This window comes from Pseudophryne corroboree, chromosome 1, assembly GCF_028390025.1.
Source record: "Pseudophryne corroboree isolate aPseCor3 chromosome 1, aPseCor3.hap2, whole genome shotgun sequence".
Taxonomy (NCBI): Eukaryota; Metazoa; Chordata; class Amphibia; order Anura; family Myobatrachidae; genus Pseudophryne; species Pseudophryne corroboree.
The window spans coordinates 1,080,398,327-1,080,542,505 of NC_086444.1; the positions used below are offsets into that span (position 1 = coordinate 1,080,398,327).

Sequence of the window (144,179 nt, forward strand, 5' to 3'; positions counted from 1 at the left end):
GAAGAGGAGGGAACACATACACTGACTGGTACACCCACGGTGTTACCAGAGCGTCCACAGCTATTGCCTGAGGGTCCCTTGACCTGGCGCAATACCTGTCCAATTTTTTGTTTAGGCGGGACGCCATCATGTCCACCTTTGGTTTTTCCCAATGGTTTACAATCATGTGGAAGACTTCTGGGTGAAGTCCCCACTCTCCCGGGTGGAGGTCGTGCCTGCTGAGGAAGTCTGCTTCCCAGTTGTCCACTCCCGGAATGAACACTGCTGACAGTGCTATCACATGATTTTCCGCCCAGCGAAAAATCCTTGCAGCTTCTGCCATTGCCCTCCTGCTTCTTGTGCCGCCCTGTCTGTTTACGTGGGCGACTGCCGTGATGTTGTCCGACTGGATCAGCACCGGCTGACCTTGAAGCAGAGGTCTTGCTTGGCTTAGGGCATTGTAAATGGCCCTTAGCTCCAAAATATTTATGTGAAGTGATGTCTCCAGGCTTGACCACAAGCCCTGGAAATTTCTTCCCTGTGTGACTGCTCCCCACCCTCGCAGGCTGGCATCCGTGGTCACCAGGACCCAGTCCTGAATGCCGAATCTGCGGCCCTCTAGAAAATGAGCACTCTGCAACCAACACAGGAGAGACACCTGTGTCTTTGGTCAGGTTTCTGACTAGTTCGGATAACTCCCTGGCTTTCTCCTCCGGGAGAAAACACCTTTTTCTGGACTGTGTCCAGGATCATCCCTAGGAATAGAAGACGTGTCGTCGGGATCAGCTACGATTTTGGAATATTGAGAATCCAACCGTGCTGATCTTGCCCTTATCAGGAGATCGTCCAAGTAAGGGATAACTAAAACTCCCTTCTTTCGAAGGAGTATCATCATTTCGGCCATTACCTTGGTAAAGACCCGGGGTGCCGTGGAAATCCAAACGGCAGCGTATGAAACTGATAGTGACAGTTCTGTACCACAAACCTGAGGTACCCTTGGTGAGAAGGGTAAATTGGGACATGTAGGTAAGCATCTTTGATGTCCAGAGAGACCATATAGTCCCCTTCTTCCAGGTTTGCAATCACTGCTCTGAGTGACTCCATCTTGAATTTGAACCTTTGTATGTAAGTGTTCAAGGATTTTAGATTTAAAATTGGTCTCACCGAGCCGTCCGGCTTCGGTACCACAAATAGTGTGGAATAGTACCCCTTTCCCTGTTGCAGGAGGGGTACCTTGATTATCACCTGCTGGGAATACAGCCTGTGAATGGCTTGCAATACTGTCTCCGTCTGAGGGAGACGTCGGTAAAGCAGACTCTATGAAATGGCGAGGGGGAGACGTCTCAAATTTCTTGAGACGGGCCCCCACCGTGCCTGAGACCGCTTGTAAAGCCCCAGCGTCATGCTGAGGACTTTGCGGAGGCGGGAGAGGGCTTTTGTTCCTGGGAATTGGCTGTTTGCTGCAGCCTTTTTCCTCTCCCTCTGCCACGGGGCAGAAATGAGGCGCCTTTTGCCCGCTTGCCCTTATGGGGCCGAAAGGACTGTGCCTGATAATATGGCGTCTTCTTAGGTTGAGAAGCTACCTGGGGTAAAAATGTGGATTTTCCAGCCGTTGCTGTGGCCACCAGGTCTGTTAGACCTACCCCAAATAACTCCTCCCTTTTATAAGGCGATACTTCCATATGCCTTTTGGAATCAGCAGCACCTGACCACTGTCTTGTCCATAACCCTCTTCTGGCAGAAATGGACAGCGCACTTACTCTTGATGCCAGTCGGCAAATATCCCTCTGTGCATCACGCATATATAGAAATGCATCCTTTAAAATGCTCTATAGTTAGTAATATACTCCGAGGAAGCAAGGGAAGATTTTTGATCCTGGGAACTGGCTGCCTGGAGCAGCTTTTTCCTTCTTCCCTTGTCTCTGTGCAGAAAGGAAGCGCCTTTGACCCGCTTGCTTTTCTGAAGCCGAAAGGACTGTACCTGAAAATACGGTGCTTTCTTAGGCTTTTGTGAGGAAACCTGAGGTAAAAAATTTTCTTCCCAGCTGTTGCTGTGGATACGAGGTCCAAGAGACCATCCCCAAACAATTCCTCACCCTTATAAGGCAGAATCTCCATGTGCCTTTTAAAGGCAGCATCACCTGTCCACTGCCGGGTTTCTAATACCCTCCTGGCAGAATGGACATTGCATTAATTCTGGATGCCAGCCGGTAAATATCCCTCTGTGCATCCTTCCTATATAAGACGACGTCTTTAAAATGCTCTACAAAATATTATCCCTGTCTAGGGTATTAATATCATCTGACAGGGTATCAGACCACGCTGCAGCAGCACTATTTTGCTGAGGCAATTGCAGGTCTCAGTATAGAACCTGAGTGTGTGTATATACAGACTTCAGGATAGCCTCCTGCTTTTTATCAGCAGGCTCCTTCAAGGTGGCCGTATCCTAAGACGGCAGTGCCACCTTTTTTTGACAAATGTGTGAGCGCCTTATCCACCCTAGGGGATATCTCCCAGCGTGACCTATCCTCTGGCGGGAAAGGGTACGCCATCAGTAACTGTTTAGAAATTACCAGTTTCTTATCGGGGGAACCCACGCTTCTTTACACACTTCATTCATTCATCTGATGGGGGAACAAAACACTGGCTGCTTTTTCTCCCCAAAAATAAAACCCCTTTTATGTGGTATTTGGGTTCATGTCAGAAATGCGTAACACATTTTTCATTGCCGAGATCATGTAACGGATGTTCCTAGTGGATTGTGTATATGTCTCAACCTCGTCGACACTGGAGTCAGACTCCGTGTCGACATCTGTGTCTGCCATCTGAGGTAACGGGCGTTTTTTGAGCCCCTGATGGCCTTTGAGACGCCTGGGCAGGCGCGGGCTGAGAAGCCGGCTGTCCCACAGCTGCTACGTCATCCAGCCTTTTATGTAAGGAGTTGACATTGTCGGTTAATACCTTCCACCTATCCATCCACTCTGGTGTCGGCCCCACAGGGGGCGACATCCCATTTATCGGCCTCTTCTCCGCCTCCACGTAACCTTCCTCATCCAACATGTCGACACAGCCGTACCGACACACCGCACACACACACAGGGAATGCTCTGACTGAGGACAGGACCCCACAAAGTCCTTTGGGGGGACAGAGAGAGAGTATGCCAGCACACACCAGAGCGCTATATAATGCAGGGATTAACACTATAACTGAGTGATTTTTTCCCCCAATAGCTGCTTGTATACATATATTGCGCCTAAATTTAGTGCCCCCCCTCTCTTTTTAACCCTTTGAGCCTGAAAACTACAGGGGAGAGCCTGGGGAGCTGTCTTCCAGCTGCACTGTGAAGAAAAAATGGCGCCAGTGTGCTGAGGGAGATGGCCCCGCCCCTTTTTCGGCAGACTTTCTCCCGCTTTTTCTGGAATACTGGCAGGGGTAATTTTACATCTATATAGCCTCTAGGACTATATATGATGTAGATTTGCCAGCCAAGGTGTCATATATTGCCCTAAGGGCACCCCCCCCCCCCAGCGCCCTGCACCCATCAGTGACCGGAGTGTGAGGTGTGCACGAGGAGCAATGGCGCACAGCTGCAGTGCTGTGCGCTACCTTGGTGAAGACCGAAGTCTTCTGCCGCCGATTTTCCGGACCTCTTCTTGCTTCTGGCTCTGTAAGGGGGACGGCGGCGCGGCTCCGGGAACGAACACCAAGGTCGGGTCCTGCGGTCGATCCCTCTGGAGCTAATGGTGTCCAGTAGCCTAAGAAGCCCAAGCTACCACCAGTTAGGTAGGTTCGCTTCTTCTCCCCTTAGTCCCTCGCTGCAGTGAGTCTGATGGTATGGATAACAGAACTCAAGTCTGCCCTACATGGATCACCTTATACTTCTCGCTGATTAAATCTGGGAAGCTGCTGATTATCTATGTACAGCCTCTACTGACGTCTGACAGCTCACTTCTCGCCTTTCATCGTCGCTAGTTACAGCACGACGAGCACTCTGGCTGCGCTCTTGGCAAGCGGAGGCGGAGGTCAAAAGCGGTATAGAGGCGTTATCTTACGGCGGCGAGAAGTTGTTTGGTCCTGAATTGGACAAATGGATTGCTGAGGCCACGGGAGGTAAGTCGTTTTTTCTTACCATTGCCTCCAACGGTACCTAGACGGAAATACTTGGGCCCGGCGTTCAAATCCTTTCGGCCTCAGACCTTTCGAGGCCGTGGTTGAGGACCAGCCATGCCCGGTAGACGAGGTCGAGGGCGTGGTTTCCAACAAACCGACGCCAGTCGTCAAGGCGCTAAGTTCACCGACAAGCCAGTGGCATGACGGACTCCCAGCCCATCTTGGATCTCCACTTGTGGGAGCACGCCTTCAGACGTTCCATTTGGCGTGGTTCCAGACGTCCACAGATGGGTGGATCCGCAATTTAGTCTTTAAAAGGTTTCAAGACCGTACTGCCTGTGTCGGACGACAAGAGGGCGGTTCTGCAAATTGCCATTCCGTCCCTGCTGGAGTCAGCAGTTTTGATTCCGGTCCCTGTACACCAACAAGGTCAGGGTTATTATTCCAGTCTGTTTGTAGGTGCCAAAGCCGGATGGCTCGGTCAGGCCAATATTGAGCTTGAAGGGCCTCAATCAGTACGTCACTTACTACAGATTCAAGATGGAATCTCTGCGGTCAGTAATTGCAGGTTTAGAGCCACAGGTATTCATGATTGCGCTGGATCTCAAGGATGCGTACTTACACATTCCGATTTGGCCACCTCATCAGAGGTTCTTGCGGTTTGCAATACGGCAAAACCATTACCAGTTTCAGGCTCTACCGTTTGGTGAATACCCGAGGCGCTGACGAGAGGCCAAACATCTCGGATCCCTGGTAGGGATAATAGTTCCGTACTTGGACGATCTGCTCATCAAAGCTCCATCTCAACAGATGTTCGTCCTACATGCGTTGCTGACGTACGATGTACTAGTTCAGCACGGTTGGATTGTCAACTTCAAGACATCACGTCTGATTCCGTCTCACCGACTGCAATTCCTAGGTATAACCCTCCATGCGGTAAATCAGAGAATTTACCTACCAGAACAGAAAGTACAGATCATTCGTCATCTGGTAGGATTAGTGCTCAAGCCACGCTCAGTCTCGGTACATTTGTGCATTCGCCTCTTAGGCACAATGGTGGCGGTTTTCGAAGCGCTTCAGTTCGGAAGATTTCACTCACGTCCTTTTCAACTGGATGTGCTCGCACAGTGGTCGGGCTCGCATCTGCAGATTCACCACAGGGTGCGGTTGTCGCCACGGGCCAGAGTCTCTCTACTCTGGTGGCTCAAAGTACACAATCTAACTGCAGAGAAACGGTTCGGCGCCTGGAATTGGATAATTCTAACGACGGACGCGAGTCTCAGAGGTTGGGGAACTGTGGTTCAAAATTATCAGCTCCAGGGTCTCTGGGCGGATCACGAAAGATTGCTGTCTATAATTGTCCTGGAACTCCGGCCAATTTACAATGCGCTGCGACGAGCAGTGCACATACTCCGGTCTCAGCCTGTCCAGGTGCAGTCAGACAACGCGACGGCAGTCGCGTACATCTACAAACAAGGAGGAAAGAGAAGCCGCATGGCAATGCGGGAAGTAGCTCGAATCCTCGATTGGGCCGAGCATCACCAAGTGATATTGTCGGCAGTCTTCATTCCGAGAGTGGACAACTGGGAGGAGGATTATCTCAGCCGTCGGGATTTTCATCCAGGAGAATGGGCATTGAATCCAGAGGTGTTTCACATGTTGGTCCAGAGGTGGGGTTACCCTCAAGTGGACCTGATGGCATCTCGCCACAATCACAAACACCCCAGTATGTGTCCAGAACGCGAGATGCAAAGGCAGTGACGGTGGATGCTCTCACAATCGCGTGGCCGCACAGCCTCGTGTCTCTGGTTCCATCGTTTCCGCTGCTCCCTCTGTTGCTAAAACGAATCAAAAGAGAGTCAGTCACAGTCATACTAGTGGCGCATCATTGGCCTCGGAGAGCTTGGTTCTCGGATCTCCGCGGACTACTCGCGGACGATCCTTGGCCGCTCCCACTACGTCTGGAACGGTTACAACAGGGTCCGTTCCTTTACCCCGATTTAGCGCGGCTGCGTTTGACGGGGTGGCTGTTGAGACCGCCCTCTTAAGAAGAGGGCATTCCAGATTCGGTTATACCAACCATGTTACGAGCTAGGAAGCCGGTTATGGCAGCTCATTCTTACAGTATTTGGCGTGCCTATATAGGTTGGTGTGAAGCTCGGAAGTTTCAGACATCATCTTTCAAGTTATTCCGTCTTTTGTTATTTCTACAGATGGGGTTAGATGGAGGATTGCGTTTATCTACACTAAAAGTGCAGGTATCTGCTTTGTCAAATTACTTTCAAAGACGATTGGCTCTATTGCCGTCTGTACACACTTTTCTGCAAAGGTGTCCTAAGAGTACAGCCTCCATTCGTTCCACCTACAGCGCCATGGGACTTGAATCTGGTTTTAGATTTCTTACAGTCTTCATATTTTGAACCCTTACAACAAGTGGATATTAAGTTTCTCACTTGGAAAAAAATTTTCTCACCGTATTTGGTGTTTCACGATGACACATCGGAACTTCGGACGAATCCAGCTTTCTTACCAATGGTTGTGTCATCTTTTAACATCAATCAACCAATAGTAGTTCCTGTGTTAACAGGAGATTCAGGAACTTTAGATGTGGTACGCACACTGCGCGTTTATGTATTCCGAACGTATACTGTTCGTAAGACGGATACGTTGTTTGTTCTCTATGATGCTGCCAAGATGGGTTGGCCGGCTTCTACGCTGACCTTATCCAGATGGATAAAACTGACCATACGTCAGGCTTACCTTCATGCTAGGTTACAGCCGCCTACATCAGTAACAGCTCATTCCACACATTTTGTGGGAACTTCATGGGCAGCTGGTCGTGGAGCTTCTACGACGCAGCTTTGCCGTGCGGCTACATGGTCTTCAGTGCACACGTTTGTGCGCTTTTAACAGTTTGATACGTTTGCGGCATCAGCATCTAGCTTTGGCCGCCTAGTGTTCCAGGTGCCAAACAGCTCTCCCGCCCACGGGGGAAGCTTTGGTACGTCCCAAGAGTACTCCAGTGACCCCTAGTGGATGAAAAAGAAAATAGGATTTTGGTACTTACCAGGTAAATCCTTTTCTTTGAATCCATAGGGGGCACTGGACGCCCACCCAGAGCAGTTTTACCTGGTTTGTGGTAAGTTCAGGGGATCTTATGGTAACACACTCACCGACTGGTTCAATTTATCAAGTGCTGGTTATGGTGTCAACTGTTTAGTTGTCAGTAACGTTATGTGTCAACTTTATTGTTGTCCGTTATGTTATATGTAATTCTCCATTGTCAACCTCTCTAGCTCCTGTTCGGCTCAGTAAAAAAACACTGAGGTACTCTGGGATATGGAGGGGTGGAGAGTTCTAAATTTGAATATTCAGTGCCCTGTTCCTGCGGAGGCCGTCCATATCCCAAGAGTACTCCAGTGCCCCCTATGGATTCAAAGAAAAGGATTTACCTGGTAAATACCAAAATCCTATTTTTCTTCTACAAAAATCTGGGGGAGGCGCATGGCCAGGACCCCCAGTGTGTCCTAGATTTTTATTTTACAAATATAGCAAGCGGCAAACACGCACCTGCTAAATAGCACCCTAAAATTATCCCATCAAGTATTCATTGCCTTTAAGGGGGGGGGAGGGCTTTGCCTCCTGGATTTCAGCAAAATGCAATAGGAGCCCATTTTTGGCTTACAGCAAACTCCAGCTGGAATACCTGCTTTTCTGCTAACAGTGGTTACACAGTGCGTAATATTCCACATGCTGTTGGGTAACACTGCCATTAGGGGTGTAATAATGTGGGGCATATGTTTAAGCAGTGCTACTGTGTAAATAAGGTGCACTACTGTGTGGTATAATGTGAATAGAGAGCACTATCATGTGAGTGTAAAGTGAATAAGTTTGCACCGTGTCGAATGTGACCCAGATGAGTACTCACTAAATTAAGATCGTAATTAGCTTATACATATTTAAGATTTAGGAAGTCATGCAGTAAAGCTTGTACTGCCAAGCAACTATAGCATCTTTAATAGTAAACAAGATTTGCCAAACAGCACTCATCTGATAATTGTCTTACAAGAGATCTTACAGGCCTTCAAAATTCTATTTTAGATGCCATCTTACATGCATACAGATGTGTCCTCAAATATCGTTGCAGCATACTGTGTAGCTGGTGCCATGCAACTTGCACTTGCATTATAAGTCCCGTTATAATTGTAACATGCATACTACTCTGTCCACCAGATGTCTCTTCCTAAACTGTACAGTGCATGCCTAAATTGCCAATGGACCCTTCCTAGCGCTGCCTGCTGATTGGCTGACATTTGTGACAAGAACCATCAAATATATATATATAAAAATCCCATTCTACAAAATACAATGCCATGCTGCCAACCTGTTCACACTTTATTTTGTCATTACATTGTGTACCAAGTTCTGGATTTTATTAGCATAAACAGCTTTCTCACAAAGCATTCCATGTTTCATTGCTATCAAATGGTTCCTATTTCATTAGGAGGACTTCCAGATGGTCGCCATTGCTGTGCCGCTATGCTTGTTGGATTCAATCCGACTTTTTAAAACAGGGCCGCAAATCCAAAGCACATTAAAATAAGAATTTACTCACCGGTAATTCTATTTCTCGTAGTCCGTAGTGGATGCTGGGGACTCCGTAAGGACCATGGGGAATAGACGGGCTCCGCAGGAGACTGGGCACACTAAAAGAAAGATTTGGTACTACCTGGTGTGCACTGGCTCCTCCCTCTATGCCCCTCCTCCAGACCTCAGTTAGGACACTGTGCCCGGAAGAGCTGACACAATAAGGAAGGATTTTGAATCCCGGGTAAGACTCATACCAGCCACACCAATCACACCGTATAACTCGTGATATTAAACCCAGTTAACAGTATGAAATACAACTGAGCCTCTCAACAGATGGCTCAACAATAACCCTTTAGTTAGGCAATAACTATATACAAGTATTGCAGACAATCCGCACTTGGGATGGGCGCCCAGCATCCACTACGGACTACGAGAAATAGAATTATCAGTAAGTAAATTCTTATTTTCTCTGACGTCCTAGTGGATGCTGGGAACTCCGTAAGGACCATGGGGATTATACCAAAGCTCCCAAACGGGCGGGAGAGTGCGGATGACTCTGCAGCACCGAATGAGAGAACTCCAGGTCCTCCTCAGCCAGGGTATAAAATTTGTAGCATTTAGCAAACGTGTTTGCCCCTGACCAAGTAGCTGCTCGGCAAAGTTGTAAAGCCGAGACCCCTCGGGCAGCCGCCCAAGATGAGCCCACCTTCCTTGTGGAATGGGCTTTTACAGATTTTGGCTGTGGCAGGCCTGCCACAGAATGTGCAAGCTGAATTGTACTACAAATCCAACGAGCAATAGTCTGCTTAGAAGCAGGAGCACCCAGCTTGTTGGGTGCATACAGGATAAACAGCGAGTCAGATTTCCTGACTCCAGCCGTCCTGGAAACATATATTTTCAAGCTCTGACTACATCCCACAACTTGGAGTCTATCAAGTCACTAGTAGCCGCAGGTACCACAATAGGTTGGTTCAGATGAAACACTGAAACCACCTTAGGGAGAAAATGAGGACGAGTCCTCAATTCCGCCCTGTCTGAATGGAAGATCAGATAAGGGCTTTTACAGGATAAAGCCCGCCAATTCTGACACGTGCCTGGCCGAGGCCAGGGTCAACAACATGACCACTTCCCATGTGAGATATTTTAACTCCACAGATTCAAGTGGTTCAAACCAATGTGACTTTAGGAACCCCAAAACTACATTGAGATCCCAAGGTGCCACTGGAGGCACAAAAGGAGGCTGTATATGCAGTACCCCTTTTACAGACGTCTGAACTTCAGGTAGTGAAGCTAGTTCTTTCTGGAAGAAAATTGACAGGGCCGAAATTTGAACCTTAATGGACCCCAATTTTAGGCCCATAGACACTCCTGTTTACAGGAACTGCAGGAATCGACCTAGTTGAAATTCCTCCATCGGGGCCTTACTGGCCTCGCACCACGCAACATATTTTGGCCAAATGCGGTGATAATGCTTTGCGGTTACATCTTTCCTGGCTTGACCAGGGTAGGGATGACTTCATCCGGAATGCCTTTTTCCTTCAGGATCCGGCGTTCAACCGTCCTGCCGTCAAACGCAGCCGCGGTAAGTCTTGGAATAGACAGGGTCCTTGCTGGAGCAGGTCCCTTCTTAGAGGTAGAGGCCACGGGTCCTCCGTGAGCATCTCTTGAAGTTCCGGGTATCAAGTCCTTCTTGGCCAATCCGGAGCCACGAGTATAGTTCTTACTCCCCTCCGTCTTATAATTCTCAGTACTTTTGGTATGAGGGGAAGAGGAGGGAACACATACACTGACTGGTACACCCACGGTGTTACCAGAGCGTCCACAGCTATTGCCTGAGGGTCCCTTGACCTGGCGCAATACCTGTCCAATTTTTTGTTTAGGCGGGACGCCATCATGTCCACCTTTGGTTTTTCCCAATGGTTTACAATCATGTGGAAGACTTCTGGGTGAAGTCCCCACTCTCCCGGGTGGAGGTCGTGCCTGCTGAGGAAGTCTGCTTCCCAGTTGTCCACTCCCGGAATGAACACTGCTGACAGTGCTATCACATGATTTTCCGCCCAGCGAAAAATCCTTGCAGCTTCTGCCATTGCCCTCCTGCTTCTTGTGCCGCCCTGTCTGTTTACGTGGGCGACTGCCGTGATGTTGTCCGACTGGATCAGCACCGGCTGACCTTGAAGCAGAGGTCTTGCTTGGCTTAGGGCATTGTAAATGGCCCTTAGCTCCAAAATATTTATGTGAAGTGATGTCTCCAGGCTTGACCACAAGCCCTGGAAATTTCTTCCCTGTGTGACTGCTCCCCACCCTCGCAGGCTGGCATCCGTGGTCACCAGGACCCAGTCCTGAATGCCGAATCTGCGGCCCTCTAGAAAATGAGCACTCTGCAACCAACACAGGAGAGACACCCGTGTCTTTGGTCAGGTTTCTGACTAGTTCGGATAACTCCCTGGCTTTCTCCTCCGGGAGAAAACACCTTTTTCTGGACTGTGTCCAGGATCATCCCTAGGAATAGAAGACGTGTCGTCGGGATCAGCTACGATTTTGGAATATTGAGAATCCAACCGTGCTGATCTTGCCCTTATCAGGAGATCGTCCAAGTAAGGGATAACTAAAACTCCCTTCTTTCGAAGGAGTATCATCATTTCGGCCATTACCTTGGTAAAGACCCGGGGTGCCGTGGAAATCCAAACGGCAGCGTATGAAACTGATAGTGACAGTTCTGTACCACAAACCTGAGGTACCCTTGGTGAGAAGGGTAAATTGGGACATGTAGGTAAGCATCTTTGATGTCCAGAGAGACCATATAGTCCCCTTCTTCCAGGTTTGCAATCACTGCTCTGAGTGACTCCATCTTGAATTTGAACCTTTGTATGTAAGTGTTCAAGGATTTTAGATTTAAAATTGGTCTCACCGAGCCGTCCGGCTTCGGTACCACAAATAGTGTGGAATAGTACCCCTTTCCCTGTTGCAGGAGGGGTACCTTGATTATCACCTGCTGGGAATACAGCCTGTGAATGGCTTGCAATACTGTCTCCGTCTGAGGGAGACGTCGGTAAAGCAGACTCTATGAAATGGCGAGGGGGAGACGTCTCGAATTTCTTGAGACGGGCCCCCACCGTGCCTGAGACCGCTTGTAAAGCCCCAGCGTCATGCTGAGGACTTTGCGGAGGCGGGAGAGGGCTTTTGTTCCTGGGAATTGGCTGTTTGCTGCAGCCTTTTTCCTCTCCCTCTGCCACGGGGCAGAAATGAGGCGCCTTTTGCCCGCTTGCCCTTATGGGGCCGAAAGGACTGTGCCTGATAATATGGCGTCTTCTTAGGTTGAGAAGCTACCTGGGGTAAAAATGTGGATTTTCCAGCCGTTGCTGTGGCCACCAGGTCTGTTAGACCTACCCCAAATAACTCCTCCCTTTTATAAGGCGATACTTCCATATGCCTTTTGGAATCAGCAGCACCTGACCACTGTCTTGTCCATAACCCTCTTCTGGCAGAAATGGACAGCGCACTTACTCTTGATGCCAGTCGGCAAATATCCCTCTGTGCATCACGCATATATAGAAATGCATCCTTTAAAATGCTCTATAGTTAGTAATATACTGTCCCTATCTAGGGTATCAATATTTTCAGTCAGGGAATCTGACCAAGCCACCCCAGCACTGCACATCCAGGCTGAGGAGATTGCTGGTCGCAGTATCACACCCGTGTGAGTGTATATACATTTCAGGATATTTTACTGCTTTCTGTCAGCAGGTTCCTTAAGGGCGGCCGTATCCGGGGACGGTAGTGCCACCTGTTTAGACAAGCGTGTGAGCGCTTTATTCACCCTAAGGGGTGTTTCCCAACGTGCCCTATCCTCTGGCGGGAAGGGGTATGATGCTAATAACTTTTTAGGAATTAACAGTTTTTATCGGGGGAAACCCACGCATCATCACACACTGCATTTAATTCCTCAGATGCAGGAAAAACTACAGGCAGTTTTTTCTCACCCAACATAATACCCTTTTTAGTGGTACTGGTATTATCAGAAATGTGTAAAAACATTTTCCATAGCCTCAATCATGTAACGTGTGGCCCTACTGGAAGTCACATTCGTCTCTTAATCGTCGACACTGGAGTCAGTATCCGTGTCGGCATCTGTATCTGCCATCTGCGGTAACGGGCGTTTTAGAGCCCCAGATGGCTTTTGAGACACCTGGACAGGCACAGGCTGAGTCGCCGGCTGTCTCACGTCATCAATCTTTTGTAAAAAGCTGACACTGTCACATAATTCCTTCCATAAGCTCATCCACTCAGGTGTCGACTCCCTAGGGGGCGACATCTCTGTTACAGGCAATTGCTCCGCCTCCACCTCATTTACCTCCTCGTACATGTCGACACAACATACCGACACCCAGCACACACACAGGGAATGCTCTGATAGAGGACAGGACCCCACTAGCCCTTTGGGGAGACAGAGGGAGAGTATGCCAGCACACACCAGAGCGCGAATAAAATACATACATACATACAGGGATAACCTTATATAAGTGTTTTTCCCCTTATAGCTGCTGTATTGTTATACTGCGCCTAATTAGTGCCCCCCCTCTCTTTTTTAACCCCTTTCTGTAGTGTAGTAACTGCAGGGGAGAGCCAGGGAGCTTCCCTCCAACGGAGCTGTGAGAGAAAATGGCGCCAGTGTGCTGAGGAGATAGGCTCCGCCCCTTTCTCAGCGGCCTTTTCTCCCGTTTTTCTGTAGAATCTGGCAGGGGTTAAAATTCATCCATATAGCCCTGGGGGCTATATGTGATGTATTTTCGCCAGCCAAGGTGTTTTTATTGCTGCTCAGGGCGCCCCCCCCTAGCACCCTGCACCCTCAGTGACCGAAGTGTGAAGTGTGCATGAGGAGCAATGGCGCACAGCTGCAGTGCTGTGCGCTACCTTGGTGAAGACAGGATGTCTTCTGCCGCCGATTTTTCCGGACCTCTTCTTGCTTCTGGCTCTGTAAGGGGGCTGGCGGCGCGGCTCTGGGACCGAGCTCCGAGGCTGGGCCTGTGTTCGGTCCCTCTGGAGCTAATGGTGTTCAGTAGCCTAAGAAGCCCAATCCACTCTGCACGCAGGTGAGTTCGCTTCTTCTCCCCTTAGTCCCTCGATGCAGTGAGCCTGTTGTCAGCAGGTCTCACTGAAAATAAAAAACCTAAAACTAAACTTTTCACTAAGAAGCTCAGGAGAGGCCCTAGTGTGCACCCTTCTCGGCCAGGCACAAAAATCTAACTGAGGCTTGGAGGAGGGTCATAGGGGGAGGAGCCAGTGCACACCAGGTAGTGCTAAAGCTTTACTTTTGTGCCCAGTCTCCTGCGGAGCCGCTAATCCCCATGGTCCTTACGGAGTTCCCAGCATCCACTAGGACATCAGAGAAAAAATAAGAATTTACTTACCGATAATTCTATTTCTCGTAGTCCGTAGTGGATGCTGGGGACTCAGTCAGGACCATGGGGATTAGCGGCTCCGCAGGAGACAGGGCACAAAAGTAAAAGCTTTAGGATCAGGTGGTGTGCACTGGCTCCTCCCCCTATGACCCTCCTCCAAGCCTCAGTTAGGATACTGTGCCCGGACGAGCGTACACAATAAGGAAGGATTTTGAATCCCGGGTAAGACTCATACCAGCCACACCAATCACACTGTACAACCTGTGATCTGAACCCAGTTAACAGCATGATAACAGAGGAGCCTCTGAAAAGATGGCTCACAACAATAATAACCCGATTTTTGTAACAATAACTATGTACAAGTATTGCAGACAATCCGCACTTGGGATGGGCGCCCAGCATCCACTACGGCAGGCCTGGCCAACCTGTGGCTCTCCAGATGTTGTGAAACTACACATCCCAGCATGCCCTGCCACAGTTTTAGCATTCCCTCATAGCAAAACTGTGGCAAAGCATGATGGGACTTGTAGTTTTACAACAGCTGGAGAGCCACAGGTTGGCCAGGCCTGCACTACGGACTACGAGAAATAGAATTATCGATAAGTAAATTCTTATTTTCTCTGACGTCCTAAGTGGATGCTGGGGACTCCGTCAGGACCATGGGGATTATACCAAAGCTCCCAAACGGGCGGGAGAGTGCGGATGACTCTGCAGCACCGAATGAGAGAACTCCAGGTCCTCCTCAGTCAGGGTGTGCCCCTGACCAAGTATCAGCTCGGCAAAGTTGTAAAGCCGAGACCCCTCGGGCAGCCGCCCAAGATGAGCCCACCTTCCTTGTGGAATGGGCATTTACATATTTTGGCTGTGGCAGGCCTGCCACAGAATGTGCAAGCTGAATTGTACTACACATCCAACTAGCAATCGTCTGCTTAGAAGCAAGAACACCCAGTTTGTTGGGTGCATACAGGATAACAGCAAGTCAGTTTTCCTGACTCCAGCCGTCCTGGAAACTATATTTTCAGGGCCCTGACAACATCTAGCAACTTGGAGTCCTCCAAGTCCCTAGTAGCCGCAGGTACCACAATAAGCTGGTTCGGGTGAAACACTGACACCACCTTTGGGAGAAACTGGGGATGAGTCCGCAGGTCTGCCCTGTCCGAATGGACAATCAGATATGGGCTTTTTTGAGACAAACGCCGCCAATTCTGACACTCGCCTGGCCGAGGCCAGGGCCAACAGCATGGTCACTTTCCCTGTGAGATATTTCAAATCCACAGATTTGAGCGGTTTAAACCAATGTGATTTTAGGAATCCCAGAAATACGTTGAGATCCCACAGTGCCACTGGAGGCACAAAAGGGGGTTGTATATGCAGTACTCCCTTGACAAACTTCTGGACTTCAGGAACTGAAGCCAATTCTTTCTGGAAGAAAATCGACAGGGCCGAAATTTGAACCTTAATGGACCCCAATTTGAGGCCCATAGACACTCCTGTTTGCAGGAAACGACCGAGTTGAAATTTCTTCATGGGGCCTTCCTGGCCTCACACCACGCAACATATTTTCGCCACATGTGGGGATAATGTTGTGCGGTCACCTCCTTCCTGGCTTTGACCAGGGTAGGAATGACCTCTTCCGGAATGCCTTTTTCCCTTAGGATCCGGCGTTCAACCGCCATGCCGTCAAACGCAGCCGCGGTAAGTCTTGGAACAGACATGGTACTTGCTGAAGCAAGTCCCTTCTTAGCGGCAGAGGCCATGAGTCCTCTGTGAGCATCTCTTGAAGTTCCGGGTACCAAGTCATTCTTGGCCAATCCGGAGCCACGAGTATAGTTCTTACTCCTCTACGTCTTATAATTCTCAATACCTTGGGTATGAGAAGCAGAGGAGGGAAGACATACACCGACTGGTACACCCACGGTGTTACCAGAACGTCCACAGCTATTGCCTGAGGGTCTTTTGACCTGGCGCAATACTTGTCCAGTTTTTTGTTCAGCCGGGACGCCATCATGTCCACCTTTGGTCTTTTCCAACGGTTCACAATCATGTGGAAGACTTCCCGATGAAGTCCCCACTCTCTCGGGTGGAGGTTGTGCCTGCTGAGGAAGTCTGCTTCCCAGTTGTCCACTCCCGGAATGAACACTGCTGACAGTGCTATCACATGATTTTCCGCCCAGCGAAAAATCCTTGCAGTTTCTGCCATTGCCCTCCTGCTTCTTGTGCCGCCCTGTCTGTTTACGTGGGCGACTGCCGTGATGTTGTCCCACTGGATCAATACCGGCTGACCTTGAAGCAGAGGTCTTGCTAAGCTTAGAGCATTGTAAATTGCCCTTAGCTCCAGTATATTTATGTGGAGAAAAATCTCCAGACTTGATCACACTCCCTGGAAATTTTTTTCCCTGTGTGACTGCTCCCCAGCCTCTCAGGCTGGCCTCCGTGGTCACCAGCATCCAATCCTGAATGCCGAATCTGCGGCCCTCTAGAAGATGAGCACTCTGTAACCACCACAGGAGAGACAGGGTTATCCGCTGATGCATCTGAAAATGCGATCCGGACCATTTGTCCAGCAGATCCCACTGAAAAGTTCTTGCGTGGAATCTGCCGAATGGAATCGCTTCGTAATAAGCCACCATTTTTCCCAGGACTCTTGTGCAATGATGCACTGACACTTTTCCTGGTTTTAGGAGGTTCCTGACTAGCTCTGATAACTCCCTGGCTTTCTCCTCCGGGAGAAACACCTTTTTCTGGACTGTGTCCAGAACCATCCCTAGGAACAGCAGACGTGTCGCCGGAAACGGCTGCGATTTTGGATATTTAGAATCCACCCGTGCTGTCGTAGAACTACTTGAGATAGTGCTACTCCGACTTCCAACTGTTCTCTGGACCTTGCCCTTATCAGGAGATCGTCCAAGTAAGGGATAATTAAGACGCCTTTTCTTTGAAGAAGAATCATCATTTCGGTCATTACCTTGGTAAAGACCCGGGGTGCCGTGGACAATCCAAACGGCAGCGTCTGAAACTGATAGTGACAGTTCCGTACCACGAACCTGAGGTACCCTTGGTGAGAAGGGCAATTTGGGACATGGAGGTAAGCATCCTTGATGTCCAGGGACACCATATAGTCCCCTTCTTCCTGGTTCGCTATCACTGCTCTGAGTGACTCCATCTTGATTTGAACCTTTGTATGTAAGTGTTCAAAGATTTCCCATTTAGAATAGGTCTCACTGAGCAGTCTGGCTTCAGTACCACAATATAGTGTGGAATAATACCCCTTTCCTTGTTGTAGGAGGGGTACTTTGATTATCACCTGCTGGGAATACAGCTTGTGAATTGTTTCCAATACTGCCTCCCTGTCGGAGGAAGACGTTGGTAAAGCAGACATCAGGAGCCTGCGAGGGGGAGACGTCTCGAATTTCCAGTCTGTACCCCTGGGATACTACTTGTAGGATCCAGGGGTCCACTTGCGAGTGAACCCACTACGCGCTGAAACTCTTGAGACGACCCCCCACCGCACTTTAGTCCGCTTGTACGGCCCCAGCGTCATGCTGAGGACTTGGCAGAAGCTGTGGAGGGCTTCTGTTCCTGGGAATGGGCTGCCTGCTGCAGTCTTCTTCCCTTTCCTCTATCCCTGGGCAGATATGACTGGCTTTTTGCCCGCTTGCCCTTATGGGGACGAAAGGACTGAGGCTGAAAAGACTGTCTTTTTCTGCTGAGATGTGATTTGGGGTAAAAAAAGGTGGATTTTCCAGCTGTTGCCGAGGCCACCAGGTCCGATGGACCGACCCCAAATAACTCCTCCCCTTTATACGGCAATACTTCCATGTGCCGTTTGGAATCTGCATCACCTGACCACTGTCGTGTCCATAAACATCGTCTGGCAGATATGGACATCGCACTTACTCTTGATGCCAGAGTGCAAATATCCCTCTGTGCATCTCGCATATATAGAAATGCATCCTTTAAATGCTCTATAGTCAATAAAATACTGTCCCTGTCAAGGGTATCAATATTTTCAGTCAGGGAATCCGACCAAGCCACCCCAGCGCTGCACATCCAGGCTGAGGCGATCGCTGGTCGCAGTATAACACCAGTATGTGTGTATATACCTTTTTAGGATATTTTCCAGCCTCTCAGCTGGCTCCTTGAGGGCGGCCCTATCTGGAGACGGTACCACCACTTGTTTTGATAAGCGTGTGAGCGCCTTATCCACCCTAAAGGGTGTTTCCCAACGCGCCCTAACTTCTGGCGGGAAAGGGTATACCGCCAATAATTTTCTATTGGGGGAAACCCACGCATCATCACACACTTCATTTAATTTATCCGATTCAGGAAAAACTACAGGTAGTTTTTTCACACCCCACATACTACAAGTACCACAAGAAGGGTATTATCAGAAATATGTAACACCTCCTTCATTGCCCTTAACATGTAACGTGTGGCCCTAAAGGAAAATACGTTTGTTTCTTCACCGTCGACACTGGAGTCAGTGTCTGTGTCGACCGACTGAGGTAAATGAGCGTTTTACAGCCCCTGACGGTGTTTGAGACGCCTGGACAGGTACTAATTTGTTTGCCGGCCGTCTCATGTAGTCAACCGACCTTGCAGCGTGTTGACATTATCACGTAATTCCTTAAATAAGCCATCCATTCCGGTGTCGACTCCCTAGAGAGTGACACCACCATTTCAGGCAATTGCTCCGCCTCCTCACCATCGTCCTCATACATGTCGACACACACGTACCGACACAGCACACACACAGGGAATGCTCTGATAGAGGACAGGACCCCACTAGCCCTTTGGGGAGACAGAGGGAGAGTTTGCCAGCACACACCAAAAACGCTATAATTATCCAGGGACAACCTTTATATAAGTGTTTTTCCCTTATAGCATTTTAATATTATATATATATATATATATATATATATATATATATATATATATATATATATATATATATATATATATATACACACACATATACACACACATATACATACACATATACATACATATACATACATATACATACATATCGCCAAATAAGTGCCCCCTCTCTCTGTTTTAACCCTGTTTCTGTAGTGCAGTGCAGGGGAGAGCCTGGGAGCCTTCCCACCAGCATTTCTGTGAGGGAAAATGGCGCTGTGTGCTGAGGAGAATAGGCCCCGCCCCCTTTTTCGGCGGGCTTCTTCTCCCGTTTTTCTGAGACCTGGCAGGGGTTAAATACATCCATATAGCCCCCAGGGGCTATATGTGATGTATTTTTAGCCAGAATAAGGTACTATCATTGCTGCCCAGGGCACCCCCCCCCAGCGCCCTACACCCTCAGTGACCGCTGCTATGAAGTGTGCTGACAACAATGGCGCACAGCTGCAGTGCTGTGCGCTACCTTATGAAGACTGAAGAGTCTTCTGCCGCCGTTTCTGGACCTTCACTTTTCGGCATCTGCAAGGGGGGTCGGCGGCGCGGCTCCGGGACGAACCCCAGGGTGAGACCTGTGTTCCGACTCCCTCTGGAGCTAATGGTGTCCAGTAGCCTAAGAAGCCAATCCATCCTGCACGCAGGTGAGTTCACTTCTCTCCCCTAAGTCCCTCGTAGCAGTGAGCCTGTTGCCAGCAGGACTCACTGAAAATAAAAAACCTAACAAACTTTTACTCTAAGCAGCTCTTTAGGAGAGCCACCTAGATTGCACCCTTCTCGGCCGGGCACAAAAATCTAACTGAGGCTTGGAGGAGGGTCATAGGGGGAGGAGCCAGTGCACACCACCTGATCCTAAAGCTTTTACTTTTGTGCCCTGTCTCCTGCGGAGCCGCTAATCCCCATGGTCCTGACAGAGTCCCCAGCATCCACTTAGGACATCAGAGAAACTATTGGTAGTTTTTTCTCCCCAAACATAATACCCTTTTTTGAGGTACCTGGGTTTATATCAGAAAGGTGTAAAACCTCTTTCATTGCCTCAATCATGCCACGAATAGCCCTAGTGGACATTAAATTTGACTCATCGTCGTCGACACTGGTATCAGTATCCGTGTCGACATCTGTGTCTGCCATCTGAGGTAGTGGGCGTTTTAGAGCCCCTGATGGCCTTTGAATTGCCTGGGCAGGCACGAGCTGAGAAGCCGGCTGTCCCGCATTTGGCATGTCGTCAAATTTTTTATGTAAGGAGTCGACACTTGCACGTAATTCCTTCCATAAGTCCATCCACTCAGGTGTCTGCCCCGCAGGGGGTGACATCACATTTATAGGCATCTGCTCCACCTCCACATAAGTCTCCTCATCAAACATGTCGACACAGCCGTACCGACACCACACACACAGGGAATGCTCTTAAAGGAGACAGGACCCCACAAAAGCCCATTGGGGAGACAGAGTATGCCAGCACACACCAGAGCGCTATATAATGCAGGGACTAACTGAATTATGTCCCCTATAGCTGCTATAATATTTACTGCACCTCAAATCTGTGCGCCCCCCCCCCCCGCGCCCCCCCCCTCTTTTTTTACCCTTTTCTGTAGTGTAGACTGCAGGGGAGAGTCAGGGAGCTTCCTTCCAGCTGAACGGTGAGGGAGAAATGGCGCCAGTGTGCTGAGGGAGATGGCTCTGCCCCTTTTTCGGCAGACTTTTCTCCCACTTTTTTCTGTATTCTGGCAGGGGTAATTACCACATATATAGCCTCTGGGGCTATATATTGTGGTTATTTTGCCAGCCAAGGTGATATTATTGCTGCTCAGGGCACCCTGCACCCTCAGTGACCGGAGTGTGAAGTGTGTATGAGGAGCAATGGCGCACAGCTACAGTGCTGTGCGCTACCTTGGTGAAGACTAAAGTCTTCTGCCACCGATTTTCCGGACCATCTTCTTGCTTCTGGCTCTGTAAGGGGGACGGCGGCGCGGCTCCGGGAACGAACACCAAGGACGGGTCCTGCGGTCGATCCCTCTGGAGCTAATGGTGTCCAGTAGCCTAAGAAGCCCAAGCTAGCTGCAAGTAGGTAGGTTCGCTTCTTCTCCCCTTAGTCCCTCGTTGCAGTGAGCCTGTTGCCAGCAGGTCTCACTGTAAAATAAAAAACTTAATATATACTTTCTTTCTAGAAGCTCAGGAGAGCCCCTATAGTGTGCATCCAGCTCGGCCGGGCACAGAAATCTAACTGAGGTCTGGAGGAGAGGCATAGAGGGAGGAGCCAGTGCACACCAGGTAGTACCAAATCTTTTTTAGGTTGCCCAGTCTCCTGCGGAGCCCGTCTATTCCCCATGGTCCTTACAGAGTCCCCAGCATCCACTAGGACATCAGAGAAATATACACCTGGCTTTTGCATTTGAACATTATGAAATTTGAAGCAGATTTACAGCATGTACTAGAGTATCGCTATACCCATCATCCAGTAGTGATATAGAATGAAGAGTTACTACACTTATGCTTAATGAAGTCTTACACCTGCTCAATTTACACTTTAGATCTATAATTGTAGCAGCAGTGCTGCACTGTACCAGTAAGAAATTGCAAGACGGTATCCAGTACTGCCAGCCCATCTGCCATGTTTGCAGCCATCATGGTGTGATGAGAGTGCAGCAAGCACCTCTTGTCCCCTCAGTGCTCAGTCCAGTGGCAGGTATCTCAAATGAGGCACTGGTCCAGCCAGCTCATGGACCAGCAGCCAAGCTGACTGGTGCCTCATTTGTGATACCCACCACCAGACTCTAGACTGAGGAGCAAGAGAGGTGCTTGCTGCGCTCTCAACCCTTCATACAGCAGCAAGGATGCAGTGTATATGCACTGTGGGGGTTTATCTGGCACTATAGGGGTCATTTGTCCTCCCCCTATGCCCACACCCATTTTCTACTTGCACCATTTGTAGCGATGGGTTCACTACGATCTGCCGGCGACCAGCATACCGGCGCCGGGAGGCCAGCCGCTGGCTTACCGACAGTGTGGCAAGCGCAAATGAGCCCCTTGTGGGCTTTCTGCGCTCGCCACGCTACGGGCACGGTGGCGTGCCACACTATTTTATTCTCCCTCCAGGGGGGTCGTGAACCCCCACGAGGGAGATTAAGTTTCGGTATGCTGGCTGTCGGGCTCCCGGCGCCCGACCGCCAGCATACTGAAGACCACCCGTAGTGATGATTGTATTCCCAGAACAGCTTAAATTACAGGAACTAAAGTCCCACTTTGGCAGATGCTTTCTAAAGCACCACTTGTGAAAGGTAGTGGTGATCTGCCTCACAAGCTCTATACTTACCAGTAATCCGAGTACTCCATATAGCCTGCTCAAGGAGTTTGCATAGGTTCACCATACCATCCTTTTAAACTAGGACACTACTAAATTCCACAGGTTCTGTGGTTGATTTAAGTCAAGCCAACATGTCACCTGGTTTTAGTCAGCCATAGAACCTGTGTAGTTAATGTGTCCCATTTAGAAGGATAGTATGGTAAGCCTAAGTTTGCACTAATACTGGGAAGAATAGGTCTTTCATGAAGCTAAAGATGGTGTTGCCAACAGAAGCATATGAAGATTTCACTGCAAAGACTAGTAATGACTGCACTTCTAGCATTACACAAGACCAAATTGGTTTCACCAAGAGATAAATTAGCACTTTACTTCAGATTGTATTAGCTATTCTGCCAGCCTTCATCTACTTCAGATATGCCAAGGAGTTATTGTAGCACAGCAGCAGTCTAGTCATGTTGCCACCCAATACAGGTAAGGGAGCTGGCTAGATGTTTGGACTGCAAGTCCCATAAGGCAGACAATGCACAAAAATGTACACAAATGTTTTCCAAAATGAACTTTATTCAGAACAAGTGCTGCACTGGAGTGCAAAACATTTACAATGGTAGGAGAAACCTTAAAGCACCGAACCACAGAAAGAACTTTCTATGCAGGAGAACATAACTTGAAAAAGCAGTTAAGACATCTTGCTGGAGTAGTAAGCCGTGAGCTGTGTAACTGGTAACGCTTCACCGTTGTTAAGTGGAATACAAGAGCTTTGCCTTTAAGCATTATGCTTTAACCAGAGCTACTGCTGAAAAGCGTACTTCACCTTTCTCACGCACAGTATAATCATGGCAGATCTTTGCTGCATCCTAGGAGAAAAGAAGAATTTACTTACCGATAATTCTATTTCTCGTAGTCCGTAGTGGATGCTGGGAACTCCGTAAGGACCATGGGGAATAGTGGCTCCGCAGGAGACTGGGCACAAAAAGTAAAAGCTTTAGACTAGCTGGTGTGCACTGGCTCCTCCCCCTATGACCCTCCTCCAAGCCTCAGTTAAGATACTGTGCCCGGACGAGCGTACATAATAAGGAAGGATCTTGAATCCCGGGTAAGACTCATACCAGCCACACCAATCACACCGTACAACTCGTGATCTGAACCCAGTTAACAGTATGATAACCGTAGGAGCCTCTGAAAAGATGGCTTCCAACAATAAACAACCCAATTTGTTTGTAACAATAACTATGTACAAGTATTGCAGACAATCCACACTTGGGATGGGCGCCCAGCATCCACTACGGACTACGAGAAATAGAATTATCGGTAAGTAAATTTCTCTGACGTCCTAGTGGATGCTGGGAACTCCGTAAGGACCATGGGGATTATACCAAAGCTCCCAAATGGGCAGGAGAGTGCGGATGACTCTGCAGCACCGAATGAGAGAACTCCATGTCCTCCTCAGCCAGGGTATCAAATTTGTAGAATTTGGCAAACGTGTTTGCCCCTGACCAAGTAGCTGCTCGGCAAAGTTGTAAAGCCGAGACCCCTCGGGCAGCCGCCCAAGATGAGCCCACCTTCCTTGTGGAATGGGCTTTAACAGATTTTGGCTGATACGCGCCTGGCTGAAGCCAGGGCCAACAGCATTACCACTTTCCATGTGAGATATTTCAAATCCACTGTGGCAAGTGGTTCAAACCAATGTGATTTTAGGAACCCTAAAACTACATTGAGATCCCAAGGTGCCACTGGAGGCACAAAAGGAGGCTGTATATGCAGTACCCCTTTGACAAACGTCTGAACTTCAGGCACTGAAGCCAGTTCTTTCTGGAAGAAGATCGACAGGGCCGAAATTTGAACCTTAATGGATCCTAATTTTAGGCCCATAGACAATCCTGCTTGCAGGAAATGTAGGAAACGACCCAGTTGAAATTCCTCCGTAGGGGCCTTCTTGGCCTCACACCACGCAACATTTTCGCCAAATGCGATAATGTTTTGCAGTTACATCCTTCCTGGCCTTGATCAGGGTAGGGATGACTTCATCTGGAATGCCTTTTTCCTTCAGGATCCGGCGTTCAACCGCCATGCCGTCAAATGCAGCCGCGGTAAGTCTTGGAACAGACAAGGTCCCTGCTGGAGCAGGTCCTTCCTTAGAGGTAGAGGCCACGGGTCCTCCGTGAGCATCTCTTGCAGCTCCGGGTACCAAGTTCTTGGCCAATCCGGAGCCACGAGTATCGTTCTTACTCCTCTCCTTCTTATGATTTTCAGTACTTTTGGTATGAGAGGAAGAGGAGGGAACACATATACCGACTGGAACACCCACGGAGTTACCAGAGCGTCCACCGCTATTGCCTGAGGGTCCCTTGACCTGGCGCAATATCTGTCCAGTTTCTTGTTGAGACGGGACGCCATCATGTCCACCTTAGGTTTTTCCCAACGGTTTACAATCACTTGGAAGACTTCTGGATGAAGTCCCCACTCCCCCGGGTGGAGGTCGTGTCTGCTGAGGAAGTCTGCTTCCCAGTTGTCCACTCCCGGAATGAACACTGCCGACAGTGCTATCACATGATTTTCCGCCCAGCGGAGAATCCTTGCAGCTTCTGCCATTGCCCTCCTGCTTCTTGTGCCGCCCTGTCTGTTTACGTGGGCGACAGCCGTGATGTTGTCCGACTGGATCAACACTGGTTGACCCTGAAGCAGAGGCCTTGCTTGACTTAGGGCATTGTAAATGGCCCTTAGCTCTAGGATATTTATGTGAAGAGACGTTTCCATGCTTGACCACAAGCCCTGGAAATGTCTTCCCTGTGTGACTGCTCCCCAGCCTCTCAGGCTGGCATCCGTGGTTACCAGCATCCAATCCTGAATGCCGAATCTGCGGCCCTCTAGAAGATGAGCCTTCTGTAACCACCACAGGAGAGATACCCTTGTCCTTGGAGATAGGGTTATCCGCTGATGCATCTGAAGATGCGATCCGGACCATTTGTCCAGTAGATCCCACTGAAAAGTTCTTGTATTGAATCTTCCGAATGGAATCGCTTCGTAAGATGCCACCATTTTTCCCAGGACTCTCGTGCACTGATGCACTGACACTTGTCCTGGTTTTAGGAGGTTCCTGACTAGCTCGGATAACTCCCTGGCCTTCTCCTCCGGGAGAAACACCTTTTTCTGGACTGTGTCCAGAATCATCCCCAGGAACAGTAGACGTGTTGTTGGAATCAGCTGTGATTTTGGGATATTTAGAATCCATCCGTCCTGACGTAGCACTACCTGAGATAGTGCTACTCCGACCTCTAACTGTTCCCTGGACCTTGCCCTTATCAGGAGATCGTCCAAGTAAGGGATAATTAATACGCCTTTTCTTCGAAGAAGAATCATCATTTCGGCCATTAACTTGGTAAAGACCCGTGGTGCCGTGGACAATCCAAACGGCAGCGTCTGAAACTGATAATGACCGTTTTGTATCACAAACCTGAGGTACCCTTGGTCCAGGTTTGCAATCACTGCTCTGAGTGACTCCATCTTGAATTTGAACCTTTGTATGTAAGTGTTCAAGGATTTTAGATTTAAAATTGGTCTCACCGAGCCGTCCGGCTTCAGTACCACAAACAGCGTGGAATAATACCCCTTTCCCTGTTGTAGGAGGGGTACCTTGATTATCACCTGCTGGGAATACAGCTTGTGAATAGCTTCCAATACTGCCTCCCTGTCGGAGGGAGACGTTGGTAGAGCAGACTTCAGGAACCGGCGAGGGGGAGACGTCTCGAATTCCAATTTGTACCCCTGTGATACTACCTGCAGGATCCAGGGGTCCACTTGCGAGTGAGCCCACTGCGCGCTGAAATTCTTGAGACGGCCCCCCACCGTGCCCGAGTCTGCTTGCAGAGCCCCAGCGTCATGCTGAGGACTTGGCAGAAGCGGGGGAGGGCTTCTGCTCTTGGGAAGAGGCTGCATGGTGCAGTCTTTTTCCCCTTCCTCTGCCCCGGGGCAGGAACGAGCGGCCTTTTTCCCTCTTGCCCTTATAGGGACGAAAGGACTGGGTTTGAATAGACGGTGTCTTTTTCTGCTGAGAGGTGACCTGCGGTAAAAAGGTGGATTTTCCAGCCGTTGCCACCAGGTCCGATAGACTGACCCCAAATAACTCCTCCCCTTTATACGGCAATACTTCCATATGTCGTTTGGAATCCGCATCACCTGACCACTGTCACGTCCATAACGTTCTTCTGGCAGAAATGGACATCGCACTTACTCTAGATGCCAGGGTGCAAATATCCCTCTGTGCATCTCGCATATATAGTAATGCATCCTTTAAATGCTCTATAGTTAATATACTGTCCCTATCCAGGGTATCAATATTTTCAGTCAGGGAATCCGACCAAGCCACTCCAGCGCTGCACATCCAGGCTGAGGCGATCGCTGGTCGCAGTATAACACCGGTATGTGTGTATATACCTTTTAAGATATTTTCCAGCCTTCTATCAGCTGGTTCCTTGAGTGGCCGTATCAGGAGACGGTAACGCCACTTGTTTTGATAAGCGTGTGAGCGCCTTATCTACCCTAGGGGGTGTTTCCCAACGTGCCCTAACCTCTGGCGGGAAAGGGTATAGTGCCAATAATTTATTAGAAATCAGCAGTTTATCGGGGGAAACCCACGCTTTATCACACACCTCATTTAATTCATCTGACTCAGGAAAAACCACTGGTAGTTTTTTCACACCCCACATAATACCCTTTTTTTGTGGTACTTGTAGTGTCAGAAATGTTCAATGCCTCCTTCATTGCCGTGATCATGTAACGTGTGGCCCTACTGGACATTACGTTTGTCTCGTCACAGTCGACACTGGATTCAGTATCCGTGTCAGGGTCTGTGTCGACCATCTGAGGTAACGGGCGTTTTAGCGCCCCCGACGGTGTCTGAGACGCCTGAACAGGCACTAATTGATTTGTCGGCTGTCTCATGTCGTCAGTTTTTTGCAAAGTGCTGACATTGTCACGTAATTCTTTAATTACTACCATCCAGTCAGGTGTCGACTCCCTAGGGGGTGACATCACTAACACAGGCAACTGCTCTGCTTCCACATCATTTTCCTCCTCATACATGTCGACACAATCGTACCGACACCCAGCACACACACAGGGAATGCTCTGATAGAGGACAGGACCCCACTAGCCCTTTGGGGAGACAGAGGGAGAGTTTGCCAGCACACACCAGAGCGCGATAGATAGATAGATAGATAGATAGATATATATGTGTATGACAGACAGTCCCGGCACTCTTTACGCGAGGTGAAGATACTGCGGTGCCTTCCCAGAGGGGTTACCTCATGGATACATGTGGGGAATAAAGGCGGCACTCACGCAGGTTTTTGCTGAAGTAAAAAAGTTGTCAGTTTTATTATACCAAAATAAAACTGACAACTTTTTCTTTTTTACTTCAGCAAAAACCTGCGTGAGTGCCGCCTTTATTCCCCACACACACATATATATTATATATATATATATATATATATATATATATATATATATATATATATATACACACACACACACACATACATACACACACAGGGATAACCTTATATAAGTTACTCCCTGTTATAGCTGCTGTATTTATATATTAGCTGCCAATAGTGCCCCCCTCTCTGTTTTACCCTGTTTCTGTAGTGTAGGGGAGAGTCAGGGAGCCGTCCTTCCAGCGGAGCTGTGAAAGAAAATGGCGCTTGTGTGCTGAGGAGAAAGGCTCCGCCCCCTTCACGGCGGCCTTTTCTCCCGCTTTTTTCAGGAAACTGGCAGGGGATAAATGCATCCATATAGCCCAGGAGCTATATGTGATGCATTTTTTTAGCCATAAGGTTTTTATATCGTTTTTATTGCGTCTCAGGGCGCTCCCCCCCAGCGCCCTGCACCCTCAGTGACCGGAGTGTGAAGTGTGCTGAGAGCAATGGCGCACAGCTGCAGTGCTGTGCGCTACCTTATTTGAAGACAGGAACGTCTTCTGCCGCCGCTTTCTCCGGACCTCTTCGCTCTTCTGGCTCTGTAAGCGGGCCGGCGGCGCGGCTCCGGGACCCATCCAGGCTGAACCTGTGATCGTCCCTCTGGAGCTAATGTCCAGTAGCTAAGAAGCCCAATCCACTCTGCAGTCAGGTGAGTTCGCTTCTTCTCCCCTTAGTCCCACGATGCAGTGAGCCTGTTGCCAGCAGGACTCACTGAAAATAAAAAACCTATTTAAACTTTTACTTCTAAGCAGCTCAGGAGAGCCACCTATTTAAACTTTTACTTCTAAGCAGCTCAGGAGAGCCACCTAGCTTGCACCCTTCTCGTTCGGGCACAAAAATCTAACTGAGGCTTGGAGGAGGGTCATCGGGGAGGAGCCAGTGCACACCAGCTAGTCTAAAGCTTTTACTTTTTGTGCCCAGTCTCCTGCGGAGCCGCTACTCCCCATGGTCCTCGGAGTTCCCAGCATCCACTAGGACGTCAGAGAAAATATAGTTTAATTAAAGATAACTGCAGCATTCTGTTAGCACCCCACCCACTGTCTCAGGCTTTCAAACAAGGAACTTGCATTCGCTGACTGCACAAGAGCCATAGGCAAGATCCTTTCAATTATATAGAAAGCCAGTTTGGGGGTAAACTTTTGGGGCACAGTACTGCAGCAGGATGTCTCACAGCCATGCCGCTCAGGGCAGCATCCACCTGGCTCCAGCAAGTGTGGTCACGCTTGTTGGAGCCGGGTGGACACTGCTACGAGACCTCCTTCTGCAGTGCTGCTCTCCCCCCTCATCTCAATTTGACTTTTTTTAAAGTCGAATTGAAATGATTGGATCAGACAACCCCTATTCATTCTGACAAATGCATGTCGGAATGGATCTGACCCTAATTGAATATACCACATAAGCTACTAAACTTGGGTGCCAGACTGAAAAACTATACAGCATTAAACTACTGAAGATACTGTATAGTCAGTCTGATCTAAAATCCTCAAGTGATGGTATGGGAGCTTTGTTAGCACTCACCAACACCCTACCCACCACTCATTGCCAACTCACTGGTTAGAGTCCAATAGGGTATTTCTAGTTACTAAATGCAAACGTTATAAGACCTGAAGTGTGGTACAACAGCATACCAGATCTACATATTACTTCCCAAGCCTAACCGTTGTACTATATTGAGTAGTTTGTTCATGCCAAGATTACAACCCTGTTCAGTTACAGTACCTTCAGGAAGGATTTCTCAGAGGTAGAACCATGATCAATTGGTTGTGGAGTTAACCCATCTGCAAGAGACATAGGTCACAAGGTTTATTGATAGCCAAACTGTTGGTTCTGTAACACGTTTTGTTCAACTACAGAATAGCAAAGAGCACAAGCTTCATCTTATGTTAAAGATGCCTTAACTGTTAAGTGCCTTCTATATGTGCGACCACTCAAAATGTGCACTAGGACATTGATGTGCTGTGTGAGCATGCTGTATTTATACTTGGCCAGGGGATAGGAAAATATGGCTCGTTAGTGACTACATAAGCACAGCTGTAACAGTGAGCAATCTATAGTGCAGCTACGTGTAGGATAGTGCTATTATGAATGGGTTCACTACGATATGCCGGCGGTCGGGCTCCCGGCGACCAGCATACCGGCGCAGACTGCCCGACAGTGTGGCGAGCACAAATGAGCCCCTTGCGGGCTCGCTGCGCTCATCACGGGATCGGTGGCGCGCCACACTATTTTATTCTCCCTCCAGGGGGGTCGTGGACCCCGAGGGAGAATAAGTGTCGGTATGCCGGCTGTCGGGCTCCCGGCGCTGGTATGCTGGTCGCCGGGAGCCCGACCGCCGGCATACTGAAGACCACCCATTATGAATAACTCTGGATAAATCTACACACCAATTAGCCACTCTATGTATGGCCAGACCCCACAACTGAATGGGCATTTCAAGTTTGACCTTGCTGGCTATTCATGTGGCACTGCATGCCAGGTGGTCATGCGTAAACCAGCAGATGCGTCTACATGATATCAGCATTGCTGGTGCTGCATGTCAGACCAGATTATGTCTGAATGGCAATGCCAAGACAGTCTGTACAAACCCGCTGATGTGCTAGAGATACATGGTTTGTCAGCTGTATGACCAGTATATTGCATAGTGTACCCAGCATGTGTTGGCACTTCAGTCAAGTGTGAGGTACTGGCAGCAGAATTCCTAGAATGTGACAGATTGTACCTTAGGACAGGTACCTAGAGAACAAGACTTGTTATGGCATATGCCCCACTATGTCTTGTAGGCTATATATATGCCATCACTGCTGACATTAGAAGTGCTAGGTTGTGTCATGTCCCTTAGATGTTATCCATATTTATGATATACAGGTAACGGAACAGTCATTACTCACCAAGCTCATACAGATGTCCATTCACAGCCGTGAACACTACGAAGTGGAAGTGTACGTCATCGTCTACCTGCACAGACAAACCTTATACAGTTAGACATGTAGCACATAATACCGCACAAGGCAAGTACTCCAGTCAGAAGTAGTTACATGTAGCTAAAGTCAGGTTTGCACCACTACAGTTTACTGGTCAAGTCAAGCAACAGAGGAGATTGTGAACCCCCAGTGTAGCCAACTTGTAAGCTCCACTGTCAGTGTAGTCCTTTACAATTCTGTTGTGGTAACTTGTATAGACTTACCCTGCACTGACCCTCAGCTGCAACAGAGTTGTGTGCAGAACGTAGGGCCTGGAAGACACAGAACATTATAGCACACATTCCATAAAAAAGCCACTAGATTAATGCAGAGCTAGAAAAGCATGGTGGTGTTCTACACAAGTGGCTCCGACTAATGACAACTTGAAGACAAAATGTTTAAGAGCCAGTAAAGTGCAATTTTAGACTTCACTGTTCCTTTCCAGTCCATGTGTGATATCACATGATAAGTCTCAAGACCAACCTGTCCTAAAGTTGGGTACACACTAGGCTGATCATTTTAATAGTGTGACCCCCCTACATATACAAAGCTAAAGTATATGTTTAATGGATCAGGCTGTTTAAAGAGATTTATGGCAAGACTTACCATTGTTAAATCTTTCTGCGAGGTACACTGGTTTCCACAGGGAACATCAGGGTGTAGAGTTGAATCAAGGCACCAACAGGCTAAAGCTTTGACTGTTCCCAAGATGCACTGCCTCCAGGCACTGGAGCTCAGTTTTGTTAACCAGTCCAATGCAGTAGCAGGTAAAAGACTGTAGCGGTCAGTCACATAGAACCATTCTCACATCAGGAGAAGGGACTAGTGGCTAATGCCATACAAACCCAAAGAAGCTAAGTGCATCAGGGTGGGTGCCCTGTGGAAACCAGTGTACCTCGCAGAGAGATTTAACAATGGTAAGTCTTACCATAAATCTCCTTTTCTGCAGCAGGATACATTGGTATTCCACAGGAAACATTGGGGGGGGGGGGGGGGGGGGGGAGAAGAGATGTCCTAAAGCAGTTTCTTATGGGAGGGGACGCACTGTAGCAGGCACGAGAACCTGGCGTCCAAAGGAGGAGGAAGTGTCAAAGGCATAGAACCCGATTAGTGTGTTCAGGAGGACCACGTAGCCACCCAAGAAGGTCCAGACTGGAGTAGAATGGGCCTTGATAGCAGGAGCTGGAAGGCCAGCCTATACATAAGCATGTGCAATCAGCATTCTAATCCATCTGGCCAAGGTCTGCTTATTCACATGCCAGCCACATTTGTTTTTCACAAATTACAAGAATCTGATCGAGGCAGTCCTTTCCACATATGGAGAGCTTGTACCACATCCAAAGACCGCTCTTTGGAGGACAAACCAGGAGAGAAAGGCCAGAACCACAATCTTTTGGTTAAGGTGGAAAGATGACACCACCTTAGGTAGATAACCAGAGTGAGTTCTAAGAACTGCCCGGTCAGTGAAAAGTCAGAAAGGGTGGACGTCAGGACAAAGCACTTAAGTCCGACACCCTCCTAGCAGAGGCAATAGTAAACAGAAAAATGACCTTAAGTGTAAAGCATTTAGGGTCCACAGACTCAAGGTTCAAATGGAGACTCTTGAAGGGTGTTGTCTGTACTTGTCCTGCCTCTGATACGGAACAGGACTGTTCAAGAGTCAAAGCATTGAACACTGCCTGCAAATCCAGAATGTTTATTGGGAGGAGAAATTCCTCCCTGGTCCACCGACCCTGGAGAGTGTTCCAGCACTGCACCCCAGAATGGACGGGCCTTGCTCAACTGCTGGTCCTTAAGCCACCAGGTCAGCGACAGACAAACCTCTGGAGTCAAGGAGATCATTTGACACTATCCAGTGAGGCAGGTCATCCCATTTGTAAAGGAATAGGTGGGAATGAAATTGAGCGTACTCTGCCACGTTGAAAGTAAGACACCATGATGTCTAGTACTTGCATCACTGAGTGTATCGACACTCTTGGACAAGGGGTAGGGGGAAGCATCCGATTCTGTCCTGAAGTTTCAGGACCTTCTCTGGAGACAAACGTTGGTTGTGCGTGTCCAGTAATGCCCCCAGGTGCACCATGCTCTGAGCAGGGACTAGTGAGGATTTTCTAGTTGATGAGCCACCCGTGGGCTTGTAGGAATTGGACTGTCCGTTCCAGATGACTAAGGAGAACTTCTGGGGAGTTTGCCAGGATCAACAAGTCATCCAGATATGGCAGGATCCAGGTACCCTGATGGTGGAGAAGGGCTGTCATGACCTTGGTGAAGATCTGAGTTGCCGTGGTCAGTCTGAAAAGCAAAGGCTTCGAACTGATAAGTTTTCCCGTAGCAAACTGTAGATATTGCTGATGAGACATGGCAATAGGCATGTGTAGGTAAGCATCCTGTATATCCAGGGATACCATATAGTCCTTGGGTTCCAAGGCCAGTACAATAGAGCGCAGAGTTTCCATACAGAGTTTGGACATCTCACAAATTTGTTCAAAGATTTGAGGTGGAGTATAGGCCAGGAGCCATTTGGCTTCAGAACTAGAAACCGCATCGAACAGTATTCCCTGCCTCCGAGACAGAGGCACCATCACTCCTGTATCAAGGAGGGATTGGACAACCAAGTGTAGAGTTTGTGCTTTTAATGTATCCGAAGGGATAACTGTTGAGCAAAGCTGGTGATGGGGGGGGGGGGGGGGGGGAGGAGGAATGTGTCTTGAAAGATTGTACCCGTGAAGTACCACTTCCTGCACCCAGGCATCTGCAGTAGTCTTTAACCATACCTGGGCAAACTGTAGAAGTCAGCCTCCCATCCTGGGGTCCCCCAGGGGGAGGGCTGCCCCATCATGCAGCAGGCTGATGGGTGGCCCAAGAATGTCTAGGTTTGGGCTTAGAACACTTGGAAGTGCAAGTCCATCTCGGGTACACCTGAGCCTTTGCTTTACCTGGAGGTAAACAGGAACGAGTAGTACTCTTAGCCTTCAGAGCCGAAGGATTAGTACTTGGGAGAAAACGTAGTCTTGGTAGATGCCAAGTCGGTCACAATCTTGTTCGGATCTCCAAATAGTATATCTCCCTTAAAAAGGGAGTACCTCCAAGGTCTGCTTAGACTCCAGGTCCACCGACCAGGACTGTAACCCCAGAATCTGGCGAGCCAGGATAGATGTAGTAGAAGCCTTGGCTGCCATAATGCCTGTATCAGAGGCCACCTCCTGAATATTGTGGGAGGCTGTGGTAATATAGGATAGATATTTTCTTTATCATCCACTAGGGGTCACTGGAGTACTCTTGGGATATGGACGGGCGTAGCCGAACAAGGGCACTGAATATTTAAATTTAGGACCCTCCCCCCCCTCCATATCCCCGAGTACCTCAGTGTACGACCTCAGTGTTTTTTCGGTGCTCACAGCACGAACAAGGCTTGTGGTATATCCACACTTGGATTTTTATTTTTAAAAGCCCGTCACAGCCAGGAGGAGAGCTGAAAACTGGACGGTGCTTACAGTAAGAAGCCCCGTCACAGCCAGGATGGAAGCCCCGTCACAATCTGGACGGAGCTTACAGAAGAAGGTATGGTGAGGGGGTCAGGGCGGTCAGCTCACGCTGCCGCCCTGCTGTGTGAGTGTTAACTGTACAGGGCGCCGCTGACGGGTCCCGCTGAAGCAATGAAGTTCCACCTGATAGTGGTTAGAATGAGAAAGGTTCTCCTTACATTATACGCGCAGAGCGGCCGCACGTCACTCAGACGCCGGCCGCTCTCACTGCTCTGAGGGCCCGCCACCACTACGCAGCGCCGACTCCTTGGCTGAACTAAGCAGAGCGGCCGCACGTCACTCAGACGCCGGCCGCTCTCACTGCTCTGATGCGGCACCGCTATGCCGCACTCTCCGGGCGCTCTCACTGCTCTGATGCGGCACCGCTATGCCGCACTCTCCGGGCGCTCATCTAAACAGAGCGGCCGCACGTCACTCAGACGCCGGCCGCTCTCACTGCTCGGATGGCCCGGCACGCCGCCGACACTCTCCTGTGTACTAAAGAGCGGCCGCACGTCACTCAAGGACGCCGGCCACTCTCCCAGTGAAACACCGCAGACACAGGGAGACTGTGTACTGCTGAAAGAAGGAGCTTCCGGTCGGCTCCCCGGCGCTAGATACAGGCTCTCCTGCTCTCCCTGCACCCGATCCCCGTACGCTGCAGGTAACATGGGGATGCAGGGGGGGGGGGGGGGAGGGGGAATAATACCCATAGCAGCAGCAAAGGCTGCATGGGTTCAAGCAGCGCAGCACTTTAAACAATGTACACTGTGTACTGTGATATACAGCACGTTTTATATATATATAATATATAATAAAGCTTTTGCTGGCATAACTGTCTATAATATCAGTATGAACTGATTATATGTGTAAACACTTTGTATATATATATAATATATATATGAGGCTTTGGCTGGCAATAGGTTATCAGTGGCATAACCTATTGCACGTTTAACCAAGTTTTCTGTTATTTTTGGTTAAGGTTGCAAAATAAATACACTGCAGGCAGTGCTCATATTATTTGACTAAATGCATATATTTTACTGTATCCTACAACTGGGTTATAACTGTATATAAGCATAGTAACTGTATAATAGGCTATTAAGCCTATATATATTAAAACTGCAGCAGGTAAACTGTACTGTGATTTTCTGTGAAAGCATGGCATGACGGCCATTTTAATCATTGCTGGTTTTCCAGTTATAATTCTAGACTATACACCTCTAATCCACAAGGAGGCGCAGGGGTGTTAGTGGGAATTTTTACTTCAGGATAATTCTAGAACATTCCTGCCCTACATCGTTAAGCCACCAGAAGGCGCAGGGGTGTTAGTAGGAATTTGGTTCGGGTTTCATGCCCATGTGAACTGCTTTTCACATAAAGAACAATTTAGTTTCCTAATAAATATGCTGTTCAGCAATATATATATATAGAGATATATGCCATATAATAATGTTATTAAGGCGTGCAAGTGTCTGTCTGTTGCCTATTATGATGTCTGTCTACATAGCAAATAAGGCTCTAGTGCAGACTAAAAATGTTAACATTGGCAATTCAAATTAAAACAGCGGTAATCGGAGTCTCAGAATAACTCCGCCAGCGCTAACAAAAGACAGTCTTTCCAAAGTGACAATTTTCCTTTGGGTACCAGAGTGTTTATTTCACTAGTCTTATAATTTAATGCACGATTCTATGTCAAATCTCACACCGATAACTACAAGTGAGAAGTGTACATTAGTCCAGCATTCAGATAGTGCGGGGTTTTGGAAAACATTATAAAAACCACAGATACATTTGGGTCACTAGAATCTATGTATGGAACCATGCCGATCACTGTTAAAAGAAGCTGCAAAGTATATCTGTAAAGCTTCTGCTAACGCCGGTTATTTTCATTGTCGCTAGTTAAGTGCGACAAGACCAGAGCTTGTTTGCTCCTAAATTTGATATATGTGTAACGCCATTTTATCCCTTTAGGATATTCTGCCATTAGCGCATACAATACTTGTAACGGCGTTTTATTCCTTTATAAGAAACAGTCACGCCTTGTAACGACAGGACGTTACAGTCAGCAAGCCAGTGGTTTAATGACCTCTTTTACAATTGTGGAAGCGCGTCTTTACATGTTACATTTGCGAGGTTTCAGGACTTCAACTCATACATGTCTCAGCTATTTACAGCTTAAAGTACAAAACTGCCTCTGTCGAACGGTTTGGCAGGTTGTCATTTAGTCTTTGCTGGTTTATAAACCAGGCAGTAGTACGCCAACAGAGTCAGAGTTATTTATTCACCTCTGTTTTAGCAAGACCAAACAGCTCTGTCGCAATATCAAAAGTCATTTACTACAGTAGAAAATGGATTTTCTGCGGTTAGTATTTGCTTATTGGAGCCACAAAATTTGCATAATTGCATTTGATCTTGACAATGCGTATTTACCCAGTCCGGTATGTTCATCACAGGTTCTAGCGTTTGCAAATCGCCACAACCATTAACCATTTCATATCTACCGTTGCTTATCGCTTTGGGTATTTACCAAAGTGATGTTGGGATGATAGCTCATCTCACATAAGAACTCTGTCTCAACAAAGTTCCTCTAACTTGCGCTACTAAGGTATACTGCGGTAGCAGATCAAGTTCGAAAACAATCGCATCTAATTCCGTCTAAACGATGTCAATGCCTAGGTAAGATGATAAATACGGTAAATCAAAGACTTTTACCTACTACACCAGCAATAACAAATGTACGTCTAGTAATTAGTGCAAAACACGCACACTAGCGGTACATTGGTGTATTCACCTATTAAGAATAAAGATGTGTTTTCAATTTAGTTCACCACCCTTCACTCGCGTTTCCCACAGAGGGAAAAGGGTGCATATACTCTGGACGACAGTCGCAGAGGGTCAGGATTTGTAGTTAAAATCAGCGACAAAGGTTCTAAAACACGACAGATTGCTGTCGATAAAGGTCCTAGAACTCTGTGCATTTTACAATGCAATACATGATTCGCTTTCAGTCTGACCAGGTATATACTCTATTTTCTCTTCAGAACGAATAAATCTTTCGCCTTTTACTAAAGATTTCTGTGGAGAGGAACAACCATGAGTTTCAGGTAAATGTTTGATGCCTGTCTCACGCTGGCCTTAAGCAGTCAAACAAGGCAACGGCAGTTGCATACACAACAACCAGTGAGAACCAAGAAGCCGCATGGTAATGCGGCATGTGACTCAAATCCTCAATGGCTCAGAACACCATTATGTGAAAATGTCAAGAGATCATTACGTGAGTGGACATCTGTTAGACAGAGGATCTCACCCGTCAGAATTTGGATCCTGAAAACTGGACATTAAATCCAGAGGTGTTTCATAGGTGAGTCCACAGAAGGGGGTTACCCTCAAGTATACATGATGGCATCTCGCCACAATTACAAAAGCTCAGTATGTGTACAAAACAGATCACAAGGGCAGTGGCGGTGGAGTCTCTCACATTCATGTGGTCATTCATCATCGTGTATCTGGCTCCACCAGTTTCCGCTGCTCTCTCTGTTGTCAAAACGGCTCATAAGACAGTTGTCACAGTCATACTGGTGGTAGCTCATGGGTTTCGGAGAAGTTTGCTTCTCGAATTTTCAAGGAATACTTGCACACGATCTTGGCCCGCTCATAATACGTCCAACCTGTTACATCAGGGAACGTTAGTTTACCCATAGTTACCTATGTACCTATTATCTAGGTACCGCAGCTGCGGTTGACGGGGTGAGGGTGCAGACCGCCCTCTTAAGAAATTGAGCATTACAGTATCGGTTATACTAACCATGTTACGAAATAGTAAGCCGTTTAAGGCAGCTCATTTTTACAAAATTTCGTGTGCTTACATAGGTTGTAAACCTCAGAAGTTTCCAACATCATCCTTCAAGTAACCCGTATTCTGTTAAACGGGGTGGGATGGAAAACTGCGTTGATCTGCACGAAGAGTGCAGGTATCTGTGTGGTAAACTTATTTTCAAAGACGTTTGCCTCTATTGGCGTCTGTACACATCTTTCTACAAGGTGTCATCAAAGTTCACACTCTATTTATCCCACCTACAGCGCCAGGCGACTTGAAGTTGGGTTCAGATTTCTTACAGTTTTCATATTTTGAACCCTTTCAACAAATGGGAATTAAGTTTCTCACTTTGGAAAACAATTTTCTTATAGCCTTGGCTTCGGCAAGGGTTTTGTTTTCATATTTGGGTGCCTTGTATTCCAAGCCACCGTATTTGAGTTTTCTCATGACAAAGCAGATCTTCGGACGAATCACGCTTTCGTATTCTTCACATCAATATACCAATAGGGGTTCCTGTGTGGACAGCACATTCTAGAATTCTGAATGTGGTACACGCATTACGCGTTTATATATGTCCCGAACGTCAACAGTATGTGATATAAATACGTTGTTTGTTCTCTATGATACTGCCAACTGGGGTTAGCCAGTTTCTTAGCAGACATTATCCAGTTGGGTAATAATAATGACTACAAGTCAGGTTTACTTTAAGGCTAAGTTACAATCGCCTACGTCAGTAATAGCTCATGCCACAGGTTCTGTGGGAATGTCAGACCCAGTGGGTCGTGGAGTGTCTAAAACGCGGCTATATAGCCTTCATGTGCACCATGTTTGTGCACGTTTACACGTTATAAATGGTGGCGCCATCAGCATTTAGCTTTGGGCTGCCTACTGTTACAAGTATCAAACAGCTCTCCCGCCCACGAGGGAAGCTTTGGTACGTCCCAAGAGTACTCCAGTGACCCCTAGTGGATGATAAAGAAAATAGGATTTTGGTACTTACCAGGTAAATCCTTTTCTTTGAATCCATAGGGGGCACTGGACGCCCACCCAGAGCAGTTTTACCTGGGTTGTGTTAAGCTCAAGGGAGCTTAGGGTAACAAGTTTTACTTCATTGATATTAAGCTCAAAGGAGCTTATGGTAACACATTTTCACCGATTGGTTCAAATTATAAAGTTCTATCGGTTATGGTGTCAACTGTTTAGTTGACAGTAAGGTTATGGGTCAACATTGTGTTGTCCGTTATGTTATAGGTATTCTCCATTGTCAACCTCTCTATATCGTTCCTGTTCGCTCAGTAAAAAACACTGAGGTCGTACACTGAGGTACTCGGGGATATGGAGGGGGGGGGAGGGTCCTAAATTTAAATATTCAGTGCCCTTGTTCGGCTACGCCCGTCCATATCCCAAGAGTACTCCAGTGCCCCCTATGGATTCAAAGAAAAGGATTTACCTGGTAAGTACCAAAATCCTATTTTCTGGCAGTGTCATAAAAACAGGTAGCTCTTCCTCAATTGCTTGAACCCATGTGTCAATACCTTTTGCAGCCCAAGAGGCTGCCATAGTGGGTCTATGTACACCACCTGTAAGACTAAGTAGACTTCAAGCAACCCTCCACGCGCTTATCCATCGGTTCCTTCAAAGAGGAGACAGGCAGAGTAAACTATACCACAAGATGGGCTACATGCAAGTCCACTGGTGGAGGGGTTTCCCACTTGTTACTCAACTCTGCAGATAGGATAATGACCTAGCATCTTTAGACAGGGCAAATAATTTTCTGGAAAAGACCAGGATTCCTGACATGTCAATTAAATGGTCAGAATGTGGCAAGACTAATTTAGTAACCTTCTGATGTTTGAACTTATCAGGTTTCTTAGACGTACATCAGGAGGGTCATTCTGATAACCGATCTGAAGAATCAGCTTGATGGCCTACACTAGGTCAAGATAAACCTGTGTTGTAGAATCTTCATCAGAAGCAGCAGTATCAGCATCTGATGGATCAGTATGTTCCCCATCCAAATCGTAACAATCTGAAATATTTGCTTGCGAGTAAGAAATTGCCCACTTAGATGACCCTTTGGTCCCTGTAGGGGAGAGTTAGGTTTTTGTTTAACCAAGGACTGATTTAATTGCTGTAACTGGGTTGACAGTATCCACCCATGGTGGATTACCTACAGTATGTGGCTGTAATGGCATAGGAGGTCCCACAGGGGGTGCAAGTCTTGTTACAAGCGTAGTCCACATATTTGAAGATGCAGCCCAAGGTGGATCTGCCACAGGTGCAGCAGAACACCCAGTACCTGAACCCTCAGCAGAAATAATTTCTCCAGGTAAATAAGTGGTGCCAGCACTGCATGATACAGGAGCGTCTGCAGATTTCCCACCCTGTGTAGCGGACATTGGGACTGTAGCCTTAGGGTGCATCAGTACACTGTTGCCAGACAAAAACAATACCCCCTAAGATATATGTGACTGCACTTAGAGCACAAACAGGATTTAAGTGGTATGAGGTGACTGAAACAGTGAATACAAACCAGTATATCCTGTTGAACACTATATGGTATACGAGACCCTGACACTTAGACCCCCCAGGGTATAGAATATAGTGATAGCAATATGTGTGATACAGAATAGAATCCACACAGCAGCTATAGGCACACAGTCACAGGTACAATGCAGAAAAATAAGATTTTACTTACAGATAAATCTATTTCTCGTAGTCCGTAGTGGATGCTGGGGACTCCGTCAGGACCATGGGGATTAGCGGCTCCGCAGGAGACTGGGCACAAAGTAAAAGCTTTAGGACTAGCTGGTGTGCACTGGCTCCTCCCCCTATGACCCTCCTCCAAGCCTCGGTTAGGATACTGTGCCCGGACGAGCGTACACAATAAGGAAGGATTTTGAATCCCGGGTAAGACTCATTACCAGCCACACCAATCACACCGTACAACTTGTGATCTGAACCCAGTTAACAGCATGATAACAGAAGGAGCCTCTGAAAAGATGGCTCACAACAACAACCCGATTTTTGTAACAATAACTATGTACAAGTAATGCAGACAATCCGCACTTGGGATGGGCGCCCAGCATCCACTACGGACTATGAGAAATAGAATTATCGGTAAGTAAATTCTTATTTTCTCCAACGTCCTAGTGGATGCTGGGGACTCCAAAAGGACCATGGGGATTATACCAAAGCTCCCAAACGGGCGGGAGTGCGCGGATGACTCTGCAGCACCGAATGAGAGAACTCCAGGTCCTCCTCAGCCAGGGTATCAAATTTGTAGAATTTAGCAAACGTGTTTGCCCCTGACCAAGTAGCTGCTCGGCAAAGTTGTAAAGCCGAGACCCCTCGGGCAGCCGCCCAAGATGAGCCCACTTTCCGTGTGGAATGGGCTTTTACAGATTTTGGCTGTGGCAGGCCTGCCACAGAATGTGCAAGCTGAATTGTACTACAAATCCAACGAGCAATCGTCTGCTTAGAAGCAGGAACACCCAGCTTGTTGGGTGCATACAGGATAAACAGCGAGTCAGATTTTCTGACTCCAGCCATCCTGGAAACATATTTTCAGGGCCCCGACTACGTCCAGCAACTTGGAATCCTCCAAGTCCCTAGTAGCCGCAGGCACCACAATAAGTTGGTTTAAGTGAAATGCTGAAACCACCTTAGGGAGAAATTGAGGACGAGTCCTCAATTCTGCCCTGTCCGTATGAAAAATTAGGTAAGGGCTTTTATAGGATAAAGCCGCCAATTCTGATACACGCCTGGCTGAAGCCAGGGCTAACAGCATTACCACTTTCCAAGTGAGATATTTCAAGTCCACAGTGGTGAGTGGTTCAAACCAATGTGATTTTAGGAATCCCAACACTACATTGAGATCCCAAGGTGCCACAAAAGGAGGCTGTATATGCAGTACTCCCTTGACAAACGTCTGAACTTCAGGTACAGAAGCTAGTTCTTTTTGGAAGAATATCGACAGGGCCGAAATTTGAACCTTAATGGACCCTAATTTGAGGCCCATAGACAGTCCTGTTTGCAGGAAATGCAGGAATCGACCCAGTTGAAATTCCTCCGTAGGGGCCTTCCTGGCCTCGCACCACGCAACATATTTACGCCAAATACGGTGATAATGTTGTACGGTTACATCCTTCCTGGCTTTGATCAGGGTAGGGATGACTTCATCCGGAATGCCTTTTTTCTTCAGGATCCGGCGTTCAACCGCCATGCCGTCAAATGCAGCCGCGGTAAGTCTTGGAACAGACAGGGTCCTTGTTGGAGCAGGTCCCTTCTTAGAGGTAGAGGCTACGGACCCTCCGTGAGCATCTCTTGAAGTTCCGGTTACCAAGTCCTTCTTGGCCAATCCGGAGCCACGAATATAGTGCTTACTCCTCTCCATCTTATCAATCTCAGTACCTTGGGTATGAGAGGCAGAGGAGGGAACACATACACTGACTGGTACACCCACAGTGTTACCAGAGCGTCTACAGCTATTGCCTGAGGGTCCCTTGACCTGGCGCAATACCTGTCGAGTTTTTTCCCAACGGTTTATAATCATGTGGAAGACTTCTGGGTGAAGTCCCCACTCTCCCGGGTGGAGGTCGTGCTGAGGAAGTCTGCTTTCCAGTTGTCCACTCCCGGAATGAATACTGCTGACAGTGCTATCCCATGATTTTCCGCCCAGCGAAGAATCCTTGCAGCTTCTGTCATTGCCCTTCTGCTTCTTGTGCCACCCTGTCTGTTTAGAGTGGGTGACTGCCGTGATGTTGTCCGACTGGATCAACACCGGCTGTCCTTGAAGCAGAGGTCTTGCTAAGCTTAGAGCATTGTAAATGTCCTTTAGCTTCAGGATATTTATGTGAAGTGATGTCTCCAGGCTTGACCATAAGTCCCGGATATTCCTTCCCTGTGTGACTGCTCCCCAGCCTCGCAGGCTGGCATCCGTGGTTACCAGGACCCAGTCCTGAATGCCGAATCTGCGGCCCTCTAGAAGATGAGCACTCTGCAACCACCACAGGAGGGACACCCCTGTCCTTGGTGACAGGGTTATCCGCTGATGCATCTGAAGATGCGACCCGGACCATTTGTCCAGCAGGTCCCACTGGAAAGTTCTTGCGTGGAATCTGCCGAATGGGATTGCTTCGTAGGAAGCCACCATTTTACCCAGAACCCTTGTGCATTGATGCACTGAGACTTGGCTCGGTTTGAGGAGGTTCCTGACTAGCTCTGATAACTCCCTGGCTTTCTCCTCCGGGAGAAACACCTTTTTCTGGACTGTGTCCAGGATCATCCCTAGGAACAGAAGACACGTCGTCGGAACCAGCTGCGATTTTGGAATATTGAGAATCCAATCGTGCTGCCGCAACACTACCTGAGATAGTGCTACACCGACCTCCAACTGTTCCCTGGATCTTACCCTTATCAGGGAATCGTCCAAGTAAGGGATAACTAAAATTCCCTTCCTTCGAAGGAATATCATCATTTCGGCCATTACCTTGGTAAAGACCCGGGGTGCCGTGGACCATCCCTACGGCAGCGTCTGAACTGATAGTGACAGTTCTGTACCATAAACCTGAGGTACCCTTGGTGAGAAGGGTAAATTTTGACATGAAGGTAAGCATCCTTGATGTCCCGAGACATCATGTAGTCCCCTTCTTCCAGGTTCGCAATCACTGCTCTGAGTGACTCAATCTTGAATTTGAACCTCTGTATGTAAGTGTTCAAAGATTTTAGATTTTAGCATCGGTCTCACCGAGCCGTCTGGCTTCGGTACCACAATAGTGTGGAATAATACCCCGTTCCCTGTTGCAGGAGGGGTACCTTGATCACCTGCTGGGAATACAGCTTGTGAATGGCTTCCAAAACTGCCTCCCTGTCAGAGGGAGACGTCGGTAAAGTCGACTTTTGGAAACGGCGAGGGGGAGACGTCTCGAATTCCAATATGTACCCCTGAGATATTACCTGAAGGATCCAGGGGTCTACTTGCGAGTGAGCCCACTGAAATTCATTGAGAACGGGCCCCCACCGTGCCTGAGCTTGTAAAGCCCTAGCGTCATACTGAGGGCTTGGCAGAGGCGGGAAAGCCGTTTCTGTTCCTGGGAACTGGCTGATCTCTGCAGCCTTTTTCCTCTCCCTCTGTCACGAGCAGAAAAGAGGAACCTTTTGTCCGCTTGCCAACAAAAGACTGCGCCTGATAATACGGCGTCTTATTTTGAGAGGCGACCTGGGGTACAAACGTGGATTTCCCAGCTGTTGCCGTGGCCACCAGGTCTAAAAGACAGACCCCAAATGTCCCCTTTCAAAGGCAATACTTCCAATTGGAATCCGCATCACCTGACCATTTTACTGGTAGAATTGGACAACGCACTTATACTTGATGCCAGTCGGCAATTATTCCGCTGTGCATCATGCATATATAGAAATGCATCTTTTAAATGCTCTATAGGCAATAATATACTATCCTTATCTAGGATATCAATATTTCCAGTCAGGGAATCCGACCAAGCCAACCCAGCACTGCACCTCCAGGCTGAGGCGATAGCTGGTCGCAGTATAACACCAGTATGTGTGTAAATACCTTTTTTTTTTTTTTTTGGATACCCTCCTGCTTTCTATCAGCAGGATCCCTGAGGGCGGCCATCTCATGAGAGGGTAGAGCCCTTGTTCTTACAAGCGTGTGAGCGCCTTATCCCCCCTAGGGGGTGTTTCCCAATGCATCCTAACCTCTGGCGGGAAAGGGTATGCAGCCAATACTTTAAGAAATTATTAATTATCGGGGGGAAACCCACGCATCACACACCTCATTTTATTTCTCAGATTCAGGAAAACTACAGGTAGTTTTTCCCTCACCGAACATAATACCCCTTTTTTGGTGGTACTCTTATTATCAGAAATGTATAAAACATTTTCCATTTCTCAATCATGTAACGTGTGGCCCTACTGGAAATCACGGTTGTCTCTTCACCGTCGACACAGGAGTCAGTATCCGTGTCGGCGTCTGTATCTGCCATCTGCCTGACGGCCTATGAGACGTCTGGACAGGCACAAGCTGAGTAGCCGGCTGTCTCATGTCAACCACTGTCTTTTATACAGAGCTGACACTGTCACGTAATTTTCAACAGTACATCCACTCAGGTGTCGACCCCCTAGGGGGTGACATCACTGTTACAGACACTCTGCTCCGTCTCCACATCATTTTTCTCCTCATACATGTCGACACAAACGTACCAACACACACACAGGGAATGCTCCGATAGAGGACAGGACCCACTTAACCCCTTGGGGAGACAGAGGGAGTTTGCCAGCACACACCAGAGCGCTATATATGCATAGGGACAACCTTACAATAAGTGTCTATCCCTTATAGCTGCTTATATCTGTTATTTTGCCAAATAAGTGCCCCCCCTCTCTTTTTTACCCTGTTTCTGTAGTTGCAGGATGCAGGGGAGATTCTGGGAGCCTTCCTACCAGCGGAGCTGTGTGGGAAAAATGGCGCTGTGTGCTGAGGAGATAGGCCCCGCCCCCTTCACGGCGGGCTCTTCTCCCGCTTTTTTCTGGAAAACTGGCAGGGGTTAAATACATCCATATAGCCCAGGAGCTATATGAGATGTATTTTTCTGCCAAATAAGGTAAATTCATTGCTTCCCAGGACGCCCCCCCCCAGCGTCCTGCACCCTCAGTGACCGGAGTGTGAAGTGTGCTGAGAGCAATGGCGCACAGCTGCAGTGCTGTGCGCTACCTTATGAAGACAGGAAAGTCTTCTGCCGCCGATTTATGGACCTCTTCTTGCTTCAGCATCTGTAAGGGGGCAGGCGGCGCGGCTCCGGGACCCATCCATGGCTGGGCCTGTGATCGTCCCTCTGGAGCGAATGTCCAGTAACCTAAGAAACCCAATCCACTCTGCACGCAGGTGAGTTCGTTTCTCTCCCCTTAGTCCCTCGATGCAGTGAGCCTGTTGCCAGCAGGTCTCACTGAAAATAAAAAAACCTATTTAAACTTTTACTCTAAGCAGCTCAGGAGAGCCACCTAGATTGCACCCTTCTCGTTCGGGCACAAAATCTTAACTGAGGCTTGGAGGAGGGTCATAGGGGGAGGAGCCAGTGCACACCAGCTAGTCCTAAAGCTTTTACTTTGTGCCCAGTCTCCTGCGGAGCCGCTATTCCCCATGGTCCTTTCGGAGTCCCCAGCATCCACTAGGACGTTAGAGAAATTACATATAACAAAACTGCACTGGACTAGTAATACATATAGAAGAGTTTTATACAGATAATGCAAAGTAGACACTGGATGTATATCACAGAATACTTGTACTAAATACTCATACAGCAGTACACTTGTTCTTAACCAACGCTGTCTAAATGACATGTAGACTACTTAAGTGTCCTGTAAATGTACAGCACTGATAAGACAGGGGGCTTTACAGAGGAGACTGCCCAGCAGTCCCAGGATCAGCGCAGCTCTGAAAATGGCAACCAAATGCCGACTGAGTGATGCAGCTCCAGGGCAGGAACACCTGCTGTAGATGGCGCTGGGGTAGGGGCTTCAGGTCAGCGCCTTATCCCCTCTGCTGGACTCCACCACTGGGTACTATGGAGCCTATAATAAATAAGATTTTACTTACCGATAAATCTATTTCTCGTAGTCCGTAGTGGATGCTGGGACTCCGTCAGGACCATGGGGATTATACCAAAGCTCCCAAACGGGCGGGAGAGTGCGGATGACTCTGCAGCACCGAATGAGAGAACTCCAGGTCCTCTTTAGCCAGGGTATCAAATTTGTAGAATTTTACAAACGTGTTCTCCCCCGACCACGTAGCTGCTCGGCAGAGTTGTAATGCCGAGACCCCTCGGGCAGCCGCCCAGGATGAGCCCACCTTCCTTGTGGAATGGGCCTTGACAGATTTAGGCTGTGGCAGGCCTGCCACAGAATGTGCAAGTTGAAATGTGCTACAAATCCAACGAGCAATCGTCTGCTTAGAAGCAAGAGCACCCAGTTTGTTGGGTGCATACAGGATAACAGCAAGTCAGTTTTCCCGACTCCAGCCGTCCTGGAAACCTATATTTTCAGGGCCCTGACAACATCTAGCAACTTGGAGTCCTCCAAGTCCCTAGTAGCCGCAGGTACCACAATAAGCTGGTTCAGGTGAAACGCTGACACCACCTTAGGAAGAAACTGGGGACGAGTCCGCAGCTCTGCCCTGTCCGAATGGACAATCAGATATGGCTTTTGTGAGACAAAGCCGCCAATTCTGACACTCGCCTGGCCGAGGCCAGGGCCAACAGCATGGTCACTTTTCATGTGAGATATTTCAAATCCACAGATTTGAGCGGTTTAAAATGTGATTTGAGGAATCCCAGAACTACGTTGAGATCCCAACAGTGCCACTGGAGGCACAAAAAGGGGGTTGTATATGCAATACTCCCTTGACAAACTTCTGGACTTCAGGAACTGAAGCCAATTCTTTCTGGAAGAAAATTGACAGGGCCGAAATTTGAACCTTAATGGACCCCAATTTGAGGCCCATAGACACTCCTGTTTGCAGGAAATGCAGGAATCGACCGAGTTGAAATTTCTTCGTGGGGCCTTCCTGGCCTCACACCACGCAACATATTTTCGCCACATGTGGTGATAATGTTTTGCGGTCACCTCCTTCCTGGCTTTGACCAGGGTAGGAATGACCTCTTCCGGAATGCCTTTTTCCCTTAGGATCTGGCGTTCCACCGCCATGCCGTCAAACGCAGCCGCGGTAAGTCTTGGAACAGACCTGGTACTTGCTGAAGCAAGTCCCTTCTTAGCGGCAGAGGCCATGAGTCCTCTGTGAGCATTTCTTGAAGTTCCGGGTGCCACGTCCTTCTTGGCCAATCCGGAGCCACGAGTATAGTTCTTACTCCTCTACGTCTTATAATTCTCAGTACCTTGGTTATGAGAAGCAGAGGAGGGAACACATACACCGACTGGTACACCCACAGTGTTACCAGAACGTCCACAGATATTGCTTGAGGGTCTCTTGACCTGGCGCAATACCTGTCCAGTTTTTTGTTCAGGCGGGACGCCATCATGTCCACCTTTGGTCTTTCCCAACGGTTCACAATCATGTGGAATACTTCCCGATGAAGTCCCCACTCTCCCGGGTGGAGGTCGTGCCTGCTGAGGAAGTCTGCTTCCCAGTTGTCCACTCCCGGAATGAACACTGCTGACAGTGCCATCACATGATTTTTCGCCCAGCGAAGAATCCTTGCAGTTTCTGCCATTGCCCTCCTGCTTCTTGTGCCGCCCTGTCTGTTTACGTGGGCGACTGCCGTGATGTTGTCCCACTGGATCAATACCGGCTGACCTTGAAGCAGAGGTCTTGCTAAGCTTAGAACATTGTAAATTGCCCTTAGCTCCAGTATATTTATGTGGAGAGAAGTCTCCAGACTTGATCACACTCCCTGGAAATTTTTTTCCCTGTGTGACTGCTCCCCAGCCTCTCAGGCTGGCATCCGTGGTCAGCAGGACCCAGTCCTGAATGCCGAATCTGCGGCGCTTTAGTAGATGAGCACTCTGCAGCCACCGCAGAAGAAACACCCTTGTCCTTGGAGACAGGGTTATCCGCTGATGCATCTGAAGATGCGATCCGGACCATTTTTACAGCAGATCCCACTGAAAAGTTCTTGCGTGAAATCTACCGAATGGAATCGCTTCGTAAGAAGCCACCATTTTTCCCAGGACCCTTGTGCAATGATGCACTGACACTTTTCCTGGTTTTAGGAGGTTCCTGACTAGCTCGGATAACTCCCTGGCTTTCTTCTCCGGGAGAAACACCTTTTTCTAGACTGTGTCCAGAATCATCCCTAGGAACAGCAGACGTATCGTCGGAAACAGCTGCGGTTTTGGAATATTTAGAATCCACCCGTGCTGTCGTAGAACTACTTGAGATAGTGCTACTCCGACCTCCAACTGTTCTCTGGACCTTGCCCCTATCAGGAGATCGTCCATTTTCTTTGAAGAAGAATCATTTCGGCCATTACCTTGGTAAGGACCCGGGGTGCCGTGGACAATCCAACCGGCAGCGTCTGAAACTGATCGTGACAGTTCTGTACCACGAACCTGAGGTACCCTTGGTGAGAAGGGCAAATTGGGACATGGAGGTAAGCATCCCTGATGTCCCGGGACACCATATAGTCCCCTTCTTCCTGGTTCGCTATCACTGCTCTGAGTGACTCCATCTTGATTTGAACCTTTGTATGTAAGTGTTCAACTATTTCAGATTTAGAATAGGTCTCACCGAGCCGTCTGGCTTCAGTACCACAATATAGTGTGGAATAATACCCCTTTCCTTGTTGTAGGAGGGGTACTTTGATTATCACCTGCTGGGAATACAGCTTGTAAATTGTTTCCACTACTGCCTCCCTGTTGGAGGGAGACGTTGGTAAAGCAGACTTCAGGAACCTGCGAGGGGGAGACGTCTCGAATTTCCAATCTGTACCCCTGGGATACTACTTGTAGGATCCAGGGGTCCACTTGCGAGTGAGCCCACTGCGTGCTGAAACTCTTGAGACGACCCCCCCCACCGCACCTGAGTCCGCTTGTACGGCCCCAGCGTCATGCTGAGGACTTGGCAGAAGCGGTGGAGGGCTTCTGTTTCTGGGAATGGGCTGCCTGCTGCAGTCTTCTTCCCTTTCCTCTATCCCATGGCAGATATGACTGGCCTTTTGCCCGCTTGCCCTTATGGGGACGAAAGGACTGAGGCTGAAAAGACGTTGTCTTTTTCTCCTTTATACGGCAATACTTCCATGTGCCGTTTGGAATCTGCATCACCTGACCACTGTCGTGTCCATAAACATCGTCTGGCAGATATGGACATCGCACTTACTCTTGATGCCAGAGTGCAAATATCCCTCTGTGCATCTCGCATATATAGAAATGCATCCTTTAAATGCTCTATAGTCAATAAAATACTGTCCCTGTCAAGGGTATCAATATTTTCAGTCAGGGAATCCGACCAAGCCACCCCAGCGCTGCACATCCAGGCTGAGGCGATCGCTGGTCGCAGTATAACACCAGTATGTGTGTATATACTTTTTAGGATATTTTTCAGCCTCCTATCAGCTGGCTCCTTGAGGGCGGCCCTATCTGGAGACGGTACCGCCACTTGTTTTGATAAGCGTGTGAGCGCCTTATCCACCCTAAGGGGTGTTTCCCAACGCGCCCTAACTTCTGGCGGGAAAGGGTATACCGCCAATAATTTTCTATCGGGGGAAACCCACGCATCATCACACACTTCATTTAATTTATCCGATTCAGGAAAAACTACAGGTAGCTTTTTCACACTCCACATAATACCCTTTTTTGTGGTACTTGTAGTATCAGAAATATGTAACACCTCCTTCATTGCCCTTAACAAGTAACGTGTGGCCCTAAAGGAAAATACATTTGTTTCTTCACCGTCGACACTGGAGTCAGTGTCTGTGTCGACCGACTGAGGTAAAAGGACGTTTTAACGCCCCTGACGGTGTTTGAGACGCCTGGACAGGTACTAATTGGTTTGCCGGCCGTCTCATGTCGTCAACCGACCTTGCAGCGTGTTGACATTATCACGTAATTCCTTAAATAAGCCATCCATTCCGGTGTCGACTCCCTAGAGAGTGACACCACCATTACAGGCAATTGCTCCGCCTCCTCACCAACATCGTCCTCATACATGTCGACACACGTACCGACACAGCACACACACAGGGAATGCTCTGATAGAGGACAGGACCCCACTAGCCCTTTGGGGAGACAGAGGGAGAGTTTGCCAGCACACACCAAAAACGCTATAATTATACAGGGACAACAACCTTTATATAAGTGTTTTTCCCTTATAGCATTTTAATATATATATATATATATATATATATATATATATATATATATATATATATATATAGCCAAATAAGTGCCCCCCCCTCTCTGTTTTAACCCTGTTTCTGTAGTGCAGTGCAGGGGAGAGCCTGGGAGCCTTCCCACCAGCATTTCTGTGAGGGAAAATGGCGCTGTGTGCTGAGGAGAATAGGCCCCGCCCCCTTTTCGGCGGGCTTCTTCTCCCGTTTTTCTGAGACCTGGCAGGGGTTAAATACATCCATATAGCCCCCAGGGGCTATATGTGATGTATTTTTAGCCAGAATAAGGTACTATCATTGCTGCCCAGGGCGCCCCCCCCAGCGCCCTGCACCCTCAGTGACCGCTGCTATGAAGTGTGCTGACAACAATGGCGCACAGCTGCAGTGCTGTGCGCTACCTTATGAAGACTGAAAAGTCTTCTGCCGCCGGTTTCTGGACCTCTTCACTTTTCGGCATCTGCAAGGGGGTCGGCGGCGCGGCTCCGGGACGAACCCCAGGGTGAGACCTGTGTTCCGACTCCCTCTGGAGCTAATGGTGTCCAGTAGCCTAAGAAGCCAATCCATCCTGCACGCAGGTGAGTTCACTTCTCTCCCCTAAGTCCCTCGATGCAGTGAGCCTGTTGCCAGCAGGACTCACTGAAAATAAAAAAACCTAACAAAACTTTTACTCTAAGCAGCTCTTTAGGAGAGCCACCTAGATTGCACCCTTCTCGGCCGGGCACAAAAATCTAACTGAGGCTTGGAGGAGGGTCATAGGGGGAGGAGCCAGTGCACACCACCTGATCCTAAAGCTTTTACTTTTGTGCCCTGTCTCCTGCGGAGCCGCTATTCCCCATGGTCCTGATGGAGTCCCCAGCATCCACTAGGACGTCAGAGAAAATGGCTTTTAGTAAATCTGACCTGTGCTTCCTGCCCTGGTGGATAATAGGATTTTGGTACTTACCAGGTAAATCCTTTTCTTTGAATCCATAGGGGGCACTGGAGTACTCTTGGGATATGGACGGGCGTAGCCGAACAAAGGCACTGAATATTCAAATTTAGGACTCTCCCCCCCTCCATATCCCCAAGTACCTCAGTGTACTTTGCCAGTGTTTTTTACTGAGCGAACAGGATATAAAGGTTGACAATGGAGAATACCTATAACATAACGGACAACAACAATGTTGACCCATAACCATATTGTCAACTAAACAGTTGACACCATAACCGATAGCCCTTTATAATTTGAACCCATCGGTGAAAATGTGTTACCATAAGCTCCTCTGAGCTTAATATCAATTACGTAAAATTTGTTACCCTAAGCTCCCTTGAGCTTAAAACAACCCAGGTAAAACTGCTCTGGGTGGGCGTCCAGTGCCCCCTATGGATTCAAAGAAAAGGATTTACCTGGTAAGTACCAAAATCCTATTTTCTTTATCATCCACTAGGGGTCACTGGAGTACTCTTGGGACGTACCAAAGCTTCCCTCGTGGCGGGAGAGCTGTTTGATACTTGTAACAGTAGGCAGCCAAAGCTAGATGCTGATGGCTTCACCATTCATATGTAAAAGTGCACAAACGTGGTGCACTGAAGGCTATGTAGCCGCGTAGTAGACGCTCCACGACCCGCTGGGTCTGACATTCCCACAGAACCTGTGGGATGAACTATTACTGACGTAGGCGATTGTAACTTAGCCGTAACGTAAGCCTGACTTGTAGTCATTATTATTATCCAACTGGATAATGTCTGCTGAGAAACTGGCTAACCCCAGTTTGCAGTATCATATAGAACAAACAACGTATTCATATCACGTACTGTAGTCGTTTGGTACATATATAAACGCGTAACGCTTGTACCACATTCAGAATTTTAGAATGTGCTGTCCCCACAGGAACCACTATTGGTATATTGATGTGAAGAATACGAAAGCGGTTTTCGTCCGAAGATCTGCTTTGTCATGAGAAAACTCAAATACGGTGGCTTGGAATACAAGGCACCCAAATATGAAAACAAAATCCTTGCCGAAGCACCCTTGCCGAAGCCAAGGCTAGAAGAAAAATGTTTTCCAAAGTGAGAAACTTAATCCCCATTTGTTGAAAGGGTTCCAAAATATGAAACTAAGAAAATCTGAACCCAACCTGAAATCGCCTGGCGCTGTAGGTGGGATAAATAGAGTCTGAACTTTGGTGACCCCTTGTAGAAAGATGTTTACAGACGCAACTAGAGGCAAACGCTTTGAAAATAAGTTTACCACACAGATACCTGCACTCTTAGTGCAGATGAACGCAGTTTTCCATCCCATCCCGTTTAACAGAATACGGGTAACTTGAAGGATGATGTTGGAAACTTCCGAAGTTTACAACTTATGTAAGCACACGAAAAATTTTAAAATTTTTAATAATGAGCTGCCTTAAGCGGCTTACTATTTCGTAACATGGTTGGTATAACCGATACTGTAATGCTCTATTTTTTTTTTTTTTTTTTTTTTTAAAAAGGGCGGTCTGAACCCTCACCCCGTCAACCGCAGCTGCGGTACATAGATAATAGGTACCTAGGTAACTATGGGTAAAAGAACGTTCCCTGATGTAACAGGTTGGACGTATTATGAGCGGGCCAAGATCGTGTGCAAGTATTCCTTGAAAATTCGAGAAGCAAACTTCTCTGAAACCCATGAGATACCACCAGTATGACTGTGACGAACTGTCTTCTGATCCGTTTTGGCAACGAAGAAAGAAGCGGAAAATGATGGAGCCAAATACACGATGCTGAATAACCCCATGAATGTGATGTACACATACTGAGCTTTTGTAATTGTGGCGAGATGCCCTCATGTATACTTGAGGGTAACCCCCTTCTGTGGACTTACATCTGAAACACCTGTGGATTTAATGTCCAGTTTTTAAGATCCAAACCCTGACGGGTGAGATCGTCTGTCTAACAGATGTCCACTCACGGATTGATCTTTTGACATTTTCACATAATGGCGTTCTGAGCCATTGAAGATTTGAGTTACCTACCGCCTTGCCATGCGGCTTATTGGTTCTCACTGGTTGTTGAGTATGCAACTGCCGTTGCTTTGTTTGACTGCTTAAGGGCAGCGTGAGCCAGGCATGAAAAAAAACAACAAAATTAAATTACATGAAACTTACGGTTGTTCCTCTCCACGGAAATCTTTAGTAAAAAGTGAAAGATTTATTCGTTCTGAAGAGAAAACCAGAGTCTATCCTTGGTCAGACTGAAAGCGAATTATTGCATTGTAAAATGTTCTAGGACATTTATCTCTTGCATTGTAAAATGCACAGAGTTCTAGTACATTTATCGACAGCAATCTGTCGTGTTTTAGAACCTTTGCGTTGATTTTAACTACAAATCCTGACTCTCTGTGACTGTCGTCTAGAGTATACGCACCCTTGTCCCTCTGTGGGACACGCGAGTGAAGGGTGGCGAACTAAATTGAAAAATAGGATTTTGGTACTTACCAGGTAAATCCTTTTCTTTGAATCCATAGGGGGCACTGGAGTACTCTTGGGATATGGACGGGCGTAGCCGAACAAAGGCACTGAATATTCAAATTTAGGACTCTCCCCCCCCTCCATATCCCCGAGTACCTCAGTGTACGACCTCAGTGTTTTTTACTGAGCGAACAGGAACGATATAGAGAGGTTGACAATGGAGAATACCTATAACATAACGGACAACAACAATGTTGACCCATAACCTTACTGTCAACTAAACCGTTGACACCATAACCGATAGAACTTTATAATTTGAACCAATCGGTGAAAATGTGTTACCATAAGCTCCTCTGAGCTTAATATCAATCAAGTAAAACTTGTTACCCTAAGCTCCCTTGAGCTTAAAATAACCCAGGTAAAACTGCTCTGGGTGGGCGTCCAGTGCCCCCTATGGATTCAAAGAAAAGGATTTACCTGGTAAGTACCAAAATCCTATTTTCTTTATCATCCACTAGGGGTCACTGGAGTACTCTTGGGACGTACCAAAGCTTCCCTCGTGGGCGGGAGAGCTGTTTGATACTTGTAACAGTAGGCAGGCCAAAGCTAGATGCTGATGGCGCCACCATTTATAACGTGTAAACGTGCACAAACATGGTGCACATGAAGGCTATATAGCCGCGTTTTAGACACTCCACGACCCACTGGGTCTGACATTCCCACAGAACCTGTGGGATGAGCTATTACTGACGTAGGCGATTGTAACTTAGCCTTAAGGTAAACCTGACTTGTAGTCATTATTATTACCCAACTGGATAATGTCTGCTGAGAAACTGGTTAACCCCAGTTGGCAGTATCCTAGAGAACAAACAACGTATTCATATCACGTACTGTTGACGTTCGGCATATAAACGCGTAATGCGTGTACCACATTCAGAATTCTAAAATGTGCTGTCCACACAGGAACCCCTATTGGTATATTGATGTGAAGAATACGAAAGCGTGATTCGTCCGAAGATCTGCTTTGTCATGAGAAAACTCAAATACGGTGGCTTGGAATACAAGGCACCCAAATATGAAAACAAAACCCTTGCCGAAGCCAAGACTATAAGAAAATTGTTTTCCAAAGTGAGAAACTTAATTCCCATTTGTTGAAAGGGTTCAAAATATGAAAACTAAGAAAACTGAACCCAACCTCAAGTCGCCTGGCGCTGTAGGTGGGATAAATAGAGTCTGAACCTTGATGACACCTTGTAGAAAGATGTGTACAGACGCAAATAGAGGCAAACGTCTTTGAAAATAAGTTTACCACACAGATACCTGCACTCTTAGTGCAGATCAACGCAGTTTTCCATGCCACCCCGTTTAACAGAATACGGGTAACTTGAAGGATGATGTTGGAAACTTCCAAGGTTTACAACCTATGTAAGCACACGAAATTTTGTAATAATGAGCTGCCTTAAGCGGCTTACTAGCTCGTAACATGGTTGGTATAACCGATACTGTAATGCTCTATTTCGTAATAATGAGCTGCCTTAAGCGACTTACTAGCTCGTAACATGGTTAGTATAACCGATACTGTAATGCTCTATTTCTTAAGAGGGCGGTCTGAACCCTCACCCTGTCAGCCGCAGCTGCGGTACATAGATAATAGGTACCTAGGTAACTATGGGTAAACGAACGTTCCCTGATGTAACAGGTTGGACGTATTATGAGCGGGCTAAGATCGTGTGCCAGTATTCCTTTAAAATTCGAGAAGCAAACTTCTCCGAAACCCATGAGATACCACCAGTATGTTGTGACGAACTGTCTTATGATCCGTTTTGGCAACGGAGAGAGAGCAGTGGAAAATGGTAGAGCCAGATACCCGATGCTGAATGACCACACGAATGTGAGAGACTCCACCGCCACTGCCCTTGTGATCTGTTTTGTACACATACTGATCTTTTCTAATTGTGGCGAGATGCCATCCTGTATACTTGAGGGTAACCCCCTTCTGTGGACTCACATATGACACACCTGTGGATTTAATGTCCAGTTTTCAAGATCCAAATCCTGACGGGTGAGATCCTCTGTCTAACAGATGTCCACTCACGGAATGATCTCTTGACATTTTCACATAATGGTGTTCTGAGCCATTGAGGATTTGAGTCACATGCCGCATTGCCATGCGGCTTCTTGGTTCTCATGCCGCATTGCCATGCGGCTTCTTGGTTCTCACTTGTATGCAACTGCCGTTGCCTTGTTTGACTGCTTAAGGCCAGCGTGAGGCAGGCATCAAAAATTTACATGAAACTCACGGTTGTTCCCCTCCACGGAAATCTTTAGTAAAAGGCGAAAGATTTATTCGTTCTGAAGAGAAACCAGAGTATATCCCTGGTCAGACTGAAAGCGAATCATGTATTGCATTGTAAAATGCACAGAGTTCTAGGACATTTATCGACCGCAAACTGTCGTGTTTTAGAACCTTTGTCGCTAATTTTAACTACAAATCCTGACCCTCTGCGACTGTAGTCCAGAGTATATGCACCCTTGTTCCTCTGTGGGAAACGCGAGTGAAGGGTGGCGAACTAAATTGAAAACACATCTTTATTCTTAATAGGTGAATACACCAATGTACCGCTAGTGTGCGTGTTTTGCACTAATTACTAGATGTACATTTGTTCTTGCTGGTGTAGTAGGTAAAAGTCTTTGATTTACCGTATTTATAATCTTACCTAGGAATTGACATCGTTTAGACGGAATTAGATGCGATTGTTTTCGAACTTGATCTGCTACCGCAGTATACCTTAGTAGCGCAAGTTAGAGGAACTTTGTTGAGACAGAGTTCTTATGTGAGATGAGCTATCATCCGAACATCACTTTGGTAAATACCCAAAGCGATAAGCAACGGTAGACATGAAATGGTTAATGGTTGTGGCGATTTGCAAACGCTAGAACCTGTGATGAACAAACCGGACTGGGTAAATACGCATTGTGAAGATCCAATGCAATTATGCAAATTTTGTGGCTCCAATAAGCAAATACTAACCGCAGAAAATCCATTTTCTAACTGTAGTAAATGACTTGCTGACTGATATTGCGACAGAGCTGTTTGGTTTTGCTCAAACAGAAGGGAATAAGTAACTTTGACTCTGTTGGCGTACTACTGCCTGGTTTATAAACCAGCAAAGACTAAATGACAACCTGCCAACCGTTCGACAGAGGCCGTTTTGTACTTTAAGCTGTAAATAGCTGAGACATGTATGAGTTGAAGTCCTGAAACCTCGCAACTGTAACATGTAAAGACACGCTTCCCCAACTGTAAAAGAGGTCATCAAACCACTGGCTTGCTGACTGTAACGTCATGTCGTCAACGTCAGCGTGACTGTTTCTTATAAAGGGATAAAACGCCGTTACAAGTATGCGCTAATGGCTGAATAGCCTAAAGGGATAAAATGCCGTTACAAGTAGATCAAATGTATGAGCAAACAAGCTCTGGCATTGTCGCGCTTAACTAGCGACCATGAAAATAACCGGCGTTAGCAGAAGCTTTACAGATATGCTCTGCAGCTTATTTTAACAGTGATCGGCATGGTTTCATACATAGATTCTAGTGACCCACATGTATCTGTGGTTTTTATAATGTTTGACAGAAACACATATACCAATGGCGGATCGCGTCCTTTTGGAAACGATTATGTATGGTTGTCCAAAACCCCGCACTATCTGCGTGCTGGACTAATGTACCCTTCTCACTTGTAGTTATCGGTGTGAGATTTGACATAGAATCGTGCATTAAATTATAAGACCAGTGAAATAAACACTCTGGTACCCAAAGGAAAATTGGCCCTTTGGAAAGACTGTCTTTTGTTAGCGCTGGCGGAGTCATTCCGAGACTCCGATTACCGCTGTTTTAATTTGAATTGCCAATGTTAACAATTTTAGTCTGCACTAGAGCCTTATTCGCTATGTAGACAGACATCATAATAGGCAACAAACAGACACTTGCACGACTTAATAAATTTATTATATGGCATATATATCTATATATATATATATATATATATGTTATTGCTGAACAGCATATTCTAAAGTGTTCTTTATGTGAAAAGCAGTTCACATGGGCATGAAACCCGAACCAAATTCCTACTAACACCCCTGCGCCTTCTGGTGGCTTAAAGATGTAGGGCAGGAATGTTCTAGAATCATCCTGAACTAAAAATTCCCACTAACACCCCTGCGCCTCCTTGTGGAGTAAAGGTGTATGGCCGGAATGTTCAGGAATTATAAGCTGGAAAAACAGCAATGATTAAAAATGGCTTATGCTTTCACTGAAAATCACAGTACAGGCAGTGTTAATATAGGCTTAATAGCCTTTTATACAGGTAATATATGCTTAATAGCGTATATGTTATTACAGGTCTATTATACAGTAAACCCATACACTTAGTTAACTTCCAGTTACTCTAAAACCAGCCTGCAGTGTATATATTATATTGCAGTCTTAACAAACTGAACAGCCTTTTTGTTAACCCATGCAGCCTCTGCTGCTATGGGCATTTACTCCCCCCTCACCCCCCCTGCAGCTGCGCTGCTTGTGAGGTAACTTCTATCCTATGTTACCTGCAGCGGATTGGAGCGGGTGCAGGGAGAGCGTATCAGCCCCTTGTGTCCCGCGATCTCCCCCTGTTCAGCCGTAGTGCTGTCCCCTCTTACACCGCAATAGCTAGCAGAGGGGTGCCGGGGAGCCGGATAGCAGCGGGGGACGGATGTAGGAGGCCAGCGGCAGCAGCCTGTCTCCGCAGCTGGCTGTATAGCGGACAGCGGGAGCCGGCCGGAAGTCGTGCGGCGCCGGATATGAGCGGCGTCGCTGGCTCTCTGCAGAGTAGCTGGCTCGGGCGGCGCTTTGTACAGCAGTGGCCGGGTACCAGCGTTGGGAGAGCGGCCGGCGTCTGATTGACGTGCGGCCGCTCGGAGCTGTGTAATCTCAGTTACCACCCCCTAGCTATACTGCAGTGTCCAGCTTAGCGATGGGAGAGCGGCCGCCGTCTGTGATTGACGTGCGGCCGCTCGGAGCTGTGTCCTCGCTGGGAGAGCGGCCGGCGTCTGTGATTGACGTGCGGCCGCTCGGAGCTGTTGACGTGCGGCCGCTCTGCTTCTTGGAACGGGTGCAGGGAGATAATTCAGCGGGGCATGAGCGGCGGCTGTAATCAGCTGTGGGCAACAGAAAAAATAAACACTTTCCCCACACTGCAGGGCGGCAGCGTGAGCTGACCGCCCTGACCCCACCATACCTTGTGCTGCAAGCTCCGTCCAGCTTGAGACGGGCTTCTGATGCTGGCTGTGACGGACTTCTAAGCTCTGTCCAGCTTTCAGATCATCATCTTGGCTGTGCTATCCTGGCTGTGACGGAGCTTCTTCTGTAAGCTCCGTGCAGCCTGCAGGAGACAGCTGCCTGTGGCTGTGAGGGTGCTCTTTGTGAGGACCGACACGCCATGCGCTGCCTTGCAGCGCCTGTGGCTGTGAGGGTGCTCTTTGTGAGGACCGACACGCCATACGCTGCCTTGCAGCGGCACCATCCCGGACCCCTGTTTTTCAAGAAACTGGGGAAGGGAAGTGTAAAATAAAAAGAAAAATAAAATCTCAAATGTGGGCTCTTCCCACAAGCCTTGATGTTCGTGCTGTGAGCACCGAAAAAACACTGAGGTCGTACACTGAGGTACTCGGGGATATGGAGGGGGGGGGGGAGAGTCCTAAATTTGAATATTCAGTGCCTTTGTTCGGCTACGCCCGTCCATATCCCAAGAGTACTCCAGTGACCCCTAGTGGATGATAAAGAAACACATCTTATTCTTAATAAGTAAATACACCAATGTACTGCTAGTGTGCGTGTACTTTTGTTCTTGCTGGTGTAGTAGGTAAAAGTCGTTGATTTACCGTATTTATAATCTTACCTAGGAATTGACATCGTTTAGACAGACTTAGATGTGATTGTTTTCAAACTTAATCTGCTACTGTAGTATACCTTAGTAGCGCAAGTTAGAGGAACTTTGTTAATACATAGTTCTTATGTGAGATGAGCTATCATTTCAACATCACTGTAGCAAATACCGGAAGCGATAAGCAACGGTAGAAATGAAATGTTAATGGTTGTGGCGATTTGCAAACGCTAGAACCTGTGATGAAGAAACCGGACTGGGTAAATACGCATTGTGAAGATCAAATGCAATTATACAATTTTGTGGCTTCAATAAGCAAAAACTAACTGCAGAAAATCCATTTTCTAACTGTAGTAAATGACTTGCTGATTGATATTGCAACGGAGCGGTTTGATTTTGCTCAAACAGAGGGGAATAAGTAACTGTGACTCTGTTGGCGTACTATTGCCTGGTTTATAAACCAGCAAAGACTAAATGACAACCTGCCAAACCGTTCAACAGAGGCAGTTTTGTCTTTAAGCTGTAAACAGCTGAGACATATATAAGTTGAAGTCATGAAACCTCGCAAATGTAACATGTAAAGACGCGCTTCCACAATTGTAAAAGAGGTCATCAAACCACTGGCTTGCTGACTAACGTCCTGTCGTTACAAGGCGTGACTGTTTTTGTATAAAGGGATAAAACGCCGTAACAAGTATACTGTATGCGGTAATGGCTGAATATCATAAAGGAATAAAAATGCCGTTACAAGTATATCAAATTTAGGAGCAAACAAGCTCTGGCCTTGTCGCGCTTAACTAGCGACAATGAAAATAACCGGCGTTATCAGAAGCTTTTCAGCTATACTCTGCCGCTTCTTTTAACAGTGATCGGCATGGTTTCATACATAGATTCTAGTGACCCAAATATATCCTGGGTTTTTATAATGTTTGACAGAAACTCATCAACCCATGACGGATCGCGTCCTTTTGGCAACGAATATGTATGGTTATCCAAAACCCCGCACTATCTGAGTGCTGGACTACTGTACCGTTCTCACTCGTATTTATCGGTGTGAGATTGACATAGAATCGTGCATTAAATTATAAGACCAGTGAAATAAACACTCTGGTAGCCAAAGGAAAATTAGCCCTTTGGAAAGACTGTCTTTTGTTAGAGCTGGCGGAGTAATTCCGAGACTCCGATTACTGCTCTTTTAATTTGAATTGCCAATTTTATAAAAGTATTTTTAGTCTGCACTATAGCCTTACTTGCTATGTAGACAGACACCATAATAGGCAACAGACAGACACTTGCACGACTTAATGAAATTATTATATGGTATATATATATATATATATATATATATATATATATATATATATATATATATATATGTTATTGCTGAACTGCATATTTATATGAATGTACGGAAATCCTTAGGAACCTAAAGTATTCTTTATGTGAAAAACAGTTCATATTGGCATATGAAACCCGAAGCAAATTCCTACTAACACCCCTGCGCCTTCTGGTGGCTTAGAGATGTAGGGCAGGAATGTTCTAGAATTATCTTGAACTAAAAATTCCCACCAACACCCCTGCGCCTCCTTGTGGAGTAAAGGTGTATGGCCGGAATGTTCAGGAATTATAAGCTGGAAAAACAGCAATAATTAAAATGGCCGTTTTGCTTTCACTGAAATTCACAGTACAGGCAATTTATAGCCTTAATAGCCTTTTATACCGTTAATATATATAGCGTATATGTTATTACAGATCTATTATACAGTAAACACATACACTTAGTTAACCATACACTTAGTTAACCTCCAGTTACTATAAATCCAGCCTGCAGTGAATGTATTATATTGCAGTCTTAACAGAAACCCTTAGGTTATGATAGGCTATTAACTGCTTAACAAACTTTTGTTAACTCCTTGCAGCCTTTCATATCTGCTGCTATGGCCATATACTCCCCCCTCACCCCCCCTTGCAGCTGCGCTGCTTGTAAGGTAACTTCCACCCCATGTTACCTGCAGCGGTGCCGGGAGAGCAGGAGAGCGCAGAGTATAGCTGCGGCGACTTCAGACCTCAGTGACCGGATATGATACGGCGTCGCTGGCTGTCTGCCGAGTAGCTGGCTCGGGCGGCGCTGTGTACAGCGGTGGCCGGGTACCAGCGTTGGGAGAGCGGCCGGCGTCTGATTGACGTGCGGCCGCTCTGAGCTGTGCTCCGGAGTAGCTGGCTCGGCCGGCGCTGTGTACAGGAGAGCGGCCGGCGTCTGTGATTGACGTGCGGCCGCTCTGAGCTGTGCTTCCGGTCTTAGCGATGGGAGAGCGGCCGCCGTCTGTGATTGACGTGCGGCCGCTGTGAGCAGTGCTCCGGAGTTCTGCCGAGTAGCTGGCTCGGCCGGCGCTGTGTACAGGAGAGCGGCCGGCGTCTGTGATTGACGTGCGGCCGCTCTGAGCTGTGCTTCCGGTCTTAGCGATGGGAGAGCGGCCGCCGTCTGTGATTGACGTGCGGCCGCTCTGAGCAGTGCTCCGGAGTTCTGCCGAGTAGCTGGCTCGGGCGGCGCTGTGTACAGCGGTGGCCGGGTTGGGAGAGCGGCCGGCGTCTGATTGACGTGCGGCCGCTCTGAGCTGTATTAGTGCTGGGAGAGCGGCCGGCGTCTGTGATTGACGTGCGGCCGCTCTGCTGCTAGGTAGTGCGGCGGCTGGAGCGGGTGCAGGGAGATATTCAGCGGTATGAGCGGCGGCTGTAATCGCTGTGGCCAACATAAAATAAACACTTTCCCCACACTGCAGGGCGGCAGCGTGAGCTGACCGCCCTGACCCACCATACCTTGTGCTGCAAGCTCCGTCCAGCTTGTGACGACTTCTCATGCTGGCTGTGACGGGGCTTCTGTATGTAAGCTCTGTCCAGTTTGTCAGTCATCTTGGCTGTGACGGAGCTTCTTTCTGTAAGCTCCGTCCAGTTGTTTTCCGTGCAGCTTGCATTAACCAGCTGCCTGTGGCTGTGAGGGTGCTCTTTGTGAGGACCGACACGCCATGCGCTGCCTTATAGCGCCTGTGGCTGTGAGGGTGCTCTTTGTGAGGACCGACACGCCATACGCTGCCTTGCAGCGGCACCATCCCGGACCCAAGTTTTTCCAGAAACTGGGACGGGAAGTGTAAAAATAAAAAATAAAAATAAAAATCTTCTGAAAAGTGGCCATTGCCACAAGCCGATGATCATGCTGTGAGCACCGAAAAAACACTGGCAAAGTACACTGAGGTACTTGGGGATATGGAGGGGGGGGGAGAGTCCTAAATTTGAATATTCAGTGCCTTTGTTCGGCTACGCCCGTCCATATCCCAAGAGTACTCCAGTGACCCCTAGTGGATGATAAAGAAATAGTGGAGTCCCTGCACAGCCAGTGTCCACACCAGCAGCGTGGTACATCTCCTGGGACCGCAACCAGATTGTGATTTTTGGTGGGACTCACCTGGGGGACCCTCTTACCTCCTCCCTGAAGTGCAGCCACACGATCCAGGAGAGCAGCAGTGGTGATGTGTGCCTGATGACCGGAGCACCTCCGCTGTAAGTACCAGGAAGCACTGGTGAGGGAGCCGCAGCACAGAATGTCAGCATGACATACACAGCATCTAGTGCTTGTGCTGCAGCCTTTGAACTCTCCTTTCAAAGCATTTATTAGGGATGCCTAGTGCAGCACCCCATTAGTGACCTGCACTGCAGGCACCAACTTACAAACTGAGCTCCAGTGCCTGGAGGCAGGGATATAGAGGCAGTGCATCTTGGGAAGTCAAAGCTTTAGCCTGTTGGTGCCTTGGCTCAACATTAACTCTACACCCCCAATGTTATTCCCTGTGGAATACCAGTGTACACCACTGCAGAACTATTTTCTCTATCTCCAACAGTTCCAGAAGAATTTTGCCATTAGCAAACACTCCTGTATACCATTAATTATGTATGTGTACCCAGTTTTAGTTAGAAAAACTGATGCATTCCTAGTACTTTGCAAGCAGCATAGCAAGGTATATTTTGATACCTCATTTTTCTCCAGGAGTTTCGCCCTGTCATTAGGAGAAGCATCTGCAGATTTATTTAGGAAGTCTTTCAATGCAGAACCATCACCTGCAACAAAACACATGGTCATGTAATAGAAATGTACATGGTTGTGTTCTAGAATCTGTCTCCCGATAAGAATCAGGCCAACTCCATGCATGTCCACGTTAATATACCCCTCTTCACACATTCTCTATCCACACCCACAGCACAAACTCATACTTTCTACATTAAAACTCTTCTACAGGAGGAGAAACCAGAAGAGTCACAGCTGGTCTGTGGGTTGGGGCAAGGCCATGTGTTGCTAAGCTCTGCCCCACCAGAAAAATCACAAAATCAGGATTTTGGTACTTACCGATAAATCCCTTTCTCCGATTCCACAGGGGCCACTGGAGTGTAGTTACAATGGGGAGATAGTAGGTGGTATTGGTAGCTGGCACTTTAAAAATTCTCACACTGTGGCTAGCTCCTCCCCTACTATCTCCCCTCCAAGCCAGTCTACGTTAAACTGTGCCCGAGGAGAGCTGTAATAAACAAACCGTAAGGTAGAGGAGGTTAACGACGCCCTGTAAACCAGGCGAACACAAACTAAACCTGGAACAGAACCTGACAAAAAACCAGGCTAGCCTGAACCCAACAAGCAGTCATATGGTGATCTGCAATCGTTAATCAAACAAAAATCAGGAGAAACAGCGCTGGGCGGGCGTCCAGTGGCCCCTGTGGAATCGGAGAAAGGGATTTATCGGTAAGTACCAAAATCCTGATTTCTCCTTCATCCACTAGGGGCCACTGGAGTGTAGTTACAATGGGGACGTCCCAGAGCTCCCAAAAAACGGGTGGGAAAGCGCTGAGAGTCCTGTAAAAACTGCTCGGCCAAACAGTGATGCAGAGGCCGTAAAAGTGTCAAACTTGTAGAATTTGACAAAACGAATGTCGGTTTGACCAAGTAGCCGCCCGACAAAATATTCATGGAGACCCCGCGGGCGGCTGCCCACGAAGGTCTTACAATGCGCGTAAAGCGCGCTGAATTGGAAAACGGAGGTTCCCTAGTAACCGCCAAGAAGACTGTCTGATGATCAGATGTATCCAACTGTCCAGCATATGCTGGGGCCCCGGCTATTTAGTACGGGAGCATCGTCCAGAGCAAAGAAGAAAAAACACTTCATCGAATAGCCTGAGACCTCTGTAGAGAGAGTTGACGAGCCCTGACAACATTCAGAGAGGATTGAAAACCACTAGTGTCAGATTTATATGAAAAATGGACCTCCCCTCTGGAAGAAACGACCGCTGAGGCCGAAGCCGAGCCCGGGGAGTTGCCAATAGAGTACTCCCTGAACAAGAGGCCGAACTTACGGCCGCTAGGCTAATCTCATTTGGAAGAAAAGCGAAAAAGGCAGAGACCTAAAATTCCGGTCAGTGTGGTTTGAAGCGCAGCGGAGCAAAAAACCTCCCAGAGAAACCAAAGATGAATGGTAACTGGAAGAAGGGGGAAAAACCCCCTTTTATCTTCATTATGTTCCATAAAGTTTTCCCAAAGTGGCAAAAGCGAGAAGAGGTAATAGACTTCTGAAATCGGAGCCCAGTAGGCCTAACCGAACTAGGGAACTCCTCCCTTCTGAGGTCTCGTGAACAGTCACACGGGTAACCGAAACCAGTGTAAAATTGAACAAGGAGAAAAAAAAAAGGAGCCTGTTGAAGTAGACAGTCCCGTCGAGGTAGGAGCCAAGGCTCCTCTACTGACAACAGGCGTATCTGTATCTTCAAGTCATGCGTGGCCCAACCAGCGCCACCGAGAGGACTAGCACGCATAATCCCCTCCTGTGTTACTGAACATGAAGTAGAAATAGAAAAGGAGGCAGGATAGAATAACCAGAAAACTCCCCGGAGCCCTGAGGGCCTCCACGGCTACTGCCGTCCGAGAGTAATAAAGGGTTAAAGAGTCAGTCAGAACGCCCTGAGGTCGATCCGAAATCTCCGCCCACAGCGGACCAGCTGACAAAACTCCGGGGCATGTTCCCTCACCCAGGAGTCTGACCTGGTGGCTTGATCTGGAAACAAGATTGTTGTCCCCCGTTCCGAGAGGAATGGAGGCGACCACTCATTACGTCGCAACTTGACTGAAGAAATAGAGTCTCTGGTGCCGAGGAATGAAAAAACCTCTGACGGACCGTGTTGAGAAACGTCTATGCGGAGCATAAATTGGATCTGTGTCGAATCAGAAGCTCGTGGATCCTCCGGATATTCAGAAGCCACCTAATGTACAGAGTGGGATAGTAGCAGTAAATTGTCCCATTAGGGAACCAACGTCACCCACTGCCCTTGAAAAAGAGTTATTCTGTTATCTTCCTAAACTCTGTGGGAGCGGAAGAGAGAAGAGTAAAGGACTTACAGTGAAAATGAGAATCCTGTTAAGGGGGAATCTGAGAAAAGCCTGTCCAACGGAAATCAGTAAACAGGCATCTCTGAAGACAAGGGACACGTAAAACTCCCTTTCTTGTTTAAACTAGCAATCACAGACTAAAAGGATTGTAAGGCCAGAATAGGCCTGTCCGAGCCACTTGGCTTCGGAACGTGAAAAGAAAACAAAGGCCTGAGAACTGTCCTAATTCAAATGATATGTGTAAAACAGGGATCAACACCCTTTGCGGTTAGAAACCTATGGAGCGCAGCCTGCAGTATGACTCTCTTGTCATCGTAAATCAGCCGACCCATGCCGAGGGACTCCTGAGACGGTTGTAACCGCCCAAGCCTTCTCCCATCGACCTGCGCCTACCCTGGGACCCTGCAGGTGTAATGGGTGTATAGGATGACATAAAATCAGACTGGACTGAGGATGTTGAACCTCTGCTTCAGCCTTTTTACCCTGAGAACCCCTGGCGACGAAGATATCACCCGTGTGGAGTCAAAAACCTGAAAGGGCACGAAACAATCTAAAGGGAAGACCAGTAAAGGTCTGTCTTGGAGCTGGGGCAGTAGTAGGAGAAATCAAAGTGGACCTACCTCCATTGGTTCAAGAAATCCTGCAGAAAGTTCCTTCCCCAGAACCATCTGCCCCGTAGGATTTCATGTTTACTTGTCACTGTCGCAGCCCCAGAGGTCGTCGGGTTAAGACAGCCCAAGCGAAGATGCAGGGTCCGAGTCTGTAGACATGGAGACCTCCAAGGAACATAAAGCAGAATCGTGATTCTGACCTGTATCAAAGTATCAATTGATCCTGATGCGAAGCATCCTGTAACCTAGAGGACAATTGTTCCCCAACCTACCTGCTCCGGATACGGTAGAACCATGCTGCCGCATATGTCGATGGATCCCTGAGCAAGGTTGCCTCAGGAAAACGGCGGCTTGATGGACCGGCGATACACCGAGGTGTATACCCTAGAGAGGTTCTGATACCATCTCCTGCCATCTGCGGGGAAAAGATAGGAAAACAAACCCTGTTTGATACCTGATATTGTGTATTCGGGTGTCTGTCGGCCGCCTACCGGAGCCTGCCCAGCTCATCCGAAACTGAACCAGTCGCTGTCATTTTCGTCAATGGCGTGGAACCCTGATGGACTTGACGTGTCCTCCTCCTTTACCTGCAGTATCAGATGAACTGCTGTATTATGTACCTGTATATTCTGAGACACTGGTTCAGATCCACAGAAAACAGACATCAGTAATGCATGGAATGTTAGCAAAGTTTCTTTTTGGAAAGGTGTGTTTGGTCCCGCTGTGATTTGATCCTGTGACCTTGGAAACCAAAGTCCAAGGGCTTACCTGATGAGCTATTGTCTGGTTAATAGTGACATTACCTGCATCATTGATCAAACAGGGGTGTGCAGGTGCGTGGAGGGCGAAGCAGATGGCTCCGCCGCATACTTCACACCTAAGAGGGAATTCTTCGACTATCCCAGGAGAGACAAACGAAAGGAGAAAAGGTGGGTTAAATAAACAGAGCCCTACGTAAGGTCTGCACTATAATGTGTAGTGACCGATACGATTAAAATAAACTTTCTGGAGCAGCGGAGACCTGAACCAGCAACGCTGCGCTGTGGGACAGGAGTCTTAGCCCTAGGCTATAGGAGTTCTCCTTAAAGTTTTGTTTGGATTCAAACCCCTGTTCAGATACCCGCTACTAGCGTACTGAGCCGCAGCGCTATTTGTCTGATGCCTTACACGCATTCCACAATTACAAATAGCATTAGTAACTAGTGACAACAAGGAATAATAAAGGGAAGGCAACACCCCGCCCTGTATTTAGTGTACCGCTAATTAAGGTGCACCAGATGTTTCTCTGAGGTTCCGCTGGCTTTTCAAAATGGTGACCAGCCTGTGAGAAAGATGGGGGAAAATGTTATGTGCAAGATGTTGTTATTCGAAAACATTGCGGAAGTAGCCTACAGCACCTGGTATTCCCAGGCGGTCTCCCATCCAAGTACTAACCGGGCCTGACCCTGCTTAGTTTCCGAGATCAGACGAGATCGGGCGTGTTCAGGGTGGTGTGGCCGTAGGCTTTTATCCCCTATATCTGGTATTTTATGGATTTATCTATATACATACCTACACGCACTTAAATATATATATCTATATATATACATGCACAAACATAACTATATATGTATATATACACACACACCGTAGGTAAATAAATACTGCACAGTAGATCCTTTTAATTATTATTGAGCTGAGTCCCAGCTACTGTAATAGAGCAGGTTCCCTGATTTGCAAGTAGGAAAATGCTGGGTAGAGGACTCTACTGCAGGAGGAATGTATCTATATTTCAGCAGCCTGAAGTATCGAAAAGTTACAAATCCCAGAGCTGTTGCCTAGCGACGGGGAGACCTGGGAGCCCGCTGAGTAAAGCGGGTTAACTGTTAATATACCTGGGACTTTATTTGTATTTGTCTCTGAGTATGCAAGATTAGCCCACTGGGCTATAGGAGACACTGCAAATATGAAGCCAGGTCTGTGCAGGGAGGAAATGGCCGCCAGAGTGAAACTCCTCTGGGCTATGCGATAAAATCTATATAGTGGATAACTGGATTAGTGCTGAACCACTCTGACTATATCACATTCTCCTCAGCACCATGTGCATTAAACTCACATAAATGCCTATTACACTATAACAGTGGCCGGGGAGCGGAGAATGCTGAGCCCGCTGTACAGAGCAGGAGTTAGCTCCGCCCCCCGGCTATGGCGCCTTATTGCAAAACTAAGCGGGAAGCGAGCTGTACCCTCCGCTGGGCCTGCGAGTCACCGCCGGGGAGCGCTGAGCGCTGAGCCCGCTATACAGCGCTAGTAGAGCCCTGTATCTGCTAGCCGCCGCCGGGGAGTGTTGCGCTGAACAGAGCGCGAGTCGCCGCCTGGGAGCAGGGAGCGCTGAGCTCGCTCTACAGAGCGGGACTTAGCTCCGCCCCCTCCGTACAAGGCGCCAAATTTAAACATTGCTTTGCGCTCGAGCGGGATCCCTGTGCCGGCTCTGTGAGTCGCGCTGAGTGGGTGCGGGGGGTGCGGGGAGCTGGGGGAGCAGAGGGTTATCAGAATGACACACACCCGTTTTTCAGTCAGGGTTGTATAAACACATACTCAGCCTCCCCCAATCATCCTGTCTGTTTCTCCATGAGGAGGACAGGTAAGGATACAATAAAGTACATTACAGCCCCAGAGAGCCCTTCTGGAGTGGGTTGTACAACAATAAACAGATTGCTCTAAAAACATACATAGCCACCACAAATAAAGTATACTTCACTCACCACTGTGTTCTTGGTGGATCGGCCCCGACACACGCCGCACGCAGCGGCGTCCAGCCGGAATCTTCTGTGGTGGGGTGGTCCCGACACAAGCCGCACGCAGCGGTGTCCGACCATTTTTGATACTCACCGCTGCCATGCTGCCGGAATCTTCTGCTGGATGGAGTGGCCGCGACACGCGCCGCACGCAGCGGTGTCCGCCAACTCAGGAGAGCTCAGTGTCTCCCTCAGCCGGGGCCCATCCCTAGCCGCACGCAGCTGCGATGGGACCCCGCCGGCAGCTCCCACGGTGCAGACTGGCAGTGGCAGAGCTGCCAGTCTGTGAGTGTGTGTAAGAAAAATAAAATAATAAAGAAAAAAGAAGAAAATTCTTCAGCTAAACCCAAGTGAACCAGCTACCTCGGGCACTTAACTAAGACTGGCTTGGAGGGGAGATAGTAGGGGAGGAGCTAGCCACAGTGTGAGAATTTTTAAAGTGCCAGCTACCAATACCACCTACTATCTCCCCATTGTAACTACACTCCAGTGGCCCCTAGTGGATGAAGGAGAAACAATGCAGTTTTGACTTGCACCATATTGGCCCCTCCCCATGGACCCACAATGCTCATACAGCCTAAAAAAAACTTCAGCAATCTGGCTGGACTGTTATGCAATATATAGCACTCCTTGTATAAAGTGCCTCCCCCATAGTCTGTAAGCAGTGCCCTCTCTATTATCCAGGCTTATTCTATTAGGATTTGGTTACCAGTTTTAAAGTGCAATGAAAATGTTGGCATTATATAAGTGAATGTTAGTATAGTGGGCAATTCTTGTGCACAAGAGTTACTATGGTAAGCAGCAGTTTTCAGGGGCTCTTGCACATTGTATTCTGTTGGAGAAGCAGTAGTCCTGTGCTCAATTTTGGGTTCTCATTCTTCAGATACTGTAGGAAAAGTTAGTTCTCTGGAGACTAGATAGCACCCTGATTAGTTGCCATGAGCAACTTCTATACTGCTTTACACAGTAACCCTAAAGTTTTCACAACAAGAGTACAATAGTTTGGACAGCTCACCTTCATGAATCTTAAGGTGCATACATGGTGAGACTAAAATGCCAATGCAATTTCCCTTGAACTCCCCAGTGCCACTGATATGGACTATATACACATGGTGTCATTATGACTATATACCATTTTGCCTATACTAGAAAGTTGCCTTGTCTGCACAGTATTTTTTACTTGCAATACTGACCTTGCATTGGTATCACAAGCTGTATACACATGGGAGATGTGAACTTTAAGATTTTGACTATATAATCAAAATTGTAAGCACACATTGCACTGTGTGTATGCACCTTTAGGCCATTTTGGCTTTAACAGGGGGGTGGGAGGGAGTAATTACAAAGGACAGATACTTTGCATTATCTACCCATACTATAAAGCTATAATGATTTCAGTATTACACACTTGGCCACATTCATTAGCATAAATAAGCTTAAGTGGGAGTAGTTCAAGGTACATGATTAGCCAGTATATGGTTACTCCCTTACTAAGGAGCGCAGAGGCAATACTTTACACACTATAAATAATTTACCCACTTACACCTTCTCCACTGGCAAGAAAATCCCAGGCTATTGAACATGGAGATTTCCATCACTGGAAACTGCTCAACCCAGGTCCAGTGACCTGGGATTCAGACTCTGCTAGCAAGCAGAATATAAGGTTTGGTGTTAACAGGTAGGCAGGGTTGACTTGACCTGGGACCCAGTTACAGCCAGTGCTAGATCTAATCTTGAAGTGCTGGCAGTGCATGTGAGCAGCGACACTGGCAGCTGAATCCAGCTTATTGCTGGGTCGGCAGTCTGAAAGGCAGCTCAGCCAGGTTTGAGCAATCTACTAAATCCTAGGTGCTAGTTGGTATTTTGATCTAAAAGGGGTATAAAAAGGTACCTCTACTACAGTGGAGTGGGTGATGTATGTATGTGGTTCTCTGCATAAATTAGAGCTAGGTACTATTAGTTTCAAGCCAGTGAAAGTATTCAAATTTATGGTGGGGACCACACTGCTTGTTGGCATGCAAGTCTACACCTTGCTACATGAATGCTCACTGCAGAAGTGTAAAGAGCAGCAACACAGGTCAAAGTCAACATGTTCACTCCCCTGCCTTTCAAGAGGCCTGCACACTATTATAGTAAAGATGCACTTTGACACCTTTTATGCATAGCAGACAGTCTCCAATACATTGCATTGATACTCACCAAAACTCAGTTTGTCTTGGTTATTGGCTGCAGCATGGAGGAGCCCAATTGTTCCACAGGAGTTAGTAATAGTCTGTTTTATGAAATAGACTTTGGGATCTGGCTCTTTGCCCTTCAGGTCCTCATTTTGTTTCTTCCTGAATTCTTCATGCTGTGAAGAAAACCACTCTACATTAGTTATGTTTGAGGAGACCTCTAGATTTAGCCACTAATTAGCTAGATTCAAGTCACATGACAACTCAGGGGAACTTTCAGAAGTCTCCAAGGAACCACATTGTGTTTGTTTTATTAGCAATTGCCATTAATTGTACCAAACTATGTTCCTGAAGATGGCTGTAGAACCAGTTATAAGAACTGCTCAGGTACGAGCAATACATTATAAGCCAGAGCAGCATCATTATGCAAAGCAGGGTCTGGGAAAGACAAGGGTATATTAGAAGATGTTTTAGGGGGTGGGGATATGCACAGCACAAAGCAAAGTTCTTACTTACAAGTCACCATAATGCTTCATTTAGCATTGTGACAGCTATTCAGTCACATTCAACACCTGTTCTTGAAGGTCTCAGATAGGAACTTAATGCCACAAATCTTTGCAGGTAATGGAGCCGCTTCGTCTTAATACAGTGTGGTTTGTACAGTGTGGTTTGTAGGGCTGGGCAATACCAAAATACTATTGAAAAAATGTCCCTCCTAAAACCACCTCATAGAAGATAGTTAAGGATGCTAGAGGCGGTGGCCAATTTGAGGTCATTCAGTATTTTGAACTGGGCGGGGATGCATGAACAGCACTTCCCTACTGCACACACGGCATGACCAGGGGGATCCCCTGATAATGATCATAACCCTTTGACAATGAGCAGGTACTGTGGCAGCCTGCATTACCATGTGGTAACGGGTGCATTAAGTTGGTGAAAAGGAACATATTCCTGCAATGCCACACTGAGGGCAGGCAAATATATATTTTTTTTAAAGTGTATTGGGGGGCACACTTAGTGTTCGCACTGGGAGTGAAGTTGTCAAGAAACTGCCCTGGGTTGGTACATTGTGGTGCTTCGGAATCAGATAGCAAGTAAAGATTTCCCATGAGTGACTGCACACAAAGGTGGGCAGGGATCTTTAACCCTTCCCAGGCATTGTTGCATGTTGTGACCAAAGCCAGGAGTCCATTACTCTTCTTGCACAGTTTAGCAGATCTCTACATTATAATTTAAGACCACTGGAATGGAGGGGGTAAAAATAAGAATTTACTTACCGATAATTCTATTTCTCGGAGTCCGTAGTGGATGCTGGGGTTCCTGAAAGGACCATGGGGAATAGCGGCTCCGCAGGAGACAGGGCACAAAAGTAAAGCTTTTACAGGTCAGGTGGTGTGTACTGGCTCCTCCCCCTATGACCCTCCTCCAGACTCCAGTTAGGTACTGTGCCCGGACGAGCGTACACAATAAGGGAGGATTTTGAATCCCGGGTAAGACTCATACCAGCCACACCAATCACACCGTACAACTTGTGATCTAAACCAAGTTAACAGTATGATAACAGAGGAGCCTCTTAAAGATGGCTTCCTAAACAATAACCCGAATTAGTTAACAATAACTATGTACAAGTATTGCAGATAATCCGCACTTGGGATGGGCGCCCAGCATCCACTACGGACTCCGAGAAATAGAATTATCGGTAAGTAAATTCTTATTTTCTCTATCGTCCTAAGTGGATGCTGGGGTTCCTGAAAGGACCATGGGGATTATACCAAAGCTCCCAAACGGGCGGGAGAGTGCGGATGACTCTGCAGCACCGAATGAGAGAACTCCAGGTCCTCCTTTGCCAGGGTATCAAATTTGTAAAAATTTACAAACGTGTTCTCCCCTGACCACGTAGCTGCTCGGCAGAGTTGTAATGCCGAGACCCCTCGGGCAGCCGCCCAAGATGAGCCCACCTTCCTTGTGGAGTGGGCCTTTACAGATTTAGGCTGTGGCAGGCCTGCCACAGAATGTGCAAGTTGGATTGTGCTACAGATCCAACGAGCAATCGTCTGCTTAGACGCAGGAGCACCCATCTTGTTGGGTGCATACAGTATAAACAGCGAGTCAGATTTTCTGACTCCAGCCGTCCTTTAAATGTATATTTTTAAGGCTCTGACAACGTCCAACAACTTGGAGTCCTTCAAGTCGTCTGTAGCTGCAGGCACTACAATAGGCTGGTTCAGGTGAAACGCTGATACCACCTTAGGGAGAAAATGCGGACGCGTCCGCAGCTCTGCCCTATGTCGAATGGAAAATTAAATAAGGGCTTTTATAAAACAAAGCCGCCAGTTCAGATACTCTCCCGGCCGAAGCCAGGGCCAGTAACATAGTCACTTTCCATGTGAGATATTTCAAATCCACATTCTTTAGTGGTTCAAACCAATTGGATTTGAGGAAATCTAAAACTACATTTAGATCCCACGGTGCCACCTTAGGCACCACAGGAGGCTGTATATGCAGTACTCCTTAGATAAAAATCTGGACCTCAGGGACTGAGGCCAATTCTTTTTGGAAGAATATTGATAGGGCCGAAATTTGAACCTTAATAGATCCCAATTTGAGACCCATAGACAATCCTGATTGCAGGAAATGTAGGAAAACGACCCAGTTGAAATTCCTCCATCGGAGCACTCCGCTGCTCGCACCACGCAACATATTTTCGCCAAATACGGCGATAATGCTTCGCGGTGACTTCCTTCCTTGCCTTTATCAAGGTAGGAATGACTTCTTCTGGAATGCCTTTTCCTTTTATGATCTGGCATTCAAACGCCATGCCGTCAAACGCAGCCGCGGTAAGTCTTGAAAAAGACAAGGACCCTGCTGAAGCAGGTCCCTTCTCAGAAGTAGAGGCCACGGATCGTCCGTGACCATCTCTTGAAGTTCCGTGTACCAAGTCCTTCTTGGCCAATCCGGAGCCACTAGTCTTACTCCTCTTTGCCGTATAATCCTCAATACCTTTGGTATGAGAGGCAGAGGAGGAAACACATATACCGACTGGTACACCCAAGGTGTTACCAGCGCGTCCACAGCTATTGCCTGCGGATCTCTTGACCTGGCGCAATACCTGTCCAGTGTTTTGTTGAGGCGAGACGCCATCATGTCCACCATTGGTTTTACCCAACGGTTTAATAGCATGTGGAAAACTTCTGGATGAAGTCCCCACTCTCCCGGGTGAAGGTCGTGTCTGCTGAGGAAGTCTGCTTCCCAGTTGTCCACGCCCGGAATGAATACTGCTGACAGTGCTATCACGTGATTCTCCGCCCAGCGAAGGATCCTGGCAGCTTCTGCCATTGCCCTCCTGCTTCTTGTGCCGCCCTGTCTGTTTACATGGGCGACTGCCGTGATGTTGTCCGACTGGATCAACACCGGTCTTCCTTGAAGCAGAGGTTCCGCCTGGCTTAGAGCATTGTAGATTGCTCTTAGTTCCAGAATGCTTATGTGAAGAGACTTTTTCAGGCTCGACCACACTCCCTGGAAATTTCTTCCCTGTGTGACTGCTCCCCAGCCTCTCAGGCTGGCATCCGTGGTCACCAGGATCCAATCCTGCATGCCGAATCTGCGGCCCTCCAATAGATGAGCCTCCTGCAACCACCACAGAAGGGATACCCTTGTCCTCGGCGACAGGGTTATCCGCAGGTGCATCTGAAGATGCGACCCTGACCATTTGTCCAACAGATCCCTTTGCATGGAATCTGCCGAAAGGGATTGCTTCGTAAGAAGCTACCATTTTTTTCCCAGGACTCTTGTGCATTGATGTACAGACACCTTTCCTGGTTTTAGGAGGTTCCTGACCAGGTCAGATAACTCCTTGGCTTTTTCTTCGGGAAGAAAAACCTTTTTCTGAACTGTGTCCAGAATCATCCCCAGGAACAGCAGACGAGTTGTCGGCATTAATTGGGATTTTGGAATATTCAGAATCCATCCGTGCTGCTTTAGCACCTCTTGAGATAGTGCTAAACCCATCTCTAGCTGTTCTCTGGACCTTGCCCTTATTAGGAGATCGTCCAAGTATGGGATAATTAATACGCCTTTTCTTCGAAGAAGAAATATTATCTCGGCCATTACCTTTGTAAAGACCCGAGGTGCCGTGGACAAACCAAACGGCAGCGTCTGAAACTGATAGTGACAGTTTTGTACAACGAACCTGAGGTACCCCTGGTGTGAGGGGTAATTGGAACGTGGAGATACGCATCCTTGATGTCCAAGGATACCATAAAGTCCCCTTCTTCCAGGTTCGCTATCACTGCTCTGAGTGACTCCATCTTGAACTTGAACTTCTTTATGTACAGGTTCAAGGACTTCAGATTTAGAATAGGCCTTACCGAGCCATCCGGCTTCGGTACCACAAAAAGAGTGGAATACCCCTTCCCTTGTTGTAGAAGAGGTACCTTGACTATCACCTGCTGAGAATACAGCTTGTGAATGGCTTCCAAAACCGTCTCCCTTTCTGAGGGGGACGTTGGTAAAGCAGACTTCAGGAAACGGCGAGGTGGCTCTGTCTCTAATTTCAACCTGTACCCCTGAGATATTATCTGCAGGATCCAGGGATTTACCTGCGAGTGAGCCCACTGCGCGCTGTAATTCTTGAGACGACCGCCTACCGCCCCCGAGTCCGCTTGCGAAGCCCCAGCGTCATGCTGAGGCTTTTGTAGAAGCCGGGGAGGGCTTCGGTTCCTGGGAAGGAGCTGCCTGTTGCTGTCTCTTCCCTCGTCCTCTGCCTCGTGGCAGATATGAATAGCCCTTTGCTCTCTTATTTTTAAAGGAACGAAAGGGCTGCGGTTGAAAGGTCGGTGCCTTTTTCTGTTGGGGAGTGACTTGAGGTAGAAAGGTGGATTTCCCGGCCGTAGCCGTGGCCACCAAATCCGATAGACCGACCCCAAATAACTCCTCTACGCATCGCCTGTCCACTGTCGTGTCCATAAAGCTCTTCTGGCCGAAATGGACATAGCACTTACCCGTGATGCCAGTGTGCAGATATCTCTCTGTGCATCACGCATATAAAGAAATGCATCCTTTATTTGTTCTAACGACAGTAAAATATTGTCCCTGTCCAGGGTATCAATATTTTCGATCAGGGACTCTGACCAAACTACCCCAGCACTGCACATCCAGGCAGTCGCAATAGCTGGTCGTAGTATAACACCTGCATGTGTGTATATACCTTTTTGGATATTTTCCATCCTCCTATCTGATGGATCTTTAAGTGCGGCCGTCTCAGGAGAGGGTAACGCCACTTGTTTTGATAAGCGTGTTAGCGCTTTGTCCACCCTAGGAGGTGTTTCCCAGCGCTCCCTAACCTCTGGCGGGAAAGGGTATAAAGCCAATAACTTCTTTGAAATTAGCAGTTTTTTATCGGGGCACCCCACGCTTCATCACACACGTCATTTAATTCTTCTGATTCGGTAAAAACTACTGGTAGTTTTTTCACACCCCACATAATACCCTGTTTAGTGGTACCTGTAGTATCAGCTAAATGTAACATCTCCTTTATTGCCAAAATCATATAACGTGTGGCCCTACTGGAAAATACGGTTGATTCGTCACCTTCACCACCGGAATCAGTGCCTGTGTCTGGGTCTGTGTCGACCGACTGAGGCAAGGGGCGTTTTACAGCCCCTGACGGTGTTTGAGGCGCCTGGACAGGCACTAATTGAGTGTCCGGCCGCCTCATGTCGGCAAACGACTGCTTAAGCGAGTTGACGCTATCCCGTAATTCCACAAATAAAGGCATCCATTCTGGTGTCGACCCCCTAGGAGGTGACATCCTCATATTTGGCAATTGCTCCGCCTCCACACCAATAACGTCCTCATACATGTCGACACACACGTACCGACACACAGCAGACACACAGGGAATGCTCTATACGAAGACAGGACCCACTAGCCCTTTGGGGAGACAGAGGGAGAGTCTGCCAGCACACACCAAAAAGCGCTATATATGACAGGGATAGCCTTATGATTAAGTGCTCCCTTATAGCTGCTTTTATATTAATATATTGCCATTTATTTTGCCCCCCCTCTCTGTTATACCCTGTTTCTGTAGTGCAGTGCAGGGGAGAGACCTGGGAGCCTTCCTGACCAGCGGAGCTGTGACAGAAAATGGCGCCGTGTGCTGAGGAGATAGGCCCCGCCCCTTTTTCGGCAGGCTCGTCTCCCGCTATTTAGTACATTTAGGCAGGGGTAAATATCTCCATATAGCCTCTGGGGCTATATGTGAGGTATTTTTAGCCTTTTTAAAGGTTTTCATTTGCCTCCCAGGGCGCCCCCCCCCCAGCGCCCTGCACCCTCAGTGACTGCCGTGTGAAGTGTGCTGAGAGGAAAATGGCGCACAGCTGCAGTGCTGTGCGCTACCTTAAGAAGACTGCAGGAGTCTTCAGCCGCCGATTCTGGACCTCTTCTTGCTTCAGCATCTGTGAGGGGGCCGGCGGCGTGGCTCCGGTGACCATCCAGGCTGTACCTGTGATCGTCCCTCTGGAGCTTCATGTCCAGTAGCCAAGAAGCCAATCCATCCTGCACGCAGGTGAGTTCACTTCTTCTCCCCTCTGTCCCTCGTTGCAGTGATCCTGTTGCCAGCAGGAATCACTGTAAAATAAAAAACCTAAGCTAAACTCTCTAAGCAGCTCTTTATGAGAGCCACCTAGAATTGCACCCTTCTCGGCCGGGCACAAAAATCTAACTGGAGTCTGGAGGAGGGTCATAGGGGGAGGAGCCAGTACACCACCTGACCTGTAAAAGCTTTACTTTTGTGCCCTGTCTCCTGCGGAGCCGCTATTCCCCATGGTCCTTTCAGGAACCCCAGCATCCACTTAGGACGATAGAGAAAATAAGAATTTACTTACCGATAATTCTATTTCTCGTAGTCCGTAGTGGATGCTGGGAACTCCGTAAGGACCATGGGGAATAGCGGCTCCGCAGGAGACTGGGCACAAAAAGAAAGCTTTAGGACTACCTGGTGTGCACTGGCTCCTCCCCCTATGACCCTCCTCCAAGCCTCAGTTAGGATACTGTGCCCGGACGAGCGTACACAATAAGGAAGGATTTTGAATCCCGGGTAAGACTCATACCAGCCACACCAATCACACAGTACAACTTGTGATATGAAACCCAGTTAACAGCATGATAACAGAGGAGCCTCTGAATAGATGGCTCACAACAAGAACCCGATTAGTTAACAATAACTATGTACAAGTATTGCAGACAATCCGCACTTGGGATGGGCGCCCAGCATCCACTACGGACTACGAGAAATAGAATTATCGGTAAGTAAATTCTTATTTTCTCTGACGTCCTAGTGGATGCTGGGAACTCTGTAAGGACCATGGGGATTATACCAAAGCTCCCAAACGGGCGGGAGAGTGCGATGACTCTGCAGCACCGAATGAGAGAACTCCAGGTCCTCCTCAGCCAGGGTATCAAATTCATAGAATTTTGCAAACGTGTTTGCCCCTGACCAAGTAGCTGCTCGGCAAAGTTGTAAAGCCGAGACCCCTCGGGCAGCCGCCCAAGATGAGCCCACCTTCCTTGTGGAATGGGCTTTTATTGATTAAGGCTGCGGTCATCCTACCGCAGAATGCGCCAGCTGAATAGTGCTACAAATCCAGCGCGCAATAGACTGCTTAGAAGCAGGAGCACCCAGCTTGTTGGGTGCCATCATGATAAACAGCGAGTCAGTCAGTTTTCCCGACTCCAGCCGTCCTGGAAAAATAAAATTTTCAGGGCCTTGACTACGTCCAGCAACTTTGAATCCTCCAAGTCCCTAGTAGCCGCAGGCACCACAATAGGTTGGTTCAAGTGAAAACCTGAGACCACCTTTGGGAGAAACGGAGGACAAGTCCTCAACTCTGCCCTATCCATATAGAAAATCAGATAAGGCTTTTACATGACAAAGCCGCCAATTCTGACACACGCCTGGCCAAGGCAAAGGCCAACAGCATGACCACTTTCCACACGAGATACTTTAGCTCCATGGTTTTAAGTGGCTCAACCAATGCGACTTTAGGAAATCCAACACCACGTTGAGATCCAAAAAGTGCCACAGGAGGCACAAAAGGAGGCTGAATATGTAGTACTCCTTTAACCAAAGTCTGAACTTCAGGCAGTGAAGCCAGTTCTTTCTGGAAGAAAATAGACAGCCGAAATCTGGACCTTGATGGACCCCAATTTGAGGCCCAAACGTCACCCCTGCTTGCAGGAATCAATATAGTTGAAATTCCTCCGTCGGGGCCTTCATGGCCTCCCACCAAGCAATAAATTTTCGCCAAACGCGGCGATAATGTCTTGCGGTGACATCCTTCCTGGCTATGATCAGGGTAGGGATGACTTCCTTCGGAATACCCTTTTCCTTTAGGATCCGGTGTTCTACCGCCATGCCGTCAAATGCAGCCGCGGTAAGTCTTGGAACAGACAGGGTCCCTGCTGCAGCAGGTCTTGTCTAAGCAGCAGAGGCCAAGGGTCCTCTGCCAGCATCTCTTGAAGTTCCGGGTACCAAGCTCTTCATGGCCAATCTGGAACCCCGAGTATGGTTTTCACTCCTCGCCTTCTTATTATTCTCAGTACCTTGGGTATGAGAGGTAGAGGAGGAGACACATAAACCGACTGGTACACCCACGGTGTCACTAGAGCGTCCCCAGCGATCGCCTGAGGGTCCCTTGACCTGGCGCAATATCTTTTCAACTTCTTGTTGAGGCGGGACGCCATCATGTCCACCCGTGGTCATTCCCAACGGTTTACCCGCATTTGGAAAACTTCTGAATGAAGTCCCCATTCTCCTGGGTGTAGGTCGCCCATCGGAGAATCCTTGTGGCTTCTGCCATCGCCATCCTGCTTCTTGTGCCGCCCTGTCTGTTTACATGGGCGACCGCTGTGATGTCGTCCGATTGGATCAGTACCGGCTGGTTCTGAAGCAGGGGCCTTGCTTGGCTTAGGACATTGTAAATGGCCCTTCGCTGCAGAATATTTATGTGAAGCGAAATCTCCTTGGAAATTTCTTCCCTGTGTGACTGCACCCTAGCCCCGAAGGCTGGCATCTGTGGTCACCAGGACCCAGTCCTGTATTCCAAATCTGCGGCCCTCTAGTAGATGAGCCCTCTGCAGCCACCACAGCAGCGACACCCTGTTTCTTGCTGACAGGGTTATCCGCTGTTGTATCTGTAGATGGGACCCGGACCATTAGTCCCACTGGAACGTCCTTGCGTGGAGTCTTCCGAATGGAATTATGCTTCGTACGAAGCTAACATTTTTCCCAGGACTCGTGTGCATTGATGTACCGACACCTGTCCTGGTTATAGGATGTCTGACGAGAGGACAACTCCTCGGCTTTTTCCACTGGAAGAAACACTCTTTTCTGGTCTGCGTTCAGAAACATTTTCAGGAACAGAAGACGTGTTGTCGGGACCAGCTGTGACTTTGGAATATTGAGAATCCAGTCGTGCTGTTGTAACACTTCCCGAGAGAGTGCTACCCCCACTACCAACTGTTCTTTGGACCTCGCCTTTATCAGGAGATCGTCCAAGTACGGGATAATAAAAACTTCCTTCTTGCGAAGGAGTATCATCACTTCTGCCATTACCTAGGTAAAGACCTTCGGTGCCGTGAACAACTCCACCGGCCGCGTCTGGAACTGAGTGACAGTCCTGTACCACATATCTGAGGTACTCCTGGTGAGGAGGGTAAATGGGGACATGCAGGTACGCATCCTTGATGTCCAGGGAGACCCTGTAATCCCCCTCGTCCAGGCTCGTAATATCCGCCCTGAGCGATTCCATCTTGAACTTGAATCTTCTGATATAAAAGTTCAAGTATTTTAATTTCAAGATGGGTCTCACCGAAACGTTTTGGTACCACAACCACTGTGGAATAGTAACCCCTTCCTTGCTGAAGGAGGGGCACCTTGACAATCACTTGTTGTGATTATAGTGTTGAATATCCACCAACACCGTCTCCCTGGCAGAGGGAGGTGCCGGTAAGGCAGATTTTAGGAAACGGCGGGGGTAAGAACGTCTCGAACTCCAGCCTGTACCCCTGAAATACTACTTGAAGGACCCAGGGATCCATGTGAGAGAGCCCACTGTCCGCTGAAATTTCTGAGATGGGCCCCCACCGTACCCGGGTCCGCCTGAGCAGCCCCCGCACCATGTTGTGGACCTACCGGATGCAGGGAGGATTTGGGCTCTTGGGAACTAGCTGTGTGTTGCAGCTTTTTCCTCTACCTTTGCCTCTCGGCAGAAAGGATGAGCCTCTAGCCCTCTTGCTTTTCTGGGGCCGAAAGGACTGTACTTGATGATACGGTGCTTTCTTTTGTTGTGGGGTAGCCTGTGGCAAAAAAAAAAAAAAAAAAATCGATTTCCCAACAGTAGCTGTGGAAACGAGGTCTGAAAAACCATCCCCAAACAGTTTTACCCCCTTATAGGGCAACTTCCATGTGCCGATTCGAGTCGGCATCGCCTGACCATTGCCAAGTCCATAACCCCCATCTGGCGGCAATGGACCTAGCACTTATTTTTTATGCCAGCCGGCAAATATCCCTCTGTACATCACGCATGTATAAGACCACGTCTTTTATATGCTCGTTATTCAGCAAAATATTGTCCCTATCCATAGTTATTTTCCGACAGGCAATCTGACCACGCAGCGGGAGCACTGCACATACATGCCGAAGCAACGGCTGGTCGCAATATAATGCCCTAGTGTGTGACTATATCTTATAGGGTAACCTCCTGCTTTCTATCAGCAGGTCCCTTTAGGGCTGCCGTATCCGGAGACTGTAGTGCCACCTTTTCTGATAAGCGTGTAAGCGCTGTATCTACCCTATGGGGTGTTTCCCCGCGTGACCTATCCTCTGGCGGGAAAGGGTACGCTGCCAATAACCGTTTTAGAAATCATCAATCTTACCAGGGGAAGACCACTCTTCCTCACACACCTCATTTAATTTCTCAGATGCAGGAAAAACTACTAATAGTTTTCTCTCACCAAACACAATACCCTTTTATGTGGTACCTGGGGTATAATCATAAATGATTAATACATTTTTCATTGCCTCAATCCTGTAACGGGTGGACCTATTTGGAGGGTACACCAGTCTCATCGACGTCGACACTGGAGTCAGTATCCGTGTCGACATCTGTGTCTGTTATCTGAGGTAGCGGGCGATTTTAGAGCCCCCCATGACATTTGAGACGCTGGAACAGGCACAAGCTGAGTAGCCGGCTGTTCTGTGTCGTCGACCTTTTATGTAAGGAGTTGACACTTTCACGTAATCTTTCCATAAGTTCAACCACACCGGTGTCGACCCCGCAGGGGGTGACAACATATTTACAGGCATTCGCTCCGCCTCATTATCCTCCACATACCTGTCGACACAGCCGTACCGACACACAGCACACACACAGGGAATGCTCTGATGGAGGACAGGACCCCACAAAGCCCTTTGGGGAGACAGAGGGAGAGTATGCCAGCACACACCAGGCGCTATATATCACAGGGATAGCACCTATAAAAAAAGTGTTTACCCTTATAGCTGCGCATATTTATTTATACATTTACATATTATATATATATATATATATATATATATATATATATATATATATATATATATTCTCATGGGAGCCAATATGCCTTTTTTTATGACAATAATTAAGTTTTTATTGTACAGAAACAAACGATATTTATCCTAAGCGTTCGTTATTGACACATCCTTCTAAAAATTCATATAAAACAATATTACAATCTTATACATAAATTACAGTTGGATGTGAGGATTTTACAGCCAGGTGATCACAGTCAGAACTCGAAATGGATGCATCTCCAACCAGATGTTTGTGATAAGGACTTTGTTAACCAGACGTTGCAAAGGGTTTTGCAACGTCTGGTTAACAAAGTCCTTATCACAAACATCTGGTTGGAGATACATCCATTTCGAGTTCTGACTGATCACCTGGCTGTAAAATCCTCACATCCAACTGTAATTTATGTATAAGATTGTAATATTGTTTTATATGAATTTTTAGAAGGATGTGTCAATAACGAACGCTTAGGATAAATATCGTTTGTTTCTGTACAATAAAAACTTTTAATTATTGTCATAAAAGGCATATTGGCTCCCACGAGAATCCATTTCTATTTGTAATCTACTTTTAATACCTTATCTGACAGAGGGTATTTCTTGTTGGTTTGAGACTAGAGGTATAGCGCAAGATATTAGGGTTGATTTTTTGACATACATACTGCGCCTAAATTGTGCCCCCCCCCCTCTCTTTTTAACCCTTTCTGTAGTGTATTAACTGCAGGGGAGAGCCAGGGAGCTTCCCTCCAACGGAGCTGAGGGAAAAATGGCGCCAGTGTGCTGAGGAGAGCTCCGCCCCTTTTTCGCAGACTTTTCTCCCGCATTTTTATGGATTCTGGCAGGGGTTAATGTACATCCATATAGCCCTGGGGGTTATACGTGATGTATTTTTGCCAGCCAAGGTGTTAATATTGTTGCTCAGGGCGCGCGCCCCCCCCCCCCCCCCAGCGCCCTGCACCCATCAGTGACCGCAGTGTGAGGTGTGCATGAGGAGCAATGGCGCACAGCTGCAGTGCTGTGCGCTACCTTGATGAAGACTGATGTCTTCTGCCGCCGATTTTCCGGACCTCTTCTTGCTTCTGGCTCTGTAAGGGGGCCGGCGGCGCGGCTCTGGGACCGGACTCCGAGGCTGGGCCTGTGTTCGATCCCTCTGGAGCTAATGGTGTCCAGTAGCCTAAGAAGCCCAAGCTGGCTGCAAGCAGGCAGGTTCACTTCTTCTCCCCTTAGTCCCTCGATGCAGTGAGCCTGTTGCCAGCAGGTCTCACTGAAAATAAAAAACCTAAAACTAACTTTTATCTAAGAAGCTCAGGAGAGCCCCCTAGATTGCACCCTGCTCAGTCGGGCACAAAAATCTAACTGAGGCTTGGAGGAGGGTCATAGGGGGAGGAGCCAGTGCACACCAGGTAGTCCTAAAGCTTTCTTTGTGCCCAGTCTCCTGCGGAGCTGCTATTCCCCATGGTCCTTACGGAGTTCCCAGCATCCACTAGGACGTCAGAGAAATACCCCCTAGATTTTTCTTTAAGTACATTTTAATAGTAACACTAAACTTAGTAATAAGAAAAAAAAATAAGAATTTACTCACCAGTAATTCTATTTCTCGTAGTCCGTAGTGGATGCTGGGAACTCCGTAAGGACCATGGGGAATAGCGGGCTCCGAAGGAGGCTGGGCACTCTAGAAAGATTTATGACTACCTGGTGTGCACTGGCTCCTCCCACTATGACCCTCCTCCAAGCCTCAGTTAGGACACTGTGCCCGGACGAGCAGACATAATAAGGAAGGATTTAGAATCCCGGGTAAGACTCTTACCAGCCACACCAATCACACCGTACAACTCGTGATACTATATCCAGTTTGACAGTGAAAACAACTGAGCCTCCCAACAGATGGCTCAACAATAAACCTTTAGTTAACAATAACTAATAACAAGTATTGCAGACAATCCGCACTTGGGATGGGCGCCCAGCATCCACTACGGACTACAAGAAATAGAATTACCGGTGAGTAAATTCTTATTTTCTCTGACGTCCTAGTGGATGCTGGGGACTCCGTAAGGACCATGGGGATTATACCAAAGCTCCCAAACGGGCAGGAGAGTGCGGATGACTCTGCAGCACCGAATGAGAGAACTCCAGGTCCTCCTCAGCCAGGGTATCAAATTTGCAGAATTTTGCAAACGTGTTTGCCCCTGACCAAGTAGCTGCTCGGCAAAGTTGTAAAGCCGAGACCCCTCGGGCAGCCGCCCAAGATGAGCCCACCTTCCTTGTGGAATGGGCATTTACAGATTTTGGCTGTGGTATGCCTGCCACAGAATGTGCAAGCTGAATTGTACTACAAATCCAGCGAGCAATAGACTGCTTAGAAGCAGGAGCACCCAGCTTGTTGGGTGCATACAGGATAAACAGCGAGTCAGATTTTCTGACTCCAGCCGTCCTGGAAACATATTTTCAGGGCCCTGACAACGTCTAGCAACTTGGAGTCCTCCAATTCACTAGTAGCCGCCGGCACCACAATAGGCTGGTTCAGGTGAAACGCTGACACCACCTTAGGGAGAAATTGGGGACGAGTCCTCAACTCTGCCCTATCCATATGGAAAATCAGATAAGGGCTTTTATATGATAAAGCCGCCAATTCTGACACTCGCCTGGCTGAAGCCAAGGCTAACATGACCACTTTCCACGTGAGATATTTCAGATCCACGGTTTTTAGTGGCTCAAACCAATGTGATTTTAAGAAACTCATCACGTTGAGATCCCAAGGTGCCACTGGAGGCACAAACGGGGGCTGAATATGCAGCACTCCTTTTACAAAAGTCTGAACTTCAGGTACTGAAGCTAGTTCTTTTTGAAAGAAAATCGATAGAGCCGAGATCTGTACTTTAATGGAGCCTAGTTTTAGGCCCATATCCACTCCTGCTTGCAGGAAATGCAGAAATCGACCTAGTTGAAATTCCTCTGTTGGGGCCTTATTGGCCTCGCACCATGCAACATATTTTCGCCATATGCGGTGATAATGCGTTGCCGTAACATCTTTCCTGGCCTTAATAAGCGTAGGAATGACTTCTTCCGGAATACCCTTTTCCTTTAGGATCCGGTGTTCAACCGCCATGCTGTCAAACGCAGCCGCGGTAAGTCTTGGAACAGACAGGGCCCCTGCTGTATCAGGTCCTGTCTGAGCGGTGGAGGCCACGGGTCCTCTGAGAGGATCTCTTGAAGTTCCGGGTACCACGCTCGTCTTGGCCAATCCGGAACCACGAGAATTGTGTTTACTCCTCGCTTTATTATTCTCAATACCTTTGGAATGAGAGGCAGAGGAGGGAACACATAAACCGACTGGTACACCCACGGTGTCACTAGAGCGTCCACAGCTATCGCCTGAGGGTCCCTTGACCTGGCGCAATATCTTTTTAACTTTTTGTTGAGACGGGACGCCATCATGTCCACCTGTGGTTTTTCCCCAACGGTTTACCAGCATCTGGAAGACTTCTGGGTGAAGTCCCCACTCCCCCGGGTGGAGGTCGTGTCTGCTGAGGAAGTCTGCTTCCCAGTTGTCCACTCCCGGAATGAACACTGCTGACAGTGCTAGTACATGATTCTCCGCCCATCGGAGAATTTTTGTGGCTTCTGCCATCGCCATCCTGCTTCTTGTGCCGCCCTGTCGATTTACATGGGCGACTGCCGTGATGTTGTCTGACTGGATCAGCACCGGCTGGTGTAGGAGCAGGGATTTTGCTCGACTTAGGGCATTGTAGATGGCCCTTAGTTCCAGAATATTTATGTGAAGGGAAGTCTCCTGACTCGACCATAGTCCTTGGAAGTTTCTTCCCAGTATGACTGCCCCCCAGCCTCGAAGGCTGGCATCCGTGGTCACCAGGACCCAGTCCTGTATTCCGAACCTGCGGCCCTCTAGAAGATGGGCACTCTGCAGCCACCACAGTAGAGACACCCTGGTTCTTGGAGACAGGGTTATTAAGCGATGCATCTGAAGATGCGATCCGGACCACTGGTCCAACAGGTCCCACTGAAAGATTCTGGCATGGAACCTGCCGAAGGGAATTGCTTCGTAAGAAGCTACCATCTTTCCCAGGACCCGTGTGCAGCGATGCACTGATACCTGTTTTGGTTTCAGGAGGTCTCTGACTAGAGATGACAACTCCCTGGCTTTCTCCTCCGGGAGAAACTTTCTTCTGGACTGTATCCAGAATCATACCTAGGAACAGTAGCCGTGTCGTCTGAACCAGCTGTGACTTTGGGATATTCAGAATCCAGCCGTGCTGGTGCAGCACCTCCTGAGATAGTGCTACTCCCACCAACAACTGTTCCTTGGACCTCGCTTTTATTAGGAGATCGTCCAAGTACGGGATAATTAAAACTCCCTTTCTTCGAAGGAGTATCATCATTTCCGCCATAACCTTGGTAAATACCCTCGGTGCCGTGGACAGTCCAAACGGCAGCGTCTGGAATTGGTAATGGCAATCCTGTACCACAAATCTGAGGTACTCCTGGTGAGGATGGTAAATGGGGACATGCAAGTAAGCATCCTTGATGTCCAGGGATATTATGTAATCCCCCTCGTCCAGGCTTGCAATAACCGCCCTGAGCGATTTAATCTTGAACTTGAATTTTTTTTATGTACGTGTTCAAGGATTTCAAATTTAGAATGGGTCTCACCGAACCGTCCGGTTTCGGTACCACAAATAGTGTGGAATAATAACCCCGGCCCTGTTGAAGTAGGGGTACCTTGATCATCACCTGCTGGGAATACAGCTTGTGAATTGCCGCTAGCACCGCCTCCCTGTCTGAGGGAGCAATCGGCAAGGCAGATTTTAGGAACCGGTGGGGTGGGGACGCCTCGAATTCCAGCTTGTACCCCTGAGATACTATTTGCAGGATCCAGGGATCCACCTGTGAGCGAACCCACTGATCGCTGAAATTTTTGAGGCGACCCCCCACCGTACCTGGCTCCGCCTGTGGAGCCCCACCGTCATGCGGCGGACTTGGAAGAAGAAGCGGGGGGAGGACTTTTGCTCCTGGGAACCTGCTGTTTGTTGCAGCCTTTCCCCCCTACCTCTGCCTCTGGACAGAAAGGACCCGCTTTTTCCACGCCTGTTTTTCTGGGTCCGAAAGGACTGAACCTGATAAAACGGCGCCTTCTTAGGCTGTGAGGGGACATGGGGTAAAAATGCTGACTTCCCAGACGTTGCTGTGGAAACTAGGTCCGAGAGACCATCCCCAAATAATTCCTCACCCTTATATGGTAACACTTCCATGTGCTTTTTTGAATCTGCATCTCCTGTCCACTGGCGAGTCCATAAGCCTCTCCTAGCAGAAATGGACAATGCACTTACTTTAGATGCCAGTCGGCAGATTTCCCTTTGTGCATCTCTCATATATAAGACTGAGTCTTGTATATGGTCTATGGTTAACAGGATCGTGTCTCTGTCTAATGTGTCAATATTTTCTGACAGTTTATCTGACCACGCAGCAGCAGCACTGCACATCCAAGCTGACCTAAGTATAATGCCTGTGTGTATATACAGACTTCAGGATCGCCTCCTGCTTTCTATCAGCAGGTTCCTTGAGGGCGGCCGTATCCGGAGACGGTAGTGCCACCTTTTTAGACAAACGTGTGAGCGCTTTATCCACCCTAGGAGGTGTTTCCCAACGTGACCTATCCCCTGGCGGGAAAGGGAACGCCATTAGTACCTTCTTAGGAATTACCAATTTTTTATCAGGGAAAGCCCACGCTTCTTCACACACTTCATTTAATTCATCTGATGGGGGAAAAACTATGGGTAGTTTTCTCCCCAAACATAATACCCTTTTTAGTGGTACCTGTATTTATAGCAGAAATGTGTAACACCTCTTTCATTGCCTCAATCATGCAGTGAATGGCCTTAGTGGGCATCAGGTTAGACTCATCGTCGTCGACACTGGTGTCAGTATCAGTGTCGACATCTGGGTCTGCTTGAGGTAGCGGGCGTTTTAGAGCCCCTGACGACCCATGCGACACCTGGGCAGGCACGAGCTGAGAAGTCGGCTGTCCCACATTTGGCATGTCGTCGATTTTCTTATATAAGGAGTCTATACGTGCACTCATTACTTTCCATAAGCCCATCCACTCAGGTGTCTGCCCCGCAGGGGGTGACATCCCTTCTAAAGGCATCTGCTCCGCCTCCACATCATTATCCTCATCAAACATGTCGACACAGCCATACCGACACACCACACACACAAGGAATGCTCCGAATGAGGACAGGACCCACAAAAGCCCTTTGGGGGGACAGAGTGAGAGTATGCCAGCACACACCAGAGCGCTATATAATGCAGGGACTAACTGAGTTATGTCCCCTATAGCTGCTATATATATATATATATATATATATATATATATATATATATATATATGCCTAAATTTAGTGCCCCCCCTCTGTTTTTACCCTGTTCTGTAGTGTAGACTGCAGGGGAGAGCCAGGGAGCTTCCTTCCAGCGGATCTGTGAAGGAGAAATGGCGCCAGTGTGTCTGAGGGAGATAGCTCCGCCCCTTTTCCACGGCCTATTCTCCTGCTTTTTCCTGGATTCTGGCAGGGGTATTTACCACATATATAGCCTCTGGGGCTATATATTGTGGTATTTTTGCCAGCCAAGGTGTTTTTATTGCAGCTCAGGGCGCCCCCCCCCCCCCCAAGCGCCCTGCACCCTCAGTGACCGGAGTGTGGTGTGCATGAGGAGCAATGGCGCACAGCTGCAGTGCTGTGCGCTACCTTGGTGGTGAAGACTGATGTCTTCTGCCGCCGTTTTTTCGGACCTCTTCTTGCTTCTGGCTCTGTAAGGGGGACGGCGGCGCGGCTCCGGGACCGAACACCAAGGACTGGGCCTGCGGTCGATCCCTCTGGAGCTAATGGTGTCCAGTAGCCTAAGAAGCCCAATCCGGCTGCAAGCAGGCGAGTTTGCTTCTTCTCCCCTTAGTCCCTCGCTGCAGTGAGCCTGTTGCCAGCAGGTCTCACTGAAAATAAAAAACCTAAACTATACTCTCTTTCTAAGGGCTCAGGAGAGCCCCTAGTGTGCATCCAACCTCGGCCGGGCACGAAATCTAACTGAGGCTTGGAGGAGGGTCATAGTGGGAGGAGCCAGTGCACACCAGGTAGTCATAAATCTTTCTAGAGTGCCCAGCCTCCTTCAGAGCCTGCTATTCCCCATGGTCCTTACGGAGTTCCCAGCATCCACTAGGACGTTAAAGAAAAAACAATTTGAGTGTTTGTGCAGCAACTAGTCAGTCATTTAAGAGTCTAGAAATATTTAGACTATATCAGATATAAATGAGCTGATCCATGCCACCAGTAGCTCACATACTAGATGAGCCCCAGTGATAGGATGCTGATTCACCATGATGGAACATTTTTTTCCCTGACCTCAGAGCACTGCAGTGTGCGACGGCCTAGCTCTACGAGGGCTGCACTTTGTCTAAACCAGTGGTTCTCAAACTCGGTCCTCAGGACCCCACACAATGCATGTTTTGCAGGTAACCCAGCAGGTGCACAGGGGTATTAATTACTCACTGACATTTTAAAAGGTCCACAGGTGGAGCTAATTATGTCACTTGCAATTCTGTGAGGAGACCTGCAAAACATGCACTGTGTGGGGTCTTGAGGACAGTTTGAGAACCTGTGGTCTAAACATTACAGCGCAATCAGTGATCGCAAAAACGCGCTATAGCACGTATTTTACCCGAACACAGCTCCTTAGGACTCACTTTTGAGAAATCAGTGGGTCACGCAGGACGCGCTATAATCTGCCTGTGCGTGACGCGCTATAATCTGCATGTGCATTCTGCAGTGTCTGCCCCCCCTTGATGTGAGACCAGACGCCGTAGCAGACGCCCACCCTCCTGCCCGCCCACTCGCTCTCTCTCCCACTCGCCTGCTTTGATCTCCGGTCCTGCTGTTCGTAGCACGCGATGGAGCGCTGCACCACCATGTCTCCTTTACACTGACTGAGACCCACTAAGCTGGGAAAACCAGAAAGCAGACGAACGAAAAATCCAGGCAGCCATAGACCACCTGCCGTAGCAGGGATAACCTCAGCAGTGAGAACATAGAGCAGCGCCGAAGCCTAACCATCGGCTTCAGTTAGCGCTGCTTGTGGAACGCTCCCCTAAAATGTGACAGAAAGGGCTCACGGCCCTGCAAAAGGCTACTGTATTTGAGATTCAGAGCCACAAATCTACAGCCAAACCACAGGAGGCTAAAGCAGGTACAAAAAGGCGCTTGCCTTGAAGGCATATGGTTAACGCGCCTGTGGACATTTAAAGGCACTCTTATCTTTATAATATATTTTTTTTAATGTTATTTATCTGTATGATATATATAAATTTTTGTATTGTGTAGAATTTTGTAAATATATATGTATTGTTTTTAGCAACAATCCGAGTTCTCACATATATACACAAGCACCGGGGTTAAAAGAAGAATTTACTTACCGATAATTCCATTTCTCATAGTCCGTAGTGGATGCTGGGGACTCCGTCAGGACCATGGGGAATAGCGGCTCCGCAGGAGACAGGGCACAAAAGTAAAAGCTTTAGGATCAGGTGGTGTGCACTGGCTCCTCCCCCTATGACCCTCCTCCAAGCCTCAGTTAGGATACTGTGCCCGGACGAGCGTACACAATAAGGAAGGATTTTGAATCCCGGGTAAGACTCATACCAGCCACACCAATCACACTGTACAACCTGTGATCTGAACCCAGTTAACAGCATGATAACAGCGGAGCCTCTGAAAAGATGGCTCACAACAATAATAACCCGATTTTTGTAACAATAACTATGTACAAGTATTGCAGACAATCCGCACTTGGGATGGGCGCCCAGCATCCACTACGGACTACGAGAAATAGAATTATCGGTAAGTAAATTCTTATTTTCTCTGACGTCCTAAGTGGATGCTGGGGACTCCGTCAGGACCATGGGGATTATACCAAAGCTCCGAATGAGAGAACTCCAGGTCCTCCTCAGTCAGGGTGTGCCCCTGACCAAGTATCAGCTCGGCAAAGTTGTAAAGCCGAGACCCCTCGGGCAGCCGCCCAAGATGAGCCCACCTTCCTTGTGGAATGGGCATTTACATATTTTGGCTGTGGCAGGCCTGCCACAGAATGTGCAAGCTGAATTGTACTACACATCCAACTAGCAATCGTCTGCTTAGAAGCAAGAGCACCCAGTTTGTTGGGTGCATACAGGATAACAGCAAGTCAGTTTTCCTGACTCCAGCCGTCCTGGAAACTATATTTTCAGGGCCCTGACAACATCTAGCAACTTGGAGTCCTCCAAGTCCCTAGTAGCCGCAGGTACCACAATAAGCTGGTTCAGGTGAAACACTGACACCACCTTAGGGAGAAACTGGGGACGAGTCCGCAGCTCTGCCCTGTCCGAATGGACAATCAGATATGGGCTTTTGTGAGACAAACGCCGCCAATTCTGACACTCGCCTGGCCGAGGCCAGGGCCAACAGCATGGTCACTTTCCCTGTGAGATATTTCAAATCCACAGATTTGAGCGGTTTAAACCAATGTGATTTGAGGAATCCCAGAACTACGTTGAGAGTACACTGGAGGCACAAAAGGGGGTTGTATATGCAGTTCTCCCTTGACAAACTTCTGGACTTCAGGAACTGAAGCCAATTCTTTCTGGAAGAAAATCGACAGGGCCGAAATTTGAACCTTAATGGACCCCAATTTGAGGCCCATAGACACTCCTGTTTGCAGGAAATGACCGAGTTGAAATTTCTTCGTGGGGCCTTCCTGGCCTCACACCACTCAACATATTTTCGCCACATGTGGTGATAATGTTGTGCGGTCACCTCCTTCCTGGCTTTGACCAGGGTAGGAATGACCTCTTCCGGAATGCCTTTTTCCCTTAGGATCCGGTGTTCAACCGCCATGCCGTCAAACGCAGCCGCGGTAAGTCTTGGAACAGACATGGTACTTGCTGAAGCAAGTCCCTTCTTAGCAGCAGAGGCCATGAGTCCTCTGTGAGCATCTCTTGAAGTTCCGGGTACCAAGTCCTTCTTGGCCAATCCGGAGCCACAAGTATAGTTCTTACTCCTCTACGTCTTATAATTCTCAATACCTTGGGTATGAGAAGCAGAGGAGGGAAGACATACACCGACTGGTACACCCAGTGTTACCAGAACGTCCACAGCTATTGCCCGAGGGTCTCTTGACCTGGCGCAATACTTGTCCAGTTTTTTGTTCAGGCGGGACGCCATCATGTCCACCTTTGGTCTTTCCCAACGGTTCACAATCATGTGGAAGACTTCCCAATGAAGTCCCCACTCTCCCGGGTGGAGGTTGTGCCTGCTGAGGAAGTCTGCTTCCCAGTTGTCCACTCCCGGAATGAACACTGCTGACAGTGCTATCACATGATTTTCCGCCCAGCGAAAAATCCTTGCAGTTTCTGCCATTGCCCTCCTGCTTCTTGTGCCGCCCTGTCTGTTTACGTGGGCGACTGCCGTGATGTTGTCCCACTGGATCAATACCGGCTGACCTTGAAGCAGAGGTCTTGCTAAGCTTAGAGCATTGTAAATTGCCCTTAGCTCCAGTATATTTATGTGGAGAAAAGTCTCCAGACTTGATCACACTCCCTGGAAATTTTTTCCCTGTGTGACTGCTCCCCAGCCTCTCAGGCTGGCCTCCGTGGTCACCAGCATCCAATCCTGAATGCCGAATCTGCGGCCCTCTAGAAGATGAGCACTCTGTAACCACCACAGGAGAGACACCCTTGTCCTTGGAGATAGGGTTATCCGCTGATGCATCTGAAGATGCGATCCGGACCATTTGTCCAGCAGATCCCACTGAAAAGTTCTTGCGTGGAATCTGCCGAATGGAATCGCTTCGTAATAAGCCACCATTTTTCCCAGGACTCTTGTGCAATGATGCACTGACACTTTTCCTGGTTTTAGGAGGTTCCTGACTAGCTCGGATAACTCCCTGGCTTTCTCCTCCGGGAGAAACACCTTTTTCTGGACTGTGTCCAGAATCATCCCTAGGAACAGCAGACGTGTCGTCTGAAACGGCTGCGATTTTGGATATTTAGAATCCACCCGTGCTGTCGTAGAACTACTTGAGATAGTGCTACTCCGACTTCCAACTGTTCTCTGGACCTTGCCCTTATCAGGAGATCGTCCAAGTAAGGGATAATTAAGACGCCTTTTCTTTGAAGAAGAATCATCATTTCGGCCATTACTTTGGTAAAGACCCGGGGTGCCGTGGACAATCCAAACGGCAGCGTCTGAAACTGATAGTGACAGTTCCGTACCACGAACCTGAGGTACCCTTGGTGAGAAGGGCAATTTGGGACATGGAGGTAAGCATCCTTGATGTCCAGGGACACCATATAGTCCCCTTCTTCCTGGTTCGCTATCACTGCTCTGAGTGACTCCATCTTGATTTGAACCTTTGTATGTAAGTGTTCAAAGATTTCCCATTTAGAATAGGTCTCACCGAGCCGTCTGGCTTCAGTACCACAATATAGTGTGGAATAATACCCCTTTCCTTGTTGTAGGAGGGGTACTTTGATTATCACCTGCTGGGAATACAGCTTGTGAATTGTTTCCAATACTGCCTCCCTGTCGGAGGAAGACGTTGGTAAAAGCAGACATCAGGAGCCTGTGAGGGGGAGACGTCTCAAATTTCCAATCTGTACCCCTGGGATACTACTTGTAGGATCCAGGGGTCCACTTGCGAGTGAGCCCACTACGCGCTGAAACTCTTGAGACGACACCCCACCGCACTTGAGTCCGCTTGTACGGCCCCAGCGTCATGCTGAGGACTTGGCAGAAGCGGTGGAGGGCTTCTGTTCCTGGGAATGGGCTGCCTGCTGCAGTCTTCTTCCCTTTCCTCTATCCCTGGGCAGATATGACTGGCCTTTTGCCTGCTTGCCCTTATGGGGACGAAAGGACTGAGGCTGAAAAGACGGTGTCTTTTTCTGCCGAGATGTGACTTGGGGTAAAAAAGGTGGATTTTCCAGCTGTTGCCGTGGCCACCAGGTCCGATGGACCGACCCCAAATAACTCCTCCCCTTTATACGGCAATACTTCCATGTGCCGTTTGGAATCTGCATCACCTGACCACTGTCGTGTCCATAACCATCTTCTGGCAGATATGGACATCGCACTTACTCTTGATGCCAGAGTGCAAATATCCCTCTGTGCATCTCGCATATATAGAAATGCATCCTTTAAATGCTCTATAGTCAATAAAATACTGTCCCTGTCAAGGGTATCAATATTTTCAGTCAGGGAATCCGACCAAGCCACCCCAGCGCTGCACATCCAGGCTGAGGCGATCGCTGGTCGCAGTATAACACCAGTATGTGTGTATATACCTTTTTAGGATATTTTCCAGCCTCTCAGCTGGCTCCTTGAGGGCGGCCCTATCTGGAGACGGTACCGCCACTTGTTTTGATAAGCGTGTGAGCGCCTTATCCACCCTAAAGGGTGTTTCCCAACGCGCCCTAACTTCTGGCGGGAAAGGGTATACCGCCAATAATTTTCTATTGGGGGAAACCCACGCATCATCACACACTTCATTTAATTTATCTGATTTAGGAAAAACTACAGGTAGTTTTTTCACACCCCACATAATACCCTTCTTTGTGGTACTTGTAGTATCAGAAATATGTAACACCTCCTTCATTGCCCTTAACATGTAACGCGTGGCCCTAAAGGAAAATACGTTTGTTTCTTCACCGTCGACACTGGAGTCAGTGTCCGTGTCGACCGACTGAGGTAAATGAGCGTTTTACAGCCCCTGACGGTGTTTGAGACGCCTGGACAGGTACTAATTTGTTTGCCGGCCGTCTCATGTCGTCAACCGACCTTGCAGCGTGTTGACATTATCACGTAATTCCTTAAATAAGCCATCCATTCCGGTGTCGACTCCCTAGAGAGTGACATCACCATTACAGGCAATTGCTCCGCCTCCTCACCAACATCGTCCTCATACATGTCGACACACAGCACACACACAGGGAATGCTCTGATAGAGGACAGGACCCCACTAGCCCTTTGGGGAGACAGAGGGAGAGTTTGCCAGCACACACCAAAAACGCTATAATTATACAGGGACAACCTTTATATAAGTGTTTTTCCCTTATAGCATTTTAATATATATATACATATCGCCAAATAAGTGCCCCCCCTCTCTGTTTTAACCCTGTTTCTGTAGTGCAGTGCAGGGGAGAGCCTGGGAGCCTTCCCACCAGCATTTCTGTGAGGGAAAATGGCGCTGTGTGCTGAGGAGAATAGGCCCCGCCCCCTTTTCGGCGGGCTTCTTCTCCCGTTTTTCTGAGACCTGGCAGGGGTTAAATACATCCATATAGCCCCCAGGGGCTATATGTGATGTATTTTTAGCCAGAATAAGGTACTATCATTGCTGCCCAGGGCACCCCCCCCAGCACCCTGCACCCTCAGTGACCGCTGCTATGAAGTGTGCTGACAACAATGGCGCACAGCTGCAGTGCTGTGCGCTACCTTATGAAGACTGAAGAGTCTTCTGCCGCCGGTTTCTGGACCTCTTCACTTTTCGGCATCTGCAAGGGGGTCGGCGGCGCGGCTCCGGGACGAACCCCAGGGTGAGACCTGTGTTCCGACTCCCTCTGGAGCTAATGGTGTCCAGTAGCCTAAGAAGCCAATCCATCCAGCATGCAGGTGAGTTCACTTCTCTCCCCTAAGTCCCTCGTAGCAGTGAGCCTGTTGCCAGCAGGACTCACTGAAAATAAAAAACCTAACAAAACTTTTCTAAGCAGCTCTTTAGGAGAGCCACCTAGATTGCACCCTTCTCGGCCGGGCACAAAAATCTAACTGAGGCTTGGAGGAGGGTCATAGGGGGAGGAGCCAGTGCACACCACCTGATCCTAAAGCTTTTACTTTTGTGCCCTGTCTCCTGCGGAGCCGCTATTCCCCATGGTCCTGACGGAGTCCCCAGCATCCACTTAGGACGTCAGAGAAATATTATTATTGTTTTAAGGTTGGCACAACAGGAGTACATTGTTTTTAGCTCTAACGGCAGCTCACAGATATGGGTAAATGTAAAAACAGTCAATATGGGGTAGTGGAGCGGTATGAGCACACTTTAGGTGCGTTATACTGCTCCTCCCCATGTATTAAGGCTGCGGTCCGGGCTCAGTGACACCCGTTATATTGGCGCTGCTATCAACCAGATAGCACACTGATATGTGAGGGCAATGTAAGAACGGTCAGCCGACACCTGCAGCTATCGATTTCGGCAGCTGCAGGTGGCGATGCCCATACACTACAGCAGGGACAGAGCTGTCCCTGGTTGTGGCGGGTGCCGGCTCTGGGACTGCACAGGGAATCTTTCATGAGTAGCAAGATCCCACACATGTGCACTGGTGCCAGCTGGGCAGGGAGACACAGCCCATCAGCACTAAGCTCAGGGGGGCATCGCCAGAAGTGGAATTTTTCATTCCCCCACTTCGGCAGACAAGATGTTACTACATTTTGTCGATGTCCCTTCCTGCTCGGTAATAAGTGCATTGTGCTGGCAAAATACATTTATCCCATAATTTTACACTACAGTATCTAAACCTAGGGGATGGTGAGAATTAGCTATACATATTTACATTCTGCTGAATTGCCATGGCACCTGTAGTGTCACCCCAGCCAATTGCCATGGCACCTGTAGTGTCTTCCTCCCTCCATGGCCTCCAGAAGAAACTCTGCAGTCTCCTCCTCCACTGGTGCGAGATGGTGCCTGTAGCCTCTGCTTAGCGATGCAAGATCTCTGCTGCCGAATGCCCCTACACGGTGCCAGCTCCCTGTTGCTGCCCACTCAGGATCTGCCGGGATCCTTGATGCACCGGTGCCCGTCTCTGCTGTGCCTGCACCACAGGGTGCCGTCACCTCAGCTGCTGCTCTGCTTGCTGCGGTGAGGTGCTCCTCACTGATTGCTGGTTTTAGGTGTGCCATTAGTTACACACTTATCCCTGAGGCTGCCATACCGCCAGTGCTGGTGTTACTGCAGTTTGCACTGACCCCCTGTGCTTCTGACTACTTCTCCAGCATTCAGAACTGCTGCACTCCCTACAGCAGCCAGCCCCCTTTCACCCCCTACCCTAAAGATAGACCCACAAGATCCCTTAGCCAGATGAGTGCCTATATTACCTTTGTACCCTAGCACATTTGCTGGGCACTATCATATACCTCCACACAAATTCTCTGCCTCCTGAATGTTTGGATATCAGCTGTCTACCCCTACCTTCCCCTAACCCACTCCTTGCCCCAGTTGCTATCTACCCTCCCTGCCCCAGTACTGCCAGTAGTACTGCCTGTTCTAAAACCCCACTCTGCACCAACTGCTATATGACCCTACCACCAGCACTACCTGCCCCATAACCTCTCCTTGCCACCCCCTTTATTTTCCCAGCTGCTATCTACCCTTATCCCCTCCCAACCCCCAGCATTGCCTGCCCCTAACCCTCTCCTTGCCCCCCCAGTACTGCCCCAGCTGCTAACTACCCTTATCCCCTCCCTACACCCAGCTCTGCATACCCATAACCCTCTCTTGCCCCCAGTACTGCCCCAAATGCTATATACACTTATCCTCTCCCTACCCCCAGCATTGCCTGTCATTAGCCACCTCTTTGCCCCATTATTGTCCCAGCTGCTTTCTACTCTTATCCCCTTCCTATTCCCAGCACTGCCTGCACCTAACCTCTACTTGCCTCAAAGTACTGCCCCAGCTGATATCTAGACTTATCCCCCTTCCTACCCTAATGACCACATGCCCTTACCACCACTATCCCCCCCCCCCCCTCTTCCCCAACTGCTCTCTGCCTAAACTGCCAGCTCAGCCCCAACTACGAGTGCGACTTCTCATGTGTAAGGCATATGGGGTGGCCTGATGCTATATGGGGAACTCAAAAGCATAATTTATGTGATGAGACCCAGAAAGTAGAGAAGGACCCCACTTTTTGAAAGTGAGGGGTCCCTGGGACCCACAATTTTTTTTGCTGACCGCGATCACTGGCAATGAGTAGACCCCTCACTAAGCCTACAGTGATGAGAACTGACAAAAGGCATTCTTCCCAAGCATCGCCAGAGGGGACCCATACCCTTATAGATACAGGGAGAAAAAAAAAAAATTTCACACGTAACATTTGACCATCAAAGTGAGGAAGGAACAGGACAACTGAATGTTCAAATACATCACACCCAAAAAACCCTACACCTTAAACTATAACTGCTGCAATGTCCACATTCTGGCAGCAATATAAAAGCTTCTGTGAAGTTTTGGAACTAGTATTCCACCACCCAGGAAGTGTGGAATACATAGCAAGCCTCTAAGTAGGCACTACTGTAGCCAGCAACTCTACTCCATGAAGGCTGCAGCCATACCTGTGAGGTGAGAGGGAAGAGCAGAAGCACCGCACAGATTGGGTGAGAGAGCGACTTAAGGTACTCATCCTCAAAACACAAGACATCCACAAATTTCCAGGTAGGATTAGCACCACCTTTATCCAGCAGCTGCAATGAGAGAACACGGTTACACAGCAAGACACGACGGTCTGAAGTCTTAGGGGGTCTATTTACTAAGCCTTGGGTGGTGATAAGAGTACCAGCCATTCAGCTCCTAACTCATTTTTCAAACTGGAACTTTATCTCCATCCAAGGTTTAGTAAATAGACACCTCAGATTAGTACAGCATTTTTAATCCAATACTAAATTCCAGTTTAACATCCATTTGTGGAATAAACTGCAAACATTAACCTGGCAAATAAATTGTGAAAATAAGAATTTACTTACCGATAATTCTATTTCTCGGAGTCCGTAGTGGATGCTGGGGTTCCTGAAAGGACCATGGGGAATAGCGGCTCCGCAGGAGACAGGGCACAAAAAAGTAAAGCTTTACTAGGTCAGGTGGTGTGCACTGGCTCCTCCCCCCATGACCCTCCTCCAGACTCCAGCCAGGTACTGTGCCCGGACGAGCATACACAATAAGGGAGGCATTTTGAATCCCGGGTAAGACTCATACCAGCCACACCAATCACACCGTACAACTTGTGATCTAAACCCAGTTAACAGTATGACAACAGAAAGGGCCTCTTAAAGATGGCTCCTTAACAATAACCCGAATTAGTTAACAATAACTATGTACAAGTATTGCAGATAATCCGCACTTGGGATGGGCGCCCAGCATCCACTACGGACTCCGAGAAATAGAATTATCGGTAAGTAAATTCTTATTTTCTCTATCGTCCTAAGTGGATGCTGGGGTTCCTGAAAGGACCATGGGGATTATACCAAAGCTCCCAAACGGGCGGGAGAGTGCGGATGACTCTGCAGCACCGAATGAGAGAACTCCAGGTCCTCCTTTGCCAGGGTATCAAATTTGTAAAATTTTACAAACGTGTTCTCCCCCGACCACGTAGCTGCTCGGCAGAGTTGTAATGCCGAGACCCCTCGGGCAGCCGCCCAAGATGAGCCCACCTTCCTTGTGGAGTGGGCTTTTACAGTTTTAGGCTGTGGCAGGCCTGCCACAGAATGTGCAAGTTGAATTGTGTTACAAATCCAACGAGCAATCGACTGCTTAGAAGCAGGTGCGCCCAACTTGTTGGGTGCATACAATATAAACAGCGAGTCAGATTTTCTGACTCCAGCCGTCCTTGCAATGTATATTTTTTAAGGCTCTGACAACGTCCAACAACTTGGAGTCCTCCAAGTCGCTAGTGGCCGCAGGCACCACAATAGGTTGGTTCAGATGAAATGCTGATACCACTTTAGGGAGAAAATGCGGACGAGTCCGCAGTTCTGCCCTATCCGAATGGAAGATTAGATAAGGACTTTTATAAGATAAAGCCGCCAATTCAGATACTCTCCTGGCAGAGGCCAGGGCTAGTAACATAGTCACTTTCAATGTGAGATATTTCAAATCCACCTTTTTCAATGGTTCAAACCAATGGGATTTGAGGAAATCTAAAACTACATTTAGATCCCACGGTGCCACCGGAGGCACCACAGGAGGCTGTATATGCAGTACTCCCTTGACAAAAGTCTGGACCTCAGGGACAGAGGCCAATTCTTTTTGGAAGAATATTGACAGGGCCGAAATTTGAACCTTAATGGATCCCAATTTGAGACCCATAGATAATCCTGATTGCAGGAAATGTAGGAAACGACCCAGTTGGAATTCCTCCGTCGGAACCCTCCGATCCTCGCACCACGCTACATATTTTCGCCAAATGCGGTGATAATGTTTCACGGTGACTTCCTTCCGTGCCTTAATCAAGGTAGGAATGACTTCTTCTGGAATGCCTTTCCCTTTTAGGATCTGGCGTTCAACCGCCATGCCGTCAAACGCAGCCGCGGTAAGTCTTGAAAAAGACAGGGACCCTGCTGTAGCAGGTCCCTTCTCAGAGGTAGAGGCCACGGTTCGTCCGTGAGCATCTCTTGAAGTTCCGGATACCAAGTCCTTCTCGGCCAATCCGGAACCACTAGTATTGTTCTTACTCTTCTTTGCCGTATGATCTTCAATACCTTTGGTATGAGCGGCAGAGGAGGAAACACATACACTGACTGGTACACCCAAGGAGTTACCAGTGCGTCCACAGCTATTGCCTGTGGATCTCTTGACCTGGCGCAATATTTGTCCAGTTTCTTGTTGAGGCGAGACGCCATCATGTCTACAATTGGTCTTTCCCAACGGTCTATTAACATGTTGAAGACTTCTGGATGTAGACCCCACTCTCCCGGATGAAGATCGTGTCTGCTGAGGAAGTCTGCTTCCCAGTTGTCCACGCCCGGGATGAACACTGCTGACAGTGCTATCACGTGATTCTCCGCCCAGCGAAGAATCTTGGCAGCTTCTGCCATTGCACTCCTGCTTCTTGTGCCGCCCTGCCTGTTTACATGGGCGACCGCCGTGATGTTGTCCGACTGAATCAACACCGGCTTTCCTTGCAGGAGAAGTTCCGCCTGGCTTAGAGCATTGTAGATTGCTCTTAGTTCCAGAATGTTTATGTGAAGAGACTTTTCCAGACTCGTCCATACTCCCTGGAAGTTTCTTCCTTGTGTGACTGCTCCCCAGCCTCTCAGGCTGGCGTCCGTGGTCACCAGGATCCAATCCTGAATGCCGAATCTGCGGCCTTCTAATAGGTGAGCCTTCTGCAACCACCACAGAAGTGACACCCTTGTCTTTGGTGACAGGGTTATTCGCAGGTGCATCTGCAGATGCGACCCTGACCATTTGTCCAACAGATCCCTTTGGAATATTCTTGCATGGAATCTGCCGAATGGAATTGCTTCGTAAGAAGCCACCATTTTTCCCAGGACTCTTGTGCATTGATGTACTGACACTTTTCCTGGTTTTAGGAGGTTCCTGACCAGATCGGATAACTCCTTGGCTTTTTCCTCTGGAAGGAAAACCTTTTTCTGAACCGTGTCCAGAATCATTCCTAGGAACAGCAGACGAGTTGTCGGGATTAAATGGGATTTTGGAATATTCAGAATCCACCCGTGTTGTCTTAGCACCTCTTGAGATAGTGCTAAAGCTGTCTCCAGCTGTTCTCTGGACCTTGCCCTTATTAGGAGATCGTCCAAGTATGGGATAACTAATACGCCTTTTCTTCGAAGAAGAATCATCATCTCGGCCATTACCTTGGTAAAGACCCGAGGCGCCGTGGACAATCCGAACGGCAGCGTCTGAAACTGATAGTGACAGTTTTGAACAATGAACCTGAGGTACCCCTGGTGTGCGGGGTAAATCGGAACGTGTAGATACGCATCCTTGATGTCCAAGGATACCATAAAGTCCCCTTCTTCCAGGTTCGCTATCACTGCTCTGAGTGACTCCATCTTGAACTTGAACTTTTTTATGTAGAGGTTCAAGGACTTCAGATTTAGAATAGGCCTTACCGAGCCATCCGGCTTCGGTACCACAAATAGAGTGGAATAATACCCCTTTCCTTGTTGTAATAGGGGTACTTTGACTATCACCTGCTGAGCGTACAGCTTGTGAATGGCTTCCAACACCCTCTCCCTTTCGGAAGAGACGGTTGGTAAGGCAGACTTCAGGAAACGATGAGGAGGATCCGTCTCTAATTCCAACCTGTACCCCTGAGATATTATCTGCAGGATCCAGGGGTCTACCTGCGAGTGAGCCCACTGCGCGCTGTAATTTTTGAGACGGCCCCCCACTGTCCCCGAGTCCGCTTGAGAGGCCCCAGCGTCATGCTGAGGTTTTTGCAGGAGCCGGGGAGGGCTTCTGTTCCTGGGAAGGAGCTGCCTGTTGGTGTCTCTTCCCTCTTCCTCTGCCTCGTGGCAGGTACGACAAGCCCTTTGCTCTCTTATTTTTGTAGGAGCGAAAAGGCTGCGGTTGAAAGGTCGGTGCCTTTCTCTGTTGGGGAGTGACTTGAGGTAAAAAAGTGGATTTCCCGGCAGTAGCCGTGGCCACCAAGTCTGATAGACCAACTCCAAATAACTCCTCCCCTTTATACGGCAAAACCTCCATGTGACGTTTTGAATCCGCATCGGCTGTCCACTGTCGTGTCCATAAGGCTCTTCTGGCTGAAATGGACATAGCACTCACCCGAGATGCCAGTGTGCAAATATCCCTCTGTGCATCACGCATATAGATAAATGCATCCTTTATTTGTTCTAACGACAGTAAAACATTGTCCCTATCTAGGGTATCAATATTTTCAATCAGGGATTCTGACCAAACTACTCCAGCACTGCACATCCAGGCAGTTGCTATAGCTGGTCGTAGTATAACACCTGCATGTGTGTATATATTCTTTTGAATAACTTCCATCTTTCTATCTGATGGATCCTTAAGTGCGGCCGTCTCAGGAGAGGGTAACGCCACTTGTTTGGATAAGCGTGTGAGCGCCTTGTCCACCTTAGGGGGTGTTTCCCAGCGCGCCCTAACCTCTGGCGGGAAAGGGTATAATGCCAATAACTTTTTTGAAATTATCAACTTTTTATCAGGAGCAACCCACGCTTCATCACACACGTCATTTAATTCTTCTGATTCAGGAAAAACTGTTTGTAGTTTTTTCACACCATACATAATACCCTGTTTTACGGTATCTGTAGTATCAGCTAAATGTAACGTCTCCTTCATTGCCAAAATCATATAACGTGTGGCCCTACTGGAAAATACGTTTGAATTTCTACCGTCGTCACTGGAATCAGTGCCCGTGTCTGGGTCTGTGTCGACCGACTGAGGCAAAGGGCGTTTTACAGCCCCTGACGGTGTTTGAGGCGCCTGGACAGGCATTAATTGATTGTCCGGCCGCCTCATGTCCTCAACTGACTGTTTAAGGGAAGATAAACCATCACGTAATTCCACAAATAAAGGCATCCATTCTGGTGTCGACCCCTTGGGGGGTGACATCTGCATATTTGGCAATTGCTCCGCCTCCACACCAATATCGTCCTCATACATGTCGACACCACGTACCGACACACACCGCAAACTCACAGGGAATGCTCTAATGAAGACAGGACCCACTAGCCCTTTTGGGGAGACAGAGGGAGAGTCTGCCAGCACACACCACAAAGCGCTATATATACAAGGGATATCCTTATATTAAGTGCTCCCTTATAGCTGCTTTAATATATATATATATATAGCCATTAATGTGCCCCCCCTCTCTGTTTTACCCTGTTTCTGTAGTGCAGTGCAGGGGAGAGACCTGGGAGCCGTTCTGACCAGCGGAGCTGTGACAGAAAATGGCGCCGTGTGCTGAGGAGATAGGCCCCGCCCCTTTTTCGGCGGGTTCTTCTCCCGCTATTTTTCCAGTCAGGCAGGGGTTAAATATCTCCATATAGCCCCTATGGGCTATATGTGAGGTATTTTTAGCCTTGTATAAGGTTTATATTTGCCTCTCAGAGCGCCCCCCCCCAGCGCTCTGCACCCTCAGTGACTGCCCAGTGAAGTGTGCTGAGAGGAAAATGGCGCACAGCTGCAGTGCTGTGCGCTACCTTATGAAGACTGAGGAGTCTTCAGCCGCCGGTTTCCGGACCTCTTCACGCTTCAGCATCTGCAAGGGGGTCGGCGGCGCGGCTCCGGGACCGGACTCCACGGCTGGGCCTGTGTTCGATCCCTCTGGAGCTAATGGTGTCCAGTAGCCAAGCAGCAAATCCACTCTGCATGCAGGTGAGTTTACTACTTTCCCCCTAAGTCCCTCGTTGCAGTGATCCTGTTGCCAGCAGGACTCACTGTAAAGAAAAAAACCTAAACTAAACTTTCTCTAAGCAGCTCTTTAGGAGAGCCACCTAGATTGCACCCTTCTCGTTCGGGCACAAAATCTAACTGGAGTCTGGAGGAGGGTCATGGGGGGAGGAGCCAGTGCACACCACCTGACCTAGTAAAGCTTTACTTTTTTGTGCCCTGTCTCCTGCGGAGCCGCTATTCCCCATGGTCCTTTCAGGAACCCCAGCATCCACTTAGGACGATAGAGAAAATACATTTACCATCTGGTACAATCATGAGACAGGTTATGTCAGTCTATAAGCTGTGTAGAGAAAGCCTAGCACATAGCATAATGGCACTGGGCACACCATGTAGCATGACTGGACAGGGCACTCCCTAGCACATGGTGTGTAACCCTAGTACTGCATCCACCACCACCATTAAGGCGCAGATATTACAGAACACTAGCCAAGAATGAGGTTTCTTACCACTGTCCAGCTATGAGAGCATACACAGTAAGCTGGATGCTAGATATGCACATCTGCTGCCATAAGCCAAGCACACTCCCTGCATGGCAGCACTCTGCAGGGAGACAAACGCATAAAGTAACCCAGCCACCCATCATGTAGTGTATGAGGAGGAATGTAGGCATGTAGCTGAGCCACAGAGCTTACAGCAGGTGGTTAGTGGTAGACCTGCTAGACAGACAGTACTACGGGTGTAGTGTAACAGGAGGTATGTGCTGTATGTAGGGGCACATGAGACTGAGGTTGAGCGCAGCAGCCAGGGCCGGCCACACAGTGCCATGTAAACAGCTCAGTATACACAGCCCGCACATGGACCACGCCCTGAACCAGCTCCGGGACATCCATCATTAATAGGAAGCAGCATCTCCGCTCCCAGCCACAGAGACGCTCAGAGCCGCCCGGTCACCTCCCGCCGCCGCCAGCACACTCACTTTGTTCAGCATCTACGGAGACAGAAACAGGGATAAGTACAGACAGCACCAGCACGGAGGGAATCTGTGAGCGCAGGGCCGGCACCCGCCGCCTTACCTCCGGGTTGATCTCCATGGGTACCAGCTCCATCTCCGCGGCGCCTGTCTCTCTCACACACGCTGTAATACTGATGAGAAAATGTGACTGGGAGTGAGCGTAGGGAGACGCCTCAGCTGCTTTTATATCGGAGGACCGGTACCAACGCCACCGCGCGGGGAGGGGGAGGGACAGGCCGCTGGTACCACTGACTGCTTATTGGATCCAAAATCCCCCCTCAGAACTAGGGGGAATAGGACGCTCCTGGAGATGGGCAGACGCCGCGAGCAGGTGTGGCAGCAGAGAGGGGGGGGGGGGGGAGAGATATCAGCACATGTCATGTCAGCAACACGTTGTGTCCCAGTCTCCTGATCTGCCAGCCAACCGCAGCTGCCTCATCATGTCACCATTAGTATGTGTGCCTGGTATACCTGTGCTGCCAGCGCTGAAAATGACTATACAGTATATTGATTACCTGGCTGGCCATGGCTATCATCTCATCTATGTAACAGCAGCATGACCCCTTCTAGCAGCAGCAAAGTGCTCTGCTCCTGGCCTTCCCCTTGAAATGATGATTGCAGCCACCTCTGATGAAACATCTTTCTTACCAAATACCAATTATCTACAGTAGATCTTCAGTACATAGGTGACTGAAATCATCACCTCAGGGGGAAGTGCAGGAGCAGAGCATTGGGCACCTGACAGGAGACGTAGGGTCATGTTGGGGGTCTAGCACGACTCCCCATTGGGCCATTTTTCTCTAACGTCCTAAGTGGATGCTGGGACTCCGTAAGGACCATGGGAAATAGCGGCTCCGCAGGAGACTGGGCACAAAAGTAAAAGCTTGAACTAGCTGGTGTGCACTGGCTCCTCCCCCTATGACCCTCCTCCAAGCCTCAGTTAGATTTTTGTGCCCGAACGAGAAGGGTGCATGCTAGGTGGCTCTCCTGAGCTGCTTAGAGTAAAAGTTTATTTTAGGTTTTTTATTTTCAGTGAGTCCTGCTGGCAACAGGCTCACTGCATCGTGGGACTAAGGGGAGAAGAAACGAACTCACCTGCGTGCAGAGTGGATTGGGTTTCTTAGGCTACTGGACATTAGCTCCAGAGGGACGATCACAGGTTCAGCCTGGATGGGTCCCGGAGCCGCGCCGCCGGCCCCCTTACAGAGCCAGAAGAACGAAGAGGTCCGGTGAAATCGGCGGCAGAAGACGTTCCTGTCTTCAACTAAGGTAGCGCACAGCACTGCAGCTGTGCGCCATTGCTCTCAGCACACTTCACACTCCGGTCACTGAGGGTGCAGGGCGCTGGGGGGGAGCGCCCTGAGACGCAATAAAAACAGAAATACCTTAGGATGGCAAAAGAAATACATCACATATAGCTCCTGGGCTATATGGATGTATTTAACCCCTGCCAGTTTTCCAGAAAAAAGCGGGAGATAAGGCCGTCGTGAAGGGGCGGAGCCTATCTCCTCAGCACACAAGCGCCATTTTCCCTCACAGTTCCGCTGGAAGGACGGCTCCCTGACTCTCCCCTGCAGTCCCTACAGAATCAGGGTAAAAACGAGAGAGGGGGGGCACGATTGGCAGCTAAATTATAAACAGCAGCTATAAAAGGGAGTAACACTTATATAAGGTTATCCCTATAGATATATATAGCGCTCTGGTGTGTGCTGGCAAACTCTCCCTCTGTCTCCCCAAAGGGCTAGGGGGGTCCTGTCCTCTATCAGAGCATTCCCTGTGTGTGTGCTGGGTGTCGGTACGATTGTGTCGACATGTATGAGGAGGAAAATGATGTGGAAGCAGAGCAATTGCCTGTATTAGTGATGTCACCCCCTAGGGAGTCGACACCTGACTGGATGGTTGTATTTAAAGAACTACGTGACAATGTCAGCACTTTACAAAAAACTGTTGACGACATGAGACAGCCGACAAATCAATTAGTGCCTGTCCAGGCGTCTCAGACACCGTCAGGGGCGATAAAACGCCCGTTACCTCAGTGGGTCGACACAGACCCAGACACGGATACTGAGTCCAGTGTCGACGGTGAGGAGACAAACGTAATGTCCAGTAGGGCCACACGTTACATGATCACGGCAATGAAGGAGGCATTGAACATTTCTGACACTACAAGTACCACAAAGAAGGGTATTATGTGGGGAGTGAAAAAACTACCAGTAGCTTTTCCTGAGTCAGATGAATTAAATGAGGTGTGTGATAAAGCGTGGGTTTCCCCCGATAAAAAAGTGCTAATTTCTAATAAATTATTGGCACTATACCCTTTCCCGCCAGAGGTTAGGGCGCGTTGGGAAACACCCCCTAGAGTAGATAAAGCGCTCACACGTTTATCTAAACAAGTAGCGTTACCGTCTCCTGATACGGCCGCCCTCAAAGAACCAGCGGATAGAAGGCTGGAAAATATCCTGAAGGGTATATACACACATACTGGTGTTATACTGCGACCAGCAATCGCATCAGCCTGGATGTGCAGTGCTGGAGTTGCGTGGTCGGATTCCCTGACTGAAAATATTGATACCCTGGATAGGGACAGTATATTACTAACTATAGAGCATTTGAAGGATGCATTACTATATATGCGTGATGCACAGAGGGATATTTGCACCCTGGCATCAAGAGTGAGTGCTATGTCCATTTCTGCCAGAAGAGCGTTATGGACGCGACAGTGGTCAGGGGATGCGGATTCCAAACGACATATGGAAGTATTGCCGTTTAAAGGGGAGGAGTTATTTGGGGCCGGTCTATCGGACCTGGTGGCCACGGCAACGGCCGGAAAGTCCACCTTTTTACCCCAGATCACCTCTCAGCAGAAAAAGACACCGTCTTTTCAAACTCAGTCCTTTCGTTCCCATAAGTACAGGCGGGCAAAAGGCCACTCATTTCTGCCCCGGGGCAGAGGAAGAGGAAAAAGACTGCACCAGGCAGCCTTTTCCCAGGAGCAGAAGCCCTCCTCTGCTTCTGCCAAGTCTTCAGCATGACGCTGGGGCTTTACAAGCGGACTCGGACACGGTGGGGGCCCGTCTCAAAAATTTCAACGCGCAGTGGGCTCACTCGCAAGTGGACCCCTGGATTCTGCAGGTAGTATCACAGGGGTACAAACTGGAATTCGAGACGTCTCCCCCTCGCCGGTTCCTGAAGTCTGCTCTACCAAAGTCTCCCTCCGACAGGGAGGCAGTTTTGGAAGCCATTCACAAGCTGTATTCCCAGCAGGTGATAATCAAGGTACCTCTCCTACAACAGGGAAAGGGGTATTATTCCACGCTGTTTGTGGTACCGAAGCCGGACGGCTCGGTGAGACCAATTTTAAATCTAAAATCCTTGAACACTTACATAAAGAGGTTCAAATTCAAGATGGAGTCACTCAGAGCAGTGATAGCAAACCTGGAAGAAGGGGACTATATGGTGTCTCTGGACATCAAAGATGCTTATCTCCACGTCCCAATCTACCCTTCTCACCAAGGGTACCTCAGGTTTGTAGTACAAAACTGTCATTATCAGTTTCAGACGCTGCCGTTTGGATTGTCCACGGCACCTCGGGTCTTTACCAAGGTAATGGCCGAAATGATGATTCTTCTTCGAAGAAAAGGCGTTTTAATTATCCCTTACTTGGACGATCTCCTGATAAGGGCAAGGTCCAGGGAACAGTTAGAAGTCGGAGTAGCACTATCACAGTTAGTGTTACGTCAGCACGGGTGGATTCTAAATATTCCAAAATCGCAGCTGATTCCAACGACACGTCTCCTGTTCCTAGGAATGATTCTGGACACAGTCCAGAAAAAGGTGTTTCTCCCAGAGGAGAAGGCCAGGGAGTTATCCGAGCTAGTCAGGAATCTCCTAAAACCAGGCCAGGTGTCAGTGCATCAGTGCACGAGGGTCCTGGGAAAAATGGTGGCTTCTTACGAAGCGATTCCATTTGGAAGATTCCATGCAAGAACGTTTCAGTGGGATCTGCTGGACAAATGGTCCGGATCGCATCTTCAGATGCATCAGCGGATAACCCTGTCGCCAAGGACAAGGGTGTCTCTTCTGTGGTGGCTGCAGAGTGCTCATCTACTAGAGGGCCGCAGATTCGGCATTCAGGATTGGATCCTGGTGACCACAGATGCCAGCCTGAGAGGCTGGGGAGCAGTCACACAGGGACAAAATTTCCAGGGCTTGTGGTCAAGCATGGAAACATCTCTTTCATATAAACATTCTGGAACTAAGGGCCATTTACAATGCCCTAAGTCAAGCAAAACCCCTGCTTCAGGGTCAGGCGGTATTGATCCAATCGGACAACATCACGTCAGTCGCCCACGTAAACAGACAGGGCGGCACGAGAAGCAGAAGGGCGATGGCAGAAGCTGCAAGGATTCTTCGCTGGGCGGAGAATCATGTGATAGCACTGTCAGCAGTGTTCATTCCGGGAGTGGACAACTGGGAAGCGGACTTCCTCAGCAGACACGACCTTCACCCGGGGGAGTGGGGACTTCATCCAGAAGTCTTCCAAGAGATGGTAAACCGTTGGGAAAAACCAAAGGTGGACATAATGGCGTCCCGTCTCAACAAAAAACTAGACAGATATTGCGCCAGGTCAAGGGACCCTCAGGCAATAGCGGTGGACGCTCTGGTAACACCATGGGTGTACCAGTCAGTGTATGTGTTCCCTCCTCTGCCTCTCATACCAAAAGTACTGAGAATCATAAAAAGGAGAGGAGTAAGAACTATACTCGTGGTTCCGGATTGGCCAAGAAGGACTTGGTACCCGGAACTTCAAGAGATGCTCACGGAGGACCCGTGGCCTCTACCTCTAAGAAAGGACCTGCTCCAGCAGGGACCTTGTCTGTTCCAAGACTTACCGCGGCTGCGTTTGACGGCATGGCGGTTGAACGCCGGATCCTGAAGGAAAAAGGCATTCCAGAAGAAGTCATCCCTACCCTGATAAAGGCCAGGAAGGATGTAACCACGAAACATTATCACCGCATTTGGCGAAAATATGTTGCGTGGTGTGAGGCCAAAGAGGCCCCTACAGAGGAATTTCAACTGGGTCGCTTCCTACATTTCCTGCAAACAGGACTGTCTATGGGCCTAAAATTAGGGTCCATTAAGGTTCAAATTTCGGCCCTGTCGATTTTCTTCCAAAAAGAACTGGCTTCAGTGCCTGAAGTCCAGACGTTTGTCAAAGGGGTACTGCATATACAGCCTCCTTTTGTGCCCCCGGTGGCACCTTGGGATCTCAATGTGGTTTTGGGGTTCCTAAAATCACATTGGTTTGAACCACTCACCACTGTAGGAATTAAAATATCTCACATGGAAGGTGGTAATGCTGTTAGCCCTGGCTTCAGCCAGGCGTGTCTCAGAATTGGCGGCTTTATCTTATAAAAGCCCTTACCTGATTTTTCACACGGATAGGGCAGAATTGAGGACTCGTCCTCAATTTCTCCCAAAGGTGGTTTCAGCGTTTCACGTGAACCAGCCTATTGTGGTGCCTGCGGCTACTAGGGACTTGGAGGACTCCAAGTTACTGGACGTAGTCAGGGCCCTGAAAATATATATTTCCAGGACGGCTGGAGTCAGGAAATCTGACTCGCTGTTTATCCTGTATGCACCCAACAAGCTGGGTGCTCCTGCTTCTAAGCAGACGATTGCTCGTTGGATTTGTAGTACAATTCAGCTTGCACATTCTGTGGCAGGCCTGCCACAGCCAAAATCTGTAAAAGCCCATTCCACAAGGAAGGTGGGCTCATCTTGGGCGGCTGCCCGAGGGGTCTCGGCTTTACAACTTTGCCGAGCAGCTACTTGGTCAGGGGCAAACACGTTTGCTATATTCTACAAATTTGATACCCTGGCTGAGGAGGACCTGGAGTTCTCTCATTCGGTGCTGCAGAGTCATCCGCACTCTCCCGCCCGTTTGGGAGCTTTGGTATAATCCCCATGGTCCTTACGGAGTCCCAGCATCCACTTAGGACGTTAGAGAAAATAAGAATTTACTTACCGATAATTCTATTTCTCATAGTCCGTAGTGGATGCTGGGCGCCCATCCCAAGTGCGGATTGTCTGCAATACTTGTATATAGTTATTGTTACAAAATTCGGGTTATTATTGTTGTGAGCCATCTTTTCAGAGGCTCCTTCGTTTGTCATACTGTTAACTGGGTTCAGATCACAGGTTGTACGGTGTGATTGGTGTGGCTGGTATGAGTCTTACCCGGGATTCAATATCCTTCCTTATTATGTACGCTCGTCCGGGCACAGTATCCTAACTGAGGCTTGGAGGAGGGTCATAAGGGGAGGAGCCAGTGCACACCAGCTAGTTCAAGCTTTTACTTTTGTGCCCAGTCTCCTGCGGAGCCGCTATTCCCCATGGTCCTTACGGAGTCCCAGCATCCACTACGGACTATGAGAAATAGAATTATCGGTAAGTAAATTCTTATTTTTTCCCTACCGTGGGGATGGCTATTGGGAGTGTGGTATCAAATGCACTGGCGTTTTTATAATGGGTGCAGTGCACAAGGATTCCAGGGGGGCCCACACCGCACCCTGCACACATTATTTTTAATACTTACCCTACGGAGTCCCGCGGTGCAGCAACGCTGCCAAATTCACTGGGAAAATGGCTTGGTGCCATTTTCCTGGTGTTTTGCACATGCGCAGTAGGAAAATCACTGGGAAAATGACTGCCACGCCATTTTCCCAGGGATCTGCGCATGCCCTGTAGACTCTGGGACAGAGCTAGGGTCCCCTAGTGACCCTAAGGCCCAGAGCTCTATAGCACTGCCGGCTAGTGAGGAGGGGGCCCAGATGGAGCCTGCACATGGGCCTCCTACTCTGTAGATACGTCCATGTTCCAATGTTTACGTTTTTGGTGCCCCCGTCACCTGTTTAGTGATGAAGTGTAACCATCATTTCTGCAGCAGGGTACACTGTGTTCCACAGGGAATACATCAGGGTGTAGAGATGGAGCTTGATCCAGAGGCACCAACAGGCTAAAGCTTTAGACTGTCCCAGGATGCATTGCGGGGACTCCATATAACCCCGCCTCCTGGCACTGTGTGCTCAGTTTTAGAGTTGGTGCCTGCATAAGCAGGTCACTTAACAGGGGGGCTGCGCAGGCAGCCCTGAAAAAGCTATTTAGAAGACTTCAAGGGCTGCAGCACTTCATATGTCAGTGTGACATACTGTGCCACGGCTCCATCACCTCCCCAGTGGCGTCGCATACTCCCGCTGGCTCTGTTCCCGGGTACTTGCGGCAGAGACGCTCTGGTTCCTAGGCACACCACCGCAGACGCTCTCCTGGATCGCGTGGCTGCTACTAAGGGAGAAGCTAAGAGGGTCCCCCAGACGGAAGCCGCCATTAAATCGCGTTCCGGTCGTGGTCTCTGGAGACAGGCCACGACGCTGGCGTGGACACTGTGTCCGGACAGGAACCCCACTATATCCACCAGGGCAGTTGAGCACTGGTCGGATAATACATTATCCATGTTTAATAAGACTCCATAGTACCATGTGGTGAGGACCAGCATAGGGGATAAGGCGCTTGACCTGTAGCCCCTGCTCCCGGCGCCATCTACTGCTGGTGTTCCCGCCCTGGAGCTGGCTCGCACTCTCCCTCACTCCCTGACTGAGACGCTGGGTGCCATCTTCTCACAGTAGCTGCGACTTGTCTCCGGGACTGCAGGGCAAGGTCTCCTCTGTAAATCCGCCTGATTTATCAGTGCTGTGATTCTACAGACACTTAAGTATTCTACATGTCATTTTAAGACAGCGTAAGTTCAGAACAAGTGTACCTCTACCAGAATATATTGTATGAGTATTCTGATATACACATCCGGTCTCAGACCACGCATTCTTTTATTTTTATATATATATATATATATATATATATATATATATATATATATATATATAGAAAAGCGAGGTAAACAGGCGGCACTCATCAGGCTGAATAAACGTAGTGACTTTATTGGCTAAAGGCCGACATGTTTCGGAGATAGCTTCTCCGTCCTCAGGGCCAGACAAACAAATTACAAATGTACAAGTGGCTTATAAGACATGAAAAACCCCCCAAATGAACAAACCTAACCGTACTCACCTGCTCCACGGCGCACCCGCCCGTCGACCGCCACGAGGCACTTCCGCGTCTCACTGCCGCGACGTCACTGATGCGCCGCGTCGCAGGGGAGCTCCATGGTAACCGGAGCGTAATCTAATCACGTCCCCGGCAACCTGTGAAATAACAGAACATATAGGTGCAAATCTGATAAGTGCATAACAAGCAATATACTATACTTAAATTAAAAACACATGAAACGGGAGCTGGGAAGAACAAAGAATGAATCATAAATCTTAAATAGTAAATAATAAATGCACAACCCACTGGTAGTTAAGCAATCAATATATTATTATATTATTATGACAACCACTGTCTGTTAAAGGCATCCCCTCAGTCCTGCAGTCCCACTATAATCTTAATCACATAAGGATATTAGAACGCTGAGGTAATGTGACCTACTGAAGTAATATTACTTAGGGCTTGAAGGGCCCTGAGGCGTTCACAAACTAACAGTGAAGGGAATTTTCTGTGAGAACTGTCTTATTTACAGAAGTGTATGAGTATTTAAGTATTATAGAAAACACTGGAGTCCCAGGTTCTCATTTAAACCCTTGGGGAAGATGGTACCCAGGGAGTATATCCATCTGGCCTCCTTTTGTAGTAAGAGCCTATCCCTATTGCCACCCCTTAAGGACTTGGGGACATGGTCAATGAGGATGGCCCTAATGCTTGACACTCCATGTTTGGCTTCCATACAGTGACGGGCAAATGGCTGATCACTAGAGCCCTTTTCATGGGCTTTTTTGATTGCACTCCGATGTAAAGCCATGCGTTCCCTAAACTGTCTAATGGTTTTACCAATATACGCAAGGCCACATGGGCAAGTGAGGAGGTACACCACATGTGTGGAAGTACATGTGAGTCTGTGCTTAATTTTAATTTTCCGACCTGTATGGGGATGATTAAAAGTAGCCCCTACACAAAGAGTGTTACAGGTCGCACATCCCAAGCACCTAAAGCAACCTTGTTTCAAGCGGAGAAAGTGGGATTCATTATCCTTGGTGAGACCAGAAACATCAAGTTTCATAATGTGGTCACCCAGATTTCTGCCTCGTGTATAGCTGGGCATGAGGCGTGTGTTTGCCAGAGAGGACAAGGACTGGTCCGTCTGTATAATCGGCCAAAGCTGTTTGGCCCGGCGGGTCACCCTGGTGCTGGCCGTGGTATATTTATTCACCATGGCCAATCTGGGGTTGTCCTGTTGGGGTGAGGCACTTGACTGTCTTAGTAATTTCATACGTGGTATGCTAAGAACCTTGGACCGTGAGGCCTGTAATTCTCTCAACGGGTACCCCCTTTGAGCGAATTTAGCTAGCATACTGTCGAGGGCTACTACCGTCTGCTCCGGATCTGAGGTAATCCGTCTAACACGCAGGAATTGCGAGTAGGGAAGGCCCTTCCTAAGTGACAGTGGATGAAAACTTTCATGGCGTAGGAGGGTATTCCTATCTGTAGCTTTTACATAGATGGAGGTAGATAGCTTGGTGCCCTTACGTGTTATTGTTACATCAAGATAATTTATAGATGCTTCATCGATTGTTGTAGTGAACTTGACCACATGTGTAGTTTGATTATGGTCAAGCCATAACTGTACCAACTCCTCTTTCTGCCCCTGCCAAAAGATCAGTAAATCATCTATATAGCGTCTATAATAGATAATTTTAGATTGTACCTGGGCATTTAAATAAAACATCTGTTTCTCCACTTGGAACATGAAGGCATTCGCGTACGATGGGGCCACTGCCGACCCCATCGCACAACCCGCCTCTTGGAGGTAAAACCTACCATTGAACACAAAATAGTTTCTACTAAGTACCAAATATAATAATTTCAAAAATACTGTGATGTCGGGGCCTAGGTACTTGTCATTATCCTGTATGAGCAGACGAACTGCCTCCACACCTGCATCATGCGGGATGCAGGTGTAGAGGCTTGTCACATCGGCACTACATAGCAACAAGTTTTCTGGAACATCACCCAACTCCTGTAATTGTATCAACAAAGAGCTGGTGTCCTTAAGATAGGATTGAAGAGCCTGAACACACGGATTTAAAAAGGCGTCCAAATACACAGCCACCGGATGATACAGGGACCCCCTGGCAGATACTATGGGCCTGCCAGGTGGGTCCACCAGTAATTTGTGTACCTTAGGTACTGTGTAAAAAAGAGGAGCTTTGGGGAATTCCACTTTAAGTGCTGTGCTTATGTCGTCTGAAATAAAGCCCTGTTCTCTGATGGATACCAAATACTGATCTAATTCAATTTTGAACTGACGTGTAGGGTCCACTGTAAGTCTACTGTATGTGGTCATATCCTCTAACTGACGATTACATTCCCTGACATAAGCTTCCAGGTCCTGGACCACTATAGAACCCCCCTTATCAGCCTTCCGCACCACTATGTCTTTTCTAGCTGCTAAAGATCTTAGTATATTGACCTCTGCTTTGGACATGTTACTAAATGGTTTTTGATCGGGGACCACCTTCCCCTCTCTTTCTAACATGCGCAAAAAGGTCCGAATTGAAGGGTTCAAGCTAGGAGGGTCAAAGGTCGAACCAGGAATTATCCGTCGTAATTGAGGTGGAATGGAACTGTTGATATCGCTCGAAGACTTATTATTGAAAAACTCTCTTCTCCGTAGAGTCCTGCCAAAGCGATGGACCTCCACCTTCCATTCTAGTGGGTCTGGTCCACTTGAAGGGACAAAAGACAGTCCTTTAGCTAATAGCTTATACTCCTGGTCTGATAACGGTGTTGATGAGAGATTAAATACTAGTTCCTTGAGGCTCGTGGCGGTTTTGGACCGTGCGATCCTTTGGTTTTGTTTTGCAAGCCGCGTCCTCTTCCTCGTCCGGTCGGGGGTGTCTGGTTTGATCGAGTCTGGATCAGAGTAGGGATATGTCCTAAAGGGATGCGCCCTTCCTGTTGTTCCACCGATGAAGAAGCCGCATCCGAATCACTGGCCGACGTGCTGATGCCCAGAGTGTGGTCCTTGTGGCGTCTCGGCTGGTATCTGCGCCTTTGGTGTTTGTGTTGTTCCTGGCCGGGGGTGGAGCTACCCAACCATGGATACACCTGTCTTTGTGCATAGTCTCTCTGTACCTTTGTCAATTTATCCTTCTTAAACCTAATAAGGTTTTGACGATACTGTTCAACCTGCACCCCAAGTTTATTGATCCAGTCATTCTGGGTATCCTGGGCCATAGTCATCTTATGTTGTATTTCAAACTGTGTTAGCTGTTCTTTAGTAACATTAAGTTCCCTGGTGGACTCTTCCACCACCAGAAGGATCAGATCCATCGAGCACTTGTTAAGGATCGCAACCCACCGCCGGCAGAATTGTGCGTTATACCGCCCTATGGTCGGTGAGTTGCGTATCCTAAAGCCCCGTGGGATGAGATTACTGCGGTAATAGTCTGAGAGCGTAATGCCATGGTATGTATAATCACATTCTCTTTGCTTGAGACGGAGCCATGTTCTATCTTTAGGATACGCAACTCACCGACCATAGGGCGGTATAACGCACAATTCTGCCGGCGGTGGGTTGCGATCCTTAACAAGTGCTCGATGGATCTGATCCTTCTGGTGGTGGAAGAGTCCACCAGGGAACTTAATGTTACTAAAGAACAGCTAACACAGTTTGAAATACAACATAAGACGACTATGGCCCAGGATACCCAGAATGACTGGATCAATAAACTTGGGGTGCAGGTTGAACAGTATCGTCAAAACCTTATTAGGTTTAAGAAGGATAAATTGACAAAGGTACAGAGAGACTATGCACAAAGACAGGTGTATCCATGGTTGGGTAGCTCCACCCCCGGCCAGGAACAACACAAACACCAAAGGCGCAGATACCAGCCGAGACGCCACAAGGACCACACTCTGGGCATCAGCACGTCGGCCAGTGATTCGGATGCGGCTTCTTCATCGGTGGAACAACAGGAAGGGCGCATCCCTTTAGGACATATCCCTACTCTGATCCAGACTCGATCAAACCAGACACCCCCGACCGGACGAGGAAGAGGACGCGGCGTGCAAAACAAAACCAAAGGATCGCACGGTCCAAAACCGCCACGAGCCTCAAGGAACTAGTATTTAATCTCTCTTCAACACCGTTATCAGACCAGGAGTATAAGCTATTAGCTAAAGGACTGTCTTTTGTCCCTTCAAGTGGACCAGACCCACTAGAATGGAAGGTGGAGGTCCATCGCTTTGGCAGGACTCTACGGAGAAGAGAGTTTTTCAATAATAAGTCTTCGAGCGATATCAACAGTTCCATTCCACCTCAATTACGACGGATAATTCCTGGTTCGACCTTTGACCCTCCTAGCTTGAACCCTTCAATTCGGACCTTTTTGCGCATGTTAGAAAGAGAGGGGAAGGTGGTCCCCGATCAAAAACCATTTAGTAACATGTCCAAAGCAGAGGTCAATATACTAAGATCTTTAGCAGCTAGAAAAGACATAGTGGTGCGGAAGGCTGATAAGGGGGGTTCTATAGTGGTCCAGGACCTGGAAGCTTATGTCAGGGAATGTAATCGTCAGTTAGAGGATATGACCACATACAGTAGACTTACAGTGGACCCTACACGTCAGTTCAAAATTGAATTAGATCAGTATTTGGTATCCATCAGAGAACAGGGCTTTATTTCAGACGACATAAGCACAGCACTTAAAGTGGAATTCCCCAAAGCTCCTCTTTTTTACACAGTACCTAAGGTACACAAATCACTGGTGGACCCACCTGGCAGGCCCATAGTATCTGCCAGGGGGTCCCTGTATCATCCGGTGGCTGTGTATTTGGACGCCTTTTTAAATCCGTGTGTTCAGGCTCTTCAATCCTATCTTAAGGACACCAGCTCTTTGTTGATACAATTACAGGAGTTGGGTGATGTTCCAGAAAACTTGTTGCTATGTAGTGCCGATGTGACAAGCCTCTACACCTGCATCCCGCATGATGCAGGTGTGGAGGCAGTTCGTCTGCTCATACAGGATAATGACAAGTACCTAGGCCCCGACATCACAGTATTTTTGAAATTATTATATTTGGTACTTAGTAGAAACTATTTTGTGTTCAATGGTAGGTTTTACCTCCAAGAGGCGGGTTGTGCGATGGGGTCGACAGTGGCCCCATCGTACGCGAATGCCTTCATGTTCCAAGTGGAGAAACAGATGTTTTATTTAAATGCCCAGGTACAATCTAAAATTATCTATTATAGACGCTATATAGATGATTTACTGATCTTTTGGCAGGGGCAGAAAGAGGAGTTAGTACAGTTATGGCTTGACCATAATCAAACTACACATGTGGTCAAGTTCATTACAACAATCGATGAAGCATCTATAAATTATCTTGATGTAACAATAACACGTAAGGGCACCAAGCTATCTACCTCCATCTATGTAAAAGCTACAGATAGGAATACCCTCCTATGCCATGAAAGTTTTCATCCACTGTCACTTAGGAAGGGCCTTCCCTACTCGCAATTCCTGCGTGTTAGACGGATTACCTCAGATCCGGAGCAGACGGTAGTAGCCCTCGACAGTATGCTAGCTAAATTCGCTCAAAGGGGGTACCCGTTGAGAGAATTACAGGCCTCACGGTCCAAGGTTCTTAGCATACCACGTATGAAATTACTAAGACAGTCAAGTGCCTCACCCCAACAGGACAACCCCAGATTGGCCATGGTGAATAAATATACCACGGCCAGCACCAGGGTGACCCGCCGGGCCAAACAGCTTTGGCCGATTATACAGACGAACCAGTCCTTGTCCTCTCTGGCAAACACACGCCTCATGCCCAGCTATACACGAGGCAGAAATCTGGGTGACCACATTATGAAACTTGATGTTTCTGGTCTCACCAAGGATAATGAATCCCACTTTCTCCGTTTGAGACAAGGTTGCTTTAGGTGCTTGGGATGTGCGACCTGTAACACTCTTTGTGTAGGGGCTACTTTTAATCATCCCCATACAGGTCGGAAAATTAAAATTAAGCACAGACTCACATGTACTTCCACACATGTGGTGTACCTCCTCACTTGCCCATGTGGCCTTGCGTATATTGGTAAAACCATTAGACAGTTTAGGGAACGCATGGCTTTACATCGGAGTGCAATCAAAAAAGCCCATGAAAAGGGCTCTAGTGATCAGCCATTTGCCCGTCACTGTATGGAAGCCAAACATGGAGTGTCAAGCATTAGGGCCATCCTCATTGACCATGTCCCCAAGTCCTTAAGGGGTGGCAATAGGGATAGGCTCTTACTACAAAAGGAGGCCAGATGGATATACTCCCTGGGTACCATCTTCCCCAAGGGTTTAAATGAGAACCTGGGACTCCAGTGTTTTCTATAATACTTAAATACTCATACACTTCTGTAAATAAGACAGTTCTCACAGAAAATTCCCTTCACTGTTAGTTTGTGAACGCCTCAGGGCCCTTCAAGCCCTAAGTAATATTACTTCAGTAGGTCACATTACCTCAGCGTTCTAATATCCTTAATGTGATTAAGATTATAGTGGGACTGCAGGACTGAGGGGATGCCTTTAACAGACAGTGGTTGTCATAATAATATAATAATATATTGATTGCTTAACTACCAGTGGGTTGTGCATTTATTATTATTTACTATTTAAGATTTATGATTCATTCTTTGTTCTTCCCAGCTCCCGTTTCATGTGTTTTTAATTTAAGTATAGTATATTGCTTGTTATGCACTTATCAGATTTGCACCTATATGTTCTGTTATTTCACAGGTTGCCGGGGACGTGATTAGATTACGCTCCGGATACCATGGAGCTCCCCTGCGACGCGGCGCATCAGTGACGTCGCGGCAGTGAGACGCGGAAGTGCCTCGTGGCGGTCGACGGGCGGGTGCGCCGTGGAGCAGGTGAGTACGGTTAGGTTTGTTAATTTGGGGGGGTTTTCATGTCTTATAAGCCACTTGTACATTTGTAATTTGTTTGTCTGGCCCTGAGGACGGAGAAGCTATCTCCGAAACATGTCGGCCTTTAGCCAATAAAGTCACTACGTTTATTCAGCCTGATGAGTGCCGCCTGTTTACCTCGCTTTTCTATCTGATGGGAATCATTTCTTTATGAGGAAGGCACCGCAGCAAGTCGTCCTTTTACATGAGAGTGCCGGATACCATACTGGACGCTATATATATATATATATATATATATATATAGTCCAATGCAGTTTTATTATCTGACTAAGATAATTAACAAAGAGCACCACAATTTTCAAGACACAATACAGCTAGGATGTAAGTAGTGAGGGAGTGATCATCGAAGTACTAGGGGCTGGTGGCCATAGATAGAGATGAGTCTTTACCGGCAGGAGAGAAAGCGGGTAAATATGGTCGCTGTGTAGGGGAGAGCTGCTATTAAAATGTGTCGAGAAGAGGGCTTAGATAACAAGAGGAGAGAGGGCCCTGCTCTAAAGAGCTAACAATCTAGTGGGAAGGGTCGACAGACAGATGACATGAGGTGCAAGCAAGCTGGAGGTAGCCTGATGGCAGTTTGTAAGCAAAGTTGAGATGTTCAGGTGCGTCAGGGTCTCATATATAGTAATGCACATTATTTACCGTTAGGTGTATTCTACTATGTATTCAGTCACATCATAACGGATTTATTCGCTGGTGTTGTGTACTGTGTACGCAGTCACATAGTACCGGATTTAGACGCTGGTGTTGTGTACTGTGTACGCTGTCACATAGTACATGATTTAAACGCTGGTGTTGTGTACTGTGTACGCTGTCACATACTACAGGATTTATTTACAGGTATTGTACTCTGTCTGGCTGTATCGTACTCATACGCTCTGCGGTTACATTTACTGAAATGTCTAACACAAAGGGCGGGAAATCCGTGGACGCCACTGTATAATGCAGCGCATGCGCCAGGGATTTGCCTGAGGGGAAGCTTTGAATGATGGTCTGTGGAATATGTGCCATACATCTACTAGTCAGTCCGCTGCTCCTGTAGCCAATCAGGAGCCACCTTAGGCGGTGTTCTCAAATATGCTTAATATGCTTGTGACACGCCTTACGCCCCCTATGGGACCTCCTGTGCCATTGTATCCACATATTGTCCCTATGGTTAATCCGGCCTCTGGTGGATACTCTGTCTACCCAGATACAACAATTGAATCAATATTTGGTTAGTCAAAAACCTACCCCACGTCACTCTGCGGTCAAGGGCTTATCTAAGCGGGCCGCCTCCTCACAATCCACTAATATCTCACACTTCTAATGAGGATGTGGAGTATACTGATCCGTCAGACACTGATACAGTCGCTTCTGACGAGGAAACTACAACGCAAGTTGATGTCCCTGATCTAGTGAAGGCTATTAAGATGATTCTACAAATCGATGATGATGTAGATCCCACTACTGCATCTAAGAAACCTGATAAATTTAAATGTCAGAAGGTAACTAAAGTAGTCTTACCACATTCTAACCATTTGGGTGACATACGTCAGGAACCCTGGTCATCTCCAGGAAAGAAATTTTCCCTGTCTAAAAAGATGCTAGCTCGTTATCCTCTCTTTGCTGAGTTGTGTAACAAGTGGGAAAATCCACCGCCGGTGGATTCCCATGTCACCCGTCTTGTGGTGTCATCTACTCTGCCTGTCACCACTGTCACCTCTCTGAAGGAATCGACAGCTAAGCGTGTCGAAGGATGCCTGAAGTCTATTTACTCCCTTACAGCCTCCTGAGCCGTAAAAGGAATTAAAGCATGTGTTCAGGAAATAGAGGAAGAACTGCCACAGGATATATCTGACACTGCCAGACAATATCTGTCTCATATTGCCACCGCCTCCCACTACATTCAGGAGGCGTCCACTGAGACAGGTGTAATGGCGGCCAAGGCGTCGACTACATCCATCTTGGCTCGCCGAATTCTGTGGTTGAGGTCATGGAAGGTGGACCTGGACTCCAAAAAGACCTTGGAGGTACTCCCTTTTAAGGGAGACATCCTGTTTGGGGAAGTTCTGAATAAGATTGTAACTGACTTAGCGGCTGCTAAGACTGCGTTTCTTCCAAATACGAATCCTTCTGCACAAAGAGAAAGTAAAAGGCCAGGCATACCCAAGACAAACTCGTGCTCCCAAAACCACTAAGCCGAAAGCAAAACAATCCTGGGCTGCCCATCAGCCTGCTTCCAAACAAGACAAGCCTATTGCATGACGGGGCGGGCCTCCCCCTGGGGGATCCCAGGGTGGGAGGCAGACTTCTGCAATTCACCGAGGTCTGGTTGAAGACCACTTCAGATGCATGGGTGCGAGAAGTCCTCTCTCACGGGTATGCAGTTTCTTTCAAGAGATGTCCCCCTCGCCAGTTCTGACCGACGGTTGTCCCTTTGGACCCGTTGAAGGCGCAAGCTCTACACCTGGTTGTGCTTTCCCTCCTGGATACAGGAGTGGTAGTGCCGGTACCCCTGTCCCAGAGAGGCAGAGGATACTACTCGACCCTTTTTCTTGTCCCAAAACCGAATGGGTCTTTCTGGCCTATACTCAACCTCAAATCACTGGACAAATTTGTGAGTGTCCAAGTTTTGTATGGAAATGCTGCGCTCGATTGCGCTGGCCATGGAACCCGGAGATTATATGGTATCCCTGGATATACAAGATGCCTATCTGCATATACCTATTTCCATATCGCATCAGCATTATCTGCAGTTTACTATTGGCAACCTTCATTATGAGTTCCAGGCTCTGCCGTTTGGACTGGCCATGGCCCCTCGGATATTCACCAAGGTGAAGTCAGGGAATCAGGATCCTGCCGTATCTGGACGACTTGCTGATCCTGGCGAACTCCCAAGATGTCCTCCTCAGTCATCTACAACTGATGGTAAATTTCTTACAAGCCCACGGGTGGCTCGTCAACTGGAAGAAGTCCTCGCTGGTCGCTGCTCGGAGCATGGTGCACCTGGGGGAACTGCTGGATACACACAGTCAAAGACTGTTTCTGTCTCCAGAGAAAGTCCTGAAACTTCAGGACAGGATAAGATGCTTCCTTTCTCACCCAAGAGTGTTGATACACTCGGCGATGCAAGCAATAGGCCTCATGGTGTTGGTGTTCGACATGATAGAGTACGCTCAATTTCATTTCCGCCCTCTCCAGTGGTTAATCCTTTCCAAGTGAGATGGCCTGCCTCATCGGTCTCAAATGATCTCCTTGACTCCAGAGGTTCATCTGTCGCTGACCTGATGGCTACAGAACCAGCAATTGAGCAGGGGCCGTCCCTTCTGGATTCCCAACTGGGTCCTCCTGACTACGGACGGCAGTCTGAGGGGTTGGGGCGCATTGCTGGAGCAACACTCTACTGGGTCGGTGGACCAGGGAGGAATCTCTCATCCCGATAAACATTCTGGAATTGTGGGCAGTGTTCAATGCTTTGACTCTTGCCCTGCCACTGATACGGCACATGCCTGTACAAGTACAATCAGACAATGCCACCACGGTGGCTTACATAAATCATCAAGGCGGCACTCGAAGCCGCATGGCAATGATGGAAGTGTCAAAAATCCTTTGTTGGGAAGAACGCCATCTGCCAGCAATTTCGGCAGTGTTCATTCCGGGGGTCCTCAATTGGGAAGCGGACTTCCTCAGTCGTCAGGACGTGCACGCCGTAGAGTGGAGTATCATCCAGAAGTCTTTCAACTCCTAGTGGACCTGATGGCGTTTCAACACAATCACAAAGTTCCGGTGTTCGGATCAAGAACAAAGGATCCTCAAGCAGCGTTCGTGGATGCCCTGACATTCCATGGAACTTTCAGCTGCTCTACGTGTTCCCTCCAGTGTCACTTCTGCCGGGGTACTACGGAAGTTCAAGCAAGAAGGAGGAATACTACTTCTAGTCGCTCCATCGTAGCCGAGACGGCATTGGCTCTCAGACCTGCAGGGTCTATCGATAGAGCGTCCTTATCCGCTTCCTCAACGCCCAGACTTCCTTGTTCAGGGCCCTTGTGTCTACCCGGACCTGGCCAGACTGGCTTTGATGGCGTGGCTCTTGAAGCTTCACTCCTGAGGGCCAAAGGATTCTCCAAAACTATGGTTATCCAAACTATGCTAAAGTCCCGCAAACCGGCTTCTGCACCGATTTATTATAGGGTCTGGAATTCTTACTTCACCTGGTGTGCTGCTAAGAATTACGATGCTTACAAGTTTAGTACTGCCAGACTTCTGGCTTTTTTGCAACAAGGTCTGGATTTAGGACTTCATCTGGCCTCCCTCAAGGTTCACATATCTGCCTTGTCGGTGTGGTTTGAGAGAAAAATTGCATCTATTCCTGACGTTCATACCTTCACTAAGGGCGTACTGCGGATTCAGCCTCCCTATGTCCCTCCTGTGGCTCCATGGGATCTGTCTGTTGTCCTGAATGCTCTGCAAGAATCTCAGTTTGAACCTCTTGAGTCAGTGGACCTTAAATAGCTTACGGCTAAGGTCCTTTTCTTATTGGCTATTGCCTCTGCCTGAAGGGTTTCGGACTTGGGCACTTTGTCCTGTTATCCTCCCATTTTGATATATCATCGTGACCATGCAGTTCTCCGAACATGTCCTGGTTATCTGCCTAAGGTGGTGTCATCTTTTCACCTTAACCAAGAGATTGTGGTTCCGGCCTTCATCTCTTCGGACTTGTCCTCCAAAGAGCGGTCTCTCCGTGTTTATGTGGAGAGGACTGCCTCTATCAGGAGGTCACATACCCTTTTTGTACTTTTTGGTTTCCACAAACTTGGCTGGCCTGCGAATAAGCAAACCTTGGCCAGATGGATTAGAATGGTGATTGCACAAGCTTATGCGCAGGCTGGGCTCCCGGCTCCTGCTGCTATTAAGGCCCATTCTACTCGGCCTGTTGGACCTTCTTGGGCGAACAGTTGTGCAAGGGGGCTACGTGGTCCTCAGTGAACACATTCATTATGTTCTATGCCTTTGATACTTCCGCCTCCCAGGATATTTCCTTTGGACGCCGGGTTCTCATACCCGCTAAGGTGCGTCCCCTCCCTTGAGGAACTGCTTTAGGACATCCCAGATGTATTTCCTGTGGAACACAGTGTACCCCCCTTCAGAAAAGCAGATTTATGGTAGACTTACCATGGTTAAATCTCATTCTGCGAGGTACACTGGGCTCCACAGTGTGCCCACCCTGACTCACTTAGCTTCTTTGGGTTTGTATGGCAATAGCCGCTGGTCCCTTCTCCTGTCGTGAGAATGTGGTTCTATGTGACTAACATCTGCCTTGTCTTTTACCTGCTTCTGCATTGGACTGGTTAACTAAAACTGAGCTCCAGTGCCTGGAGGCGGGGTTATATAGAGGAGGCCCGCAATGCATCCTGGGACAGTCTAAAACTTTAGCCTGTTGGTGCCTCTGGATCAAGATCCATCTCTACACTCCGATGTATTCCCTGTGGAACCCAGTGTACCTCACAGAAAGAGATTTAACCATGGTAACTCTACCATAAATCTCCTTTTCTAAACCACTTATGGACAAGCCTGAAAAGCTGGATGGCACATGTGCTAGGAACACCGCCACTGAATGACTGAGGCCTACTTACTATACAGCGGATTTTCACAGCAGATTATCTGTCATTTTGCTGCAGAATATAAATTGCAGTACTTTGTTTTTAACTTAATAGTATTGCTCTTTTAAATTCTACATCAAAAGTGCCAGTAAATAAAACCCAGTCTTTCTCCTAGCGGTGTACAGTATTGCATCACTACACATCGGAAAGAGGCAACCATCGCAGTCCTAGATTCCAATGCCAAAACAATCACCATTAAAAACATCTATAGTTGTAAACCACTGGTTACGGATGACCAACCCCACTATACTGTACCTGTTATGGACATGATGTACTGGGGGCAGGCTCATGCTGCATACTTTGCACCTTCGAGCAAGGTCCAATCACGATGAGGTCACATATACAAAACCAACAGAAATATGGTGCTATATTTGGGTGTCACTAATATTAAATGTTAACGCTGTTCTTTATTTAAATATATTTGGTTAATAAACCTAGCCATGGATTGGTTGTACCGGATCCTTTTCTCTCATAAATCCTACCGGTAATGTTTCTTAATTCTCTATACAGAGGAACCTTAGGTAAATATCACTGTGTACTGTATATCAATTCAATATCTCAACAGTATTGAATGACACCCTTGGAGTAGCAACTTTTTAAAGCCTTAGATAGAGTGTACACCTGTACTCTCAGGATCAGTATGATATCCCGCCGTGTGGTATCCCTGCGCTCGAAATACTGACGCCGGGATACCGAACATAGAAAGACCGAGAGGGGTAACCCTAACCCTAATAAGAAGGTGTTCTACCCTCTCCCCACCCCCCTAACCCTAACCCTCCCTACCCGCTGCCTAACCTTCCCCCTTTGTGCCTATCCCTAACCACACCCCAGAGGTGCCTAAACCTAACCCACCCTACCCACAGCCTAAACCTAACCCGCCCACCTCGTAGTCTAACACTAACCCTCAGAGGGGGGTGCCTATCACTAAACCCCCTCCCCGCAGCCTAACCCCCCAGGGTGCACCCTAACCCTCCCCCCCCTCCCGCAGCCTAAGCCTACCCCCCCCCCCCCACCGCGCGGCTGACATCAGCTGCGGTGCGGTCTATTCTCATTTGGGATCCCGGTCGTCGGGATTCCAGTGCCAGGATCTTGCTCCCTTTCTGGATGCCAGCTTCAGCATTCTGACTGCATCCCATACTCTCAATAGTGGGTTCATGTATCTTGAGTGTTCTCCAATGTGTCAGAACGTATGGGCACTGTACAGCAATAATATGCTTCCTTATAGGACTGTAGTGTGCAATAACTAATCTGGTATTCCACTCTTGCAGGTTGGTGCTATGATCGTACTACAATACCGTCAAATGGTTCCAAATATGAATATATATAGGGAGGTATCCTATTAGCAGCGGTAATTTACTGCTGCTACTAGGTTCTTCGGGGGGCTGTCTACTTAAAAATGGCATGTAATTGCATAGCGCGATAATGACCTTTGGTCAAAAATCTGCCTGTGTTTTATTGTCCGAAAAAGGATCGCATCTAATAGGATACCCCCCCATAGTCTGGTATTTTCTTAATATAACAACGTAAATAAAAGTTATTGTTTGCTGCTTATAACACTGGATTCATAACTTGCCACATCGTCTGGTTGGCCGTGTTGCATGGCCTATCACATGATATTGTATACGGCGTAGTGCAGTGTAATAAAGGACGGAAGATGTTGTTCTACCATTCATTAAATCATCTAGTGTGTACTGGCAAACCGGAATGGTGCGGGGCGAAATGAAATCTCCCTGACCATCAGCCTGATTGCCTTCATACTGGTGTACACCCACCCTTACAGCAGCTGGAAGTGAGATACTGCTCCAGTGAACAACGAAAATGAAACTGTGGACAGAGAGGTATCCAGTTATAACATAGGGGAGAGATTCAGAAATGATCGTAGATGTGCTAAATTTAGCACATCTACAATTAGTTTCTCTGACATTTAGTCCGCCCCGCATGTCAGTCCCCCCCCCCCCCCCGGCACAGGCGCGAAGAAAGCTATAGACAGAGTTGGGCGGAGCTTGAGACTTACAATATTTCATGATTGTGTTACATGGTGTTTTGGTAAAAGGTTCTCCCTGTGTACAGCGGACAGGGGTGTCTCCCCTGTGTGTGTGGAAGCGATAACTTGTCCGGGTGGAATGCAGAAGTGGAGCCGTGTGGAACGCATAGTCGTTCCCATGGTGATCAACTCCGCCCGCCGGAAGTAGCGCTGAACGCCGCAGCATGGTTTGAGAGCGCGCTGTTTGTATGTGGCTCAGGTGAGTATGATTACCTGTGGGGTATATAAGTGGGGCTGGTGTTTTATGCTATATGTTGGGGTGGTCCTGAGGAAGGGCCTGAGACCCCGAAAACGTTTGACAATTTTTGCCAATACAAGCTGCTATTTATTCATTTACAAAGTCTCCTGAGTGCCTTTATTTGGAATGCTGTTTATTACTACTGGAAGTGCACCTGGAGCCATTGTCCATCTATTTGAGTGCCGACTGACTTGGACTGTGTATATATATATAAATATGTCCAGAAGCTGTCCGGCACTCAAATGATGTAATGTGCTGCGGTGCCCACCTCGTGGAATGTGCATTCCACCATGTATACAGAAGGTTTTTCAGGCGGCACTCAGCAGTCTCAGATCCATGGATTTATGCAAATGACATGTTTATTCACGAATAGCTATTTGTTAATAAACATGACGTTTGCATAAATCCATGGATCTGAGACTGCTGAGTGCCGCCTGAAAAACCTTCTTTATATATATATATATATATATATATATATATATATATATATATATACTGCTCAAAAAATAAAGGGAACACTTAAACAACACAATGTAACTCCAAGTCAATCGCACTTCTGTGAAATCAAACTGTCCACTTAGGAAGCAACACTGATTGACAATCAATTTCACATGCTGTTGTGCAAATGGAATAGACAACAGGTGGAAATTATAGGCAATTAGCAAGACACCCCCAATAAAGGAGTTGTTCTGCAGGTGGTGACCACAGACCACTTCTCAGCTCCTATGCTTTCTGGCTGATGTTTTGGTCACTTTTGAAAGCTTGCGGTGCTTTCACTCTAGTGGTAGCATGAGATGGAGTCTACAACCCACACAAGTGGCTCAGGTAGTACAGCTCATCCGGGATGGCACATCAATGCGAGCTGTGGCAAGAAGGTTTGCTGTGTCTGTCAGCGTAGTGTCCAGAGCATTTAGGCGCTACCAGGAGACAGGCCAGTACATCAGGAGACATGGAGGAGGCCGTAGGAGGGCAACAACCCAGCAGCAGGACAGCTACCTCCGCCTTTGTGCAAGGAGGAACAGGAGGAGCACTGCCAGAGCCCTGCAAAATGACCTCCCGCAAGCCACAAATGTGCATGTGTCTACTCAAACGATCAGAAACAGACTCCATGAGGGTGGTATGAGGGCCCGACGTCCACAGGTGGGGGTTGTGCTTACAGCCCAACACCGTGCAGGACGTTTGGCATTTGCCAGAGAACACCAAGATTGGCAAATTCGCCACTGGCGCCCTGTGCTCTTCACAGATGAAAGCAGGTTCTTACTGAGCACATGTGACAGACGTGACAGAGTCTGGAGACGCCAAGGAGAACGTTCTGCTGCCTGCAACATCCGCCAGCATGACCGGTTTGGCAATGGGTCAGTAATAGTGTGGGGTGGCATTTCTTTGGGGGGCCGCACAGCCCTCCATGTGCTCGCCAGAGGTAGCCTGACTGCCATTAGGTACCGAGATGAGATCCTCAGACCCCTTTTGAGACCATATGCTGGTGCGGTTGGCCCTGGGTTCCTCCTAATGCAAGACAATGCTAGACCTCATGTGGCTGGAGTGTGTCAGCAGTTCCTGCAAGACGAAGGCATTGATGCTATGGACTGGCCCGGTCGTTCCCCAGACCTGAATCCAATTGAGCACATCTGGGACATCATGTCTCGCTCCATCCACCAACGCCACGTCGCACCACAGACTGTCCAGGAGTTGGCGGATGCTTTAGTCCAGGTCTGGAAGGAGATCCCTCAGGAGACCATCCGCCACCTCATCACAAGCATGCCCAGGCATTGTAGGGAGGTCATACAGGCACGTGGAGGCCACACACACTACTGTGCCTCATTTTGACTTGTTTTAAGGACATTACATCAAAGTTGGATCAGCTTGTAGTGTGTTTTTCCACTTTACTTTTGAGTGTGACTCAAAATCCAGACCTCCATGGGTTAATAAATATGATTTCCATTGATAATTTTTGTATGATTTTGTTGTCAGCACATTCAACTATGTAAAGAACAAAGTATTTAATAAGAATATTTCATTCATTCAGATCTAGGATGTGTTATTTTAGTGTTCCCTTTATTTTTTTGAGCAGTGTATATTTATTGTATTATATTTACTTCTACACCCCTAGATCCAGCTTTCATGAACCTATTCCAGAATAAGGTTCAAGGACTACCACTTTGCAGGCATACATAGCAGACTGAAGTACCAAAGAGGAGGGGAGTGGTGAGCAGGTTGAAGTACCAAAGAGGAGGGGAGTGGTGAGCAGGTTGAAGTACCAAAGAGGAGGGGAGTGGTGAGCAGGTTGAAGTACCAAAGAGGAGGGGAGTGGTGAGCAGGTTGAGCCAAACTATAGGAAACAGAGGTGAGCTGAGTGCAGTGGTGCAGGATAGCTTTCTATTTGGCTACATAATGGGGGTCATTCCGAATTGATCGCTCGCTAGCAGTTTTTAGCAGCCGTGCAAACGCTATGCCGCCGCCCACTGGGGAGTGTATTTTAGCCTAGCAGAAGTGCAAACGCATGTGCAGTCGAGCTCTGCAAAATAAGTTTGTGCGGTTTCAGAGTAGCTCTGAACCTACTCAGCGCTTGCGATCACTTCAGCCTATTCGTGTCCGGATTTGATGTCATACACCCGCCCAGCGAACGCCCAGCCACGCCTGCGTTTTTTCAGACACGCCTGCGTTTTTACAAACACTCCCTGAAAACGGTCAGTTGACACCCAGAAACACCCCCTTCCTGTCAATCTTCTTGTGACCGTCAGGGCGAAGGAAAACTTCGCTAGATCCTGAGCACAACCATAACGGACTTTGTACCTGTTCGTCGCGCGTGCGCATTGCGGGCCATACACATGCGCATAAATGCCGTATTTTCACCTGATCGCTGTGTGCGAAAATCGGCAGCAAGCGATCAACTCGGAATGACTCCCAATGACCTATCCAATGGAAATAATCAGCATTGCATTTATAATCTATCAAATCCATTTATTATCGTTACTTAATTTACATTTCCAGTAGACTACAGCAAGAAAGAAGGGTAAAACAGCAATTTTGCATCTTTCACATTGATAAATAACGTTTAAGACACAGGGGGTAATTCCAAGTTGATCGCAGCAGGAAATTTTTTAGCAGGTGGGCAAAACCATGTGCACTGCAGGGGGGGCAGATATAACATTTGCAGAGAGAGTTAGATTTGGGTGGGTTATTTTGTTTCTGTGCAGGGTAAATACTGGCTGCTTTATTTTTACACTGCAATTTAGTTTGCAGATTGAACTCACCACACCCAAATCTAACTCTCTCTGCACATGTTATATCTGCCTCCCCTGCAGTGCACATGGGCCCTCATTCCGAGTTGTTCGCTCGCAAGCTGCTTTTAGCAGCTTTGCACACGCTAAGCCGCCGCCTACTGGGAGTGAATCTTAGCTTATCTAAATTGCGAACGAAAGATTAGCAAAATTGCGAGTAGACACTTCTTAGCAGTTTCTGAGTAGCTCCACACTTACTCTGCAACTGCGATCAGTTCAGTCAGTTTCGTTCCTGGTTTGACGTCACAAACACTCCCAGCGTTCTGCCAGACACTCCTCCGTTTCTCCAGCCACTCCCGCGTTTTTCCCAGAAACGGTAGCGTTTTTTCGCACACACCCATAAAACGGACAGTTTCCGCCCAGAAACACCCACTTCCTGTCAATCACATTACGATCACCAGAACGAAGAAAAAACCTCGTAATGCCGTGAGTAAAATACCTAACTGCATAGCAAATTTACTTGGCGCAGTCGCACTGCGGACATTGTGCATTAGCGACTAATCGCTCCGTTGCGAGAAAAATATAACGAACGAACAACTCGGAATGACCCCCATGGTTTTGCCCAACTGCTAAAAAAGTTCCTGCTGCGATCAACTTGGAATTACCCCACTGTTCTATGTATATTATTATTACTGATTTATGATTTATATAGCACCACCTTATTACGCAAAGCTTTGGTGAGTTTCCCCGAGTCTCACAGCAAGTCACAAACCTGCTGCATTGGGTTTATTTTTATTCCCAATGATCAACACCTTAAAACATTAACTTGACTCTTCCTCAAAAATATCCACTCTTCAGTAACAGCACCACTAAGGCTGGGGCCAGACATAGCGGCCAAGTGGGTCCCATTCAGTGGGACCCGCTTGGCCGCAAGAAGACTGCACATGGGCGCCTATGCAGGCACCCACACATGTACGGCAGGTCCACTGCCGCCGGATCGAACCGCAGCATTCTGTGGTTGAGCTGTATGACAGGACGGCAGGATTTCAATGTGCACACATACATTTCTATGTATGTGTTCACACAGTCGCACTGCGTTCCATTGAAATCCCTTGTGTCACTGGCCAGATCCTGTCCTGCGGCATCCAGCAGAACAGGATCTGTCTGCACACAAATCCCCCGTCCCGGCCAAGCTTGGCCGCTATGTGTGGCCCCAGCCTAAGACATTGGTTTATGCTTTTATCACTTCCTGCATAGATTATTATACCATTCTACTAATCAGCCTTCCATTAACGGGGATGAAGTCAATACGCCGGCGCTTACCATCCTGGCGTTCAGAATCCCAGCAACAGAATCCCAGCGGATTCCTACGGTCAGTATTAGGGCTAGGCACTAGGGGAGAGGGGACAGTTAGAGTTAAGATTGCCAAAGGGTATGGTTAGGATTAAGCTAAGGGGTGAGGAGTGGGTCAGCTTCAGTACTTACCAAAATCCATTGCAGTGGCAAACACAGGATTTCTAGAGTGGGGTTTCGAATTCCACAATCTCCCACTCTGCAGACATGGAATACAGTATTAATATTTTAACACTACCCGGCAACCAGGGCGCGGGAGTATACAGCGCCGCTGGGGGTGACGAGCTGCAGACAGAAAAGTCTATGAGACTTTGCCTGCTGCAGCCCTTGTAATCTGTCAGAAGAATCTTCAGTTCTTTCTTTCAAATAAAGCTATCAATAGGCTGCCTAAGGCAGCCCTCCTGTTAAGTGCCTGCTCACTGCATGGCACCAACTTACAAACTGAGCTCCTGTGCATGGAGGAGGGGTTATAGAAAAGGCGGCGCTGAGCGTCTTGGGAACAGTCAAAAGCTTTGAGCCTGCTGGTGCCTCGGATCAAGATCCTACTCTACACACCCCCCCCCCACCCCCGATATGAATCCTTGTGGAGCCCAGTGTACCTCACAGAAAGAGCTTTAACAACGGTAGGTTCTTACCATAAATCTCGTTTTAACACTACAGATGGTCTATACAGTATAGACTGCATCAAATATATTTATTTAAAATAAATAAGTGGTCAGAAAAAGATTAAACATGCTACAATAAATAAAGACACGGGATAATTCAGACCTGATTGCAAGGCTGCGTTTTTTTGCCGCCCTGCGATCAGATAGTCGCCACCTACAGGGGGAGGGGAAAATGCTGTGCAAGTGTGCGTTCGCTTCATGAGCAGAGCTGCACAAACATCAGTTTATGCAGTCTCTGCGCAGCCCAGGACTTACTCGGCCGCTGCGATGCGATACTGCTGATCAGGGCCGGAGCTGACGTCAGACACCCTCCCTGAAAACGCCAGATCCCGCCTGTAGGATGCCACCCACAAATGGTCTCTTGCTGTCAATCACCTTGCGATCGCCCGTGCGATAGTTTTTTTCACACCATCCTGTCGCTAGGCACCGATGCCCGGTGCAGTCATCCGCAAAAACGCACAGCAGCGATCCGGTCTGAATTACCCCCATAAACATAATAGAACCAATACTGCACTTTCTAGGCACATATTCTCCCACCACATGGGGCCAGGCATCCCTAGGTGCAGGGGCCTAAACATTTGTAACTGAGGAGGGGGGAGAGGTCTGTTTTCACCTTTTTTCTTATACACAAGTGAACATGCAAATTAGCTGAAAGTACTTGTATTTTTATCTACCTTGTCTACCACAATAACTAGTTTGGCATGTTCTCTGGCAAAACCGCATCTGTCTAGATGTACTAAGCTTTGGAGAGAGATAAAGTGGAGCGAGTTAAAGTACCAGCCAATCAGCTCCTAACTCTCATTTTTCATACATAATGTAGACTGTAACAGGGGCGTAACAAGGTGTTTGCAGAAGGGGCACTGCACATAGCGCTGCAGGGTAGGGGGCGCTGTTGCCAGCACTTGTCAATTATCTGTTTTAATTACCTTTACTTGCAGCTTTACCCCTCTTTGAAGCCCAGCATCTCCTGACCTCCGCTGTCTCCTGCCCTGACGCCTTCTGTCACTAATACCTATACAACGTTCATGAACTCAACTTAAGATTTCGTATTTATTCAGTCACATTGGGGCAGATGTATGAAGCCTGGAGAAGTGATAAAGCAGTGATAAGTGCAAGATGATAACGCACCAGCCAATCAGTTCCAATATGTAAATTGACAGTTAGGAGCTGTTTGGCTGGTGATTATCCCCTTGCACTTATCACTTATCCAGGCTTAATACATCTGCCCCACTGTCCTTTAATACATTTCAAGATGCTGACATACCCGGGATTCAAACCCATTGCCTGTGGCATTGCAGTCAGACAATGTATTAATTGAGCTATCTGCCCTTGCATAGAAAGGTAGATAATACTAAGATAGACAATTCTATTTGTAGCTTACCTTGTACTTTGTGAAAAAATTATCAGCATTGTGGCTGAGCATATCTATGTAGTGTGTGGCTGCAAGGGATTGGATGTGTGGCTGCACACTACATAGATCTGCTCAATTGCAATGCTAATTATTTATTTACAAAACACCAATAGCTTGGGAAGGAGCCTCATAGCATGGGCTTTCTCTGGGATCAATCTAGTCATGTCCCTTCCCCACGAGGCATGCACCTTTGTGTCCCTATTGAAAAAAATGGGGGGGGGGGAGCACCAATGCTCTCTTGCACAGGGCACCAAAATGTCTAGTTACGGCTTTGCTGTAACATAGAAGTTAGAAGCTGATTGGATGGTACTTTTGGGTCTATTTAATAAGCCCTTGAAAGAGATAAAGTGGAGTGAGATAAAGTGCCAGCCAATCAGCTCCTAACTGCATATTACAGACAGTGTTTGAAAAATGACAGGAGCTGGTTGTCTGGGACTTTATCTCTGTCCACTTTATCTTTCTCCAAAGCTTAGTACATTGACCCCTATATCTCACAGTTTTTAGTCTTAACATGTTAAAAATCAGGTTGGTTATTTGTATCCTGGCCCTCATTCCGAGTTGATCGCTAGCTGCCGTTGTTCGCAGCACAGCGATCAAGCTAAAAATCGGCACGTCTACGCATGCGTACGGATGCGCGAAGTACTTTCACACAAAACTATGCAGTTTTACACAAGGTCGAGCAACGCTTTTCTGTCGCTGTGTTGATCGGTGAGTGATTGACAGGAAGTGGGTGTTTCTGGGTGGTAACTGACCGTTTTCCGGGAGTGTGCTAAAAAACACAGGCGTGTCAGGTAAAAACGCAGGCGTGCCAGGTAAAAACGCAGGCGTGCCTGGGGAAACGGGGGAGTGGCTGGCCGAACGCAGGGCGTGTTTGTGACGTCAAAGCAGGAACTAAACTGACTGAAGTGATCGCAAGGAAGGAGTAGGTCTGGAGCTGCTCAGAAACTGCATGAAAATTTTTACGAGCAGTTCTGCTAACCTTTCGTTCGCACTTCTGCTAAGCTAAGATACACTCCCAGAGGGCGGCGGCCTAGCGTGTGCACTGCTGCTAAATGCAGCTAGTGGGGGTAAATCCAAGTTGATTGCAGCAGGAATTTTGTTAGCAGTTGGGCAAAACCATGGCCCTCATTCCGAGTTGTTCGCTCGGTATTTTTCATCGCATCGCAGTGAAAATCCGCTTAGTACGCATGCGCAATGTTCGCACTGCGACTGCGCCAAGTAACTTTACTATGAAGAAAGTATTTTTACTCACGGCTTTTTCTTCGCTCCGGCGATCGTAATGTGATTGACAGGAAATGGGTGTTACTGGGCGGATACACGGCGTTTCAGGGGCGTGTGGCTGAAAACGCTACCGTTTCCGGAAAAAACGCAGGAGTGGCCGGGGAAACGGTGGGAGTGCCTGGGCGAACGCTGGGTGTGTTTGTGACGTCAACCAGGAACGACAAGCACTGAAATGATCGCACAGGCAGAGTAAGTCTGGAGCTACTCTGAAACTGCTAACTCGTTTGTAATCGCAATATTGCGCGTACGTCGGTCGCAATTTTAAGAAGCTAAGATTCACTCCCAGTAGGCGGCGGCTTAGCGTGTGTAACTCTGCTACATTCGCCTTGCGAGCGAACAACTCGGAATGAGGGCCCATGTGCACTGCAGGTGTGGCAGATATAACATGTGCAGAGAGAGTTAGATTTGGGTGGGTTATTTTGTTTCTGTGCAGGGTAAATACTGGCTGCTTTATTTTTACACTGCAAATTAGATTGCAGATTGAACACACCACACCCAAATCTAACTCTCTCTGCACATGTTATATCTGCCTCCCCTGCAGTGCACATGGTTTTGCCCAACTGCTAACCAAATTCCTGCTGCGATCAACTTGGAATTACCCCCATAGTCGCCGCCCATGGAGGAGTGTGTTTTCGCTTTGCATGAGTGCGAACACCTGTGCAGCAGTGCGCCTGCAAACACATTTTGTGCAAAACAAGACCAGCCCTGTAGTTACTTATCCTGTGCGATGATTGCTGCGACGAGTGACACGGTAATGACATAAGATACCCGCCCAGCAAATGCCAGGCCACGCCTGTGTTTTTGCAAACACTCCCAGAAAACGGTTAATCTCCTTGCGATCGGCTGTGCGATTGGAATCGTCGCTAGAACCAGTGCAAAACCACAAAGGACTTCGTACCCGTACGACGCGCGTGCGCATTGCGGTGCATACGCATGCGCAGATTTGCCGTTTTTTTCACTGATCGTTACGCAGCGAACAACAGCAGCCAGCGATCAACTCGGAATGACCCCATAGCCTCTTGTCTTCTGTAGCAGAAATAGGGACTGACCTGCTAACATACGTAATATTGGGGATATGCAAAACAGCAGCTAGAGGAGTAAAGGTCCATACACATCTGTATCCAAGCACATGCAGAGGTCACAGTGTTAGCAGCCATGTGAGTGCTGTGGGTTGGTTGTGCACTAGTGTTCGGCATATGTGTAAGGGGCATTGTGTGTGTCGTGTGTAAATGCATTAATGTGTGGCATATGTGTAAGGGGCACTAATAATGTGTGGCATATGGAAAAGGGACATTGTGTGTCATTATGTGTATAAGGGTATTGCTAATGTGCAGCATATGTGTAAGGGACATTATGTGTATACGGGCATTAATAAAGCTTGGAATAATGTGTAAGGTGCATTATGTTTATAAGGAAATTAATAATGTGTGTCATATGTGTAAGGGGCATTACTGTGTGGTATTATGTGTATAAATTTGTTACTAATGTGTGGCATTATGTGTATAAGGTGCTCTATTGTATTTAGAAAGGGCACTACTGTGTGGTGTAATGTGAATAAAGAGCAATATGGTGTGGTGTAATGTGAATAAGGAGCAATTCAGTGTGATGTAATATGAATAAGGGGCACTACTGTGAGGAGTAGCATATATAAGGTAAAGTGGCACTACTGTGTGATGTAACGTGAATAAGGGAAACTATTGCATGATAAAATGTAAATAAAGTTGCACTACTGTGCGGCATAATTTTAATTGGGAGTATTATTGTGTGGCCATGCCCCTTCCCAGCAAGAACACGCCCCTTTTTGGGCTGTGAGCCGAATGTGCGCACTGTTCCTATTTAAAATATAGGGGGTAGGAACACCAAAATGAGGACTTCTATGGGTGATGGGTGATGGTTCTGGGAAAGGGGTGCAGGGTCAGAGGCAGACCTAGCGGCGGTACTAGGGGGCACCAGCCAAAATCTTGCCTAGGGCATCATATTGGTTAGGGCCAGCTCTGGTTATAGTATAGATTAAGAAAACTAAATAACATAATGTCTATCCTGTCTGCATATACACATAGGCGTGCGCAGCTAATTTTATTAGGGGGTGCACCGCCGGGGGGACGTGTCTAGCATCGCCTATTGGGCGTATCTAGCACCACCTTTTGGGCGTGTCTAGCAATGCCCAGGAACATATTTAGCACTATTTTACATTCAGTAGAATCACATGGTTTAATCTAATTTCTGCCTAGTTCCCAATAATAAAGTAGATATAATACACCCCAGAGAAATTAAATTAAGCATAATGCTGTGACCACCAGCCGGTTTAATATAACACAAGTAAAAGTAAAAAAATGTACACATGTGCTATTAGAATCACATCTGCCTTTTTCTAAGCCATCAGACCCCACCTCCACTGGACACCAGCATTTGTCACACATGTCCCTATGCTCACCATCTACTGGCAGTAGTGCCCCTTATTCACATTACAGCATATAGTATGAGTAAAAATGTATATTATGCCACAGTATGAGCCAAAATTCATGTTACGCCACACAGTATGAGCCAAAATTCATGTTACGCCACACAGTATGAGCCGAAATTCACATTACGCCGCACAGTATGAGCCGAAATTCACATTACACCACACAGTATGAGCCGAAATACACATTATGCCGCACAGTATGAGCCGAAATTCACATTGTCCCACACAGTTTGTAGCCAGCAGTGCCAGATACATGTAATGACCCCAACTCAGGAAACTACGGACTCAGCTATTAAATATACAGTATATAACCATTCTTCTCTTTTTAATTTTTATTTCTGTGTGCACCCAGAGATCTCATCTTTATTTTTTTTTATTGGGGGGGGTAACTTCGATTCATGGATGTTACTCCCCCTGACCTGGCCTGGCCCCCCTCTTTCCCCTGCAGCAGAAGCAGGCATAGCTGCAGGCTGCAACGCTGAGTAGTGACTTACTTTATAACTGTATCAGCAGGGCTCCGAGGATTGAGAGTGCTGAGCTGAGAAGAGAGAGTGCGGGCCAGCGGAGAGGGAGGGTGCGCGGTGTGACATCACGTCACATCGTGAGGCAAAGCTAGGAGAATGTTTTACGTAAGTCCCCCTGTACGCCGCCAGCCGCCCAGTAAATTATTATACAAGCTACCTGACAGCCGTCCTGACTGGGTGGCGGCACAGCGGGGTAGCGGTGGGGGAGACACAGTCAGTGACTGTAATTAGCTGCAGGGCTGCTGCATTCCTCACTGGCGTGTGGGGGGTGCCGGACATTAGGGGGTGCCAGTGCGCACCCCCCGTGCGCACGCCTATGCATATACAGCTTTCGGTTGTTATATTAGTCTGTTCATAAAGGTGTACTAGAAGAGAACCTCTTGGAAGTTTGGGGCAGATGTATTAATCCTGGAGAAGTGATAAAGAAGTGATTAAGTGGAAGGTGATAAAGCACCAGCTAATCATTGTAGGTTTGAAAAATGACCATTAGGAGCTGATTGGCTGGTGCGTAAAATATTTACTTCCAAAATGCACTGTTTGAGCTGTCTGCAGATTAGTCATCATGGAGCTGGTCATGTGACGTGTAGCTCCCATCATGTCATGCTGCATTGTCATGGAGATGGAAATAAGGCTTTTGGGATACATTCTGCCTGAGTGAATAGTTGTCAAGACTTCACAGTGGACTAGAAAGTAGTCCCTTTTATCCAAAATTGTTATTATAGAAATGGACCCTTGTTAACACAGGTTCACCAACATGTATCCCACACTGTGGGTGGCTTAGGGGATATAATTATTTACTGGGTAGTTATATTTCTAAAAGATCAGAAGGTATTGCATGTGCCCAGTTGCGGCATCGAGGTCAGTAACACCCGGTGCTGTGGACAGTCCACCCTGCAGGTGACTAAGGCATGTGCGGCTCAAAAGGGGATGTGGCCTCATGGGAAGGGGGAGTGGTCTCTCAAGAAGTTACTGTTTACATCAACCCGGGATGTGCCCTAGTGTAAAGGGTGCGTGGCCCCTGCGGGAAGCCCCCATTTATTTCAGTCCAGTGGCCTGCTCAGCATTCTCGGAGATGCTGGGCTGCCCCTCAGAGACTCTCCTTGCCCAGTCGGCTCCTCCTCAGTGACAGGAGCGAGGCGCTGCACAAGAATGTCACAAGAGCCGGCATTTTGATGTCACCCCTTGGAAGGATGACACCCAGGTGCATTCCCCACTCCCTGCACACATTAGTGACGCCTGTGCGTGTGCCACCACTATAGCAATAACTGAAAGGTCTCAATGAAAATGATTGTTCTGTAAGAAAAAATTGTGTACTAAGCAGTGATAACAGTGGAGAAGTGAGCCAGTGGAGAAGCTGCCCATGACAACAAATCAGCTGCTCTGTGTAATTTTATAGTATGGAAATTATAAATGTTACATCAATGCTGATTGGTTGCCATGGGTAACTTCTCCACTGGCTCACTTCTTCACTTTTATCACTGCTTACTACATCTCCCCAGTGCCGTAACTACGTGTGTGCCAGGTGTGCCTGGAACACAGCGCAGTTGCCCTGAGGGCGCAACGGCGCCCATTCCTTAAAGTCAGCGGCTTGTAATGAGTCAAATTGACTCATTACAAGCCGCATATGCCGGATGATGAGAGGAGCAGCGGAGAAGGAATAGGATGGAGGGGGAGGAGGGAGGGAGCCACAGCAGCGCAATGTAATTGGTGGCGGCGCCGCTGCAGCAGTCCCTCTCCTTCCACATAGGCTGGCCGCCGCTGCTGTGAATGCTGGGATGCGCTTCCCTCATCCCAGCATTCACAGCAGCGGCCAGCCAAAGCGGAAGGAGAGTGACTGCTGCAGCGGCGCCGCCACCAATTACAGTGTGCTGCTGCGGCTCCCTCCTCCCCCTCCAAGCCAGCGGAGAGATAGTAAGTATCATCTATTCTATCTATCTATCTATCTATCTACCTACCTAATGTGTAAAAGGGGGACTCTGTCTGCCGTAATGTGTAATAAGGGGAACTATCTGCCGTAATGTGTAAAAAGGGGATGTTGTCTGCCGTAATGTGTAAAAAGGGGATTCTGTCTGCCGTAATGTGTAAAAAGGGGGACGCTGTCTGCCGTAATGTGTAAAAAGGGGGACGCTGTCTGCTGTAATGTGTAAAAAGGGGGACGATCTGCCGTAATGTGTAAAAAGGGGGACGCAGTCTGCCGTAATGTGTAAAAAGGGGGCGCTGTCTGCTGTAATGTGTAAAAGGTGGACTCTGTCTGACGTAATGTGTAAAGAGGTGGACTCTGTCTGCCGTAATGTGTAAAAAGGGGGACGCAGTCTGCCATAATGTGTAAAAAGGAGGACACAGTCTGCCGTAATGTGTAAAAAGGGGATGCTGTCTGCCGTAATGTGTAAAAAGGAGATGCTGTCTGCCGTAATGTGTAAAAAGGGGAAGCTGTCTGCCGTAACTTGGAGGGTCCTCATCAGGGTCCTTCAGGTCAGAATGAAGGGACTATTTCATGGAGAAAAGGCAAATCTTTTAATTCATCTAATAGAGGTACTATTTATCATCCCCCTAGGAATAGAAATTTATCTACTTCCCAAAATAGATCCTGGGATGAACAGAATCTGAACAGTTATGATAGGAATAGTGGTAGGTGGGCCTCAAATAGGTTCAGACCTAGATTCCCCGACTCTGAAAGAAGATTACCACCTTTTCCAAAAAGATTCAATAGGGTTCGTAATGGTCCAGATGTTGAACAGGAAACTTCTTTTTTAGAGTGGGGCCCAAGAACCCCGAGGGACAACTGGTAGATGTTTCTACTAACAAAGGAATAAATGAGGCACGCCAAAAGACCAACAAAAGAGGTAAAAGGGCGGGTCAAAAACGGAAGTTTAAAAGAAACCCAAAAACAAATGTATCAGAGATTACCAATACTCCTGATACAGATATGAGTCTTACTGAAGGCAAGATTTTCAACCTCTCTGATCGTATTCTCGATGAGGAAGAAAAAAGGGTTTTACAGAAAGGTTTAAAATTTGCGCCTTCATATAAACCCAATTCCTTTGATACCTTTATAGACGTACAAAAATTTGTAAGGAAACTTACTATTAAGCGTTTTTTTCAAAATAAAGAAGAGAAATCTTTGGAACCTTCTGTGGACACTACTAAGAGTGAAAACTCAT

General features: G+C 48.0%; 1 protein-coding gene and 4 non-coding genes across 6 annotated transcripts; 1 reads left to right on the plus strand and 4 right to left on the minus strand.

The window, feature by feature from the left end:
• Window positions 1-22,838: 22,838 nt before the first annotated feature.
• On the minus strand, window positions 22,839-107,260 carry UCHL1 (ubiquitin C-terminal hydrolase L1). Of its 2 annotated transcripts, XM_063921018.1 has the most exons (9): window positions 107,143-107,260; window positions 107,046-107,057; window positions 100,288-100,416; window positions 72,296-72,446; window positions 64,312-64,397; window positions 30,956-31,003; window positions 30,660-30,726; window positions 29,491-29,549; window positions 22,839-23,151 (listed from the first exon to the last, which is right to left on the minus strand). In XM_063921018.1, exons 1-9 carry the CDS (start codon window positions 107,173-107,175, stop codon window positions 23,068-23,070), a joined length of 669 nt encoding a protein of 222 aa, XP_063777088.1. In that variant the 5' UTR covers window positions 107,176-107,260; the 3' UTR covers window positions 22,839-23,067. The 2 variants fall into 2 exon arrangements, with proteins under 2 accessions (XP_063777088.1, XP_063777090.1); XM_063921020.1 differs by lacking the exons at window positions 107,046-107,057; window positions 107,143-107,260 and adding an exon at window positions 106,924-106,974.
• LOC134961543 (U5 spliceosomal RNA) lies at window positions 37,280-37,394 on the plus strand. The gene has a single exon (XR_010187926.1). It is a non-coding gene; the product is annotated as a U5 spliceosomal RNA (small nuclear RNA).
• On the minus strand, window positions 54,021-54,136 carry LOC134932277 (U5 spliceosomal RNA). Its single transcript, XR_010179293.1, has one exon. It is a non-coding gene; the product is annotated as a U5 spliceosomal RNA (small nuclear RNA).
• On the minus strand, window positions 56,625-56,738 carry LOC134961188 (U5 spliceosomal RNA). The gene has a single exon (XR_010187864.1). It is a non-coding gene; the product is annotated as a U5 spliceosomal RNA (small nuclear RNA).
• On the minus strand, window positions 68,705-68,823 carry LOC134942233 (5S ribosomal RNA). Its single transcript, XR_010181419.1, has one exon. It is a non-coding gene; the product is annotated as a 5S ribosomal RNA (ribosomal RNA).
• Window positions 107,261-144,179: the final 36,919 nt, after the last annotated feature.

Bases quoted from the DNA above. Each gene is read 5' to 3' on its own strand.
- UCHL1 (XM_063921018.1), bottom strand. From the start codon at position 107,175: ATGGAGCTGGTACCCATGGAGATCAACCCGGAG. The intron at 31,004-64,311 runs GTATCAAAATAT...TGTGTCTTCCAG, and splicing joins AACTCCTGGAGAAAAATGAG to GCCCTACGTTCTGCACACAA. The intron at 23,152-29,490 runs GTACTGTAACTG...CTTTTCTCCTAG, and splicing joins CTGAGAAATCCTTCCTGAAG to GATGCAGCAAAGATCTGCCA.